The sequence below is a fragment of the Pelobates fuscus genome, chromosome 5, assembly GCF_036172605.1.
Source record: "Pelobates fuscus isolate aPelFus1 chromosome 5, aPelFus1.pri, whole genome shotgun sequence".
NCBI classification, from domain to species: Eukaryota; Metazoa; Chordata; class Amphibia; order Anura; family Pelobatidae; genus Pelobates; species Pelobates fuscus.
The window spans coordinates 45702368-45809908 of record NC_086321.1 but is presented as its reverse complement, the minus strand read 5'-3'; the positions used below and the strand labels follow the sequence as shown (position 1 = coordinate 45809908).

Sequence of the window (107541 nt, the reverse complement as noted above, 5' to 3'; positions counted from 1 at the left end):
ACACCAAGCCGGGTGGCTACAGCCAACAAACCAACGTGACACCATTGATCCGAACCTACGGGACTCTGCGCCAACCCTGGCAGCAACGGTGAGAAACCACTATGCCCGTACCTGGACTATCAAGGGCATTGGGTGAGGTGATCGCCAGACACCTAGAGAGGTTCCGAGATAAGCTCTTAACCTCAGTATTTGGAAAAGAGTCCCACTGGTTTACCCTATGCTTTTCCTTGTGTCCCCATGATGCTTCTTTATGCTCCCCTCTCTTGGCAGCAATGACACTAGCAACTGTTCCGAAGCAGTGTTTTACTATATGATGCCTTAAGGCAGCACAACGTTGGAGGTGCAGAACAGAGACATAAGGCTTTTACTGTTAATCTTAAAATGTTATAATTTGTCTGAAACACTCATGCACATGTCTCAAACCTTTACACACGTTAAAGCTATTATACAAGTTACTACTAGGACACTACAGATAGACTCCACGTGTTACAAGCCTGTTCCACTTAACTTGCATTACTTAAAATATTGCACTAGTACACCATGTCTCACTAATCTTCCTACCAGAACTACTCAAATATCGGACATAGCAGACAAGTTACATATGTGCTTATACAACTAAAATGTGCAATTTTCCTGTGCCACTGTTTACTCTACCTACGTTTATATATACCTGTACGCTGTTGTGGCGTTTGTATTGACCTGTACCCACCTGCACAACAAAAATAAAAAATGTAAAAAAAAAAAAAAAATTATAGAGGAATTACCTCAAAACAAAAGTGCTAAAAATGTCCCTGGTCACTAGTGCGCCACCATGTATGTAACTAAGTGCAAGGCACATGTATCCTTCATATTGTTGCCAATCTTAATATATATGTGAGCACAACACTGAGCCTTCTTAAAGGGGCTTTGTCATCTGTGTGTCATCTTGCATATTTTGCAAGAACCCCAGAAAGTGACATCCATGTTAAGTATTTGGCAACCCTGCAATGCGGCTGACAGTAGATATACTCACCCGAAGCTCTCTCACAGGTGCTGCCATCTTTATTTCAGTTCCCGGACCTTCATCCACCAGCAGATGCAATACTGTACTTTCACCCATGCAAGCCCTCCACATCCTATATAAGACCATCAATATCTATCCACCTGTCTGTCTTATTCCATAGCTGTCGTAGCAACGACTGTTGGAAATAACAAAACCAGAACATCATCTTGTGTCAAACCTGGACAATGCCATGGGACAAAGTTATTTCAAATTTGTCATATTTTGATTGCAATGGGATCAGAGTATTTCCTTCCTGGATATTCTATCTATCGGTGCTGTACTGGAATAGTCATCCAGTTGATGTAACTTCCTAGATAATGAAAGTGCCCATATGTTCTGCAACACTACCCAGTGATCAATTGTATTAAAAATAAAAATACACCACCTCAACAATAACCCCTACATGCTTGAAGAACCCTGACTGGTTGGAAGATATACTACATAGCAATCAATGAGCAGAATTTGCTGAGGTTATGCCACAAACTTAAGGAGTTAGGCTGAATGTGTCCATACATTTCCAGGATGTTCCTTCTTTGTGATTGCAACGAACAACAAGCATTGGACCAGGGTTACTACCCCAAGAGATATTGAGTCTAAAGACCAGAATATGGAAAACAGTGTGTGTTGGGTGTTTCGATCTACTTAAATGAAAATACACATTTGTAATGCATTCCATTAATTAATGCATTACCTCAATTTATAACCAAAAAGTAAAAACTCGTTTTCCTGGCACTTTAATGTTAATGGGTCTCCTCCACCCTCATAGCCCCCCTTCCGCGGGGCTCTAGGGGGAGGAAGGGGTTATAATCTTACCTTTCTCCAGCGCCGGGTTCCCTCGGGGCTGGGGACTCTCCTCCTTCCGACGTCATCGGCTGAATGCGCATGCGCGGCCAGAGCCGCGTGCGCAGTCAGTCAATAGGAAAGCATTCTCAATGCTTTCCTATGGACGCTGGCTTCTTCTCACTGTGAAAATCACAGTCGGAAGCGCCTCTAGCAACTGTCAATGAGACAGCCACTAGAGGCTGGATTAACCCATATGAAACTGCTATGTTTACAGCAGACAGGGTTAACCCTAGATGGACCTGGCACCCAGACCACTTCATTAAGCTGAAGTGGTCTGGGTGCCTATAGTGGTTCTTTAAATATTCTTATGATGTAACCAAATCCACAGTGATGATTTGAAATTACCATTACCTGCATTTCCTGTGTGCGCTGAACTCTACACGTGTATTTTGCACTGCTTGGTGCTGGCATTACATGTGGAGAGTTACCAATAGGCTACTTTAAGACACTATAGGCACTAAAACAACTTTCTCTTCAATGTAATATTTATGGTGTATAGATCATGCCCATGGAGTCTAACTACTTAATTCTCTGCCATTTAGAAGTGACATTCTCTTTAATGTAGAATTTCTTATCTCTTGCTCTGTTAATAGCCTGCTAGATCCTATATGAGCCTCCTGTGTGTGCTTAAAGTTTAATTAACAGTGCAGGAGATAAAAACTGCTATAGTAAACACACTGTGCTGTCACATCTAATTCTAAATGAAACAACATTTTCAGGTTTGCTGTGTGAGTCACCGCCATGGGAGGTATTGCTATGGCTGCATAAACAGAACCACGAGTGATTTAAAAGCAGATAATTGAGCTGTGAGACTGCAGGGGCAAGATCTGTAGACCAAAACTGCATCATTAAGCTGAAGTTGTTTTGGTATTTAGAGTGTGCCTTTCATGTTCCATCACAAGTCCTCCTGCTAGGTGGGGGTTGCTCACAGTTGTTCATGAAACCAATTTAAAATGAATGACTAAACTTGACATCCCACATGATCCACCATGTAATGGGAATAAAAAAAAAGTTATTTACTATCAAGATACAATATATTAACTAAATGTGTGTTTGTTATTCCATCTATCATTATAGAACACACTATCTGTGATCTTATTAAGAACGGATCCACTTATAGAATTATGAAAACATGTATTATATTATTTATTGGTTGTAATTGGGGATTACGCTGATGTTTTTCAACCACATAAAAAACCGTATACAAAATACAGAAACCATACAAAAATGTCTTAACGCTTCAAGTAAATTTCTGGGAGTGAGCAAACTGGGTTCCAGTGAATTACAAAGTAGGATACAGACTATCTGCAGGTTAGCAAGTCTCACACCATGTAGCACAGGTTTAAAAATGACACATAGGGGTTTAGTGTTGATCAAAAATCGAACTCCACGATTTAGGTGGCCAAAGGATTTTTTAAAAACTTTTTTGCCTAAATTCTTCCGTTCGGATTTAAGTTGGCTACTTTTTGCTGTTTCATTAAGAAATACAAAGCATATCACCCAATTAAACCTGGCACTGCTGAAGGTAAGTCACGGAAAAGTGTACAGATCTGCCGAGACATTTGACACTTTCATCATCTCACACATTCCGCAACACATCTACTGCAAAATTATGAAAAACACAAACATTTTAAAAGCAAATCTAAAAACATTTGTTTAATTAAACTGTAGATTTAAAATAACACTATTAACATCATACCTCTATAACATAGCTTATAGAAATATGGAAAAATTGAACCATAATATTCATGTACTTTTCTAAGCCAAACAAAATGATTTTTTTTCATGTAATGAGCAATATCACCCATAATAAACGGTTCTGTCAAAGTTGAAGTGGCTCTCTTAATATAAATGTTATTTGCACTGTAATATAGAATGTTAAATACTGTCCAAAACTTTGTTGTTTATTTAAAGATCTTTGCTATTGTTTTAATAACACTGAATAAAATAATTATAGCAATATGGACTTCCATATGGCACTCAAAAGTATTAGGTAATTGAACCAATATTATATCTTCCCGTTTCAAGTATAATGCTATGTGCTAAGCAGATAATCTGTCAAAACCTCGGGCCCTTATTGACTGTCTTAGCACATACTTTTCGTAACAGCAGCGGTCACAAAGATTTTGGAAAATATTTTGCAACTCCAAGATACCTCCTTGATGAGATAAAACTTCCAGATCTTCATACAGTTATTACAGATATACGTAGTATTCTAAAATTTTGGGAAACGTTATTTGAACTGAGTTATGCAAAGAACATTTCAAACGACAATCCCTCAATGGAACAGATAACTGTAAATATATCCCTCTTCAATACAGAAACAAAATTTCTCTACAAAGTGGAGCATTATGACTTTTCATTTTCAAAACCTGCCCAAAATAGTTTTTGACATATAAATTGAAATATGTCTAATTTGTGGCAACGTCAAGCCCTGATTTCCACCGATATTTATGGCTGACTCATTTTCTGAAGAATGCAATATCAGCAATATTACTGCTTACACATGATTGTGAAGGTCAGTAGGTAAAATGTTTGTATTCTGCTCGTAAATTACCAGAAAAGTAGCTTTCTTAAAAACAAATAGCGCATATTTTAGCGTGCGTACTTATACAGTGTGCCCACCTACTGACAAACTTTGTAGTCACAAAAACCTTTCAAAATGTTTGCAGAAAGTAACAGGAGATGAGATGACTTTCAAATAATTTTCTCTGAGAATGTAGGCTAAATCCACAGGGTTCCGATAGATAGCGTTACAGCAGTGGAATGATAACTGTCAAACTCTGCTGAGCAACCTGATGGCTACCCCTGCTTCAAGTCTTGTACTTAGAACAGACCACTCACATTATCAGTTTGATCGGTAGTTGTGCTATAGGCTTGTTTAGTCTATATAACGGGTACATTGGGAATATGGGTAAACTCACAGAAAAAGAAACACATAAATCAAAGAACCACAAAAAGAGCATTTAACATCAACCAGAAAACTTTAAAATTGTACAATTACAAATGCCTGTGACCTATACCGAATAACTTCTTAGAACTTTTTAAAAAATTCTAGATTATTCTGTTTTACAAATATTGTGTGAATAACAATCTATCAATGGTTCTAAACTGATAATTTGGTTCTTCTCTTTGCGGGTCCTTTGATCCCCCTTGCCTTTCTGCGCAAACCCCTTCTCTCTATTACTGGGGTCTCTGTTTCTGCTTCCTCAGAGCTACTTTCTCCACCAATCTCCACCGATTTTTGTGCTGAAACATCTGACTGATCCGTCTCCACAGTGGATTCTCCAGAATGGCTCTTTTGTACATCTGATTGTTGGAAAGCTACATCTTCAAGTTCCACCACAAGTAAAGGGCCTTGCCGAAGAACTGGCAGTGCTTCCTCTGTGACGTTAATGACTGGCTCTCCTTGGGGGCCTGTATACAAGGCTGACATATCATCAGGTGTGGTGTCTGCAGTTTGAGTTGGCTCAAAAGTGGTAAGACAGTTGTCAGAGAAGTCTCCACTTTGCACTGGGACAGTCTCTTCTGTGCCTTTGACCTCTAAACTCTCTCTAAAGTCATCTTCTCTCACGTCTGTGTTCACCATTCCAGCTGTCATGGTTCCATGTTCTGAAGTTTCCATCTCTTCTGTATTTAGAACCTGTGATAAAAAAAATTAAAGAAATTCCAGTTACCACTCTGTGCAGCACAAATGTCTCATTACGCAACTAATCGTACATTGAAGAACCAACCAGCGGCCAAGAAACTGCCACAATCCTGCTGTGAAATATGCTTACATTAAAGAGATACTATAGGCATCAAAGCACCCTTAACTTAATGAAGCAGTTTGGGTGTATAGATCATTCCCCTGCAATTTCACTGCTCAATTCACTGTCATTTAGGAGTTCAATCACTTTGTTCCTGTTTATGTAGCCCTAGCCACACCTCCCTAGCTGTGACTCACACAACCTGCATGAAAAAAAAATAGTTTGAGTTTCAATCAGATGTTAACTTACTTTAGACATTTTATCTCCAGTTCGGTAAATTTTATTTTATTCACACACATGAAGCTCCTGCGTGGTCTAGCAAGCTTTTATCAGAGCAGGAGATTATACGTTCTAAATTAAAAAGTATGTGCAAGAAAGGAGATTTAGACATTAGATCTCTTTTTATGAGAACTGTTTAGGATGTCACATGCAGGGCGGTGTGACTTAGGCTTAAATGGCAGAGAATTGAACACTGAGCCTGCAAGGATATGATCTATACACCAAAACTTCTTCTTTTAAACTAAAGTTGTTTTGGTGCCTATGTCTCTTTAACATACAGTTGTAAATAAATATTATTCAACCCTTATTGAAAATCAGGTTTAGTGAAAACATTTACAGACTTTAAGCTATTTACAGTAGACAAATCAAACAAAAGCAATTTAAATAGCTCAACACAACGAATGCGCCAACTGGTTTCCCCACAGTCAAGTAAAAATGCAACTTATAATGACTTCTCTAGTCTCAGAATTATTCAACCCCCTGAAAAAATTCCTTTACAACAGCACAAATATGCAAACCAGGTGTCTCAAGCACGCCTGATGCAACTAAGCAAGGGCATCATTACTTGCACCAGGTGTGCTTAAGCTGGAACACGTGAAATACCTGAACTGGCTAGGGGTTTGTTGAATGTCACATTTGACTTTATGTTAGAAATATGGTCAAAAGTCAAAAGAATGGTCCATAAAGTTAAGAGAAGAGATCATAACCCTTCACAAATAATGAACAGGATACAAAAAGATAGCGAAGGCACTGAATGTTCCTAGAGATACTGTTTGAGGCATAGTTCGCAAGTTCAAAGTTAAAGGAACAGTGGTTACACTACCTGGAAGTGGCAAAAAACGGAAGCTATCAATGGCTGAAACCAGATTTCTGATAAGGCAGATTGTGAAAAACTCTCAAATGACTTCAAATGATCTGCAGCAAGACCTCATGGCAACAGGCACTTAGGTTTCAGTGCGCACAGTAAGGCGCTTACTAAACGCAAAAGGTTTCCATGCCAGAACTCCAAGACGTACATCACTATTGACCCAAAAGCACAATAAATCATATAAACAAGCCACAGAAGTTTTAGGATTCTGTTCTGTGGAGCGATGAAACAAAACTGGAACTTTTCCGTCCAATGAATCAACAGTATGTTTGGAGGAAAAGTTAAGCATACGCTGAAAAGACTAATCTGCCTACAGTTAAGCATTGTGGTGGCTCGGTGATGCTAATTTTGCATCCTCTGGCACTGGAAACCTGCAGCGAGTAGGAGGCAAAATGAATTCATTGAGATATCAGGAAATTCTAGGAGAAAACTCCATGCCGTATGTGAGGAAGCTGAAGCTTGGGCATCATTAGTCCTTCCACCAAGACAATGATCCCAAGCATACCTCAAATTACACCAAGGTTTGGTTGCAGAAGAAGTCCTGGAAAATTCTACTGTGGCCATCACAGTCACCTGCCTTGAACCTAATAGAAAATCTCTGGTGGGATTTGAAGAAGGCGGCTGCAGCACACAAACCCAAGAACATTACTGAACTGGAGGCCATTGCTCATAAGCAATGGGCTAAGATTCCTCAGGAACACTGTCAGAAGTTGGTTTCTGGTAATGCATCTCATTTGCTTCATATGTACATGTATACACACATAACAACAAAAGGGTGCTCTACTACAGTACTAAAGATGCTTGCCATAAAGGGGTTGAGTAATTTTGAATCTGGAGAAGTTATAAATGGCATATTCAGTTGAATTTGGGGAGACCACTTGAAGCATTCGCCTGTTTGATTTGTTCATTACAAACAGCTAAAAGTCTGTTAATGTTGTCAATAAACCTAATTTTCCGTGGGGGTTGAATCATTTTGATTACAATTGCATATAATATCAGTAAACAACTGTATACCTGTATATTAAAAGAAAACAAGAGAGGACACATTTATTTTCTGGTATGTATGTGTTAATTATTCTATAATTATTCTATACGGTTAATTATTCTATACGGTGTTTCTGAATTGTGTAGTCACTCACTTATCTCTTGTTCATGCAAGTCCTTGTTTACAATATTAACAAATGAAAATGATAAAAGCAATCCCAGGTAGCTCTTAGTAACTGCAAGTAAAGGCTTTTCACTAGTTAGTTATTAGATGTTAGTTATTAGATCAGACACTGTGGAACTCTGACGAGGGATATGCAATCATGTGGACAATATACTCTAACTGGAAAACTGCCAACTCAACTATATTTGCATCTCGGCTCTTTTGTCCATTTAGTAAATAAACCCTATTTGTGTATGTGACTAAGGATGAAAAATAATTGTGCTGGTATCTATTATAAAATGTTCAACCATCCCATAAGCATGGCTTACAGGGCTTCATACGTTGCTGCTTATATTTACATTGCATTGTACAAGTTCAATGCAGTTATGCCTGTAATTCATTCATTATAAAAAAACAGCTTTTTTATGTCCAATATATTCTCCAGTCTGACTTAATTTTGTGTGTGCTACCTACACAGGCTATTAAATGCCAGTCAATATGTGTGTTTACATGTACATATTCATTAAAGGGACACTATAGTCACCAGAACAACTACAGCTTATTGCATTTGTTCTGGTGAGTAGAATCATTACCTTCAGGCTTTTTGCTGTAAACAATGTCTTTTCAGAGAACCTGCAGTGTTTACATTACAGCATAGTGATAACTTGACTGGCCACTCCTCAGATAGCTGTTAGAGATCCTCCCTGGGTCATGGCTGCCTAAAATGCATCCAAACATTCAGTGTCTCCTCCCTCTGCATGCAGACACTGAGCTTTCCTCATAGAGATTCATTGATTCAATTCATCTCTATGAGGAGATGCTGATTGGCCAGGGCTGTGTTTGAATTGTGCTGGCTCTGCCCCTGATCTGCCTCCTTATCAGTCTCAGGGAATCCTATAGGGAAGCATTGTGATTGGTTTAGGCCATCACTTCTGATGATGTCAGCAGACAGCTTGTTTTTCTGAGGCAAACAGCATGCAGATCTACAGCTTTAGGATTGAATACAGTAAGATTTTGCTATATTTATGGAGGCATGAGGGGCCAAGGGGGGCTAGATTGTGGTTTTAACACTATAGGGTCAGGAATACATGTTTGCGTTCCTGACCCTATAGTAATCCTTTAAGTAAATCTGCTGCATTTTCGTTTAATTTACCAAAAATAGTAAAAAAAAAAAAAAAAAAAAAAAAATTGGGTTTTGATTGTACTAGAAATGTTCTTGACTCTATGGGAATAGAAATGACCAATTAGCCAATTAGAATGATGGAGCTAAATTTACTAACTTTGCTGAAATATATGAGTAAAACACTTAATAAATGGAAGAATGTGGAGGTATCATGGTGAGGAAGAATTCCTAGAATAAAAGCATAAATTTATCCAAAATGGGTTTATCCCTTCCGCATGGTACCTGTACATTGCCCAGATAGCTGGTTGACCCTGGTCCAATCAATTTTTAACAATTTTATTTGGGCAGGGAAACACCCACGTGTTAGTTCTAATAGATTGGCCCTAAAGTTCAGCCAAGGAGGCCTGAGTATTCCACAGTTACAACAAACTTGGAAAGCATGTAATATTGCACAAGCAATTATCACTCAATCTGAAAATGCAAAGAACCAAATATGCTATAACATGGAAGAATTATTATATAGTAAAGGAAATAAGAAAGGGGAAATAAGTACTTTATTCTGGACAAATAGGGGTAAAAATAAATCTAGGTATAGTTTCAATTCCAATAGCTTAATTTTAAACAATATATTAACCATATGGAACAAGCTTAGAAAGGATTTAGAAATACAAGATAAAATAACCTCTAGTCTCCCCTCACGTCAACTAAATAGTGACATGACGGACCTAAACATACAGAAATTGATTATTCTTGGTATTAATGAAATTGATGATATAGTAAAAAATGATAAAATCAAAGCCTTTGACTATTTAAAGATGGAATACAAAATGGATAGCAAAGACATTTTTGCATTTATAAGGGTAAAAGGATATCTTAATGATCATGTACTTAAAGATAAAACAAACAATCAAAACTAGAAAATAAAATAAAAAATAGAAATGTTATAAAGAAATTGGTGTCAAGCTGTCTAGACCTATATGAAAGAGATTCTGAAAGTCTTATCCGTTTCACAATTAACAAAATGGGAGAAAGACAAATACTAATATAAGTTATGAAGAATGGAAAAGATCCTTAGCTATTGTTTCTAAGAATATACATTGTCTTAATTTATCCGAGGTACAGTATAAGGTACAGGTGGTACCTAACACCAAGCAAATTAGCAAAAATACATTTAAATATTTCTGACAGATGCTGGAGATGTGATATCCACAAAGGAGGGTTGATACATATCTGGTCGGAATGTGGGTCAATATTTCTTTTTTGGAGTATGTTGGCCATAAAAATAAAAAAGCTGACCGATATTGAGATTGAGTATTTTTGTATTACATCTAAATATACATCAACTCTTTGGTCAATTTTCTGCACTAGTTATACACATATTTTTGGCTGCAAAATTAATGGTGGCAGGGAATTGTAAATATTTTAAGGTTCCATGCTAGGACCTAGTTAAAGAACAACTGATATATCAGTAAAAAAATGGAAATGGGAATTATACCAGCAAATAGGAAAAGGGTGAAGGAATGGTTGATTAAAATACAACAGATCTAATCTTTTTAATTTATTTCCCTGCATAGAATAAACTAGTATAATGCACTTTAAGTCAAAAGGTAATAAGATATATTGAATCCCTAGACACTCTAGTGCCATTCGCAGGGAAACGTTAAGACAAGTTATATAGAATGCCAAATGATGTTTTGTGATGTTATGTGTCCGTTATGTGAGGTAATACTTGAAGTTAGAATATAAGCAATGGGTTAAAGCAATGGTTATACAAGAAGTCATAATATTATTGTTTTTTTTTTTTATTATAAACACATAACTATGTCTTTGTTGTATTGTATTGTATTGTGATTGTATATTTATAAAAAAATAAATTCATAAAGAATAAATATGTAATAAAAAAAAAAAGAAAGACATCTTGCTTATTGATAGGGGATCAAATACTTATTTCACCCATTGACATGAAAATCAATTTATAACTTTTTTGACACACGTTTTTCTGGATTTTTTTTTTTTTTTTTGTTATTCTGTCTCTCACTGTTAAAATACACCTACCATAAAAATTATAGACTGATCTTTTCTTTGTCAGTGGGCAAACGTTCAAAATCAGCAGGGGATCGAATACTTTTTCCCCTCACTGTGGCAAATACTGGTATTTGTTCACACACATGCACGTGCACACTTATATGTATATGTTTCTATCCATTTGTAGTTATCAGACCTTTTAACAATCACAGCTTCAGTAGGACAGTCCCAAAATTGCTTGTTCCATAGGGCACCAAAGCTGTGTGGCAGCTATGATCTAGAACTGGATTAGCCATCAACCAGCTTTCTAAGTGTTGATAAATTATACTTGTGCTCAGTCAGTATTCAGCTGACCTTTGCTGTCGCAGAAGAAACTAGACAACAAAATACTGCCTGCTTCACACATTTTTTTTTTTTATATTACATTCTTGTTTTTTTGATCACCTGATCAGTAAATGAATCTTCAAAAGATTTTTCTAGGTCCATGCTGACCGAAACAAGGGTAGTCAGGGATTTCTCATCTGTATCTGCAGGCTCCAAATTAGACTCGGTATCCTGTGTCTCGCTGGCTAATTCCTGCGCTTCCACAATATCAGACGCAGACGGAAACAATTCTTTTGTTATATCACCGTTTACTGGCTCTATCTCTGTGTCCTGAAATAAAGAAAAACAGACAGAGTATGAACAATAAAAATAATTGTCTTACGTGATTATTGGAATTTGAGTTTCTTGGTATAGATTTTCATGTGTATAGTCAATATAAAGCGTCAATATAAATATATGTCAAGAAAAGAAACAAAATAGAGTGAAGTCCTGTATTTTACAAAGAATACAAATAAATAGGTATGTGTTCAACTGAATGTAGGGTTCTTAATACTTATAATACTTTATCAAATATATTGCTTTTCACTGAAATGGATTACATTTGATAAAAAATAACAGAATAGAACACACAGTATGCATGTACATTAGTGGCTAATGATTAGTTGTAATAAATTCACACTCTCGATGACCGGAGTCTTACGGTTCTAAATGTAAGGGACATTTTTATCTTTCTCAGAACCAAGTATAAAGGTATGCAGTGCAATATCTGCATAATTAATGATGTAACTGAACTAAAATGTCCTGTTAACTATGTTAACTATGAAAACCACTTTTTGATGTCTGCCTAGGAACAACACGTATGCACTGGAGAATTCTTTATTGTAGTAAACATTATTTTTTGCAATGCCTTATTATTGTCCATAACCCAATGCACGGAATTGGTTACATGTAGCTTGGTTTGATAATCATCAAAGAATGGGAGAAAGTAGAAGCTGTACGTTCTAAAGCAAGTGTGGGTGGTCACTTACAAAGATCTACCATAGAATTCTAGCATTGGAACTACAGCTGTTTGTAAACAAATCGTATTTGCCATGTTGGCCCGCAAACCGTTACACTAAATGCTCACTGGACATCATGCATCATGGGAAACGTATTTCACAAATATTACAGACTTACAAGCCATAGCTTTTAAACCATATTCAAACGTGACTATTCGGACTACATTACTTAAGTTCTGCTACCTGTTTATTCTCCAAGCTGTCTTGTATTTTTTGGATGTCCTGAGTTTCTTCAAATATCTGTTCCACTGGTTTAGCAGATATTTCTTCTTGAAGCTTAGCCATTTCATTATCGTCTTTATCTTCTGCTAGTTGCTGTATGAGTTCCTTAAAGTTTTCCACTATTTGTTCTTTTGATTCCAGCCTGCAGACAAAGAACGCATGGCATGAAAAGTGTCATTACCATTATACAGGCCGTCTGCATGCCCAGATACGGCTTAGAATTTGAGATACAACTAAGATTTATTTTTAAAGTTTTAAAGGGATGCTCAGTCACTCCAAAGTGAAGATACTAACCCTTTCTTATTGCACTAGCAGATTGCAGTATGCAGTATTTTTCCAATTAATTTACCTGTCTCTGCCATCTTCTACATCAACATAGGTTGTGTCTGAGATTTCTCAGTCAATCCTGGGTCATTTATTCATTTATATAAGCATGTGCACGTCATTCAAGATACAGTAACTGTAAAATGAATGAAATCTGTTTGCACAAATGAAAGACGCCATAAGTATACATTAATTTAAGCACACATGAATGCATAGCATTTTTTTCATTGATTTGCATTTGGAAAACCCTGTCAATAATTTTAAAGGTACACTATAGTCACCAAAACAACTTTAGCCTAATGAAGCCGTTTTGGTGTATATATCATACCCCTGCAATCTCATTGCTCAATTCTCTGCCATTTAGGAGTTAAATCATTTTGTTTATACAGCCTTAGTCACACCTCCCTGCATGTGAATTGCAAAGTCTTTCTAAACACTTCCTGTAAAGAGTCATCTAATGTGTACACTTAATTTATTTAAAATTCTGTTTAATTTAGATTTTCTTATCTCCTGCTCTGTTAATAGCTTGCTAGACCGTACAGGAGCCTCCAGTATGCAATAAAAGTTAAATGTACAGAGCAGGAGATAAAAACTTTTCAAGCAAGTTACATCTGATTGAAAATCAAACCATTTTTTTTAATGCAGGCTGTGTGTCAGTCACAACCAGGGGAGATGTGGCTAAGGCTGCATAAACAGAAACAAAGGTGATTTAACTTCTAAATGGCAGTGAATGGAGCAGTGAAAGTTCAGAGGCATGATCTATACTCTAAAACTGATTTATTAAGCTAAAGTTGTTTTGTTAACTATATTGTTCCTTTAAAGAAATGTACGGTGGTGGATAGTGGCGTGGAGTTTTGAGGCAAAATATCAAAATATCTTGCATTTTATTTGAAAAATTATATATTTAACAGATGCGTTTAGATCATCCCTTGTGCCCATAAGTTTTCAAAGTAGAGCTGAAATTAAAAATGTAGCAATACTTTATAGGTGAAATTACTTAGTTACTTCTTCCATGTTTAGGCTAATTACTGAATAGCCATCTATTTACTCACACACCAAGTCCAATGTCTGACCAGCCCAACATTAAGCAGCTACATGCTTTGCATTCTGGGATTGAATTGTATTAATTATAACTGTATACGTAGCTAGGTTGGAGTTAACCCATACTTTATGCTGCCCTGTTTAGCCAAGAAGTTTTTCTTTAACAGATTGGAATGAGAAAGATATTGACTCCATGTTTTTCTTTCAGGGCCAAGTTGAGAACAATCAATGGCAACCAAATGAATAACATAATTACTTTTTAGATGTGTCCCGAGTATCATTTTTGACCTCTATGTCCTCATTTTCTGGTTCAGACTCAACAACTCTCTTTCCAATTTTGGGGCGTTTCAGTTGGCTGCTTCTTGTACGAGTGGAAACAGGCGTCAATTCATGTTCTGGGGAAAAAAAGCAAATTATTATACACAATCCCTTGCACTATTTGATGCATTTCTCTATTAAACAAGACCCTTTTAGGTTTTGTTAAAGATCTTTACATAAAGGGCAAACATCAGTCATATGACAGAGCATATGGCAAAAAAATAAAATACATTTATTTTAAAAAGTTACTTTCCCTTTTTCTCAATTCTGTTTCTTAAAAAAAACAAACAAAAAAACATTTCTGGGGGCAGGGCCTGACCTGCACAGCAGTCGGACACATTCTGAAAGAGCTCCCAACGTAACTACTGATTTACCTGTGTTTACTGCCCCTTGGAACTCTACTTTTGCAGCTACAAGAGACTCATCGCTATCCCGCTATACTGGGGCTCTCCTAGAGCAAGTGATCTCTGGATTGCTCCTACACTCAATGGAGGACGCGTTGAGGCCTAGTGTGGATGCTGGGCGGGAGAGGCGGTCGCTCTCCTGGCTTGCCGGATACTGGACTACCGCTGAATCCTACTACAGCCCCGTCTCCCCCCCCCCTCTAGACCGGTGGGGGTGATCCCGCTCCACTACTACGCTTGCCCCATGCTCGCCTACCCATGCAGTGGGAGATGGAATGTAGAAAGCAGACTGACAGAGCTATTCAACGTCTTCTAAGCGAAGCTGACCGCTCACATGTGGACCTCGACTCCTGATCTCAAGCCAGACCTCGTGTCTAATAGCCCTGCACAGACTGAAGAAGAATAAGAATTTAAAGAAAAATGGCGAAAATAGAGTGAGGGAAACAATGAAGGGTAGATGGCAAAAATAGAAAACCAGGAAAAAATGGAGCGAGAGCTATGACAATGGAGAAAAGTGTAAAGCAGAGAGCAGGAAGAAAGAAAGGAACCTAGCTGTTATTGGGGCAAGCTTTTACTACCGAAGTGTCCTGCTACAGTCTAGGTGTTACTGAGAAGTGCCATAGAGGTGTGATAGGTTTAGCAGAACCAATGATGAATTATCAGTAAGGTGGAGTAGTTTGTAGCGATAATGGGGGCAGCAAGTTCGGAGGAACCTCTCAGGTTGTGAAATGTATTGCAGCACTCTGCACAATGCAGTGTCATAGCATCCAGTCTAATTCTTGCACACCCACTTTGGTGGTGTATATATATATAATGTATTATATGTGGAAGGAAGACAACGAGACACAAAACAGAAAGGGCAGAGTGTCTCCGCACTCTGAATGTCCAGAAAATACCATCACCTAGTGACCAATTTAACATCACTGACGTTGTAAAGACTGACTTTGTGTTTGCGAAGCAAGAAGAATAAATCAGTTTTTATACGAAATGCCAGGAAAGTGTGATTACATTATATTTTTATGTGAGACACAAGAACATATGTATGGATATGATACCAGGCGAGCCTGTTTTACCAGAAGAAAATAGAATATACATACCGTACTTGCAAATTATTAAGTATCAAGTAGAATTATTATTTTAAGATATAATTTTTCAACAGAGCCAAATTAAAAACGCTGCCAGCTAAAATGGCGGCAGAACCGGAAGCCATTTTGCTTTGTTTTAAATTAATGAGGCAGCAGAGGGAGGTATTTGGGACATGCCTAAGGGGGAAGAAAAAAACACCTGACAAAGTTGCTTTAAGTCATTTTATAATATCTCTGCTGTTTCTTCAATGTTGAATTTACATACAACTAAAATTGAAATTCTTGTTCCCGTTCCTTTCCAACTTCATTTTGGTTGAGGTATTCCCCGGGTCAGCAGGCAGACTTCTGGGCTCTCCATCATTACGCAGTTTGGTGACTTAGCTCTTTTATTGATATTTTGCCTATAGAGCTCATATTTCCTAATGTCCCTTTTCAGATGTCCTGCCATGTCTTTTGTACTTATTGTACAGTGCAGCAAAATATATTGGTACATAATTGTAAATGTTGATTTGTAGCTATTTTTAGTCTATTTTTTCCCTTCGAAAGAACTTTTTTTCTTTTGGCTTAGTGGTTCCCAACCCAGTCATCAAGCTATACCAACTTTCCAGGTTTTGGTCAGTATCTACACTGGAACAGAATGGGGAAATACCCCAAATCCTGGAAATACCCAAATCCTGTTCCAGTTTTATCAAAGCACTTATGGGGGAAATACAGGACTACGGAATGCCACAGAGCAATAATGCCACTATTTGATCATCCTTGAAATCTTTCTCAATAGCATGTAGCTTTTCTACAGTTTCTAGTTTAATTCATTGTATTTGTTGTATGTGTGTTCATGCATTGCTTGGCCTTTTCTCAGTCTTGTATCATACAGCTTCCTTGGGATATACAGTTTACTGTTTAAAGTTGAAGTTTCTCGAATGACTCACACATATCTTTTGCTTCTAACAATCTTACAATTGTTTGTTCTTTTTTCCCAGTTATACTGGGTCTTCACAAAACAAGAAAAAAACTGTACACCTCTACCAGAGCACAAATACTCTAAAAGATCCAGCAAACTCAAAAAGAGGTCCGGAGGTCCACACAGGTGCTGTCTTCAAGCAGACTTTAATAGAATCAAAGTAAAAACTATTTTGTTTTTAAATTGCTATATAGATGTGCACTGTTTTATAGAGTGTTAGACTTGATAAGAGGTCTATAGCAGAGTTGAAACATTGTCTTTAGTTTGATTCAATAACTGTGTGCCCAACTTTTGAGGTTTATTGGATTTTCATTAGGCCAGTCTGTTTGGATTTCTGCATTTCATCTTTAAACTTCCACAGCTGATAATTACATTTTTGTCACCGTAAATTTCCTTCCTAACCTGCTTACGATTTTCTTCTATGCTTCCAAGAGAATGAATGGAGTTCAAAACTATTTTGTTTTGCAAGTTTGCTTTTGACTTATACATCACTTCTTGTTTTGTTCTGTAAACATGCTTATTTCAGTGTTTTATTGCCTAAAGGCTGATAGTTATGCTTACATTTTAGAGTTAGAAAACAGAGGCTAAACAAGTTATTTACCTTTAGAATCACCAGTATCATTAACAGTGTGACCAGCTTCAAGCTCTACCTAAAATGAAAGGAAAAAAGTTAAGTTGTTATGTCTTGCACCAGTATCTCAACAATAAAAGTTCACTTCTTACAGTAGCTCTGTCACCTCCCAGTCCCACCCTTCCAAAATGAGTATTTACATAAACATAAAATCTTTATGAAAAACTCACATGTCACGGAAGTTCCACTCCAGTCAAAACATATACTAAGACAAGGTAGATTAACAAGAAGGCAGAGAGTCAAGCCTTGTCAAACTAGTGACACCTGAAGGGAAAAGGCCGAGTACGGTGCTGAGATTGCATCAAGCTGCAGGAGCTAAAGTAAACCAGAAGAAAAAGCATGGCACACCCGCGTGGGACAGATTCAGGTAAGTATCAATCACCTTCCCCTGCACTCCCGGGCTACTTGACAATCAGTAGCAATGTAATTTTCTCCTGAATGGGAGCATTTGCAAATTATGCAAAAAACCCAGACGGTGACAGAGCCCCCTTAAGTAACAAACCAAAAAGCCTTATGGAACCGCATACAATGTAAATAGTAATGGCTATCTATCTGTGAATAAAAAACAAATAAATAAATAAACAAAAAAACAAACAGTGACTTAGCTGCAGAATGTAACAACATCTGAGTCAAATAATTTCTATCCATTTTTTATTTTAATTTTTTTTATTCTTTATTTTTGATGTGCTTGAAGGTTACATGCATTCTCACTTTGCCACAACAGCAAAAGCAAGACACATTTTAACATGAAGCTGAACATTGATGGCATATAGTCAATACGGGTGCACATTTTTGTTAGGAATCAAGATTGGTACACATTTGAACTTAGATGCAGTATGATTATAGAAAACAACAAATCAATTAGCTAACAGGCTTAATCGTGTATGTGATTAGGTTAGCAGGGTATGCTGCATCTATAGATACATGTACATATGAGAACTTTGCTTGTATGTCGTGGATTTTTCTCTCATGGATGCTTAGTATAGGAGAACATAGTGATATATATATAGCATTATGTTAGATACTTTAAGACACGATAAAGGAGCATATAGCAAGTAGGCTAGATTTAGTTAACGAGGCATGCGTTTAGTGTTATGGCTGGCATCCCTAGCTGGCATGGATATGTCTATGACAATGTAGAGATTTAACAAACCTAAATAAGCTTAAGTAGAACATGTGGTAATTACTGCAGCCATGGTGCAAGTGGGGTTGGTTTGGAGTATGTGTCTCCTGCCCCAATGTCCCATGAATTAAGTACTATAAACGTGTAAAGCCAGAATGCAAAATCAACAGTGATAGAATTTAACTGACCACCTGGAAAGGATTGCATTTAGGATCTTATAAACAGTCACAACTGCTCCCGTGTTTATCCATGGAAGAAATTCTAACTTGTTTTTGTAGAATGTCTAGAAGCAATACTCCGGTGTTAGTTTTACTTCCTGAGCAGGAAGCTGCTGGGAGGTATAGGGGAGAGAGTGATACAAATGGTCATTGCTCCCTGTACGTACCTCTCTACAGAAAGTGGGACAACCAGAAATAATTTGTGCAGATAAGAAATAAATATTAGCTTTTTACACTAAATTGCATGAATTGCTAGAGATTAAAAGTGAATTTCAAATTTGAGGCCAAATTACTAAAAACACAGCTGTCTTGGATAATTCTATCAATTTGTCTTAAATTTGAAATTTATTTCGAATTCCCAACAACCTCACTCAATTGAGCTAATAACCCTGTTGGTATCAAATGCAGAACTAGCATATTTATTACCTGTATATCCCCCGTTAAGCCAGTCTCACTATCATGGCTGTGAGACTCTATGCTCTGTGCATTATGCTCTGCATTTCCACCAGGAGGCGCCGATGTAACAACTACAGAGCGTTCCTCATTTTTGTTTGTTTCGGTAACTGGGGAAAAGGACAAATACATGGCTCATACACCACACAACACAATTCAGTTGTTCTTCTACAGAATATGGTTAAAAATAAAAACACAATCAATTGATAATGATAGATAAAATGACAAATTCACTAACCATAAAAAAATAAAGTCACATAAAAGCAGACAAGTACCCTGCCTGCTTCGTTCTGTTAGCACAATTACCAAATGTTGATTTTGACATGTTTAAGGATCTACATTCATCTTAAACCAGTTATTGTCAACCAAGCAAGCTAGAAGCCAAACACACAGAGCATGCATCCAATGGGCACGGATGGCTGATATCGCTTCATGTGTGCTTTTAGAAAATAGGCAGCAAATATATATTCAATAACCTGGCAGGCTTTACCGATATCTCTGGTGAATGTTGTTTGAGGAGAATACTGTAGTGGTTATAGTGCTTAGAGTGTCCCTTTAATAACTATTGTATCTGTTAAATCTATATAAAACGTATGATTGTTTAACCAATGATCTATTTTATCACAGAAATTCGTATTTGCGCTTCTACACTTATGCTTCAGGCACTGCTTAAAATATTGAAAGATAAACTATCATTTTAGCAAACTATCACTATCATATAATCTATAAAATGTTCTAAAATATGAATTAATAAATGCAAATAGAATTTGCATACATTTACATAAATTGCCATTTTCATTTATAGAGCGATCAATGAGTTGCAGTATACAAAGGATTGTTAAAACTACTAGTGAAGGGGTTAAACACCACTTCCACGCTCCTTTAATCCTCTTATCCATGCAATTTATATAGGTCATAGAAGGACAAAACTAGGAGAAAGAAAACATATAAATACATAAATAAATAAATGGCATGCAGGAACACTGTGGAACAACATGTTACAACTGTAATTGGAAAACAGAATCTTCTATTTTACTGTCAGTCTGTCTTGCAAAGCCTGTCCTTTTTATATAGGTCTCAGAGTTCCGCCAGAGAACACAGCGTCAATATACAATGCTATTTGTTCAACTTAGACTTTGTGCCATCTGTCCTTTCACCTGGCGCATTAAGAGATTAAAGGCACAGTTTGGACCTGGAGTTTTGTGATCATTTTAGATTATTTCAAAACTTTAATAAAATGTTTGTAAAGGGTGAAAACTGGATTTCAAATGAATATGCTATTTTGACCTGTCCTGATAATTACATCAACACAAACATACACATTTATTATTACTTTCAATTAAAGTGAGCCTGTTATGACAGGTTGGCCTTAACAGTTACAAAAGCAATGAATATATATTATAATAATATAATTGTCATAAAGTAATAAAGTTCAACTTTAAATGTAGCATCTCCTAGAGCAGTAAATATATATTGTATTAGAAAGATAAATGATACATTAAAGGGACACTATAGTCATTAAAAATCAGATGTTAACTTGCTTTAGAGGTCTTTATCTCCTGCTATGTAAAAATCACATATAGGAGGCCCCTGTAAGGTCTAGCAAGCTATTAAGAGTGTAGGAAACAGTAAATTAAAAAGACTTTGCAATAAAGGAAGTTTAAATATTAAGTCTCTCTTTACAGGAAGTGTTAAGAAAGGTTGTGCAAATAACATGCAGGGAAGTGTGACTAGGGCTTTATGTCTGTGTCTGCAGGGACATGCTCTATACACCAACACTGCTTCATTAAACTAAAGTTGTTTTGGTGACTATAGTGTCTTGTTAATTTGCTTTGGGAGCTGTTATAGCTTTACTTTCCTTATACCCCTCACTCCACCAATACCATTCCCAGAGGTTGCTCATCTCCATTTTGATGTCACATATTAATTGCATTTTTTCCCATTAACATATACTTTTTTTTTTTATGTACTATAAATGGCTACCTGATAATCTTCGCGTTTCCTTCTGAAGTATACTGGAGATAAGAGTTCTCTGAAACCAGTGGCCAGCTCCTTCCACCTCCCACAGCAGTTCCTGATCACCGGGGTATTTCTCTAAATACTGCTTGCAGGCTGCGGGACAATCCAAAAACAGTTACCCACAAGTTCACTGCTTTCACCATGACATTAGCCACAAACCCACAAACCCACCATCTTGCTGCACCAATATCTTTTGAGTATGACGTGGCAGGTACATCATCCCTTGTGAGGGGCTATTCCTTAGTGAAAAAATATTTATTAAGTCACAAAAGGAGATTTTAATTCATTCTTACCACCCTCTGTTAATGCCGATATTCCATTCCCATATTTAGAGACTGGTCCTACGGGGCAACACTATCCTCCCATTGATACCATCAAACTGGCTTCATAAGCAATGCATTTGTATCAAAAAAGAGTGAAGTGGGGGCGGAGCTAAGCGGAGCTCCGAGGCAGACGCATCTCCAAACAGCTCCGTGTTAAAACACGGCAAAACTAAACTTTATTACCGCAAAACCTGCTAAAATCGGTGTAGACTCACCACCGATGAGAGAGGGAAGTACCAGCGAGCAAACGGATGCCCTTCACTTTCCCCACGCACGCCAAAACCAGGCACCGAGGCTTTCGGGCCTACCACGTGGAAAGCCTGCGGCCGACCATCGACCCCTACTGGAGCGGAACGAGCCCAGAGGGAAACGCCCGCACAGAATACTGCAGACAAACCCCTCCAGACGGCGACATGGTACGCAAAACGCAGAAGCAGACCCAGTCTGCACCTAGGGAGGGCCAAGACATCGGCCAACTACTCACTCTGAAGCCCAGAGGGGCGCCACAGCCCGGCCCTGCAACAACCACAGACTCACCAGCAGGGACCCCCTCCACGCCGGAGACCGCGGCGATACCCGATGGGAATGCACCGTCCACCAAACAGGACATACACAACCTGCTGGTACACATACAGCAAATGTTTGCGGCAGAACTTAAAACTGTACGTGCAGAAGTACAGGCGGTTACTAACAGGGTCCAAACGACAGAAGAGGCCCTCACTGATCTGAAAAAGGATTTGGCCACCATCAATGATACCGTACAACACCTACAAACGGCTCAAGCTCACCAAGGTGTCAAATTGGCCTACCTGGAGGACAGAGAACGGAACAGGAACATCAAGATCCGCGGAGTGGCAGAGGCCCTTTCACCCGAGGAGCTTCCCCACTTCATCAGGCGCCTAGTCTCCACCGTTATGTCCACAAAACACGCTAAACAACTCAACTTTGACGGCATGTACCGCATTGCCAAATCATCGCAGGCACCGGCTACGGCCACCCGGGACATTATTTTACGCTGCCAAACTCAAGCCGACAAACAACAGCTCCTCAATGCAGTAAAGGGCAAGACCCCTCTACAATTCGAGTCACACACGCTCACGTTCTTCCAGGACCTGAGCAGGGCCACACTACTGTGGCGCAAATCGATGCAGCCGATTACAAAGACACTGCAAGATGCTGGCCTCCCCTACAGGTGGTCGTTCCCTAGAGCTCTGGTGGTCACCCGAGATGGAAAGACTTTCAGGGCCCAAGACCCCACAGAAGGAACTGCTTTCCTCCAGGCGCTCGGAATACAAGGCCAAAGTACAACGACGGACACAAGCCGAACCTGGGACGTATCCAGAGTCACCCCTTTTACACCCAGTGGTTCCAGTAACTCACTGACCTGACATAATAAGGGACACTAACCTATGATATGTTTCCTCCTGTTATGTTAATTTTTGCTTCTTTTAATGTTCTATTTTAATTTTCTTGTTATACGCCCACGACATTACTACACAATTTGCTCACCGCCACTACCCCACAGCGGTAAACTAAGATCTGCCTAAGAGAGCTATAGCCCAACACACACATTGCTCCCCGTGTCACGTTCTTGACTAGTCATACCAACCGAGCAACATGTAAACCTCCCTCTCCCCCCCCCCACAGCCCCACAGGTTAGGGGGCAAAAACACTAAGAACAGGAGCTATAAATCGCACATACAGTCGCACACAGGATAGACCGCAACATACACATAGCCTTACCTGGTGGTCGACACCTTTTATACCCTAATATCCCCCACTCCTGGGAACTACTAGCAAACTCCTAGATGTATATAATGTAAAAACGGGCCATTCACAAAAGGACGTAACCGCTCATATATATTTGCAATGTTTTTGTTAACACGAATGTCTTTTAACTCTGCTTAACTGCCTTGAAACACCCGAACAAAATAAAGAATTTAAAAAAAAAAAAAAAAGAGTGAAGTGTGTCACTCCGATCCTATATTTTCCCAGCAAGCATAAGATGTGCTTGCTAGAGGAATATCACGGCAAATAGAGTGCATGCGCTCTATTTTCTGAGATTTGGAGAGTTTCCTGTTGGAATCTATTCTGACATCATCCCGTAAACTTATATACAGTGGTGGACGGACCACATGTAAATATTGACTTATAAAATCTATACATTTGCTAGCAATTTTTCTGGCTCAAAATATAGGTGAATTATTACAAAAAAATCATTTTTTTTTTAAACTGCTGGCTGCTCAGGTGATTAGCAAAACTGTAATCAAGAAAAGAACACTTACCTGTGTACATACAGGATGATAATGGGTATCTCAAGCCTAGGGTGTCTTCTGTAAATGAGTCCACAAAATCCTCCAGCACCTGCAGCCCAAATTGTTTACCATGATACCTTTTCCTGACATACATGGTGTCCAAAACCGGGAGCAAATAACTTTGTGTGAGATATGCAGCACAGGAACTTCCTAGCAATACAATCACACGGCCATATTAATCATACGGTACATCTGTTACAAAGCTTATATAGAAAGCTCAGGTGCCTTATTCAAACTTAATAATATTATTACAATTAAGTAATATTTGCAGGAAGTGTGCCTCGATTGATGATAAAGGTGATATATATCATGTACAATAATTAACAAAAAAATATGTTTATTAATTATTGCTGAATTAGGCAGCTAGAGTAGGACCTACCAAGAATGGGGTACATGGACGATGTGGCCGGCTAATGCAATGTATTATACTGTAACTAAACCCCTATTATTTTTTTGTCAAGTGAGGTGTTTTTAAATAAAACTATTACAATCTGTGAGACCTGAAATCGTTGTTTAGTGAATAAGCGAGTGCACTGGATTGTGTATTTTGTATGTTGTATAAATTGGCCCCAGCAGCACCCTATAGTGTATGCATGAAAATTTCCCCAAACATAGACAAGCGCACCAGAGCAGGGAATCCCTCTAGTTCACACGACGGCTTGCACTTACCCTCACTCTAGAGAGCTGGTCGTAAATGGGAGCCGTTGTAAAATAGGTAGGTCGTAAAATGAGGACCATCTGTATATCATGTCATATATCATATCATGTGCAATATTAACAAAAAGCATGTTCATTACACAAGTAAGATATGCAGCACACGTTCCATAATGCAATATAATCACAATAAAATATTAAGATACATGCAAGATATACAGCAGGTGTGCTTTAATATAGTATAAACACACAGTATGGTTATTATAAAGACCTGGGTGTGATATTGATACCGGAGAAACTGACGGAAGCCAAGCACAGAGAGATGGACACAGGTTTCTTCAGGAAGGAAGAGATTCTTTATTGGATCACCGATCGGGACTCAGAGGGACTAGCGTCACCAAAATACAGCAAAGTCTGAGTACTGAATACATAGAGTACATTCCTTATATAGCACTGTAGCTCCTCCCACAATTAACTACACCCACACATACCCTTAACCTATTTAATGAATAGAGTCTAAACTCATCCATCCGGTCTAACCACGTGGCTCATCTGATACAAAGGAGAGGGACGCGTAATTCCAGTTCTTACATTCCTGCACCTGGTCAGTACAGTGATGACAGTATCTTAGCTACGTGTTATTAACTAACTGATACTACAAACACATATACATACATATGCCTTGTGGCAATCTTAGCCTGCTAAACTTGTATTTTACTGGAATTACATCACATTCCCCCCTTTGATGCCTCTGATATTTCACAATTACTTGAGGCATCACTTAACCTTGGTTTGCATATACCTCAGGTTACCATGAACCAGACCAGACTTATCTTATGATGTGAATCTTTTAACACTCATCTTCCTGCATTGATTCTCCTTGATCTAAAGCCTTATACTTATAAATCGCCATTATCTGTGCAGCAGCCTTCCTCTCTGCTATACTTCCTATCAGGCTTTGCACAGACCTAACTACTAAGGGTATAAGACACGGTAGGAGTAGACACAACAGTAAAATCAGTAGGACTCCACCTACCACTGCCTTAAGCCCTCCAAACCACTCATACCAGCTACCAAACCAACTACTTGGATTGTACCCTTTCCATACCTGAGTAGGCACATGCGCTAGTTTAACCATATGGCTAGTAAGCTCAGCTATTGCTTGCCCTTCGTCATCTATTTGAAGACAGCAATTACTTAGGTTAAACTTCCCACATACACCTCCCTCTACTGCCAAAAGGTAATCCAAGGCTAATCTATTTTGGTAGACTGCTGTCCTCATCCTGGTGTTATGCTTCGCTAGAAGATTGAGCGCTTGTGATGTCTCATTTGTGATAATCTCAACCACCGCCTGTAATCTTATAATACGGTTGAGCATATAAATAGGGGTTCTATAACCAAAGGTACCATCCTCAGCCCACGTGGCTGGCCCATAGTAATCTATAATACGCTGGGGAGGCCATTCATCATCTTCCCAGGCGCCTATCTCTATGGGTCCCCTTTTCTTCCTATGATTCACATCATACACTTTAACACCTAAAGTCTCACCTGTTTCAATCGGTAACAAGAAGAAGGATGGTTTGAGCATACCCAACACACATGCCCCTTCCCAGTCCTGTGGCAGCTCCGAATAGGCTTTCTTACCACAGATCCAGTACAAATTTGCTGGGGCTCTCCAGGTAGATGTGATGGATAGATCAAACCACACGTCCTTTAAATTGGCATATCTAGCAAACGGGTTTGATGGTTCTGAGACATTTGAAGCCGACCACCAAGTTGTATTCTTTGTATCATCATCATAAGCTTTTTGCCCTAGACAAGTTAATTCTCCTACAGAAGTATTATACATTATTCCTTTCCTTGCTATGCAAACATAACCTATGATGGAGGTCTTTAATCTCCACTCAGATTTACCTCTAACACTCATATGATAATCGGCTTGTGTAGATATTAATTGGTCAACTGCCTCAGAACCGGACATTACCTCCTTTGCTTCCCAAGGCCATTGGTCTCCCATGTTAGTACCTCCACACACATAGCAGTTGGTAACATTAAGACTACCGGCAATACTTTCAGCTAAATCGATGAACAGGTTTTTAGCATTATGGGGGATCTTATTATCTATACTCATCTCTTCGTAAAAGGAATGGTATACTTGATGAGTCTGGGAGGATACCGTATCAGTCTCTATTCCTATAAACAATAATGTCCCAGGATCTAAACCCGTCCCGTATATTTGAAACCCAAATAAATTTCCATACTTATCTAAGAACTTGTCGGGGTTATTAATGAGTATATGGACTGGGTTGCATTCCATAGACTTACAATAAGGGCTAGTCGGCAACTTAGTCACTATCATGTCTTTGTCTACTGTCTGTCCCCAAGTTGCCCACCCCACACAAGACCAATATGGGCAAAAGTTATAATCTCTATTTGGGCATCTAGGACTTACATATTTATTTTTGCTACTGGGACAAATGTATTTATCGTTAGACCCATACGTCCTCTCCCATCTAAGATCCCCACATACATTCCACGGCTTTCTACCACTCGATATCGCTTTACACGCATCAAATAGCAGAACACCCGAAGAATGTACGGATTCTAACACCGTTTTATTAATTAGGGTCCCCTGAGGATCTCCATTCCTGAGAGTCAACCAGATTGTACGAGGCTGATACTCCGGACTGAAGCACTTAGGTTCTCCTACTCCTAAATGGCACACACTATAGTCTATATTTAAGTATCTACATCTCGATACATCTCCTTTACATTCGTATTGTGAATGCCAAATTAGGGTTTGGGAAATATGGTTACCTGTTCTCGTAGTCTTAATGCATACCTCACAGCTAGGAGTGTCGGTACCTCTACCTTCCTGAATATAAAAACACATATAAATAAACACTATCAAAAGCACATCTTTCGCCGTCATCCTCAGTCTTCGTCCGTGCGATGGCGCCTCAGCTTCCAGGATGTGAGGGGCTGCAGGGAATGGAGTTCTGCTCATCTTCACAGGTGTCCCTTCGAGACTTTCCTGGCTTATACACTATGTGATGGTAAGCGGACAGGCTTTATTATGGCCTTCTCACTCACACCTGTAACAATAAAATTTGTAATCCACAATAATTCCTCGTTACTCCGACTGAGTAGTGCGTTTCAACCGGATCTTGCAGGGATTCTCTGGATCTGCTGTAACTTGCCAAGAATCGACTGCTGCTGGTTTAACCCTGGAGTGATGTATCCACGGAGTCACTTCTGCTACTTTTATCGCTGTAGGGGTAGACAAAAGAACAACATAAGGACCTCTCCACTTGGGCCCTAACGGTACATTATTCCACTCTTTAATCCACACTTGATCTCCTGGATGATAACTATGAACAGGGGGATAAATATTCACAGGTAATCTATCTTGTACCCATTTCTGTACCTCCTCCATAGTCTTACCCAACTCTACAACCTGCTGCCGAGTAATTCCTTCTCCCAACTGACTCAAGTCCCCCCTTAAGTTACCAAGTACGGGAGGTGGTCGCCCATACATGATTTCAAAAGGAGAGAGGCCCATCCTTCTGGTAGGGGTACTGCGGATTCGCAATAAGGCTATAGGTAAGAGAACGTTCCACTTAAGTTGGGTTTCCTGACACATTTTAGCCAACTGGTTCTTTATAGTTCTATTCATTCTCTCTACCTTACCAGAACTCTGGGGTCTATATGCAGTATGAAGCCTCCACTTTATACCAAGCATATGAGTCAGTTGTTGTAGGCACTGATGAACAAAAGCTGGACCATTGTCCGATCCTATAGAACAGGGTAGTCCATATCGGGGTATTATTTCTCGTAGCAGGAATCTCACAACTTCTCCTGCTTTCTCTGTACGAGTAGGACATGCTTCTACCCAGCCTGAATAGGTGCACACAATTACCAGCAGGTAACGATGTCCACCCGACTTAGGCATCACTGTAAAGTCTATTTGTAGATCGGACATGGGGAGTCCCCCCATAAACTGAACTCCTGGTGGCTTTACTGGTCCTTGTCTTGCATTATTCTTAGCACACGTTACACATCTGCGTACAATGGCCTGAGTCAAGTTGGACAATCTTGGTATGTAGAAATGTTTTCTAAGAGATTCTTCAGTACTGTCTCTCCCAGAATGTGTCCCGTTGTGATAATTTTGGACAATTTCTACCGCTAGCGATGCTGGTATAACTATTCTTCCATCTTCTAGCTGATACCACTTGTTCTCCAGATACTTTCCCGGTTCAGTCTTTAACCACTCCTCTTCTTGAGCTGTATAAACTGGAGTCCATTGGGACAGTGGAGTTGGTATAAGAGCAGCTATATGCCCTACATACTCCTGTCTTCCTGATTCAGCAGCACGCTTAGCTGCACTATCTGCCATCCGATTTCCTTTGGTTACATCACCATCTCCTCTCAGATGCGCTCGACAATGTATGATACCGACTTCTTTCGGCTCCCACACTGCTTCCAATAGTTGTAGGATTTCGGCTGCGTACTTGATTTCTTTGCCTTCTGAATTCAGTAGTCCTCTTTCTTTATACAAAGCTCCGTGGGCATGAGTGGTTAAAAACGCATACTTAGAGTCCGTATAGATATTTACTCTTAAACCTTCAGCCAATTGTAACGCTCGTGTTAGTGCTATTAATTCTGCCTTTTGTGCTGATGTTCCTTTCGCCAGTGGCCGAGCTTCTATCACCTTGTCTATTGTTGTCACTGCATATCCTGCATAGCGGATCCCTTCTTTCACATAACTACTGCCGTCGGTGTAATATTGAACATCGGGGTTCTGGATGGGAAAATCACGAAGATCTGGTCTACTTGAGAATACTTCATCCATTACTTCCAAACAATCATGTTGACTTTCAGTAGGTTGTGGCAAAAGGGTAGCTGGATTTAAGGTGTTTACAGTCTCTAAATGCACTCTTGGGTTTTCACACAACATTGCTTGATACTTGGTCATACGGCTGTTACTAAACCAATGATTTCCTTTGTAATCCAACAACGTCTGTACTGCATGTGGGACTCGTACATAAAGTTCTTGACCCAGAGTGAGTTTATCGGCTTCAGCTACTAGCAGGGCGGCTGCAGCTACGGCTCTTAGACAAGGTGGAAGTCCGCTGGCCACTGCATCCAGTTGCTTAGACATGTAGGCAACAGGTCTTTGCCATGATCCCAAGTACTGTGTCAATACTCCCACAGCCATTCTTCTTTGCTCGTGTACATACAGGTAGAATGGTCGTGTGTGATCAGGTAGACCTAATGCTGGGGCACTCATCAAAGCCTTCTTCACATCTTCAAATGCCGTTTGCTGTTCTTGGGTCCATAGGAAGGGGTCGTGCTCTGTACCTTTGATAGCTGCGTACAGAGGTTTTGCTAGTATCGCATAACTGGGAATCCATATCCTACAGAAGCCTGCTGCCCCCAAGAATTCTCGCACTTGTCTTCTATTCTTGGGTATTGGTATTTGGCAGACAGCTTCTTTTCTCTCTGGCCCCATAATTCTTTGACCTTCAGAGATATGGAATCCTAGATACTTGACAGTTGGCAAACACAACTGAGCCTTCTTTCTAGACACCTTGTATCCTGCCTTCCAGAGAATGTGTAGTAGATCGTGCGTTGCTTGCTGACAGATTTCTTTTGTAACTGCTGCTATCAACAAGTCATCTACATATTGTAACAATACACACTCTCCTGGGATGGACTCGAAATCCAATAGATCTTGACTTAGGGCTGAACCAAATAGGGTAGGTGAATTTTTAAACCCTTGGGGCAGTCTTGTCCAAGTCATTTGGCGTTTTGAGCCCGTTACAGCGTTCTCCCACTGGAAAGCGAAAATACATTGACTTTCTGCGGCAATTCGGAGGCAAAAGAAGGCATCTTTGAGATCTAAGACTGTGAAGTAAGTAGCCCCGCCCGGAATTAAAGCAAGCAGGTTATATGGATTGGGTACAACTGGATGTATACTAACAACCGCATCATTGACTGCTCTTAAGTCCTGCACAGGTCGATACTCATCTGTACCGGGCTTTTGAACAGGCAGCAATGGGGTGTTCCAGGGGGAAGTACAGAATTTTAGGATACCATACCGTATGAACTTATCCAGATAGGATTGGATGTTCTTCTTAGCCTTCTGCGGAATGTGATATTGTCTTAGGCTCACTGGATAAACCCCATGTTTCAGTTCAATTTTTATTGGTGGAATATTGCGGGCCAGTCCTGGTGGGTTGTTCTCTGCCCAAACTCCTGGTATGTTAAACAATGTCTCATCACTCCTAGGGTTTTGGCTAGTCAACACTGTATAAAGTCGCCACTCTTCTTCCTTTGGTACGGATAAAGTCATAATACCTGAAGGTCCATTAAACTTTAAAGATGTTGTTCCATCTGGTAGGAACGTAATCTGCGCTTGTAATTTGGATAGCATATCACGTCCCAGCAATTGGACTGGACATTCAGGCATATAAAGGAATTGGTGTTTTACTACGTGGCCTCCCAATGTACAGAGTCGACTTTTAAGAACCGGTCTTTCAGCACTTCTTCCAGTTGCTCCTATCACAGTAATAGTCCTTCCAGATGGAGGAGCAACTAGATTAGTCACCACTGAATGTTCAGCACCAGTGTCGATCATGAACGCACTCCTCTTTCCCCCTATTGATACATCGACCATAGGCTCCGCTCGACCAAGGGGGATGGAGCCCGGTCGGTATCAATAGTCCTCCATGACCGTGTCAGCCAATCCTACGAAGTCCCTACCTTCTCTATCGCGGGACCTTTGCGCTGCTGGAATATACCTATCTTCCCTAACACTTCCTCTGTTCCCATTACTCCCTCTATACCCATTACTCCCTCCGGGGCCTCCTCTACCTCTCGCTCTGCCTCTAAAGTTTCCGTAGCCTGCCCTGGGTTGGTCTCTCTCGTACTGCTCTCTTTGCGGACATTCGTTCCTCCAATGCCCTTCTTCCTTGCAATACGCACACTGATCCCTACTCAAAGGCTCCCTACTCCATCTACTATCACCTCTATCTGGGCCCCGTTTATCTACGCCTGCGATTGCTACCGCTAGCATATCAGCCTTTCTACGCATCTTGCGCTCCTCCTCTTTCTTGCTTTCTGTTTCCCTATTCATATAGACCTTATTAGCTACCTCCATTAGTTGGGAGATTGACATACCTGCAAACCCTTCTAACTTTTGTAGCTTGCGCTTAATATCTCCGTAAGCTTGGCTGACAAAGGCGGAGTTAACCATTCGGGAATTGTCTGCGTCTTCCGGATTAAAGGGGGTGTACAAGCGGTACGCCTCCAATAATCGGTCATAAAAGACACTGGGCGCTTCATCGCTTTTCTGGATCACCTCAACTGTCTTCGACATGTTAATGGCTTTCTTTCCTCCGGCTTTCATGCCAGCAATTATAGCGTCTCTATAGGCTCTGAGTTGAACCATATCAGCACCATTTACGTTCCAATCGGGATCAGTGTTGGGATAATGTGTTGCGGCCCATGCTGCTGGATTAGCTTGATTCAAAGCACGGGCTCTATCTTCTAATGCTTTAATGGCTGCTTGATTTATTCTTGTCCTTTCCTCATTGTTAAATAAAGTCATTAGTAACTGCTGGCAATCAGCCCATGTCGGATTATGCGTCTGTACTATTGAGGTGAACAGATCAGTCATGGCTTGTGGTTTCTCAGTATACGAGGAATTGTGGGTCTTCCAGTTTAAAAGATCGGTTGTAGTGAAGGGAACATATACGAAGACAGGGTCAGCTTGTGCCATTTGACCTGCGGCATTAATATAGGCTGACCCGGGATTCAGACGAAGAGGCATCTGATAGTGTCTCAATTGTTGGGCACCGGTCAACTGTCGGATTTGGATGGGGCTACGTAGAGAGGCATCAGTCATGGGTTCCGGTCGGGGAGAGATAGGGTATGGGGATGTGGGAGGTTGGTTTTGGGAAAAGGTGGTAAATAGAACACTTCGGGCCGAGCTAGATGAAGCTTGACCGGAAGTCTGAAGTGGCGCCAAATCAGGATATTCGTTTTTAATGGGGGTGGGTTCTGGTTCCGGAAGGGGGGATTTAGTACGAGGGGGGGTGGATCCTGCACTGGAGGAGGAAGCGGAAGTGGATGAGGGTAATGAGGGAAGGGTTACAGGACTTCCTGTATTTGCGTCACTTCCTCTTACCGGAAAGTAAGGGGGCGGCAAAGGGATCTCGGACTCAGGGGGCGTGTCCAAAATGGGCCTAACACCAGTCCTAGTGGACGAACAAGTCCTAGTTACCATGAGGCGACACTGCTCCTCGTGGCATGTCCGGAGCCATTTTGGCGAGTCATTTACGGCCTGTCTCCAACAATCAATATAAGGAAACTGGCCGTAAAGTTCAGGCCTACCTGATACAGCCACGTGTAAGCGCTGTACCAGAGTTGGATCCAAACTGCCACGTGGCGGCCATGCCGCAACCAAAGTAGGCCACTCCCTAGTGCACAAAGTGACCAAACGTACAGGGGACATCTTAACCCCAAAATCACAAACTTTGAATCCCTTTTTAAAATTCTTAACCATACATCCTAAGGGATCCGGAATCGTTGACTGCGACGCACCCATACTTAACAGTGGAACGTCGTCGACAACGATTACTATACACGCGTACTATTCAACAGTCACACCCGTTTCCTCTGGCAACAGCACCACGTGGTACGGTTACCAAGTGAAACGTACACAATAACAATAAACACTCAGGGAATTCCCGTACACACACAGCTGCTACACCAGTCACTATATAATCAATATTATGCCCTTTGGCGTAACTACACAGTCACCCACGCTATAATTCTCTATATACGAATTACCCGTCTATAACACACCCCAGTAACATCGTCTTTTACAAATAGCGGTTACAGTACGGTTAGCATAGGTCAAAGCACAAGTTAAGGTCACAATACAATTATTAGTGGTTATGGTGTTAAACATGCAATGGACGACAATGATTAGTACTTATTATATAATGTCAGTAAATATACAGGGTTATGGTACCGTGCACTATAATACAGCAACACACTATTAACACTCTCGCTAGACGGCTGAGCTCGCGCTATCTAACAAGATATACACTTTACTAAAACAATCGTTAACACATTTACAATTCCCAACTAAACTATTGGCCAGTACCTTGAATGGACTACCTAAAACTATATACACCCGTTTTGGTTAGCCACACTGCCCAATCACCACATATACATAGCGAGCTAGAGAACCGAATTTACACAGGCGCCTCTTAGTCGCACTATACAACGAGCTAGAGATCCGAATTTACACAGGCGCCTCTTAGTCGTACTATCAAAAGTCTAGTGGGTTCCAAATTTACACGCCTTCCCACTTAGCCCAGATAGGATGAGAACTAGCGAACCGAATTTACACAGGCGCCGCTTAGTCTCCCGGTCCCTCCGACCTAGCGAACGTAATATACACCCTAGAACGCTAGTCTAGACAAGACACCGGTGTCCGGCTAGGGCTATCTTACACCAGGACCCCGCCTGACTAACCAAATCAAACGGTCTGACTAAAGAGCGTTCGATCGAGCGGTGCGCCTTCGCTCCTTCCCTCCGACAGAGGGGGCAGATACAGATTCAAAAACCCCTTTGGGCCTACCGCACAATCGGTATACCCCTAGCGGGTCCTGCCGTCTAAAACAGCAGTTATCTTACCTCCTCGTTCCTGAACCTGAGTTCACACTCATCGACGGGGACACCCCAGCACTTCTCACGTAGAGGCCGATGATCTCCTGGACAACAGACCAGTGGCGCCGAGACGAAGGGAGGTCCACGCAGAAGTTCAGGGGTGCAGCCGTAGAGAACGTGGGCAAAGATAGACCGTCTCACGCCTCTGCCTCTCAGCTACCGTTGAACGATGAGCTTCCCGGCCAATGCACCAAATGATACCGGAGAAACTGACGGAAGCCAAGCACAGAGAGATGGACACAGGTTTCTTCAGGAAGGAAGAGATTCTTTATTGGATCACCGATCGGGACTCAGAGGGACTAGCGTCACCAAAATACAGCAAAGTCTGAGTACTGAATACATAGAGTACATTCCTTATATAGCACTGTAGCTCCTCCCACAATTAACTACACCCACACATACCCTTAACCTATTTAATGAATAGAGTCTAAACTCATCCATCCGGTCTAACCACGTGGCTCATCTGATACAAAGGAGAGGGACGCGTAATTCCAGTTCTTACATTCCTGCACCTGGTCAGTACAGTGATGACAGTATCTTAGCTACGTGTTATTAACTAACTGATACTACAAACACATATACATACATATGCCTTGTGGCAATCTTAGCCTGCTAAACTTGTATTTTACTGGAATTACATCACAATATAATCCTATATTATAATAATTATAAATTATTATTATGAAGATCGGATATGCAGTATAGCAATACCTAATAATCGTCGAATAATATGCTTATTTTATTATTATTATCATCAGCATTTATATAGCACCAACATATCCGGCAGGGCTTTACAAAGACCCTTTACTGGTCATGTATATAGACTCCAAGCACTATATTTGCATACTGCACAGTTTAGATACAGAGTACATGTATTTCTTAGCAACATAATCATGTGACCGAAAAACTCTGAATAATTTTGAGAATGGAGAAGTCATTATAAGTAGAATTTTTAGTTGAATTTTAAGTATTCGTTGTGTTGAGCTATTTCAATTGCTTGTTTGCTTTGTTCATTGCAAACAGCTATAAGTCTGTAAATTCTGACAATAAACCTGATTTTCAATGGGGGTTGAATAATTTTGATTACAACTGTATATCGGATGTGACGTCACAGCAGAAAGGTATTGATGTGATTTGCTGAAGTAATCTTGCATGTTGTATTTGGGGGAGGTCACTATTATGCTAAGGGATCGAGCCCTCAGGCTACTTCCTTGTTCATACTGAGTCCCATGAAAATATTTTAACCCCTTACCATCCACACATTTGGATAAGGGTAGTGAGAGGACCATTGACCATGTCCTGCGCTCAGGTATGTATTTACTATGTCCCAGTCCAGGATTGGGCTATTAAACCTCACTGTATTATTAACCCTTACATCATTGTATACGTAATGGAATAGCTGGGACTGTATTGCCGAGTCTCTATTATTTAAAGGGGGGGTTGACTCTTTTCTTATTTTAAATAATTTGTTTGTTGGCTACGCATATATTGCAGACAGTTTTCTGCTTCTTTGCATTCAAGCATAAATTATTTGAACTTGATGTACTGCCAGATGAGAGCAAATCCCTTAAATATTTCATATTAATAAATAATAAAAAAGTTAGCATTAGCGCAATTTCTGTGCTATTCATTTTTTAACAGACACAGCATGAGCACATTTGGTATAGTGAATACTCGGACTACAAGCTAAATAGAGAGATTTTCATCCGATTTTTGCTTCACTGGGATCAAACAGGAGCTTCGTCAAAAACCTTTTTGTATTCACTCTACAGAGGATAAACACTGTGCAAGTGAAATGACTAGCAAATGTATAGATTTAAAGTTATTTCACACATTCTGATGGTGACCTCCATAGACTTTAGCACTATGCAAACTACAAACATGGATACTGAGAGCAGCTACAATGCAGCACTGCCCTCATATACATCATTGATGAAGCAAAAAATAGAACGAGGTCCAGGCACTCCAAAATCCCAAAAAGGCAAATTTATTGAACCCTCCGCCACTCAAGCTTGACAAAGACCGTTCAGGTCGAAATGTTGTGAGTGGCAGTGAGTTCAATAAATTTGCCTTTTTTGGATTTTAGAGTGCCTGGACCTCTTTCTATTTTTTGCTCCATCAAGTATTTGATTCCTGGTACTGGAACCGGCCTGGTTGCACCCAGATTTATATTACCATGGGGATTGAGTGCAGTTCCACACTACTGTTTCTCATGTAAATCATTAGCATGCACATTCACCCTAGGAATTGTGGGATGCTGTGCACATCATTGTGGGGCTAGGAGGCTGCAGGAAGAAGCAATATGTGATCTTCAAGTTCAATATTTTCAGTCTATACATTTGCTGATAACTTTGCAAGCACAATTGATAGATTACTTCTATAAATACCCTGAAAGTGAACTGGTCGTCCACACATTTTTAGGAAGAAACGTTCACTTTAATTATAAAAAAACGTTTCCATCTGTACAAGTAAAGTATTTTTGCTTTGAAGCTAGTGTAATGCTACAAACAAAACTGCAATTTACCTGCAGGTTTCACAGAATAAAATCCAATGGCCTCTCCTTTTCTCCACAGAATCTTGGCGTACTCCATGCGGCTGTGACACAGGAATGGAACCTCGTGTCTCTCCATCTCTTGCTTCCGATATATAATTCGATTAAGGACATAGAGCACCACTCGTTCTCCAAGTGATCTGACCTGCACAAATAAAATAGGTCAAATAACCATTTTAAGGTTAATTACAACTTAATAAAATATTTTTTTTTCGTTTCAGGACTAGATGCTGTTATAATAAATAATGCTATCTCCAACTAAACATCAATTTTCTTTGGTTTTCTTTTAAATGAATACCAAATATTTAACAATTTACATCCCAACCCAGTTGAGTCCAGGTACAGTTAGGGGCCTATGGGCATGTGCAGCATTAGGTAGAGAACCAAGAACAATCAAAGATTGTGCAACCTTTGATTTCAATGGTGCCTATAAGTGACTGTACCCATATAATTTAGGGCTTTGCCACCCCCTGGAGAAGTTTTATTTTTTATTTTTTTTATTTTATATTCTTTATTACATTTTATCCTTATAATACAAAAATATAGTGTTTATATTTAATCACAAGACATAACAGTACAGTTTTATTTTACAATAATTTTTGCATTATTCCTTCTGTGTCAAGTGATTCAAAGAGAAAAAAGAGTAAGAAAAAATAAATTATATAAAAGAATAAGTGATAATTAAATAAAGAAAACCGTCATGGTGTCAGGAGAGAAGTATTAAGAGGGAGTTGTAAGTACCCTTGTGAGGTATTGGCATCTAGGTCTAGGGGGAATCATCTATATCTCAATTTTTGGCTGTAAATTAACTTTGATTTGTGCGCATCTTTTGGTCTCTTATTGACTTGGTTTGAATTTGGTTAGCCATTGGACTCAAATCTGGAATTTTTCTTTGAGAGTTTAGGCATCTACCACACGTGACTCTCTCCATCTGGATTTGGAAAATGAATTGATTTAATACGAGTTCCCAAACTAAAATTTTTTGGGATTTCCAGTTTCAAGCTATTATTAATTTAGTAGCTGTTAAACAATGAATTATTAAACGTTTAGCTGGTAGGTTGGAGGTGGCGAGTCCATATGAAGTAGAGCTACCTGTGGGTAGTTGAAACATTTCTACTAAGTCTGAGAATTTTTTGAATTACAAACTTTTTAACAATTGGTTTATAGATGTTATTCCGCTAGTTCTAAAATTATTTAGATCAATATCTTTTATAGTATATTATAAAAATTCTAAAGGGAGAAAAGATGGAATACATTCTTGCATATTCAGTATTTTCTTTATCTTAATCCAAGCTTGCAAGACCTGCCCTGTAATTTTCCTCTTACTCATTTACTGTACCCACACATATTATATACTGTTTTTCTAGCCATTAAATGGTCTTTCTAAAGTTACCATTATTTTCATATTATATAACTTTCCTATAAAAAAATAAAATAAAATATGATGAAAAAAATGCAAAAAACAACCCACTTTTTCTAACTTTGACCCCCAAAATCTGGTACGCCAAAAAATACTTGTGTTAAATAGTTTCTAAATATTGTCCTGAGTTTCTAAATACACAATGTTAACATGTTCTTAGCTTTTTTGGAAAGTTGTAGGGCTATAAGTTCAAGTATGATATTATCCGTGAAAGTGCCGTTTGTGTGTGAAAAATGCAAAAAACTTCACTGTCACTGACAATATCATCACTGTGATTTGTTTTACTGTTTTGAAACACTAATATTTGTGTTCATCGAAGTCTACCAAGTAAAATAGTACCCCCCATGTACAGGTTTTAGGGTTTCTTGGAAAAGTTACAGGGTTAAATATAGTGCTAGCAAATTAAAATCTCTAGACTTTCGGCATGGGTGTCAGGATCGGGACAGGGATCCAACACGCAGAGTACGAACAGGAGAGGAGTACGTATACCGGACCTTAGAATGGCCGGACTAACGTAAGGAGAAAGCAAAGAATGGTCAGAGACAAGCCGAGGTCGAGGGACCGAGAGAACAGGTAAGCGAGAGACAAGCCGAGGTCAAAGGACACGAGAGGTAAACAGGAACGATAGTACAAGCCGAGTCAAAACCAAATAGAACAATAGACATAAGAGCACTGAGGAACCAGACAAGCTAGAACCACGACATTGCAATGAACCATTACACACATCCCTCTTTTATACCCTGGTTCTCTAATTGATGACTCCGCCCTTGCCGAGCCCTGATTCGTTGTTCCGAACTAGATTGACAGGTCGGGATGTGATTGCCGTCATGACGTCGGCTCCTGAGCGTCGTGTCATAAAAGGAAGCGGGGCTATCGCGGCCGGCGTGGGAATGACTAAGAGAGCTGTGAGGATTGGATGAATCAGCCCCCCCTGAGAGAACGGCCGTCGGGAAGTCTAACCTCCTCCGAGGTAGAGACTTCAGGTACCCTGACAGTACCCCCCCCCTCAGAAACGCCCACCGGGCGGAAGGAACCGGGGCGAGACGGAAAGCGAGCATGAAAAGCCCTGAGAAGGCGAGGAGCATGCAAATCCTCCTGGACCACCCAAGATCTTTCCTCAGGACCATATCCTTTCCAGTCAACAAGATATTGCACCTTCCCCCGAGAAATCCGAGAATCGAGGATGGAATTGATCTCATACTCCTCCTGACCCTCAACCTGGACAGAACGAGGGGAAGGCACAGTGGAGGAAAATCTGTTACACACCAAAGGCTTCAATAAAGAAACATGAAAGGAGTTCGGGATGCGTAAAGCAGGCGGAAGAGCCAGACGATATGCAACAGGATTTATACAACACAGAACCCTGTAAGGACCTATGTAACGAGGAGCAAATTTCATGGAAGGAACTTTCAAGCGGATGTTCCTGGTACTCAACCATACCCTATCACCCGGAGAGAATACCGGAGCCAGCCTTCTGCGTTTGTCAGCGTGTCGTTTGGACACCATGGAATTCTGAATAAGAATTTGTCGAGTCTGATCCCACAACTTTCTCAGATTGGCAACATGAATATCAACCGACGGTATCCCCTGGGAGGGGGAGGCCGACGGAAGAACGGAAGGATGAAAGCCATAATTCATGAAAAAGGGGCTAGAACGAGTAGAATCGCAAACACTGTTGTTGTGTGCAAATTCCGCCCAAGGAATCAGACCGACCCAATCGTCCTGGTGTTCAGAAACAAAACAACGCAAGAACTGTTCAACCTTTTGGTTGGTGCGTTCGGCAGCCCCATTGGACTGGGGATGATAGGCAGAGGAAAAATTTACTTTGATACCAAGCTGAGAACAGAAGGATCTCCAAAACCGGGAAACAAATTGGGAACCTCTATCAGAAACGATTTCAGAAGGAATCCCATGTAAATGAAAAATCTCCCTCGCGAAAATTTCAGCCAATTCGGGAGAAGAGGGCAATTTGATCAGAGGTACAAAATGAGCCATTTTGGTAAACCTGTCAATTAGTGTGAGGATAACCGTATGTTTTTTAGAAACCGGTAAATCAACGATGAAGTCCATAGCCAGACAAGACCATGGTTTCACAGGAATTTCTAGGGGGTGCAAAAGCCCACATGGAAGCGTATGAGGTTGTTTAGTCCTCATACAGACATCACATGCCTGTCAGGATCGGGACAGGGATCCAACACGCAGAGTACAAAGAGTGGAAAGGTACGTATACCGGGCCTTAGAATGGCCGGACTAACGTACCGAGAGTAAAGAATAGTCAGAGGCAAGCCGAGGTCGAGGGAACGAGAAGACAGATAAGCGAGAGACAAGCCGGGTCAAGGGATAACAGAGAAACAGGGTAGTACAACGAGCCGAGTCAAAACCAATAGAGCAAACTAGAATACCAGAGCACTGAGTGACTAGACAAGCTAGAACCACGACAGGGCAATGAGCTGAAGTAAGGAGTAAGCTTAAATACCCTGGTTCTGGATGGAAATCACGCCTCTGACAAGTACCGATTGGATATCGGACACTTGAGTGACAGATTGCTCGTGCTAGCGTCATGACGTCACGTATTGAGCGTCCTGCTAGAAAAGGACGTGGATTCCTCGCGGCCGGTGTTTAAGTGACTGGATGAACCGCGAGGAACGGAGGAGACAGCTCGCCTGGACGGATACACCACCAAGTCTCTACCTCCCTTAGAGGTAGAGGCCTCAGGTACCCTGACAGTACCCCCCCTCTCAGATACGCCCACCGGGCGGAATGAACCGGGGCGAGATGGGAAGCGAAGGTGAAATGCTCTGCGAAGGCGAGAAGCATGGACGTCCTCCTGAGGTACCCAACTCCTCTCCTCAGGACCATATCCCCTCCAGTTGACCAGATATTGCAATTTACCCCTTGAAATTCTGGAGTCAATGATGGAGCTGACCTCGTACTCCTCCCGACCCTCCACCTGAACAGGACGAGGCGAGGAGACCTTAGAGGAGAATTTGTTGCAAATGAGGGGTTTCAACAAGGAGACATGAAAAGAGTTAGGAATGCGTAAGGCAGGTGGCAGAGCAAGGCGATACGCAACCGGATTGATACGAGTGAGAACCCTGTAAGGACCTATGTAACGAGGAGCAAATTTCATGGACGGAACTTTTAGGCGAATATTCTTGGTACTCAACCATACCCTATCCCCAGGAACAAAAACAGGAGCCGCTCTTCTATGTTTATCAGCGTGTTTCTTGAACAGCGAGGAACTATGTAATAGAATTTGTCGAGTCTGATCCCATAATCTCTTCAGGTTGGCGACATGATCATCAACCGACGGTATCCCCTGAGAAGAGGAAACCGAAGGAAAAATCGAAGGATGAAAGCCATAGTTCATGAAGAAAGGGCTAGAGCGAGTTGAATCGCAAACAAGGTTATTGTGTGCGAACTCCGCCCAAGGAATTAGACCGACCCAATCGTCCTGGTGTTCGGAAACAAAGCAACGCAGATACTGTTCGATCTTTTGATTAGTACGTTCAGCAGCTCCGTTAGACTGAGGGTGATAGGCAGAGGAAAAGTTCAATTTGATGCCCATTTGAGAACAAAAGGATCTCCAGAAACGTGAGACAAATTGAGAACCTCTATCAGAAACAATCTCTGAAGGGATCCCATGTAGGCGAAAAACTTCTCTCGCAAAAATCTCCGCCAATTCAGGGGAAGTCGGAAGTTTAGGTAATGGCACGAAATGGGCCATCTTGGTAAATCTATCCACCACCGTGAGAATAACAGTCTGTCTTTTGGAAGCAGGCAAATCAACGATAAAGTCAATGGACAAACAGGACCAAGGTTTCTCAGGAATGTCCAAGGGGTGTAACAGGCCACATGGGGATGCATGAGATAGTTTAGTCTTGGCACAAGTCTCACAAGCTGCGACGAACTCCTCAATATCCTTACGAAGTGAAGGCCACCAGAAATCCTTGGATATCAGAGAGTACGTCTTGCGAATACCAGGATGACCAGCTATTTTACTTTCATGAAAACATTGTAAGAGCTCCAGTTGAAGTTCAGGAGGAACAAAGTTTCTTCCCTCAGGAGTGTTTCCGGGAGCTAGATGTTGTGACTTCAAGATCTGGTCAAGTAGCGGGGAATGAATTTTGAGACTGGTATTAGCAATAATATTGCATTTGGGTACAATGGAAGACAAAAGTGGTTCAACTGAAGCAGAGGGTTCATATTGGCGAGATAGCGCATCGGCTTTAGAATTCTTTGACCCAGGTCTGTAAGTCAGAACGTAATTGAAATGGGTAAGAAACAACGACCAACGAGCCTGCCTGGAGGACAGACGCTTGGCCTCTCCGATATAAGACAAGTTTTTGTGGTCTGTCAGGATGGTAACAGGATGTAATGTACCTTCCAATAAATGTCTCCATTCTTTCAAAGCCTTGATAACCGCTAGTAATTCTCTGTCACCAATGTCATACCTGCTTTCAGTACCGGTCAATTTTTTAGAGAAAAATCCACATGGATGTAATGGTTTATCAACACCCAACCTTTGAGATAGAACAGCACCTAAACCAGTCTCTGATGCGTCTACCTCGAGCAAAAATGGCAGAGAAGTGTCAGGGTGAACTAAAATTGGAGCGGAAGCGAAAAGCTCCTTGAGAGTCTTGAACGCAAGGAGAGCTTCAGTAGTCCAATTCTTAGTGTCAGCCCCCTGTTTGGTCATGTTAGTGATAGGTGCAATAATGGAAGAATAGCCCTTAATAAAGCGCCTATAATAATTGGAAAAACCAATAAATCTCTGTATGGCTTTAAGACCTGTGGGTAAAGGCCACTCTAGAATGGATTGGAGCTTATCCGGATCCATCTTAAATCCCTCCCCAGAGATCACATAGCCGAGAAAGGTTACCTGGGTTTGATCAAAGCTACATTTCTCCAACTTGCAGTACAAGCCATGCTGGAGAAGCTTGTGCAAAACTCTCCTGACTTGTTTGTGATGAATCTCAATGTCACTAGAATGAATGAGTATATCATCTAGGTATACAATGACGCACTCTTGCTGAAATTCCCTAAGAACCTCATTAATCAGATCTTGGAATACTGCTGGTGCATTGCATAACCCAAAAGGCATGACAGTATATTCATAGTGGCCATATCGAGTATTGAATGCCGTCATCCACTCATGTCCCTGCTGGATTCTCACCAAGTTATATGCCCCTCTGAGGTCTAACTTGGTGAAAATTGTAGAGCCCTTCAAACGATCGAAGAGTTCGGTGATCAAGGGAATCGGGTAGGCATTTTTAATGGTTATCTTATTCAAGCCTCGATAATCAATACAAGGTCTCAAAGAACCATCTTTCTTTTTAACAAAAAAAAATCCAGCCCCGGCAGGGGAGGAGGACCTCCTGATGAATCCCTTGTCTAAATTCTCGTGAATATATTCCTCTAGGACTGAGTTCTCCTTTATAGATAATGGGTATACATGACCTCTGGGAGGCATGGTACCAGGGAGTAGGTTAATTTTGCAATCAAAGGACCTGTGTGGGGGTAAGGTATCGGCTTTCTTTTTGTCAAATACTGCCTTTAAATCTAGATACTGAGGCGGAATTTGTGTCTCTGTAGGATTGTCAGAGGTATTCGATGTATTAGTTAATCCAAGAGGTAAGACCTTCCGCAAGCATTTTTCTTGACAATTCTCTCCCCACGAAACTATCTCCCCTGATTCCCAATTAATAATAGGGTTGTGTCTCCTCAGCCAGGAGTACCCCAGAACTATGGGAATAGACGGAGAAGAAATGAGCATCAAGGATATATCCTCTTTATGCAGGATGCCAACAGTCAAGTTAATCGGTATGGTCTCATGAAAAATAACAGGCTCAAGTAACGGTCTACCATCGATGGCCTCAACAGCCAGAGGTGTCTCTTTTAACTGGGATGGAATAGCATGCTTGGCAGCAAAACCCTGATCTATAAAGCTCTCAGCAGCTCCAGAATCGATTAGTGCCATAGTCTTAACTACTCCCTTCTCCCACTTTAAAGAAACGGGTAACACAAGCCTGAGCTCCTTGTAGTTGTGAATAGAGGACAAAGTAGAAACACCCAAGGCCTGTCCTCTAGAGGAACTTAGGTGCGAGCGTTTCCCGAACGATTGGGACAATTTAGGCGTAAATGACCCCTGACTCCACAATACATACATAAACCCTCCCTTCTCCTGTACTGTCTCTCCCTTTCAGTGAGATGAGTACTGCCTATCTGCATAGGTTCAGGAATACGTAAGTCTTCGAACTCAGAGATTTGAAAGGTAGGCGCTAGTTTGAAGGAGGGTCTACGGGTCCTATCTCGAGTGTTCTGCCTCTCTCTTAAGCGTTCATCAATACGAGATATAAAAGAAATTAAATCCTCCAAATTTTCAGGGAGTTCTCTAGTAGCGACCTCGTCAAGAATTACATCTGATAACCCATTCAGAAACACATCTATATAAGCCTGTTCGTTCCACTTAACTTCTGCCGCCAAGGATCTGAACTCTAGTGCATAATCCACAAGTGTTCGATTGTCCTGTTTAAGGCGCAACATTAATCTAGCTGCATTGACCTTTCTGCCAGGAGGGTCAAAAGTTCTTCTAAACGCAGCTACAAAGGCATTATAATTATAGACGAGTGGATTATCATTCTCCCATAAAGGATTGGCCCATCTCAAAGCTTTTTCAATGAGCAGAGTAATAATAAATCCAACCTTTGCTCTATCTGTAGGATAAGAGCGGGGTTGTAGTTCGAAATGGATGCTAATCTGGTTTAGAAAGCCACGACACTTCTCCGGTGACCCGCCATAACGTACTGGTGGGGTAATACGGGAAGAAGCACCTACAGTGGCTACCTCTAGACCTGAGACTGCAGGAGAGATAGAAGGAGTACGTGTCTCCTCAGGTGGATTACTAGCACGAGACAAAAGTGCCTGTAGTGCCAAAGCCATCTGATCCATCCTATGTTCCATGGCGTCAAACCTGGGATCCGAAGAACCAAGCTGACTGTTTGTACCTGCAGGATCCATTGGCCCTGTCGTAATGTCAGGATCGGGACAGGGATCCAACACGCAGAGTACAAAGAGTGGAAAGGTACGTATACCGGGCCTTAGAATGGCCGGACTAACGTACCGAGAGTAAAGAATAGTCAGAGGCAAGCCGAGGTCGAGGGAACGAGAAGACAGATAAGCGAGAGACAAGCCGGGTCAAGGGATAACAGAGAAACAGGGTAGTACAACGAGCCGAGTCAAAACCAATAGAGCAAACTAGAATACCAGAGCACTGAGTGACTAGACAAGCTAGAACCACGACAGGGCAATGAGCTGAAGTAAGGAGTAAGCTTAAATACCCTGGTTCTGGATGGAAATCACGCCTCTGACAAGTACCGATTGGATATCGGACACTTGAGTGACAGATTGCTCGTGCTAGCGTCATGACGTCACGTATTGAGCGTCCTGCTAGAAAAGGACGTGGATTCCTCGCGGCCGGTGTTTAAGTGACTGGATGAACCGCGAGGAACGGAGGAGACAGCTCGCCTGGACGGATACACCACCAAGTCTCTACCTCCCTTAGAGGTAGAGGCCTCAGGTACCCTGACAATGCCCCGACGAATTCCTTAAGATCCTTACGTAATGAAGGCCACCAGAAATCTTTAGAAATCAGAGAACATGACTTGCGTATGCCAGGATGTCCGGCAAATTTACTGTTATGAAAACACTGCATAAGTTCCAGTTGGAGTTTAGGAGGACCGAAGTAACGGTCCCCCGGAATAGGTCCGGGTGCCAGATGTTGTAACTTCTTGATCTCATCCAGCAACGGAGAGTGAATCTTGATGCTAGTGCTGGCAATAATATTACGCTTGGGAACTATAGAAGAAAAAACCACATCAGGCATAGTAGAAGGTTCATGTTGGCGGGACAATGCATCGGCCTTAGAATTCTTAGAACCAGGTCTATAAGTGAGAACATAGTTGAAATGAGTAAGGAACAAAGACCAACGAGCCTGCCTGGCAGATAATCGCTTGGCTTCCCCTATATATGACAAATTCTTGTGATCCGTCAAAATAGTAACCGGGTGTAAAGTCCCTTCCAACAGATGTCTCCACTCCTTTAAAGCCAAAATTACCGCTAACAGTTCCCTGTCACCAATATCATACCTGCTCTCAGGCCCAGACAATTTCCTGGAAAAAAAACCACAAGGATGCAGTGGTCTATTCAAACTTAACCTTTGGGACAGAATAGCGCCTACACCTGTCTCTGAGGCGTCTACCTCGAGTAAGAAAGGCAAAGATGTGTCTGGATGAACTAATATCGGTGCTGAGGCAAACTGTTCCTTGAGAGTACTGAAAGCAACAAGCGCCTCCGGGGACCATGTCTTAGTATCAGCACCCTGTTTAGTCATGTTGGTAATAGGAGCAATAATAGACGAGTACCCCTTAATGAAGCGCCTGTAGTAATTCGAGAATCCGATAAACCTCTGAATGGCCTTGAGTCCCTTGGGCAATGGCCAATCCAAGATAGATTGGAGTTTAACAGGATCCATCTTAAACCCCTCACCAGAAATAACGTAACCAAGAAAGTTTACCTGAGATTGGTCGAAGCTACACTTCTCCAATTTGCAATACAACCCATGCTGTAGGAGTTTGTGCAATACCCTTCTGACTTGTTTGTGATGAACCTCAGGCTCTTTAGAGTGTATTAGTATATCATCCAAATAAACTATAACACATTCATGTTGAAATTCCCTAAGAACCTCATTAATCAAGTCCTGGAATACAGCAGGGGCATTGCAAGGCCCGAAGGGCATTACCGTGTACTCGTAGTGGCCATACCGGGTATTGAAAGCCGTTTTCCATTCATCGCCCTGCTGAATTCTCACCAAGTTATAAGCTCCCCTCAGATCTAACTTGGTAAAAATCTTAGAGCCTTTAAGGCGATCAAATAGCTCAGTAATTAGGGGAATCGGATAAGCATTTCTGATAGTTATCTTATTCAAGCCCCGATAATCAATGCAAGGCCGTAGTGTACTGTTTTTTTTATCTACAAAAAAGAAACCGGCTCCGGCTGGAGAAGAGGATCTTCTAATAAATCCTTTGTCTAGATTCTCCTGACTGTACTCTTCTAAGACTAAGTTCTCCTTAGTGGATAGAGGATATACATTGCCCCTCGGAGGCATAGTACCAGGTAGGAGATTAATCTTACAATCAAAGGACCTGTGTGGGGGTAAAGTATCAGCCTTCCTCTTATCAAAGACTGCCTTTAAATCCTGGTACTGGGAAGGTATCTGTAATTCTGTGGGCTTGTTAGAGTTACTAGGTGTGTCCACTACGCACAATGGTGAGACTTTCTGTACACAACCTTTCTGGCAACCCTGACCCCAAGAGACTATTTCACCTTGCTCCCAATCAATAGTAGGGTTATGCTTTTTAAGCCAGGGATACCCCAAAACTATAGGAACTGAAGGGGATGAGATAAGCATGAGAGAAATCTCCTCCTCGTGTAAAATACCAATGGTTAACTTAACTGGTATAGTTTCACGAGAAATCACAGGATCTGATAAAGGTCTACCATCTATGGCCTCAACGGCCAATGGAGTCTCCTTTAGCTGAGATGGGATAGAGTGGTTTTTGACAAAAGTTTGATCAATAAAGCTTTCAGCTGCTCCGAAATCTATTAATGCCATAGCTTTAAGTACTCCCTTTTCCCAAGTTAAAGAAACCTGTAGTAGTAACCTATGACCCCTGTAATCATATGTTGAGGACAAAATAGAAACACCCAAGGCCTGTCCTCTGGAGAAACTTAGGTGCGAGCGTTTCCAGGACGGTTAGGGCAATTTAGGCGTAAATGCCCGCCTACTCCACAATACATACACTGACCCTCCCTTCTCCTATATTGTCTTTCATTCTCTGAAAGGCGAGTGTTACCAATTTGCATAGGTTCTGGGAGAGCTAGTATAGTAGATTCAGAATTCTGAAATGCGGGAGTTAGTCTTAAGGAAGGTCTATAACCATTATCACGAGTGTTCTGCCTCTGTCTCATACGTTCATCTATACGAGAAATAAATGAAATTAATTCCTCTAAATTTTCAGGAAGATCCCTTGTGGCAACCTCGTCTAAGATCGCATCTGAAAATCCGTTCAGAAATACGTCCATATAGGCTTGTTCATTCCACTTGACCTCTGCCGCCAAGGATCTGAACTCTAGCGCATAATCCACAAGGGTTAGATTATGCTGTCTAAGACGTAATAGTAATCTAGCTGCACTGGCCTTTCTCCCTGGGGGATCAAAAGTCCTCCTAAAAGTAGTAATAAACGCATTATAGTTATAGACTACTGGATTATCATTTTCCCACAGAGGGTTAGCCCATCTAAGAGCTTTGTCAATGAGTAGCGAGATTATGAATCCAACCTTCGCCCTGTCAGTAGGGTAGGCGCGGGGTTGTAATTCAAATGGAATTCCTATCTGGTTTAGGAAACCTCGACAGGTATCCGTAGCACCGCCATACCGTAAAGGGGAAGTAACACGGGAAGAAGTTCCCACTGTGGCTACCTCTAGGCCTGAGTTAGCAAGAGAGATAGATGGAGTACGCATCTCCTCTGCTTGATTACTCGGATGGGATAGTAATGCTTGCAGCGCTAGGGCCATTTGGTCCATTCTATGGTCCATGGCTTCAAACCTTGAGTCAGGCGGACCAAGCTGAGCGTTTGTACCTGCAGGATCCATGGCCCTGTCGTAATGTCAGGATCGGTCGTAATGACAGGGATCCAACACGCAGAGTACGAACAGGAGAGGAGTACGTATACCGGACCTTAGAATGGCCGGACTAACGTAAGGAGAAAGCAAAGAATGGTCAGAGACAAGCCGAGGTCGAGGGACCGAGAGAACAGGTAAGCGAGAGACAAGCCGAGGTCAAAGGACACGAGAGGTAAACAGGAACGATAGTACAAGCCGAGTCAAAACCAAATAGAACAATAGACATAAGAGCACTGAGGAACCAGACAAGCTAGAACCACGACAGGGCAATGAACCATTACACACATCCCTCTTTTATACCCTGGTTCTCTAATTGATGACTCCGCCCTTGCCGAGCCCTGATTCGTTGTTCCGAACTAGATTGACAGGTCGGGATGTGATTGCCGTCATGACGTCGGCTCCTGAGCGTCGTGTCATAAAAGGAAGCGGGGCTATCGCGGCCGGCGTGGGAATGACTAAGAGAGCTGTGAGGATTGGATGAATCAGCCCCCCTGAGAGAACGGCCGTCGGGAAGTCTAACCTCCTCCGAGGTAGAGACTTCAGGTACCCTGACAATGGGTTGGCAGGCAGGTCCCTCAAATTGCAATCAGTAAAACATATTACTTAATTATGTAAAAATATTACATAAATATGCACATATAATTTAAATGTATATACATATTTATATATTTGAAGTCTACATGTATATTTATGAAATTATTTATGTAATTATGTATATGGACATATGTATATTTCATATTATTTTTATTTTTTTATATATACATAGGTATTTATATATATATATAATTTCATTCTAAGTGTATTTTGATATATATATATATATATATTAATATAAAAATAAAGTTAGAATAAAATTACATATATATATAAAAAAAATAAAAATGTATTTATTAGTTTACGTTTTTTAATTTATTTGTAATTGTTATTTATAATAATATATATATATATATACAATATATATAGTTATTATACATATTATATATATGCACGTGTGTAATTTTACTTTTATGTATATATTAATAGAAAAATACACTTAGTATGATAGTATGACGTTATACATATCTATCTATCTATATATATATATATATATATATATATATATATATATATATATATATATATATATATATATATATATATATTTTATTTAATAACTTTTTTTTTATTAAAAAAAAAATTTCAAACAGTTTTCACCAGCAGTCATGCGATCACATGGCCCTTGTGGTCCTATTTTATAGAAGGGGACTATCTGGGCTGTCAGACAGTCCCCCCCAGTGGATAAGAAGACCGATCACCAGCGGAGGAACAGCGGTGATCGGGTAAGTGAATGGGAATGGAGGGAGAGAGAGGGAGGGAGAGAGGGAAGGGGGGGATTAATATTTATTTATTTTTTTAATTCCTTAATTCTTCACTGAGTGAGAGAAAATAAGTCATGCACTCAAACTCTCACTACTCCAGGGTGGCAGTAATGACTATAGTACACATCAGCCCCTAAACAAACAATGAAAACTAAAGAAAAAAGGTTCCTTGCGCATTATCCCAAATCCAAATGCATGTTTAACCCCTTAAGGACCAAACTTCTGGAATAAAAGGGAATCATGACATGTCAGACATGTCATGTGTCCTTAAGAGGTTAAATAAATGGCAAGTGAGCTTACACGAAAATGGCCATTGGAGTGATACTAACAAACCTCCAATTGCGTTAACGATAGAGTGTTTTGTAATGACAGCAAAAGGCAGAGTTTATAACAATAATTGAAAGGAAGTCAAGAATAGAGAGGATTGGTTCCAGGATAGAGGTAAAAACAGCAGTGCAAATTCTATTTTCATTTGATTTTTTATTTCAGAATCTCACAAACACACATTTGCAAAATAATAGTGAATAAGTAGATTTTTTTTTTTTAAATGCTGTTAAATGTCAGTACCCTTTTAAAACCAATTTGAAGGGGAAAAAAAGACAATCAATGACAGGACTCTTGGTCTCTATATATAGATATGTATTTCAGAATTCTATGAAACCAATGTTTACCTGCTGAAGGCCTTCCCTTGACGGATTTGATGTTCTTACTATGTCATCGACTGCCCACCACTGGTCAGCGAGAAACAGAGCCACCGCTACAAAGATAAAACCATACAGAAATAGCTGTAACATAAGACTATGATAATGTGTCTACTAGGCAACATATATATTTTGTTTTCTAAAAGTTTAAGAAATTTCCATTGCTGCTAGTTTAATGTAAACTTTACAACCCATAAAAAAATCTCGAAATTCAATTAAGAGTTTAAATGAAGGCCACACAAACCTTCCTGTTTCGTACTGGCTTTTCAGTTAAATTTTCTCAAACAGTTTTGTCTTTTCAGTGTTGTTATCACTGATTCTGCATGCTATATTCTCCTTTTCGTTGCAGACTTGTACAGAAGGTATGCCTATTATTTTTGTTGTAACATCATTCAAGATAAAGAATTTCCAAAGTTTCAAAGCATTTATTTGTTTGAGAACTTCCAGAAAACCATACCATTGATATACAACTATTAAACTTCCAGTAAAAGATAAACAGAAACAGAAAGGTGCTATTAAGCATTAGCTATTGAGCAATGGTTAATAGCTATTTTTATTGTTATTTTTAACCACTTTTAATGGCTCCAATTTTATCGACATCATAATAACGAAAGACGGAGTTTGACCAGGGTTTGAACAGTAACTAGCAATGCAAGTGAATCATTTATTTGGAGCTCTCTGGAAAATACACCATGGAAATCAACTATAACTTGCATTACCCGTTTTGCATCTAATGCTATTTTTCTTTAAAATGTACATTAAAGATTTCACATATTCCATCACAATGCAGTCCAGACCACTAACAGTGTTTCGTTTTCTCCTCTACCACTATGTTCCGTGGTAGGAAATGACAACATTTCTAACAATGATACAAGGAGCTGAGATGGACACAGCCAGTTTCAGGTTAGATATTTGGATTTCTAAATTTTATTTTTCAAACCTCACAATAACATATTTGCTTAATGTAGGGAATAAGTAATCAGAATAAAAAAAATCTTGGGTGGTGACTGTTTCTCTGAGCTATTTCAGAAATGTATGGCTACATGTAACACACGCATGTCAATAAAAAGCATACACATTCTTGTTCGGTGAGAGTATGTAAACTGTTATAAGAAACCTAGATACAGCTGGTATTTATAGGGGTTTCACGTGGTTTCTTTCTAGGTGATTTATAAGATCAAGGTTAATTGTAAGCCCCAAAATCCAGGTCATTAACAAGACCCAACGCTTGATCCACAGCCTTTAGTGATCTCCAAGTCCAGATGTTTTGACATCATGCACATCTGCATGCAAGTTGTAGTTCTACAGCTAGAGATGGACCTTTTGACCACTCTTTTATCAGACAATATCTTCACTCTCTGAGAATCCAAAGATTTTGATGTCTAGTGGTTAAGAGGAAATGGTATTAATGCAACTCTATCACCTTCTGGTTTCTCTGCATATTTTCCGGACCCCCAGTGGTGACATCACCGCTTGGGGTGCAGTGGCCTGGAGGAGCATTTTCTTGGTGTATTATACTTTCCTGATGCTGTCCGCCACAAGCGCCGATATCTTCTTTCTTCAGTTCCTGGCACTTCAACACGTAGGAGCCCATGTCAGTGCTGTGCTCTTGCCCATGCTCGAGAGTACAATGCTCGAGACTATGGAGGATTCGCAAGGCCACAGTTGCCTCAATAGATATTATCTCGCAATGAGCTAGATAATGCCTTATTCCCACAGCGAGTGCTAGTGAAGGCTGTGGGAAGTGACAAAACTTGACAGAGGTAGCTGCGCCTTTTGTCAAGATAGGACTTTACCATAAAATGTCTTATGATGTTTTCTGACTGCGTTTCAACTTCAGTGAAATTCCAACGCAGACTTTAAGAGCATTTTACACAGTTTTTAGAGTTTTCGATCCAAGTAGACGGGTTCCACCGCAATGAAAATGTAGCTCTCCATTAGCCTGGTTGCTACCAGCTACTAAGCTGACGTATCCTGAGTCTTTATAAATGATTTAATTTGCGCACTAGGTCTCCACTCCTCCGTAATTTGTGCTAAAGCAAATCAATTCCCACGATAAACGTCCGACATCTGAAAGCAGCACACATTCTGTGTAATCCCCTTCTTTTACATCTTCTTCTCAGACCCAAAGGAGACACATGGATACAGAACACAAAATGAATTTCTGTTGAACAGATGTGGTGAGCTGAGTGCTCGGCTGGCGTTCCTGTTCCCATCCCATCTGCACAAATACACTGTGCACAAACAATACATTTACAGTCAGAAACAAGTAGCAGAGGCAGTTACATAGAAACATAGAATGTGACGGCAGATAAGAACCATTTGGCCCATCTAGTCTGATATTATTTTTAAACATTTTTAAACCTTTGTCCCTTAATTTATGTCCTCTTGTTGTGGTAGTTTTTCTTCTTTTAAATATAGTCTCCTCCTTTACTGTGTTGATTCCCTTTATGTATTTAAATGTTTCTATCATATCCCCCCTGTCTCGTCTTTCCTCCAAGCTATACATGTTAAGATCCTTTAACCTTTCCTGGTAAGTTTTATCCTGCAATCCATGAACCAGTTTAGTAGCCCTTCTCTGAACTCTCTCTAAGGTATCAATATCCTTCCGAAGATACGGTCTCCAGTACTGTGTACAGTACTCCAAGTGAGGTCTCACCAGTGTTCTGTACAATGGCATGAGCACTTCCCTCTTTCTACTGCTAATACCTCTCCCTATACAACCAAGCATTCTGCTAGCATTTCCTGCTGCTCTATTACATTGTCTGCCTACCTTTAAGTCATCAGAAATAATCACCCCTAAATCCCTTTCCTCAGATGTTGAGGTTAGGACTCTATCAAATATCCTATACTCTGCCCTTTTCTAAGCTGCTGTTTAACTACAACTCACATTATTCTCAACCAGGCATGAGAATCCTAACAGCCATACTGGGATGAGAAAGGTCTCCTGAATCCTGCTGTTTAAACATTTATCACACATTGCCAGATTGATATTATTCACATGGACTGGTACCTGTAAGAGTGTCTTCTGGTGCAAAAAGAGCAAGGATTTTGTGTATCTGATCTCCTCCATAGAGTGGTACAAAACCGACTGTGGAAAGACTAATAGGGATCTGCAAAAAATGGAGAAACGTTTAGTTATCAGTGGTCCAGTTAAAGAGAATAGTGGCCATTTACATTGAATACGTTTTACATTAGATCTTGGATCTAGACTGGTAAATATTCTGGAGTTTGCAGACAATATTGTGTCTACTGACAGTATTGGTAGTTTTGTTGCTGCATAGCAAGTGTAACGAATGCTGGTATTTCGTATACCCGTTAGTTTGCTTCCTCCCAAGCTGCTAGGGACTTAGTGATTATAGCTCGCAGTTCGGGTGCTGATTCGTACGTTTCCCAAGAATCAAAGTGCAGCCTACAAATAAATCCCGCTGTTTGACAGTCACATACCCAAACAGCAGCCTAGACTAGATGAAGGGTACAAGAAGAATGTTTTATTCAGGCCAGATGGCCGGCTTTTATGCGATTCCAGAGTACAGTAAACACATCCATAAAAACTCCCCCAACACGCCCACAAAAATCTGAGTCACCATGACTCTGCATAAAACACAAAATATAGAAAATACATAATAATACACATAAAACACATAGGAATCCCAATAAATGTCATATCCAAAGATAGCCCAGATCTGAGCGCCCAAGTTGTCCAAACAGCGTTCAAATCCTACGAACACAGCCGAATCGCCACCAGGGTAAAGTTTTGACCAGCCACTCACGAGGCTTCTGTCCAAAACAGTTCCATAGTTTCAGAGGTAGCGATAGGTCCATTTCGGGAGTTTCAAACCGAACAAAACCACGAACAGTTCCCCTAGCTCACGGGCAGCGTTTGTTCACCTGGTTTGTGTAAACAAACCCACTGAACAGCGCTCTCCTAGCTTGACTGGGAAAGGAAGCAGGCGTTCGCGAAGTTGAGCGGTGTTCGCAGGGTCGAGTGTCCGATTTAGAGTTCAGGACACTCGACCACCAAGTCACGTTGCCTCCTTTTGTGCGATGAGATGGGAGAGAGAGCATCTAATCCTGCAGTTTCTTTATAGTTAATGAGCCAGGGAGGTAGTCAGTATTCGGTAGAATTATTTTCCGAACAAAGAAAAAATAAAGTTTTGGTAACCAAAGGGTATAGTTTTGTCACAGCAAGGTATCACAGGACAAACCCCCTGCAGGGCGGGAAACTAGTGTGCATACTATGCACACATTAGAGCTTCCCCACGAGAAAGCATTGAATCAATGTGGATTTTGAAGACATTAGACATTCTCATGCAAAGCATGACAATACCCACAGAGTAAAACTCCAATAGAGTCTAGGAAGCGCCTCTAGTGGCTTTATGGAAGTGGCTCTCTTAACCCTGCAATGTAAACAATGTTACATTGCAGGGTTAATGGGACATGGGCACTTTAGCCAGATGACTTCAATGAGATGAAGTGCTCTGGGTGCCTATAGTGTCACTTTAAACTTAGTAAACAAACCAAATTCTAAAATCATTCTACACTGAAACTGTATTTTACTGCTTGTAGTTTTTGACTTGTAACCAGGGCCGGACTGGAGATACAAAGCAGCCCTGGGAAAAAAAATCTATGCCAGCCCCATAAGTCATTGCGCCATATATTGTCGCATGTAATATGTAAGGCTATGTCTTGCCACCCCAGATGATTGAGTAATTATATATATATATATATATATATATATATATATAGTATATATATAGCTTTTTCTAATATAATATATTGGTCCTTTCAGAGTAAAACATTTAATTATACAGTAAGCATACTCACATGCAGACACAGACAATCTCACTGACACACACAAGCTCATTGATACACAGCCTCATAGACAAACAATTTCACTAATATACATAAGCTCATTGACATAAAAATACAAGCTCACTCACTAGCAGACACACACACACATGCAAGCAAGCAAACTCACTAGCAGGCGCACACACACACACACAGCTTAATGTAGTGGTTCTGGTGTCTATAGCCTGTCCCTGCAGGCTTTTGAATGTAAACACTGACTTTTCAGAGAAAAGGCAGTGTTTACATTGCTTCCTAGTGACACCTCTAGTGACAGACACTCAGACGGTCACTAGAGGTGCTTCCTGTGTCAGTGCGGATTGGCTGAGATCATCAAGCTTGATGATCTCAGTCATAGAGGCAGAGACCAGCATGACGTTGGAAAAAAAAAAGTGAGTAAAACACTATTTTTACAAACACACACAGACACTACGACTGACACACACACACCATGACAGACATACACACACCATGACACAGACAGACACACACACACACCATGACACAGACACACAGTGACACAGAGACACACACACACACACACAGCATGACACACACAGCATGACACAGACACACACACAGCATGACACAGACACAGACACAGCATGACACACACACACACACAGCATGACACAGAAACACACACAGCGTGACACAGACAGACACACACACAGCATGACACAGACAGACACACTCCCACTGACATACATACTTGTTGCTACCTGTGTGGGTGGGTGGGCAGACTGATAGGTGCCCCTCCCCTTCTGTGCCCTCTTTTGCCCCCTGTGTGCTTTTTAGCCCCTTCCCCTCCTGTGCCCTTATGTAGCACCCTCCCTTCCTGTGCCCTCTTTAGCCCCCTCCCGTGCCCTCTTTAGCCACCTTCCTTCCTGTGCCCTCTTTAGCCCCCCTTCCGACTTGTACCCTCTTCAGCCCCTTTTGTGCTCATCTTTTGGCCCCTCTCCCCTTCCTGTGACCTCTTAGCCCCCTCCCCTCCTGTGCCCTTTGTTACCCCCCCTCCCCTCCTGTGCCCTTTGTTACCCCCCCCTCCCCTTCCTGTGACCTCTTAGCCCCCTCCCCTCCTGTGCCCTTTGTTACCCCCCCTCCCCTTCCTGTGACCTCTTAGCCCCCTCCCCTCCTGTGCCATTTGTTACCCCCCCCTCCCCTTCCTGTGACCTCTTAGCCCCCTCCCCTCCTGTGCCCTTTGTTACCCCCCCTCCCCTCATGTGCCCTTTGTTACCCCCCACCCTCCCCTTCCTGTGACCTCTTAGCCCCCTCCCGTGCCCTTTGTTACCCCCCCTCCCCTCCTGTGCCCTTTGTTACCCCCCCTCCCCTCCTGTGCCCTTTGTTACCCCCCACCCTCCCCTTCCTGTGACCTCTTAGCCCCCTCCCCTCCTGTGCCATTTGTTACCCCCCTCCCCTCCTGTGCCATTTGTTACCCCCCTCCCCTCCTGTGCCCTTTGTTACCCTCCCCCTCCCCTCCTGTGCCCTTTGTTACCCCCCTCCCCTCCTGTGCCCTTTGTTACCCCCCACCCCTCCTGTGCCCTTTGTTACCCCCCACCCTCCCCTTCCTGTGACCTCTTAGCCCCCTCCCCTCCTGTGCCATTTGTTACCCCCCCCTCCCCTCCTGTGCCATTTGTTACCCCCCCTCCCCTCCTGTGCCCTTTGTTACCCCCCACCCTCCCCTTCCTGTGACCTCTTAGCCCCCTCCCCTCCTGTGCCATTTGTTACCCCCCCTCCCCTCCTGTGCCATTTGTTACCCCCCCTCCCCTCCTGTGCCCTTTGTTACCCCCCCTCCCCTCCTGTGCCCTTTGTTACCCCCCCTCCCCTCCTGTGCTCTTTGTTACCCCCCCTCCCCTCCTGTGCTCTTTGTTACCCCCCACCCTCCCCTTCCTGTGCCCTTTGTTACCCCCCTCCCCTCCTGTGCTCTTTGTTACCCCCACCCTCCCCTTCCTGTGCCCTTTGTTACCCCCCCTCCCCTCCTGTGCTCTTTGTTACCCCCCCACCCTCCCCTTCCTGTGACCTTTGTTACTTCCCCCCCACCCCCTCCCCCTCCCCTCCCCTCCTCCTCCCCTCCCCTCCTCCTCCCCTCCCCTCCTGTGCTCACCTTCCAGCCCAGCCAGCCTTCCTGAAGCTCTTCTCGCGGCCGCAGGAGAAGCTCTTCTCGCGGCCGCTGGGGGAGCAGGCTGTTCTGTCTCTGCTCCCCCTCCCTCGCGCGCAGCTTAATGAGACCGGGGCCGGAATATGACGTCATATTCCGGCGCCGGTCTCTTTCTAGCGCGCGAGGGAGGGGGAGCAGAGACAGAACAGCCTGCTCCCCCAGCGGCCGCCAGAAGAGCTTCCCCTGCGGCCGCAAGGAGAGCTTCCCCTGCGGCCGCCATCCAAGCTCTCCATGCGGCCGCAGGACATCCACATGTCTCCCCGGCCCCAGGTGCCGACGGCCCACCGGGAAATTTCCCGGTATCCCGGTGGGCCAGTCCGGCCCTGCTTGTAACTACCAAAAATAAACTGTAAACCTAGACATATGATACATGCTGTAAATCAGGACAAATAAATTAATTTATTTTGAATGACTTTTCTTCAGCTGTTTTAATTATCGTTACATTAAAGGAACACTATAGTCACCTAAATTACTTTAGCTGAATGAAGCAGTTTTAGTGTATAGATCATTCCCCTGCAATTTCACTGCTCAATTCACTGTCATTTATTAGTTAAATCACTTTGTTTCTGTTTATGCAGCCCTAGCCACACCTTCCCTGGCTATGATTGACAGAGCCTGCATGAAAAAAGAAAAAAAACTGGTTTCACTTTCAAACAGATGTAATTTACCTTAAATAATTGTATCTCAATCTCTAAATTGAACTTTAATCACATACAGGAGGCTCTTGCAGGGTCTAGCAAGCTATTAACATAGCAGGGGATAAGAGAATCTTAATTAAACAGAACTTGCAATAAAGAAAGCCTAAATAGGGCTCTCTTTACAGGAAGTGTTTATGGAAGGCTGTGCAAGTCACATGCAGGGAGGTGTGACTAGGGTTCATAAACAAAGAGATTTAACGCCTAAATGGCAGAGGATTGAGCAGTGAGGCTGCAGGGGCATGTTCTATACACCAAAACTGCTTCATTAAGCTAAAGTTGTTCAGGTGACGATAGTGTCCCTTTAACCCCTTAAGGACCAAACTTCTGGAATAAAAGGGAATCATTACATGTCACACATGTCATGTGTCCTTAAGGGGTTAATATGGCAAAAACTGTGAAACACGTATTATTTTTAATAATAATTTTAAAAAATGATATATGTATATGTCATATCAAATTCAAGCCATTTTTGCCCTTTAAAAAAATATTATATAATGTGTTGGTGCAATAAATGAGAAAGATGGAAATTGCAGCAGAACACAGCCAAAATTGATTGCATCCTTACATACAAAACTATCAAATTGAAGCTGTGACATTAAAGGGTAAAAACATATAAAATCGTATGAAAAGCTTACCTAAATATATTTAATCGAGGCCAATATCACCAATTTTGTCTGCAGCTTTCAGTTGAATACAGCACAGTAAAAGTCTACAAACAGGCATCGTGAGAACGCACATAATATTGGCACAGATTAAACTGAAGTTATATGACAGCATTCTGTGCTGTTGCACCATTTACAATAAAACGCTGTACAGGGTGACCACATCATGATAGTTAGACTAGAGCGCAACCACGAAAATTGTATTTTCATATTATGTTGGTGAAAACAAGATTTGAGGGTTGTAAAAAATCCCCCCCCCCCTCCTCCAACGCTTCTGTGCCTTCTGGGAGAGGTAGGATTTACTCTGTGGCAGGAGTAGGTCACAGATCATCATATGATGAAGGTAGGTCTTCTATGATTGCAATTAACCAGACATTGAACAGCAAGAGAACAACTTAATACGGATTCTAATAAAATGCATTAATATTAATAGACCACAGAGCAAACATACACAATGAATGCGGGACTAATGATATAAGATGCTCGTTATATCCACTTTCTTATTATTTAAACTGGTGTCTAAGCAATATTCTTCCTTTTTTTCTAAATCAACACTATTCCCTGGGCTGTTCAGTCTTTGCTGCTGGAATATGAGTATTACCTCCGTATTGTCCCGAAAAGAAAAATACTCTGGATTGTCGGGATCAGAACATCGCAGATCGGAGAGGTATTCTTCTGACAAGCTTTCCAGTTCTTCATGACTGCAACTACCTAATATATCAACAGGGTACGCCATGCCTGAAACATGAACAAAAAAAAGAAAAAACACAATTATGATAAAATACGATTAAAATATATATATATTTTATTTTAAATTTCAGTCACTGAAATGATTTATATGTTCATTATAATGCCGTGGAGTTTAATCACAAGTGAGGAATTGTGCAGAATTGACATGAGAGTTGCAATATTTAGACAAAATAACTGAGTTGCATTGGATAATTCTTCAATTTCATGCAATTGTGTACTAAAACTTGCAATTAACTTGTCTATTCACGGTTTAGTGAATTAACCCCCCATTTGTCTATACCTGCAACTAGTCAAATGAATGCAATTTAAGTAATCATCTGGGATATCATTTCGTTTGATGAACATTCTAAGAAATACTACTCACAGGTTTATAAACTAAAGTGAGAACTTTTGGGAATTCAAAGTGAATAAATGTCAATTTCAAATTTAAGACCGAAATAGCCGAACTGGAAAAATTGTCCAAGTCAGCTGCTTTTCCCTCTCATGTACATGGGCCTTAAATGTAAAATTCACTTCAAATTCAATATAATTTCCTGATAATTCACACCTTCATGAATAACCCGGTCTTGTGGCCAGATTAAAATTCACAAAGTCCAGTTTTAATTCTACTAACATCTTTAAAATTATATCATTGCAATAATTTTGTAAAATAAGTATCTTTAGCTATCGAGGATTTATAGAGTCTAGTGGAAGTCTTGAACAAATCCCCAAGGATACATTTTCACATTTTGTAGAGTTACAACCAGGAATTAAAATAGATGTTAGTGTATTATTAACCCTCTGTTTTATAGCATACATAACAAAGTGGCGTGATAAATCTTGTCAATGATAAAAAAAACAATTAAGAAAAAAAAACAGACATTTGTTGGTTGCACAGTATTCCCCTCGCTGGGTTAAAGGGACACTGTAGGCACCCAGACCACTACAACTCATTGAAGTGGTCTGGGTTCAATGTCCCATGTCCCTTAACCTAACAGTGGTATTTATTGCAGTTCCGGAGAAACTGCAATAATTACCTGCTAGGGTTAACTCCTCCTCTAGTGGCAGTCTACCAGACAGCCACTAGAGGGACTTCCAGATGCTAAGACGACTTTTGGTCATCTAAATTACGCTGGATGTCCTCACGCTATGCATGATGACTTCCAGCATCACCGGTATCCCCATAGGAAAGCATTGATTTCGTCGGTGGGGAAGGAGCGTGGGTGGAACCTAACCAAGCGCCAAAGGAACATCAGCAATGGATTCAGGCAAGTGACAGAAGAGGTTTTAACCCATTCAGCGCTGTGGAAGGTGGGCACTGTAGGAACCTCTAGTGCCAGGAAAACGGCTTTGTTTTCCTGGCACTATAGAATCCTTTCAATTCATGGTAGTAATTATAGCTATATTTTCGGATAAATCTTTACGAGTTGTGACCATACTTTGCAAATAGGGACTATGTGGCTAGTTGGGGACTGCTGGTGAACAGTATTTAAAAAAAAAAAAAAACTACAGATTCTTAATCAGACTTAAATCTGGACTTCGACTGTGCCACTGCAAATATTGCAAGTGTTAATCACTTTGCTTTGTGCTAAGGGTGATTAGCCTGCTGGAAGATGAGCATCCTCTCTAATTGCCTTTTCTTTGACTGTCCATTTTACCCACAATCCAAACTAGTTTACCCAGTCCCTGACACTAAAAATCCTTCCGCCACCTTTTGTCACAGTGAGGAGGGTGTTCTGAGGGTGATGACTAGTTTACTACTGTTGGCTTTGCCCCACAAATAGAATTTTGAGCAAAGGCAAGAAAGTTCAGAGTAGAAAACCTGTTTACAATGTTTTGCCATGTTTTTACATGCCTTTTGGAAAACTCCAAATGTGATTTGATTTGACTTGTTTTACAAAGTGTTTCTTCTTGTTATAAGTTTATGAGGTCCAGCTTTGTGAACATCTGAGATTGTCAGGCTCCCACTGCATATATGGCACTCCCTCACCACGTCTCTCCCTCCACTGTTTGAGGCGTCATGCCTGTGCGTGCCTGAGTCCTTAACGGAGGTTGGATCAGTTGGGCCTCCTCTACAGCTCCCTGTATGACGCTCTTCTGAGCACCGGGAGCAAAGTGAACTGGCCCGAATGTGGCTCTCGTCGGACTGTGGGGGGCAACTGACGATCCTCCTCGCAGTCCAACACGCTGGGCGCGGACGCAGAATATCGGCATATCTAAAAGCATAGAGGGGTGTGATATGTAGAGGGTGTGTCAGTGATGCGGGGGGCATGCCTCTCCTTCTCCCTATGTATGTGGCAGTAGACCAGTCCTCCTTGCTCAGTTGCACTGTGCTTTCCTCAGTGCTACACCAGTAGCTTTGTTACCTGACCTTTCTGCTTGTATACCCATATATGAACCAGTTCTGCCTGGACTGGTCTTTGCCTTGCCCCTATTAGTACCTAATTTTTGTTGAACAAGCATTGCCTTTTTAACACACACTGAGCTCCTCAGTGTATAACCTGACAGAGATATAGCAGTCTAATTATTTCCATCTCATCGCTTGATCTCTCCAGTTCTATCAGAGTTAGAACTGGCCTCGTGGTTGCCTTTCTGGCAAATTCTGCTTTTAGCAAATCCCTGAGTTTTCGTGGATGATGTTCTTTAGGAAGTTCTTGTGCCATTTCCTTTATATTTTTAATTATGGCTTTAACAGTGCTTACGATGATGTTCAAAGTTCGGCATATTTTTTTATTAATCAAACCTGATTGGTGCTTCTCTAGCATTGAATCCAAATTTGTTTTTATAGCTCCTCAAATGCTGTTGGTTACTGTTGGATACTCTCTCTAACAAACTCTGTGGCCTTCCAGAAACAGATACTTTTATTTTGAGACGATCAGACACATTCAATTGCACTGAGTGACTTCCATTCCATTAATTATGAGGCTTTTGAATACATCTGGATGGACCATAGTTTATATAGAGCTGTCATAGGAGCAGAGGTAAATGCATATACAATGTATAGATGTAACCTTTCTTTTATCAACTTTGAGTTAAATCAACCTTCAAAGTACTGTATATCTTGTGTAAAATAAAAGGTATAAATTCTAATAAAATGCATTTTAATTCCACGTTATAATGCTACCAACTAAGATATAGCGAATGTGGTGAATGTCCATGCAAGACAACATGATGGTCCCTGAGAAATTCCCATTCTACCTTCAAAAAATTTTAGAAAGCCATGTGCTTATTAAAACATCTGTCTCTAGGTGTTCCCTCATAGTCTCACACTGACAGAACACCGTAACAGTACAAACATGCTCACATCCAGAGCGTGAGAAAGTAAGTATTGCTCCCAGCATAAAAAATATAAACAAAGGGATCCTGGTGATATAATCAGATAAAGAATTAAAGGACCACGATAGTGCCAGGAAAACATACTAGTTTTCCTGGCACTATAGTGCCCTGAGGGTGCCGGGCTGGATGGAGAGGAAGGGGTTAAACTTACCTCTTTTTCCAGCACCGGGCGGGGAACTCTCCTCCGACTCTCCTCCTCCTCGGCTGAATGTGCATGGGCGGCAGGAGCCGCGCGCGCATTCAGCCAGTCCATAGGAAAGCATTCTCAATGCTTTCCTATGGACACTGGCATTTTCTAACTGTGAAAATCACAGTGAGAAGCGCGGAAGCGCCTCTAGCGGCTGTCAATGAGACAGCCACTAGAGGCTGGATTAACCCATAGGTAAACATAGCAGTTTCTCTGAAACTGCTATGTTTATAGAAAAAAGGGTTAACCCTAGATGGACCTGGCACCCAGACCACTTCATTAAGCTGAAGTTGTCTGGGTGCCTATAGTGGTCCTTTTAACCCCTTAAGGACACATGACATGTGTGACATGTCATGATTCCCTTTTATTCCAGAAGTTTGGTCCTTAAGGGGTTAAGCACTCTCTAGGCTTTCATACTTTGAAGCTAGTTCACACATTGGGATAACAACAATATAAACATACAAACTTCTAAATTAGCATCTTTTTGAGTTAAACACCAACAAATGGCATGAAGGTACACCAAGGTGTTTTAAAGTGACCGTGTCAACTCAAACTTAGCTTTCTTTTATTATTTCCTCTACTCTTCCTCTTTTGGAATGTTAATAACTGATATTTCCCATCAATTTCTCTTTAAAACATAAGACATAGACCACCGTTTGTCAAGATTGCCAAGTGTAGGAAAAATACATCAGACAAAGTAGACCCTACTTTGTCTTATGTTCTTAAGAGAAATAGATCAGAAAAGTAGAACAGATTCTGAAACAGGAAGAGAATAAGAAAGCATATTTGAGGTGACAGAGCCACTTCTAGAGAGTCCTGCAGAATATATACAACAAGACTTCACATTTCTGAAGAAAAAATTGAAACGTGCATTTTGTATCAACTTTTAATTTGTCTTCACAACTGATCAAGTAAGTACTCCACACATTTTTCAGGAATTTAAGCCTTATTGCTGTATCTTCATTTTCAACTTCCATTAAAGGAACATTTTAGGGTCCGGAGCACACATGTATTTCTGAACCTATAATGTTAAAACCACCATCTAGCCCACCTGAGTCCTCCCCCCCTAAATATACTAAAATCTTACTTTTAGTCAAGTCTGCTGCTGCTAGCTCTGCCCCCGATCTGCCTGCTTGGCTGACATAATCAGAAGTGATTCTCTGAGCCAATCAGAATGCTTTCCCATAGGATTGACGGAGACTATCAAAGAGGCAGATCAGGGGCAGAGCCAGCACAAGTCAAACATAGCCCTGGCCAATCAACACCTCCTCATATAGATGCATTGAATCAATGCATCTCTATGAGGAAAGTTCAGTGTCTCCATGCAGAGGGTGGAGACACTAAATGGCAGTACTGCACAGTGTGCAGCACTGCACCAGGAAACACCTCTAGCTGCCTTCTGAGGAGTGGCCAGTGGAGGTATCCCTATGCTGTAATGTAAACACTGCTTTTTCTCTGAAAAAAACAAACAGTGTTTACTGCAAAAGGCCTGAAGGGAATGATTATACCCACCAGAAGAAATACAATAAGCTGTAGTTGTTCTTATGACTTTAGTGTCCCGTTAAAGTAGGAGTGCCGCCTGGCCAATATTTTACTTGCACGGATGGCGTTTCCAACTGTCTGGCTAGTGCCAATATTGCAAAAATAACAGCAATCAAGGAAGATAAAAGTAGAAATTTTAATAAATATCGGATAATTTTCTTTTTCGTTAAATCTGATTTTTTAAATTTAGATCACACTTTTTTTTTTTTACAATAAAATGCTTCTAGAGGAAAAATCTATCTAAATATACCTTTCTATTCAAGATACATTACAGTACAAATTGTTACTCAGCATCAGATATTGATCAGTTATATAGCATGAGGCTGTATGTTCATGCAACATTTAAATGTTTGGTAAATTAATTCCATTAATCCAAGTTAAATTAACTTAAATGTCATTTTATTCACAGCAAAAATCTTGTAAAATAAAAATGCAAGTTAGCAAAAAGGCCTTAAACACATTGTCATTCTGAAAATCTATGTACACAATGAATACCTTACCTTCAAGGGATGCTCCAAGCACCATGACAACTTCATAGGTCATAGTGTTGGCAGTCAGTATGAAACTTTGCGCATACTGAGATATTTTACATTGATTTCAAAGGTATAACTCCACTTTCTGCTGCGCCATTAGTATGTCATTAGCCAGAACACGTGTTCCAAGCTAGCTAATGTCAATTCTGTGCATATCCTTTGTGCCCCTCACAGCCAATGAGTGACCTGCAGAAACCGGATGTGCGTCACCCAGCAGCAGAGAAGACATAGAAACATAGAATGTGATGGCAGATAAGAACCATTCGGCCCATCTAGTCTGCCCAATTTTCTAAATACTTTAATTAGTCCCTGTCCTTATCTAGTTAGGATAGCCTTATGCCTATCCCACGCATGCTTAAACTCCTTCACTGTGTTAACCTCTACCACTTCAGCTAAGACTTTCTACACCCCCCAGCGGGGTCCCAGGTGAGAGTGTAAATCATTGCACTTTTAGTTTTTTAAAGATATTTTGTTTAATCTCTTCAGTTAACAAAAACTGATGTTTAAGCAAATACAAGAATATGTATGCGATATAATATTATTGTTTTAGTCAAATAAATATTATTGTTTTAGATAAAACTATTTTAGTTGGTCTCCAAATACGAGTGACCTTAACCCCTTAAGGACCAAACTTCTGGAATAAAAGGGAATAATGACATGTCACACATGTCATGTGTCCTTAAGGGGTTAATCTTTTGTGTCCCTATACCCCACTCCTTCTAGCATGTAAGCTCATTGAGCAGGTCCCTCAACCCCACTGTCAGTCCACCCATTGTACAGCGCTGCGGAATCTGTTGGCGCTTTATAAATAATAATACTAATAATAATTAGCCTAATAAACTGCAGACAGTTCACCTTGCAATGATTTCATTATTATCTATGTATTTCTAATGGTACGTACGTAACAAAATTGGTTCTGATATAATTTTTAAACTAATCTGAAAAGTTATTCTGAATATGAAATCTTCATCCGGTTGCAAATATTATAGATTTTAATAACAGTCAGCAAGAACGAGTCTTTACGGTTAAAATGCATGATTTACATCAAGTCTTACTGGCCAGTTCATTAATAAATTGTGATGTAAATAAAACCAACCGTGCTGGCAATGTTAATGACTGTATTTTTTCTCACTGTACTTATCTCTATATAGCCCGACCCCTTAGACTGAACACAGCAATCTAAGGCAGCTGCAGGCAAGAGTGGGTAGAGAAATGTGACCGGAATAGCAACATATTATCCATGGCAGGTACACCCAGCAGTTAAACTATCTATGAAAGGAAGACTAAAACATCAAGAACACATATGTGTATTCCTATCGCTTTACTGTCCCTATTGACAAGGTTCCCCCACCCCTTCCCCCAGTTCGGCCTAGAATATTTTTTTTTCCAGTATAGAGACTTCTCCAGAGTCGGTCCCTTTCATTGCTTCTCATCCAGTGAGTGCGACACGTGCATCAAATATCATATATTTATATATATATATATATTCAATCAATGCTTTCCTATGGAAGCTACAGTAACGTGACCGAGTTTTACTCCGTTACTGCAAAAGAAAGCAAGAGGATTTACCGTAACTCTGCAATGTTAACATTGCCGTTTCTAAAAAGCTGCAGTGTTTTTACACAGCAGGTTTAAACCTACAGGGCCACAGGGCAAGGGCCACTATTAGAATTATTCAGAATACCAAAATATACTGTACCTTCAACTAGCACCTCTCTTGGAACATTCTGTTATCTTAATATGTTAGAGCAGCAAGCACCAAGCTTGAAACCTTTCCATGCACACTCAACAGATTCACATCACAAACAGACTGGTTCTTTCAAGACACAACCATCTCACACACTGAACATGGCTTCATCAAGGTCATCTATACTCAACTAACAAACACAAACAAACCCCTTCTCTAGACAGCACCTTATCGTCACCGTAAAACAGGCAACACCTGTAGCAAATTCCTTCAAAATAAGACATTAGTGTCAAAACCAAGTAAGTGTGAAAACATGTCACAACAAGCTGTCCAACAAAGTCATAAAAAAAATATAAAAATAAAACGCTCCAGAAAAACCCCGGGGGACAAATAAGACAAACCACAAAAAATACATTACAAGTTAGGATTTTCTTACAAGGAGGAGGAAACACAAAACACATTTAAAATACTCTATCGTCCCTTACACACCCAAGGAGGTCAAATACAAATGTTTTTGAAAAATCATTACATTTTTACAGTGACATAAATCAGTCAGAACTATGCAAATTTCAAAGATGTCATGCAGAATATTAAGTGGATCTGTGCTTTCTGGGTTTCTGCATATTTTGCATAGACTCTCCAAAGGTGCTCGCTCAGTGTGCATTTCCTCCGGAGAAGTTTAAATGCGAGTATTTCTTAAAGGAACACTATACAAACGTATATACCTGACACTATTGGTCTAAATAGCTCTTTACCTCTGGTTAAAAAGGCGATTTACTCACAATTCTTCCAGGGCCTCATGGGTTCCAATCATGACTGGCCCCACCCCTTGGCTGAGAATCATCAAACTTGATTATCTCAGCCAATCCAATGCTTTCCCAGAGGAGGCTATCGTGCATGCTCGGCAAAACACCGCTGTGCGTCAATCAGCACCTCCTCACAGACATGCATTGAATCAATGCATCTCTAGGCGAAAAGTTCAGCACCTCCAAGCAGAATGTGGAGGCGCTCAACATCAGTGCTGGACACACAGGAAGCCCCTCTAGTGGCCGTCTGAGTGACTGCCAGTAGAGGTGTTACTAGGCAGTAATGTACACACTGCTTTCTCTCTGAAAAGGCAGTATTTACATTAAACTACTCAAATTCAGGTATCCCCTTCAGGGAACGCTACCCGCCACAACACGCACATAGTACAAGACACGGAAATACCCCGTCTTACACCAGGACTAAAATGTGGAATGTGGTAAATGTGGCAAGTCTCTATCGGGGATTTCTTATTGTAAATTGTCAATATATAATGTTAAACTGCTGAAGGATGCATACTTCGCCTGTGTACGGAAGAATTGTTTAATCCTTCCCCTTCTTTTTTCTGTATCCCCCATATTACTGTTCTGACAAAATAAAAATTGTCAAATTGAAAGTATTTACATTAAACAAAATATATACAAAACTCAAAAGTGAGAGAGACAATTTAAAGGTGCACTTTAAAAAAATATAATAATATATATATTTTTAATTGGAGTGTTCCTTAAAGTTTCTAGATATACCTTCCGTAATGTCATCAATACTGTTGCAATCAGATGCTTCTCATAGAGATGCATTGGAAAATTGCGCATGCACATAAAACTCTGTGAGAGGCACGCCACTATGAACGACATTTTAAAGTGAGTGAGACAGAAGACCATCCCAGCAGTCTGCTTGGGTATTACTTGAAATTTCCTATTTATAAAATAAGCCAGAGGGGCATGCAATTAAAACAACACTTGAACATTAGGAATATAAACATGTATTCCGAATGCCAGAGTGTTTTCCTCTATACTTAGATTTGTGGGTACCCCTTAACAAGATAAATCGTTTAGCTCACATGAAGTCCCACAGGGTGCCAGTCCAGCTGTTGCTTCTGCTCCCCCTGATTAAGAAAATCATTGCAGACGATCTCAGTCCTTCCGATGCTTCCCCATAGCGGGGTGGAGGGCAGTGTGCAATCGCAGCAATCGCCACCCTGCACCAATCAGCAGAGCGTGTAGACAGACCAGTAATGGCTAACCTTGACATCATAAATTGTTTCTGTACTACATATTTCCCATGATGCTCAGTTAGCTTTTATGTAGTCCAGAAATAATTTATGGTGTTACGGTTAGCCATCACTGGTGTAGGCGCAGGGTGTTAGTCCTGCAAAGATTCACTCAGACAGTGACTAGAGGTGAAGGGTTAAGGTTAATATTGGGATAGGTCTATGGTTAGACTTAGTGTAAACATTGGGTAAGTGGCATGGCTGCTATAGCATTAGTGTAAGCGTTGATATAGGCTTAGCGTTATCTACCAAAAATGTATTTAGATCCTAGACATATTAGACATTACACAATCAGGAATGACACATGGATCTATTCTTTTTAGTTATTTTTATTTAGTTGCACTGAATGTGTAAAAAATATTATAGGTAAAAATGTGAAATAATAAAAAAAAATTGCCACAATTGTAACATTTTAGTCACGTGTAGGGTTGAATAAGGTATACATATGGGATATTAAATGAAAGCCCTTCATTTTCTTAAAAAATAAATAAATATATATATATATATATATATATATATCAGCACTTAAAGAAAAACCCTTAAATTACTGGAAAACAAACACAAAGCGCAAGTTCTAGGTTTTGTTTGGTTCAGAATTTGGACAATTACCCCAATCCTTAAGAGATTAAAGGAGCACTATAGGATCAGGAACACCAACATGTATTCCTGACCCTTTAGTGTTAAAACCACTATCTAGACCCATTTGCCTTCCTAAAGATAGTAAAATCTTACTACTATTCAAGTCTAAAGTTGCTGCCTCTGCCTGTGAACTTCCTCTGACATCATTAGAAGTGCTGGCCTTATCCAATCACAATGCTTCCCCATAGGATTGGCTGAGACTGACAAGGAGGCAGATCAGGGGCAGAGCCAGCACAATTCAAACACAGCACTGGCCAATCAGCACGGGCTCCACCCACTCCCTACCGCCATTGCTGAGAACATCGAAATTGACTATCTCAGCCAATCCAATGCTTTCCCATATGAAAGCATTGGGAGGCAACTGCGAATGCATGGCAAAACTGAAAAGGCAGTGTTTAAATGACAATGCCTACAGGGACATACTATACACACCAGAACAACTACATTAAGCTGTAATTGTTCTGGTGACTATAGTGTCCCTTTGATTGTCTCTGCTCCATGTGAGTATGTCATATATATCCCTAAACCATTCCTATGCCTATAACCAACTAAAATACTACACTATATTATTTTTTCCTTTATCTAGTTTTGCTGCCATATATATCCCTTATTATATATAGTAAGTGTTTCTATAGTGCTCCACTATATATACCGGTGATAGTTCTAGCCTCTCAGTTTGTTTTATATTGAGCATGTTTGTGTATGGAGTCAGAGAGTGACTGTAGCTGCTTACATAATTACATATTATTCTATATATATAAGTGCCTCGTACTGCACAGAGCACTTTGGTTTTCCGACTGCACATTTAATACAGACAGGCTGACAGACCATCTAAATTTTAGATTCTAAAATAACGTAGACGTAAAAGCTCTTGTTATCCTCACCTGAAAAAAAGAAGAGATGTCTGCTTCCTCGGTGGCCACCTCGTACATCAAACAACCACTGCTGCAAAAGAGATTAGTTGAATTTTTACAAGATGCTCTATAAAATGCATCCTAGCACCTTAGGTGGCTAGCCTATCTCTTTAATCGGCAACGACTGCTAGACGAGAACGTCATCGGAATATAAACCCAGCAAAATGGGTGGGAAAAAGAGGGTGATATTTTCTCTGAGCTGTTCATGAAGCTCTATGTGTGTTTATTTGTCTGTGTAGACATCTAGGAGGAATGCTACCTATTCCAGCGCAATACGGGCTAATGTATTCTCGGTCTACTCGACTGTCAGGTCAAATGCATGTCAAATTATCTGTACTTCCCACGAGGCTTCCCTCCGATTGGCCAGGGAAGATTATGCATGAATGAGCAAACTCCATGCAGCCTTAGGCAAACAGACTCATTACAAAACACTCATGCAGAACGGATATTGAAGTGGAAAAGAATGTCCAAATAAAACACAGAATGCCTTGATTGTTTTCCAGAAAACAGCCGAAATTTCAGAGTATTGGATTTAATGAGATAGAATGAACTTTACTGAGCAAAACTGTAATGGTTTCCATTTTAACTCATAAAAACCTTGTGTGTTACAGGTGTAAAATAGCAAAACAGGCACTCTATGGAACCTAGCCAGCACAGATCATATCACGTCATTTTGGCACAGTTTGATATAAAAGATGAGTTTTCCCCACCTCCATCTCAGCTACATCGATAATGAGGAAATGACACTTGCAGTATCAATGTCAATTTTATCCAACGTGGATGGAGCTGAGCGGCTGATCATACTAGGGGTGGGTTAACTGGCACTCCTACCCAATCACCACCATTCAGATGAAATTAAGACTGAAAATGTTTATAATTCCGTATTATCAATGCAGCTGAGATTGGAGCTGTCCTTTGGTGCCGTTAAGATGCTCAGATAATCCCAAACAGCTCTTAAACATTTTGATTTTCAGAGCACCAAAACAACTTCCGCTGATTTAAGTGTATAGATCATGCACCTGCATCTTACTTCTCAATACACTGCCCTTTAGAGTTAAACCACATGTTTATGGATCCCGAGCCACACCTCTCCTGACTGTGACTTACACAGCCTCCCAAGTTTCTTAGCTTCCCTAATTGCAGAATGTGTTTAAAATGTATTATCTGCAGTTTTGTTAATAGCCTCTTGGTGCCTGCAACATTTTCTATTGCTTAAACAGCCTCATGTATGATTAACGTTCGATTAACAGAGCAGGAGATAAGAACTTCTAAAGTAAACACAATGTGCTGTAATATCTGATTGAAAATGAAACCATTTTTCATGCAAGCTGTGTGAGTCACAGCCAGGGGAGGTGTGGCTAGAGCTGCATAAACCGAAACAATAGTGATTGTCCCCATCCGGGAGTTTGTGGAAGGCTATACTGTGCTTGTGTAGGAGTCAGCGCTTCGTTCTCCTCCGCATGTGTGGCCGGTGCACTGGGGGTGTTCCCCTGGTGGCCGTAAGCCCAGGAAGGCATAGAATAGAAAGGTCTGCTGCCCTTGAGGTCGGTTTGCCTTTGGGGGGTCTCGTTGGCTTTGTGCTGCCATGCATCTGTGATTGCTATCGCAACTCCCTATGGAGACTCCGCCATGCTGACAGCATGCTGTCCGCATCCTCAAGCAGAGCATATCAAAGAAGACTGTAAGAGATGCCAAGGACAGACAGACGGTGGGTGTTATACGAAGAGTAACACACAATGCTCTGAAGCTGGTAGGTGAGGTGAGCATATTTCAATATTTTACATATTTTTTTGTTTAAGGCACATTGATTGTTACATTACAGGCTCACGTTAAAGAGTCCTTACCCTTTGATTTGAGAAATTCTAAACTGAAAGAATACGACTCTTGAGGAATAAGTTGATTCATAACAATTTCAGGTATCCCTGTGTTTATTTACATCCACAAGTGATTTCATTTCTGTGTGTAATCTCTTTTATCCTAGCTTGTCAAAGGCTATCAACTGACCTACATTGCAGCCATAGTCCAGGCTTAAAGCAATTATCTAGCCCTGTTCCGAAATTGGATTACAATCCAGTTCTCCAGGACGATGTTATCTATGTATATTTGTGTTACATTTATTGTCACTGATCTTCTGGTATACAAAGCTCATGTCAGTAACTTCTTTCTGATTTGGTCAGATAATATTATCTATTATTGCCTATTCCCTATTTCTACAGTAAAGGCTCATTTAATTTAACCCCTTAAGGACCGGACTGTTTTTGCGATGTTGTACGTTAAGGACCAGAGCGGTTTTAACACTTTTGTGGTGTTTGTGTTTAGCTGTAATTTTTCTCTCTCTCATTTACTGTTCCCATACAAGTTATATATATTGTTTTTTTCAGGACAAGAAGGGCTTTCTTTACATACCATTATTTGTATCATGTCACATATTTTACTTTAAAAATAATAATAAAATCTGGTGAAAAAAAAAAAGTTTTTGGACTTTTACTTGAAAAATCTTTTACTTATCTACAAAAGCTATGCAAACAATTACTAAATAGATAAAAAATGTTGTCTAGAGTTTAAAAACACCCAGTGTTTACGTGCTTTTTTTTGCAAGTTATATGGCTATAAGTACAAGTAGGAAATTGCTGTTTCAATATACCATATATACTTGAGTATAAGCCGACCCGAATATAAGCCGAGGCCCCTAATTTTACCCCAAAAAACTGGGAAAACTTATTGACTCGAGTATAAGACTAGGGTGAGAAATGCAGCAGCTACTGGTAAATTTCTAAATAAAATTAGATCTTAACAAAATTATAATAATTGAATATTTATTTACAGTGTGTGTATATAATGAATGCAGTGTGTGTGTATGAGTGCAGTGTGTGTATGAATGCAGTGTGTGTGTATGAATGCAGTGTGTGTGTATGAGTGCAGTGTGTGTATGAATGCAGTGTGTGTATGAGTGCAGTGTGTGTATGAGTGCAGTGTGTGTATGAGTGCAGTGTGTGTATGAATGCAGTGTGTGTGTGTATATGAGTGCAGTGTGTGTATGAGTGCAGTGTGTGTGTGTATGAGTGCAGTGTGTATGAGTGCAGTGTGTATGAGTGCAGTGTGTGTGTATGAATGCAGTGTGTGTGTATGAATGCAGTGTGTGTATGAGTGCAGTGTGTGTGTATGAATGCAGTGTGTGTATGAATGCAATGTGTGTATGAATGCAATGTGTATGAGTGCAGTGTGTGTGTGTGAGTGCAGTGTGTGTGTGTATGAATGCAGTGTGTGTACGAGTGCAGCGTGTGTGTACGAGTGCAGCGTGTGTGTATGAATGCAGTGTGTGTTTATGAATGCAGTGTGTGTATGAGTGCAGTGTGTGTATGAGTGCAGTGTGTGTGTGTGTGATGCAGAGTGTGATGCAGAGCCTTGGTGGGGGGTGGGCATTTTTATTATTTTTTTTAAATTATTATTATTTTAATATTCATTTTGTTTGTTTTATTAGTAATATTTTTTTTTATTATTATTATTTTTATTATTAATATTTTATTTTATTATTTAAATTGTTATGTTATTTATTTTCGTCCCCCCTCCCTGCTTGATACATGGCAGGGAGAGGGGCTCTCACTCCCTGGTGGTCCAGTGGATGGGCTGTGTAGGAAGGGGCTGGCAGCGAGCTGTTACTTACCTTTCCTGCAGCTCCTCTCAGCTCCCTCCTCATCCGCGCCGGTCCGGTCAGCTCCCTCTGCAAGTCCCAGTTTAAGTCTTGCGGCCGCAAGTTTAAGACCCGTGGCAACGCTATGACCCCGCGGCTCTCGCGAGACTTACACTGGGACTTGCAGAGGGAGCTGACCGGACCGGCGCAGAGGAGGAGGGAGCTGACACGAGCTGCAGGAGAGGTATGTAAACGCTCTCTGCCAGCCCCCAACAGCCCCTTGTCTGTAATATGGCAATGTAAGTTGCCATAATACAGACATTGACTCGAGTATAAGTCGAGTTGGGGTTTTTCAGCACAAAAAATGTGCCGAAAAACTCGACTTATACTCGAGTATATACGGTATATATTTTTAAATGTATCAATAGTGACATTGTAACACTATTATCTGTCATAAATCTCTGAACCACACGCCACATGTTAATATTTTTTTTAAAGTAGACAACCCAGGGTATTCAATATGGGGTATGTCCAGTCTTTTTAGTAGCCACTTTGTCACAAACCCTGGCCAAAGTTAGCATTTATATTTGTTTGCGTGTTAAAAATGCAAGAAACGCTAACTTTGGCCAGTGTTTGTTACTAAGTGGCTACTAAAAAAGGCTGAACATACCCCATTTGCAATACCTTGGGTTGTCTTCTTTTGCAAATGGTATGCCATCATGGGGGTAATTCTCACTCCTGGGCTACCATACGCTCTCAAAGGCAACATAACCAATCTGACAAATTTCAATGAAAAAAGAAAAAGTAAAATCAAGCTTTATATTTGACCCTGTAACTTTCAAAAACACTATAAAACCTCTACATGTGGGGTACTCTTATACTTGGGAGAATTCGCTGAACACAAATATTAGTGTTTCAGAACAGTAGAACGTATCACAGCAATAATATCATCAGTGAAAGTGCCGTTTGTATGTGAAAAATGCAAAAAACTTCACTTTCACTGACAATATCATCGCTGTTATATGTTTTACTGTTTTGAAAGACTAATATTTGTGTTCAGCGAAGTCTCCTGAGTAAAACAGTACCCCCCATGTACAGGTTTTAGGGTGTCATAGAAAATTACAGGGTTAAACACAGTGCTAGCAAATTAAATTATCTGGACTTTCGGCCTGTGTTCTCAGGCATGTCCCTCAAATTGCAATCAATAGAATTACTTAATTATGTAAAAATATTACATAAATATGCCCGTAGAATTTAAATATATATACATATTTATATATTTGAAGTCTACATGTATATTTATGAAATTATTTATGTAATTATGTACATGGACATATGTATATTTCATATTATTTTTATCTATTTATTTATTCATATATATATATATATCAACCCCAGTCAAATAGGTGGAGCGCTCAAAGTGAGGTAACTCAACCCCCTCATTTAGGCCGTGTAAATAACCTAGAGTTGTCGATGAGAGAAAGTAATATTGTGTGATATGTTTCAATTTATAATAGAGTGGTAAAAAGAGATATGGACCCACTCACATGGTTCTGAGCCTTATCTGGATAGGCTCAGATCACTTTTGCAGGCGTGTTTGGGATAACACAAAACCTTACACTGGAGGAATGGTCACGCTGTTCCTTTAAGAGATAAAAAACCCAAATTTGGTGCAGCATGTAAAAATAATGCAGTGTAGGTGACAGGGTACAGTGAACTGCTCACCTGATTCAGAGCCTGGACTCTGGCTCTGAGTATATAAGTATATGTGTCTATGAGGGGACACAAAACCCTATAGGTGGATGGAGGAATGGTCACGCTGTTCCTTTAAGAGATAAAAAAAACCAAATTTGGTGCAGCATGTAAAGATAATGCAGTGTAGGTAACAGGGTACAGTGAACTGCTCACCTGATTCAGAGCCTGGACCCTGGCTCTGAGTATATAAGCATATGTGTCTATAAGGGGACACAAAACCCTATAGATGGATGGCTGGAGCACAAGCAATTTCTTCACCAGGAGGAGGTTAGTAGAAAAAGTAATTTATTAAATAAAAAACTAGTATGAATAAAATTGTAAAAAACAATGAATATAATAAGTCCTCAATCCTGTGAGTTGTCCGAGAGGCGTTTCGCCGGTCAGCTTTTTCAATCGGTATAATTCTATGTGCTCCTGTTCTTCTTTTATATCTCCACTAAAGATCTCTTTCCAGGTGTCCTCAATTTCGAAATCGGCCGCGGCTCTGTTCCGCCTATGTCACTTCCGCTTACGTCATCACCTGTTGCGGTCGCATTTCGTCCGCCCATATATGGGTGAATCTGCGGCCGCCATATTGTTTATGGGCAAAAACGTCTCTTTGTATATATAGAGAGTCCCTCATACAGTATAACAATGGGAAAGTAAAAACGGATAATGAAGAAGGGTATAGTTAGTGTTTCAATCAAATTGTATTATAAAAGAGGTTAAATAAATGTAACACTTATATTCATACCATAACCTTCACCCAGAAATCAATGTGTATACAAACATGTATTTAAATGAATAAATGTTTATATTAAGCATGACAGATAGCAATCCATTAAGTGATAAATATATGTTTTCTTAATGGTATTTGGCATCAAAAGTAAACTCCAATATTTATTTAGTAAGTTAAGGGTAAATTATTTAAAGAGGTATCTAAGGTATTTAAATACATGTTTGTATACACATTGATTTCTGGGTGAAGGTTATGGTATGAATATAAGTGTTACATTTATTTAACCTCTTTTATAATACAATTTGATTGAAACACTAACTATACCCTTCTTCATTATCCGTTTTTACTTTCCCATTGTTATACTGTATGAGGGACTCTCTATATATACAAAGAGACGTTTTTGCCCATAAACAATATGGCGGCCGCAGATTCACCCATATATGGGCGGACGAAATGCGACCGCAACAGGTGATGACGTAAGCGGAAGTGACATAGGCGGAACAGAGCCGCGGCCGATTTCGAAATTGAGGACACCTGGAAAGAGATCTTTAGTGGAGATATAAAAGAAGAACAGGAGCACATAGAATTATACCGATTGAAAAAGCCGACCGGCGAAACGCCTCTCGGACAACTCACAGGATTGAGGACTTATTATATTCATTGTTTTTTACAATTTTATTCATACTAGTTTTTTATTTAATAAATTACTTTTTCTACTAACCTCCTCCTGGTGAAGAAATTGCTTGTGCTCCAGCCATCCATCTATAGGGTTTTGTGTCCCCTTATAGACACATATGCTTATATACTCAGAGCCAGGGTCCAGGCTCTGAATCAGGTGAGCAGTTCACTGTACCCTGTTACCTACACTGCATTATCTTTACATGCTGCACCAAATTTGGGTTTTTTTATCTCTTAAAGGAACAGCGTGACCATTCCTCCATCCACCTATAGGGTTTTGTGTCCCCTCATAGACACATATACTTATATACTCAGAGCCAGAGTCCAGGCTCTGAATCAGGTGAGCAGTTCACTGTACCCTGTCACCTACACTGCATTATTTTTACATGCTGCACCAAATTTGTTTTTTTTTATCTCTTAAAGGAACAGCGTGACCATTCCTCCAGTGTAAGGTTTCGTGTTATCCCAAACACGCCTGCAAAAGTGATCTGAGCCTATCCAGATAAGGCTCAGAACCATGTGAGTGGGTCCATATCTCTTTTTACCACTCTATTATAAATTTAAACATATCACACGATATTACTTTCTCTCATCGACAACTCTAGGTTATTTACACGGCCTAAAAGAGGGGGGTGAGTTACCTCACTTTGAGCGCTCCACCTATTTGACTGGGGTTGATTTATTAACCACACAGTCTAACACCATATACGTTATACTCGTGCTAAGTAGTGAGAGGATTGCACATTGGTGGTAGCAGCACTATCTTTTCCACTTAAATTCGATTTAAGCGCCTGAACACACAATATCTTTGTTTTTCTAAAATATATATATATCATTTCATTCTAAGTGGATTTTGATATAAATATATATATACTAATATCAAAATAACGTTAGAATAAAATTACATATTTTACATATATATATATATATATATTTTTTTTATATATATACACACACACATATATATATATATATATTTTTTACATTGATTTTATTAAAAAAAATGTATTTTACAGATGCAGGGAGACTGCCTGTCAGCACAGACAGTCCCCCTGGAAGGCAGATACACAGGCACCTAGTGCGGTCACGTGATCGAGCGATCACGTGGCCGCGGGGTCCTGATCTGCCGCGGGGAGACTGCCTGGGCACACAGGCAGTCCCCCTGGACTGGGAGGAACGCTGATCGCCGCCGGGGGAACGACGGCGATCAGGTAAGTAGCCCCAGACCGTTATGACGGTTTAGACAGTCATCGGTCCTCAAGGGGATGTTTCCGATGACGGTCCTGAACCGTCATCGGTCGTCAAGGGGTTAAATATTGTTGAATTAACAATGAACACATAAGCAAGTGACTTCCACTAATGACAACAGATTTCATTACCTAGCGAGAATAAATAAGTACATAAGTGCTCTCGCTCAAGGAAAGACCTCAATTTTTATTCATCAACTAAAACAAGGCAAACTATCAGGTTATATATTATTTTATGATACTGTTACTACAGGGCTCGACAAATCCCAGGCGCCAGGTCTCTATGGCGACCAGGAAATTTGTCCTGGCGCTTGGGATTTGTGAGCCTGGGTAGCTAATGGACAGCTGTGGGAGGCGGGCAGCTGACTTATTGCGGCGGCGAGGGAGCTGTAATTTTCCTGCTCTGCTCCCTTTCATGATGCCGGAAGTCTGGTTGTGACATCACTCTGGCCCCGGGCTCACTAAACAGTGTGCGAGAGGGAGCAGAACATTGAGATGACAGCAGTCCCACTGGACCCCAGGGGGTGCCTATGCAATCCAGCTCCACAATGGTAGGGAGACTGGGTGGATTTACATAAAATAAAAATAAAAAATTATTTGTGAGTGAGTGTGTCTATGTGTCTGTGAGTGTTTGTGTGTGTGTGTTTGTCTGTCTGTGTGTGTGTTGTCTGTGAGTATGTGTTTGTCTGTGAGTGTGTGTGTGTTTGTCTGTGAATGTCGGTCAGTGAGTGTGTGTTCCCTCCAATCACGTGGGAAAGGTGTATTTACTTGCCATTTTTCCCACGCCGTGCTGGTGACACTGTGGCTGATCCCACCTCCATGGCTGAGATCATTAATCTTGACGATATCAGCCAGTCCAATGCTTCCCCGTAGAAAAACATTGGGAAACTATTGCGCATTCACGGTAAAATGCCACTGCACCAATTTAACTTCTCATAGAGATGCATTAAACCAATGCATCCCTATAGGGAACATTAACGTAGATACTGCACAGTGTGATGCACTGACCCAGGAAGCACCTCTAGAGGCCGTCTCAATGACTGTCGCTAGAGGTGTCACCAGGCAGCAATGTAAACACTGTCTTTTGTCAGTGTTTACATTGAAATGCATTCAGGGACAGGATATAGACTTCAGAACAACTACATTAAGCTGTAGTGGCTCTGGTGATTATAGTGTCCCTTTAAGAATTGTATTTGTGGCGTTGATTTCTCTGGCTCATAACTTTTCTAGCTGGCTCCTAGATTTTCCGAAAATTTGTCAAGCCCTGTCTTACTATATTTCCACTTATCATATGGGAGTCGGTTTAAAAAAAGTTGTTTTATGGACGGGTGATATGAAGGCTGCCCCAAATCATGATATTCCCTTACAATAAACTGAGGGAATAAAATTAAACATTTTAAGGATCACTGTGGCAGTGCTTACATTTTAAATTCATTATTAAATCTGATCAGCGGAACTGCTCAATACATTGGCAGCCACCACCATTCGATGCCTGCTACCAGCCTATTTAAAGCCCCATTAGCAGTTTTGAGAATTAAGACTGTGTGCACACATTTCCTAAGCTGACAAACACAAATGCGCAGAATTTTGGCTCAAGGGGGGTTTGGAACTGAGCAGTGTACACTCCCCTCATCTTGTACATGCTTTTCACACAGCTGTCACAGCTGCAGATATAAACTATTCCAAGCAGGGATACAGTGACAAGGCAACCTTACACAGCATAGGTTGTTATGGTGTTTGGAGTGTCCCTTTAATAGGCCAACAATCTGCGTTTCTCATTTTCTATTACCCAAGTTGAGCTGCTTTTTAATTATTTTTCAAAAAAGCAAAGATAGCTTTGAGCAAGCATGTTATGACAGATATGTTTTATAAGTAGGAGAAATAACATATATTAAACGGGATATGCTAAGCACCGAAAACAACTTAGCTTAAAGGATTACTATATCACTTAGATCACGTCATCTATCTAACTATATCACTCAGACCACTTCATCTCACTGCAGGTCTGAGCTCACTGAGTAATTTTCATATGGGGACTATAAAGTGATCAGCCACAACATTAATACCACCTGCCTAATATCATGTAGGTCCCCCTCATCCTGACAAAATATGTCATACGTCGAGGCATGGACTCCACAAGACCTCTGAACGTGTCCTGTGGTAATTGGCACCAAGACAACAGACCCTTCAAGTCCTGCTAGTTGCGAGTTGGAGCCTCCATGGCTTAGATTTGTTGATCCAGCACACCCTACTGATGCTCAATCGAATTTGGCAACACCTTAAAGGACCACTATAGGTACCCAGACCACTTCAGCTTAATTAAGTGGTCTGGGTGCAAGGTCCAGCTAGGGTTAACCCTTTTTTCTATAAACATAGCAGTTTCAGAGAAACTACTATGTTTATATTAGGGTTAATCCAGCCTCTAGTGGCTGTCTCATTGACAGCCGCTAGAGGTGCTTGCGTGCTTCTCACTGTGAAAATCACAGTGAGAAGACGCGGGCGTCCATAGGAAAGCATTGTAAATGCTTTCCTATGAGACTGGCTGAATGCGCGTGCGGCTCTTGCCGCGCATGCGCATTCAGCCGAGGAGGAGGAGAAGAAGCGGAGAGCTCCCCGCCCGGTGCTGGAGAAAGAGGTTTAACCCCTTCCTCTCCATCCAGCCCGGCGGGAGGGGGACCCTGACCACTAAAGTGCCAGGAAAATGAGTATGTTTTCCTGGCACTATAGTAGTCCTTTAAACTCTTCATCATGTTCCTCAAAACATTCCTGAACTATTTTTGCGGTGTGAAAGACGCCACCGCCATCAAGGAACAATGTTGCCATGAAGGAATTATGTGGTCTGTAACAATCTCTAGGTAAGTAGTATGTGTCAAAGTTACATCCACATGAATGGTTTCCAAGCAGAATAATGTCAAAAGCATAACACTGCATCAGTCGGCTTGCATTTTGTTCGCATTGTGCATCCTGCTGCCATCTCTTTCCAGGTAAACGATGCACATGCGCCCGGCCATCCACCTGATCTAAAAGAAAACATGATCAGACCAGGCAAGCTTCTTTCATTGCTCCATGGTCCATTTCCGATGCTCACGTTCTCATTATAGGCGCATTAATCGGTGGACAGGGGTCATTGTGGATTATTATTATTATTATTATATTTATATAGCGTCAATAAATTCCGTAGCGCTTTACAATGGGTGGACTAACAAACATGTAATTATAACCAGACAAGTTTAACGCACAGAAACAGAGGGGTTGAGGGCCCTGCTCAATGAGCTTACATGCTAGAGGGAGTGGGGTAAAGTGGCAAAAAGGTAAGGAAAGTATTGGGTAGAATAGTATTTAATGAAGACTTAGTGTGGGGTTTTTTGGAGCCTTTAACAGTTTCATCGATATGCTTTTGTGAAACAGTGAATTTTTAATGATTTTTCGAAGGAGTGGAGACTGGGTGAGCATCTAACGGAAAAGGGAATGGAATTCCATAGGAATTGTGCAACCTAGTGAAGTCTTAACTCCGAGCATCAGAGGTTGGAGTACGAACAGAAGCTAAGGGCCTAGACGGGACATACTTGTGTATTAGGGAGGATAGATAGGTGGGAGTAGCATTATGTAGAGATTTGATAGCAAGAACCAGAATTTTAAATTAAGCCCTATATCTTACGGGAAGCCAGTGCAGGGACTGACAGAGGAGTGAGGCGTGGGAAGTGCAGGCGGACAGGAAGATGTGCCTCGCCGCCGCATTCATTATAGACTGCAATTGGGCAAGTTGGAAACAGGTAAGGCCACTGAGAAGTGGATTGCAGTTGTCAAGGCGAGAGAGAACAGTGGCATGGACCAGCACCATAGCCGCATTTGGCGTTAAGTAGGGGTGGATGCGCGCAATGTTTTTGAGATGGAAGCGGCAGGATTTGGCGATTGACTGGACATGAGGGGTGAAGGAGAGGTCGGCGTCAAAGAGAACACCTAGGCAGCAAGCCTGCGTGGTAGAGCTGATGGTAGCACCATTAACGTGGAGGGAGACAGAAACGGCAGTAGCAATACTTGAGGGAGGAAATACCAGAAGTTCTGTTTTGGACAAGTTGAGCTTAAGGAAGTGGGCAGTTATCCAGTTAGAAATAGCAGAGAGGCAGTCAGAGACACTAGTCAAGAGTGGGGGGAGAGATCAGGGGAGGAGAGATAAATTTGCATATCATCCGCATAGAAGTGATATTGGAAACCAAAAGAGCTGATGAGTTTACCAAGGGAGGCAGTTTAGATTGAGAACAGTAGGGGACCAAGGACTGGGCCTTGGGGGACACCAACAGAGAGAGGTTGTGAGGAAGAGGCAGAGCCAAAGAAAAAGACACTAAAAGAGCGCTGGGTGAGGTAGGTGGAGCACCAGGAGAGAGCAATATCTCGCAGACCGAGATTACGGAGAATGAGATGAAGCTGTTGATGATCAACAATATCAAAAGCAGCGTAAAGGAGGGCGTGGCTGACTGAGCAGCAAGCAAGACGTGCTTAGACGGAGCTCCGCCGAAGAAATTAATTAGTAGTGGAAAAAACCCTTTAAAAAGCTCCAAAAGCAGCAAGCAACGACCCCCCACCCAGCCGACATGATGGGGCGCAAAAACAAGAAAACGTACACGCAAACATCCCGCAATATGCCCAAGATCAGGCTCTCCTTCGAAAGACCTACTCCACGAGTCGCTCCCAAGATGGCGCCTGCGGAGCTGAGTGACAGCGAGGCCTCTGAGGCATCACAAGAGACGGAACAACCCACCGGTACTAACCCTGCAAGCCGCACTAACTGTGAGTCGAGCTCCGACGATGACTCCTCACCGGTGACCAAGAGGGACATAAGGGACCTCCTCTTGGAAATGAGGCAGGTCTGGAAGGCTGACTTACGAGCAACACAGGCTGAACTAGGGACCCTGCGCACACGGGTTGCGGACGGGGAAGCTAGAGAGAGAGCCAGAGAACAAGAGTTGCAGACCGCACAGAAGGAGATCCAAGCGCTCACCCACCAAGTCCAGATACTCACCAGAAGTGTGACAGTGCTAGAAACAAGGCACAGACGGAGGAACATCCGACTTCGAGGAGTGCCAGAACAGATCTCAGGCGAGGAACTCCTGCCCTTCCTACACCGCCTGCTGCACCACATGGAAGCCAAAAGAGACACTAACCCGGAGCTGGTGACTGCAGCGTTCCGGATCAGAAAAGCCGCAACCGCCCCAGAGGAAGCCCCTAGAGACATTATAGCTGTCACTAAGGACACTACAGCTGGGTCCATTATAATGTCACGCTCTAGAGAGCTCAAAAGTGTCAGATTTCAGGGATCGACTGTAGCTATATATGGGGATCTCCCGTTCGCGGTGCTGGCAGCCAAAAGGCAACTAGCACCTGTGGCAAAACAACTGAGAGAGGCAGGCATTAAATATAGGTGGGGAGCGAAGGGTTACTTAGTTACTCAAAAGGAAGGAGAAACAATTACATTAACCCCCCACGGAGACCAAGCGGCATTCCTTCACAGCCTGCAAAGGTCCAGTACTGACCCAGTGCCGGCCCAAAAGGCCAAGATCAGCACAAAATGCTAACACTCTACACCCGAGGAGCAGGGAACACCACACGACCGGTACACGACCCACCCGGTATCCACACAGGTTCCGGGGAGACTTTTCAAGAGATACCTGATACAAATCTTGCTTGACGGGGGAGGGTAAGACCGTAAAGGGCCAATAGACACATGATTGACATACGTCGCCTTAGCTTAAGAGCAACGCAGACAAGATATCATGTATATAGTTGATGTTTAAACCCTACTTCCACCATAAAACAGACCCTGTTAGGAGGGGAGACCCCAAGCCGACAGCGACTTACACATTTACCAATCTTTGACGCAGGTCCCCACAAGAACCCTTATTGACACAACCCCAAAAGATGTACTACATAGATGTAATACTATATGAATAGACTGAATTAAGCAGTGGTTAAATCGTTGTCTTTGTCACTATATTTCTCTCATAATGTGATTCAAGTGTGTTTTGTGTGAGAAAACTCAATAAAATACAAATAAAAAAAAAACCAAAAGAAAAAACAGCGTAAAGGTCAAGGAGAATTAGGATAAAATCAGGGTAACAGTTGCATGTTTGAAGGGTAAGGGCAATATGCCAGAGGAGAGGGAGAGATTGAGAATTTTAGTAAGAGGCAAATCAAGAGAAGGAGACAGAGTACGGATGAGATGTGAGGGAATAGGATCTAGGGAGCAGGTGGTGGGGCGGGAGGACCGGAGCAGATCAGAAACCTTTTCCGCTGTAGTGGATGCGAATAGAACAGCAGAGGGAGTGGGGTTAAGGGAGGTTTTGTGAGGGGAAGGAGAGATATCTCTTCCCTGATTGTAGAAATCTTGGCAGTGAAGTGAGTTGCAAAGTTTGTGGCAGTTAAGTTGGTAGGAGGAGGAGGAGCAACAGGGCAAAGAAGAGAGTTAAAAGTGTGAAATAGTGGTTTGGGTTGGCGGGAGAGTGTGGTAATGAAGATATTGAAGTAATTTACTTTTGCAGAGGAAAGAGCCAAGCTCTAAGAGCACAGCATAAATTTATAGTGGAGGAAGTCAGATGCGGAGTGAGACTTTCTCCAGCAGCGTTCAGCAGTTCAGCAGCGTGGGTTGTCAGCACCCGGGGCAAGGCAAGTAATTTGCGCCCCCTAACACGTGGATTTTTAGACACACACACACTAACAGACACACACACACACTAACAGACACACACACACACACTAACAGACACACACACACACACACACACACACTAACAGACACACACACACACACACACTAACAGACACACACACACACACACACTAACAGACACACACACACACACACACTAACAGACACACACACACATACACTAACAGACACACACACACACACACACTAACAGACACACACACACACTAACAGACACACACACACTAACAGACACACACACACTAACAGACACACACACACTAGCAGACACATACACACACTAACAGACACCCACACACACACTAACAGACACACACACACTAACAGACACACACACACACTAACAGACACATACACACACTAACAGACACACACACACTAACAGACACACACACACACACACACTAACAGACACACACACACTAACAGACACATACACACACTAACAGACACATACACACACTAACAGACACACACACACTAACATACATTAACACACACACTAACAGACATACACACACACTCACATTTTTAACACATATTTTTTTTTAAATGTAACCCCACCAGCATCCTTACCTTTGGAAATGCTGGGGGGGGAGGGGGTTCTCTTCCTCCCTGGTGGTCCAGTGGCTGCTGAGCGGGCGGCAATGGCGGGCGGCAGGCTGGCGAGGGAGCACTTCCCCTGAGCTGTCTGCTCAGCTCCCTCGCGCGTCGCAGAGTGAGGCTGGGAGCCGGAATATGACGTCATATTCCCTCGCCGGCTGCCCACCAATGCCGCCCGCCAGCCTAGCAGCCCGCCGGCATGTCTGTTAGCCGCAAGGCTAACAAGACATTTGCCTTGGGCATTTGGGGGCGGCTTTTTTTTCCGCCCCATGGAAAATGCCGCCCAAAGCAAATGCCTTGTTTGCCTCGCGGCTAATACGCCCCTGGCGCCCCCCCCCCTGCACCCACCACGCTACGCCTCTGTACCGAGGACTTTTATGCGGGTTCATCCGTGGGATTGGTGAGAGGGAAAGTCTTCAGACTTGGCTATGTGATTTTGATGAAGTTGTCAAGTTGGAACTCGGCTGTCCAGCATATGTTTGCAGATATAGCCGGATATATACTCAAAGCGAATATAGCCTGAGCAGTTTCTTACTTGCTCTGTTTGTGAGTGCTACATACATATCTGGTTCTTCTTATATCTGGTGTCCATGCAATATTACACTATATGTTTTTTTATGTTTGTCTTTTTCATGTTGATCTTCATATGTTGCAAGTATAATGTTTTTTATAGTGTATTGACACAATAAGCACTTTAAATATTTTTGCACATATATGTGAATGGAAATTGCACTTTAAGAATATTGTACTAGTTGATGTGCTATTTGCACAGTACTGAATAAGCACTTTGCTGCTAAATTTTTAAGAATACTGCACTAGTTGATGTGTTACTTGCACAATATTGAATAAGCACTTTTATTTGCTGCGAAACACAATTCTGTACACAAATTTGATAGGATGATTTTAGAGGCACAGCACACTTTATTTTTTGTTCGATATTTTCTGTTTAGTGTAACAAGAGGAGTGTACACTGATAAGGTGCTGCTATTTATTTTAAAGGGGATATTTTAGAGTTAGCGCCATATATACTTGTAATTTTTGTTTGGTTTTAATGTTGTGACTGATCAGTGAAGTGTTCCTTTAACCCCTTCAGGACCGGCCTGTTTTTGCGATGTTTGTACGTTAAGGCCCAGAGCAGTTTCAACAATTTTGTGGTGTTTGTGTTTAGCTGTAATTTTCCGCTCTCTCATTTACGGTTCCCATACAAGTTATATATTGTTTTTTTCACGACAAGAAGGGCTTTCTTTACATACCAGTATTTATATTATGTCATATATTGTATTTAAAAAAAATAATAAAATATGGTGAAAAATAAAAAAAAAACATGTTTTTGGACTTTTACTTGAAAAATCTTTTACTTATCTACAAAAGCTAATGAAAAAAACTGCTAAATAGATTCAAAATTTTGTCCCGAGTTTAAAATCACCCAGTGTTTACATGCTTTATTGCTTTTTTTTGCAAGTTATAGGCCTATAAATACAAGTAGGAAATTGCTGTTTCAATATATATATATTTTAAATGTATCAATAGTGACATTGTTACACCGTTATCTGTCATAAATCCCCGAAACACACCTAACATGTACATATTTTTTAAAGTAGACAACCCAGGGTATTTAAAATGGGGTATGTCCAGTCTTTTTTAGTAGCCACCTAGTCACAAACACTGGCCAAAGTTAGCATTTATATTTGTTTGTGTGTTAAAAATGCAAAAAACGCTAACTTTGGCCGGTGTTTGTGACTAAGTGGCTACTAAAAAAGGCTGAACATACCCCATTTGCAATACCTTGGGTTGTCTTCTTTTGCAAATGGTATGCCATCATGGGGCTAATTCTCATTCCTTGGCTACCATACGCTCTCAAAGGCAACCTAACCAATCTGACAAATTTCAATAAAAAAAAAAAAAAAGTAAAATCAAGCCTTATATTTGACCCTGTAACTTTCACAAACACTATAAAACCTCTACATGTGGGGTACTCTTATACTCAGGAGACTTCGCTGAACACAAATATTAGTGTATCAGAACAGTAAAATATATCACAGCAATAATATCCTCAGTGAAAGAGCTGTTTGTGTGTGAAAAATGCAAAAAACTTCACTTTCACTGACAATATCATCGCTGTGATATGTTTTACTGTTTTGAAACACTAATATTTGTGTTCAGCGAAGTCTCCCGAGTAAAACAGTACCCCCATGTACAGGATTTAGGGTGTCATAGAAAGTTACAGGGTTAAGCACAGTGCTAGCAAATTAAATTATCTGGACTTTTGGCCTGGGTTGGCAGGCAGGTCCCTCAAATTGCAATCATTAAAATTACTTAATTAGGTAAAAATATTACATAAATATGCACGTAGAATTTTAATATATATACATATTTATATATTTGACGTCTACGTGTATATTTATGAAATTATTAATGTAATTTTGTATGTGGACATATGTATATTTCGTATTATTTTTATTTATTTATTTATACATAGATATATATATCATTACAATCTACATTCATTACATTCTAAGTGTATTTTGATATAAATATATATATATATCAATATCAAAATACTGTTAGAATAAAATTGAATATATATATATAATTTTTTTTTAATTATTAAAAATTATTTTTATTTTTTGTTATTTATTTTTATTAACATATTATTTGTATTTTATAATAATATATATATACCATATATATAGTTATTATATATATTGTATATATTCGTGTGTAATTTAAATATAAGTGTATTTTTATATTAATATACGTATATATAAATATAAAAATACACTTAGTGTGACATTATATATATGATATATATACATATATTATATATAGGTGTATATATAGATATAATACATGTATATATATCATATATATATACACATATTATAATTTTTTTTACACTGATTTTTTTGTTTTACACTTTATTTTATGATTTTTCACTTGCAGGGAGACTGCCTGTCAGCACAGACAGTCCCCCTGCAGGCAGATACAAAGACCCCTATTGCGGTCATGTGATCGAGTGATCACATGGCCGTGGGGTCCTGATCTGCCGAGGGGGGACTGCCCGGGCAGACAGGCAGTCCCCCTGGACCGGGAGGAGAGCTGATCGCCGTCGTGTGACCGACGGCGATCAGGTAAGTTGCCCAAAACCGTTATGACGGTTCAGGACCGTCAGCGGTCCAAACGCACGTTTTACCGCTGACGGTCCTGAACCGTCAGCGGTCCTTAAGGGGTTAATAAAGCAGTATATAGGTCATGCTGCTGGAGTTTAACAGCTTAATCCTCTGCCATTTACAAGTTAAATCACTTTGCTTATGTAGCCCTAGCCAGACCTCCCCTGGCTGCAACTCACACAGCCCATGAAAAAAAATTACAGCACAGTGTGTTTACTTTAGAATTTACTCCAAGCTAATGTTTACTTCTGTGCACATTGAAAGTCTGTCATCAGGATGCATAACATACTGGCAACAAACAACCAATGCCAGCATGGCCCCCCCTCTCCATGTCACCCAGTCAATTCATCAGCCCATCTTCCATGACATCACTCTAGAGAGGAAGTGACGTCACTGGAGCAGTATACGGCTGAAGGGAGAAATTGACCTAGGCATGAAATCGCAGGTATGTTTTTGCTTTACTTCTTTCTTTGTTTTTCAGATGGGACCATTCTAGGATGGATTACTGCAACCAAAAACAGGATTTATTTAAAAAACTTTTTTTGACTGGAGTAACCATTTAACTGGATTTTAAGCACATGCAGGAGGCTGCAGTATGCTCTAATTGGACATTAACAGAGTAGGAGATACATACTTCCAAATTAAACACAAGGTGCAATAACGGAAGGCAAAAAAATGTGAGCTCTTTCTCAGGAAGTATGTAGAGAGGCTGTGTGAGTCACATGCAGGCAGGTGTGGTTAGGGCTGCATAAACTCCTCAATGGAAAATAATCGAGCAATGAGACTGCAAGGGCATGATCTATACACCAACACCACTTCATTAATGTAAATTTGTATTGATGCTTAGCGTGCCCATTTAAAGTAACACTCCAAGAACCATAATGACTACAGCCATTATCATTTTATATTAACCACTCATTTGACACATTTTGTGTAAGAGGAGATTAGGGAGCTTTGGCTCCATTATGATTACTATTAGGACCTGGGGACCCTTGCTACTCAGCATTAAGTCCAAACCTTCTGCTCACTGGATAAGTATATAGTAGGGTACCCAGGGCTCCGTCCTAGCTATTAATGAGTACAGGAGACCTCCACTGTTTTATAAAAAAAATCGTAATTATCATGTATTGAGAGAGCGTATAGGTGGGAGCATACTAATCATCAAACCTTCCTGGGGAACACCTACTATTTAAAATGAATGCAACCCCCCATCATCTATGTGTTATGAGAACTATAGCATAAAAGAAGAGAGATGGACATCCAGCAGGTTGTGGAGAATAATTTAAAGGAACACTATAGTCACATAAGCAACTTTAGCTTAATGAAGCAGTTTTAGTGTATAGATCATGCCTCTCAGGTTTCACTGCTCATTTCTCTGCCATTTAGGAGTTAAATCACTTTGTTTCTGTTTAAGCAGCCCTTGCCACACCTCCCCTGGCTCTGATTGATCCAGCCTGCACACAAAAAAACTGGTTTCACTTTCAATCAGATGTAATTTACCTTAAACAATGTTATCTCTTGCTCTGTAAATTGAACTTTAATCACATAAAGGAGGCTCTTGTAGGGTCTAGCAAGCTATTAACATAGCAGGGGATAAGAAAATCTAAATTAAACAGAACTTGCAATAAAGGAAGGATAAACATTAGATGACTCTTTACAGGAAGTGTTTATGAAGGCTGTGCAAGTAACATGCAGGGAGGTGTGACTAGGGTTCATAAACAAAGTGATTTAACTCCTAAATGGCAGAGAATTGAGCAGTGAGACTGCAGGGGCATGTTCTATACACCAAAACTGATTAATTAAGCTAAAGTTGTTTTGGTGACTATAGTGTTCCTGTAACATAGAAGCTAATCTAAAGCATGTTGCTATAAATTAAGCAAAGATACTTAAAGGTAACTTAAAGGGAAACTCCAGTGATAGGAAAACAATCTGTTTTCCTGGCACTGCAGGTCCCCTCTCCCTCCCACACCCCCAATCCCCGGTTGCTGAAGGGGTGAAAACCCCTTCAGTAACTTACCAGAGGCAGCGACGATGTCCCACGTCGCTGCTTCTTCCTCCGCCGCCGCTCCTCCTAGTGATTGCGTCGGCCGGTGGGCGAGACAGATCCCGCCCACCGGCCGGGGAGACCTAATGCGCATGCGCATTAGAGCTCCCCATAGGAAAGCATTGAACATGCTTTTTAACCCCTTAAGGACACATGACGTGTGAGACACGTCATGATTCCCTTTTATTCCAGAAGTTTGGTCCTTAAGGGGTTAAAGGACCACTCTAGGCACCCAGACCACTTCAGCTTAATGAAGTGGTCTGGGTGCCAGGTCCAGCTAGGGTTAACTAATTTTTTTATAAACATAGCAGTTTCAGAGAAACTGCTATGTTTATCAATTAGTTAAGCCTTCCCCTTTTTCCTCTAGTGGCTGTCTCACTGACAGCCGCTAGAGGCGCTTGCGTGATTCTCACTGTGAAAATCACAGTGAGAGCACGCAAGCGTCCATAGGAAAGCATTATGAATGCTTTCCTATGTGACCGGCTGAATGCGCGCGCAGCTCGCATTCAGCCGACGGGGAGGAACGGAGGCGGAGAGGAGGAGGAGAGCTCCCCGCCCAGCGCTGGAAAAAGGTAAGTTTTAACCCTTTTCCCCTTTCCAGAGCCGGGCGGGAGGGGGACCCTGAGGGTGGGGGCACCCTCAGGGCACTCTAGTGCCAGGAAAACGAGTATGCTTTCCTGGCACTAGAGTGGTCCTTTAATGCTTTCCTATGGGGAAATGAGCGACGCTAGAGGTCCTCACACAGCGTTTTCTGTGCTATGAAGGAGGAAGTGCCCTCTAGTGGCTGTCTAGTAGACAGCCACTAGAGGTGGAGTTAACCCTGCAAAGTAATTATTGCAGTTTATAAAAACTGCAATAATTACAGTTGCAGGGTTAAGAGTAGTGGGAGTTGGCACCCAGACCACTCCAATGGGCAGAAGTGGTCTGGGTGCCTGGAGTGTCCCTTTAAAGGTCCCAAAATTAATTGACATCTCACAGACCTTCACCAGGTCCCCAAAATTCAAAATTATGCAAAATGCAGTTTGCTCTGTTATAAAAAAGTATTTATTCTTTTGTAATAATTATTAACTTTTTTACAACTACCCGAAAAATACATATGACTGGTGTCTTGCCGAGAAAAAACAAGAAAAAAAAAAAAAAGTAAGAAAACTAAAATAGCACCTACTTTAATACAGTCTTACTAAAAAAAATTCATAGAGGGGGCGGAGCCAGCGCCCAAGCGAGACGGTCGCACTTACTGTGAGCTCCGAGCAGCCGCCTGAATCACCGGTTAATACACTGACTCACAGGACGCAGACGAAGCCCGAGACAGGCTCCACAGAGTCCACAGAACATGAGACGCCGCTCCGAAAAGCAGCGAGCAGATCCCGACCCCGGCTGCCGAGATATAGGGAGTTTGTTCCGACAGCTGCAACCTCTGGTGCAATTAGATGGCAGCCTACTCCACAGCTTCGTCGGAAGCCGAGAGCATAACAGAGGAAGATTTCCATGCCACACTGCCAATGGTAATGCCAACACACTCACAGAATGGTAGGGCTTGGATGCAGGCTCCTCGACTAGGGCTGATATTAAAGCCTTACTTCAAGACCTCAAAGCTATGTTCCAAGCTGACATAGCAGTGGTGAGGGAGGACGTCACCACACTGACAGGCCGGGTCCAGGCAGTGGAGGGAGAACTAGGGGGTACACACTTGGCACAATCAGCCACAGATGCTGCGCTCTGCAAAAGAAGTGCAGTGAAATGAGCACGCGACTGGCAAGTCTGGAGGACAGAGCCAAAGCTCGCAACGTCAGGATCCGAGGCATACCGGAATCTGTCTCACCAGACGAACTACTGGCTGTAGTCATATGTATGTCGACTGCTGGCCACATTGCTAACACCCAAGCAAGCCAAGCAAGCTGCCACCGACCGTGCTACCGACTGTCCAAGGCAACTAAAGCACCCCCAGAGGCACCTAGGGACGTGCTCCTGCAATTTCAAAGAGACTCTGATAAATCCGCAGTCCTCAGTGCCACAAGAGTATCTCCCTCGCTATCTTTTAAGGGTTTACAGCTGTCCTTTTATAAGGATCTTTCAAGAGAAACCATGTACTGGAGGCAATCACTCCGCTCCACCACAAAGCTACTGAGAGAGGCTGAGATCCCGTACAGATGGGGCCCACACCACCTAGTGGCAGAAAAGAGCGGCAAGAAGTTCCCTCTCACGACTCTTCAAGACGCACCTGCCTTCCTCCAAGCTTTAGGAATCTCGGCAGCAGCTCCTCCACCACATGAGAGAAGAACACGGGCGGTAGAAGAGATCCCCCCATTTGTCCCGAGGAGAGGCATGGCGGGGTCGGCGGACCCTCCAGCTTGACACCATCTGAACTAACTGTTGATTTTCCTCGTGTTATAATTGACAGACATCGTTAATTTTTTCAGTTTCAACTTTTTAAGTTAAGAAGTCTTGTTATGGGGGCGGAGCCTGACCTCGGAGCTGCACAGACGTGCATGCCGCGAGCTCCTGCCGAGCGGGCGGAATTCGAGGCAAAATCGACAGCTACTGACCTCACAGCACAACCAGGGTGCTCTACCCACACTGGGGGAGCACCGCGGAACAAGATGATGCCTCACAGAAGCCCGTCGGAAGCGGGTAGCCGGCACGCCGCGTGCGGCCTAATGGCGATGGAGCTGGGGGGAGGCGGCCGCTCTCCCCAGGGCCAGACCCAACAATCGACGCTGAGGGTCTCCTATCCCCCCCCCTTTGGACCGGTGGGGGTTATCCCGGTCCGCCCTGGAAGCCCAGCTCCCTCCCGACCGCCACTGCATACCACGCAAAGCAGACACGTGGCGGAGCCCAGACCACACAAGATGGCGGAGGCCCCTATACAGACATCTCACAACCCCAGCCAAATGCATGGAACAAATCTCGACTACTTTGACTCCAGGCTGGAGGCAATCTTTCAAACCTTCTGGGACAAGCTGCAGGCAAGAAACACAATCACCCACCAAACAGGAGGTATGCAGAGAGGCCCACTGGGGTTGGCGGGAAAACTTCCCACGGGCGGGACACTCACCCTGGCAACGCAATCTGCCATCCACCATACCCCCAGGCAGGGAACTCACCCGCCGCATAGACCGCAAAAGCAGAAGATTACTCACCAAAAGCAGCGCCAAACACCCAGGAGACCTGTTCACACCACCTCTGGAAAGGATCCTGTAATCCCACACCTGAGGAAGACCTGCAAGGCCAGTCGAAAAACGACACAGCTTCATACCAGCAAGCCTGCCAGGTTCCGCTGCCTTCCACGACACCCCATCGATCCGATGACAACAGGTGCAAGGCGGATCAGAGCCCTACCCACGGCTGGCATCGGGTGAACTAGGACACAACCGCACCGCACCGCACCCATGCTCCCCTAATTTACCACTCCGAGCTACAACACGTGAGGGGACAAGGATACCACATGGTACATGGGGCTATCGCCCATAAAGGTGCAACGCTACGAACTAAGACTACCCGGTATTTGCTTTCCACGACTTGTTCCTCTTGAACTCTGGCCTGCCCTGCCTGGACTTATAGCTTTATTACTGCTTTTTGTTTTTTCCTTTTAATTCTGTTTCCCTCTCTTTTAGTATCCTAATAAGGTCTCCTGAATCCCTCCTGCATAGATGCAAATGTATGCCACTCATAACTCTTACCTCACATGTTGCGGTTACTTTTGTTTCTTCCCAGGGAGTAATGTTAAACCTGCACCACGTTAGAACTAGGCAGTATAATTGTAAGCTAGAGAGCCCAGGAGACGTAGTCACACGCTTTAGCAAATGCGCCCTAATATGCAATGTCACTGTTTAGAGTCGGTTACCACGTTCTGCCATTCTGACGCCTGAAGTTATTTTTGCATACCCTACAAACTGAGCATGTATGTGTATACTATAGTTTCAAAATACTTACCCTTGATGTCAGTGTATATGCCAGTTATCTAATTTATGTTGCCAGCTTACTGACATAATCGACATTTCACTATCAACGTTTAACTATGAGCCAAGCATGACTAATATATATAAAAATTGTGCAGTCTAAATCTATGTCTATTAACCTAGAATCGCAGGTATCTGCTGTTGTGGCAATGCCTGTGTGTATGTACTCTCTATGCACACCAAAATAAAGAATTTAAAAAAAAAAAAAAAAAAAAAACATTCCAGTAAAAATGTACAAAGTGTTAATTTTTTTCTTTTTTAAATAAAAATAATTAAAAAAAGAAGTCTTGTTATAATTTCTCTGGCTCCGTAGGCACACTTACAATGCCGTAACATCGTCAAGATTCACCCCCCCCCCCTCCATATCTTTGTACACATCACTCCCTACAGGGACAGGTATCGCTTGAACTAGCCTTGTCTAAGTTCCTGACACACACACACAGCGTAACATACATCCTCCTAACGATGCTTGACAACACGTAACACTGTAAATGTAGAGGATGTAAAGATTATTTGTGCACTGATATCCATTACCTCTAATTTTACTTAAGCCCACACTTTTCCTATCAAAAACCTCATGTTGCATACACAAACCTGATGCTAGGCGGTTACGCTTCTATGGCTAATGTGATTTACCGGTATAATGTTTTTATGCCATGTTTCCTACATATGGCCATATAATGCCATTATAAAGTTGTATACATGCGATATGAACAAAAATTTAAATAAAGAATTAAAAAAAAAAAAAAGATTCATAGAGCCTCCGAGCTCTTCCAAAACCAGCATAAAATCCCGCAGCCAATGAAGGTCCAGCAATCGTTATTTCAGTGAAAGCGCAATCTCTTTACTTGTCCTCATAAAACGCAACTTTCAACCTTTATACGTGGACCGTTATCAAACTGTATTAAACCATATTTCAATAAGGACTGATTAAAAAGGTTCAGCTTCTTTGCTAGAAGTTGAAGAGTTATTTGATTTTACTAAATCATCAGAGTTCCATGATAAACTGCAAAGCCCTAACGATAAATATATTGATGATCCTGCTGACATGGAACAGTTATATAACAATGGACTGATATGACCTAACAGGAGGGATTAGCAAAGCAGGCATCTAAAACCTATGCAACAACAGAAACAAAAGTCATCTAAATTAAACAAAATCTAAAAACTGCATATTCTAATGGCAGGCAGAATATATATATATATACACTCCAATTACAACAAAAGGAAAATCATACTAATGGCATAAAATGCAAACAATACAATGTAACACACAATGAACAATGCAAAGTGTTCTAACAATAAACAAAGGGACATTAGGGACCCATAAACTATTAAGAGCAGACAAAAAAAGCAAACCAGGAACAAGGGACCACCATGCTCCATAATATATGCAAGTATTGGTTAGTTTGATGGTTGGAGAGCCCTTAAAATGGTGAAATAGAATAGCCAGTTACGTATTTAGTGAATTTCAATGACAAGACTGTTACATGGTCAATACTTCGTACATTTTTCGTACACTTTGCTTCTCCTTGACAGAAAATCTTTTTAAGACTACTGCCAGAGTGCAAAATCAGTATCAAGAGATCTCACAGAGGTCAGTAGGTTTTTATTCTTCCAAGTTGACTTAAATCAGTATATTTCTTCCCACTTTCATCTTTAGGGAATAATAATGAGTGGGCCAGCTTGATGCACTAATCTCTGACTTCATATAATTTTCCTCGTTGAATTTTTCATTTTCTTTGAATGCGTTACATTTTGAAGTCATAAGACCAGAAAGGCAGAACTGGAACACCAATTGTCTGTCACCATTAACTTGTTCTCTGCATGTTTATAATAATCTATCTCCAATTACCTTCCAAAGTGAAATCATTCTATAATCGGTCCACCCTTCTCACCTCTCAGCATCCATTCCCACCACACCTTTATCTATCTGTCCTCTCTACTCCTATTGCTCCAAAGTCTTTACCTCACTCTCCCCCCTCCCATCCCCCATGCGATCATTCTCTGATTCTATTAATTCTAGGGATAAAAGAATGAAAAGATCGGGGGCGGAGCCTGGCAACCAGACTGAGCGGTGGTGCTGAACCTCAGCTCCCGCTCTATTACACATTTTTCGGGGGTAATTCCCCTTAACACCGGCACAATCACGCACAGGAGGGAAGCCAGCATGACGGGGTTACCCGGGGGAATCGCCCGATTCCAAACTCAAGCCTGTAACCCCTCGGGAACCCAGCATGACACTCTGAGGCCTGCCGGAGATCGAGCTGCGGGGAGACGGCCGCTCCCCGCACTGAGTGACCTGGACACAGATCCCTCGGGGCTACCGTCTCCCACACCCCCCCCCCTTTGGACCGTTGGGGGTTATCACGGTCCATACCTAGCGACAGGAGGGGCATACGCGAGAAGAATCCACAATCTGAATCCCCGCAGCACGAGGGCAGCCGAGCACATGGCGCCCCCACAATGGCGGCGGCAAACACATCAGGCAAGCCAAACCACGCGCCTGAAGCGGAGGAACATGGCGATGTTCTGCAGCGCATTGAAGCTTCTTTTGCCCGATTTTGGCACAACTTAAACAAACGGCTGCAGACACCTCAGGTGACCCTACTCTCACTACCAAGAGCGAGTAAGCAGCACCACCCCAACGGGAGAAAGGAGAAGGCACCCCCGAGCAAACAGACTGAGCGCAAAGCAGGAGCTGGGAGCACGGGGAAGAGATGCACCACGCCCAAGCTGCTGCACAGACACCCGCTGCGGAGGCTGGGGATCCACCGCCGCAGGCGGCGACATCGCAGCAAGAATACCAGTCATGCCTTAACTCAGAGAGACCAAGCCTCAAGACAGAGGACCCGAGTTTGTAGCCTCTCCTTCCAGGTCTTCACTCCGACCAAGGGCCGAAGGGCCTACGCACCCTGCCGCCACATGATACGATCCATGAGCCTGCATGCACACCCAAGTCTGGGTATAGGTTGACGCTGGACTCTCTGACCATGCCACCCTTATTCGGACTCCAACATGCCTGAGAATAAGGCGCAAGTATTGATTGTTCCCTTCCTGGTGTTTGATTTTCCTTTTTCTAAGACCCTTCATATTGCTTCTCAATCCCAATGATGCTGCAGCTAGGAACCCTGACCTGCATGATTGAACTGCCTAATTGTTATCGTTATTATTTGACTGCCTATGCTTCATCTGAAAGCCCACTGATATTATACCATATACACCTAAGCAAATGTCACACACAGCATACTGACTAGCAGTCACATTCACACTTATAATGCTCGCAACCAACATTCACCATGCTTCATGCTCATTGTCCTCTCCACTCCCTGGATAATTCCACACGCTACACATTTGGCCTAAGGCAACTGACACTTATCTAAAATGCTCACACACCTACATAGCCTTAGAGTCCTCACTACTCACGTATGTCTTAACTACGTTTAATCTCTAAAAGCATATAAGTTTACTCAAACTGTCTAATTTTACCTCATGTAGTCTCTAAAAAATTGTGCTGTTAATGCTTGCCATGATACCGATTATCTTGTGTTACTCTATTGACTTATATCTGCTTTCGTGGCGCAATAAACGCGTCTGTACTTCTAAGCACTACAAAAATAAAGAATTATAAAAAATAAAAAAAAGAATGAAAAGATCAGAGTGAGAAGCACATAAAACGTACATTCATGAGGTTACAGAGTTTCAGCCTACAGGAAGCAAACTGTCCTCATACATATATGAGGTGGTAGGGTTTTTTGAGATGGGGTAAAACTCCTGGACTGTTGGGTGATATTTTTTCATGATACATATATTTGATTCTTTGTGTTTGACATTGAATTTTCATTCTTCTGCACGAAGGTTGCGCATGGGAAGCTCTTGGACTTTTCAGCATGACAATGACCACAAGCACAAGGCCAAGTTGAACCTCCAGTGGTTACAGCAGAAAAAAGTGAAGGTTTTGGAATGCCCATCACAGTCTCCTGACCTTAATATCATCGAGCCAGTCTGGGGAGATCTCAAACGTGCGGTTCATGCTAGACAACCAAAGACTTTGCATGACCTGGAGGCATTTTGCCAAGACGAATGGGCAACTATACCACCTGCAAGAATTAGGTCACATCATTGAAGTGGTCTGGGTGCAGTGTCCCTATTACACTTAGTGCCGCAATGTAAAACATTGCAGTTCCAGAGAAACTGCAAAGTTTACATTGTGGCACTAAGTCTGCCTCCAGTGGCTGTCTCGGCTGCCAAGGGAGGCGCTTCCTGCATCCAAACGGACCTTTGGTCCAGTATCTGATGCCGGACGTCCTCACGCTCTGGAAGTCCTCACGCTCTGCATGAGGACATCCAACGTCAGATTTTTACCCATTGTAAAGCATTGATACAGCTTTGCAATTCTGGCACTTATAGTACTTATAGTATCCCTTTAAACAAAAAACTGCAAAATGGTTGTTGCTTTACATGTCAATGAATATCAAACAACAGATACTCTGGTGAATTATATATTATACATATATATATATATATATTATAAGGAAATATATATACAGAGAGAGAGAGATAGATAGATTTTCGTTTATCAGCTATTTAGGGCAAAAAATTTTACGTTTTGCTAATTTTGTCATCGCACCATAACACTGTTTGGTGAATAGATCCAGTAGTGCAATTTTTTTTAGAAAGCCTTGTGTTAATAGATGACAATAAAGGAAATATGCTGTGTTGGTTTATGAAGAAATGTCAATGACAGAAAACAGAAAGAAACCATTGTTTAAAAGCACTGTATTCTCAGAAAAACAAAGTCTAAAAATGATCTAAGATTGATCAAAGTGTTACTATATTTAACTTAAAATCAGTTCATTTGGCACCAAAAAAAAATATTGTACGGGAAGATTTCGAGAAAAAAAAATATTTTTTTTTTTATTTTTTTCAACTTTAAACTAATAAACCACCTGTACAGTTCATGCTGGGAAAGTTAAATAGCAGCCATTGTTTTTTCTTCACAACATGCTTTTATATGCAGCCAAAAATGACCCGGGCAAATAAATATTATAACATGACAGTTCTGACACAATAATTACATCTGTCATGAAGGGGTTCAAATACAGAAAGCACTGTCTTTGATGTTTTTTTTAAATAAAATTGTGAGATTTTTTTTTTTTTTAACTATATTTACACGGCGGTGATAATGTTTTAACAGGGCCCTCAACACCCCCTGTTCCTGTGTGTCCAACTCGTCTTGTTGCAAATACTTTCCTTTTGTACAGCGCTATGGAATTTGTTGACGCTTTATAAATCATATTAAAAATAATTATAATTATATCAATACAGATCTTTTTTTTTGTTTTTTTATACGCCTGAACTTGGTCTTTATAGAATGCTGATTCCTGACCTGTGACCTAACTTCCCTACAATACAAGCAGTCACTTCGTGTCCCCCTAAATAACATATATGCTTTGATAAGAAAAAAACTATGGCACAGAACTATCACAATAAGGGTTAGTTTTCCTTTCATTTTCAATAACCAGTTTTTAAATGAAAGTAATGACTTTTTCCTGAATAAACTAAAACATTATCTATGTAGTAAAATAGTAATACATGTTTATTTTTAATATCTGCTTCATGTACTTTATAAGACAGGCCTAGCAAACTACTACCACTGCCTAACACATACACAAAAATTAAACACTGAGGATGTGATACTGTAGAACCCAAAACCAACATAGGATAGTAAAATGGAGGATCCTCCTTGATTGGATTTAATCCTACAAATGCAGCCTAATTCTAACAGTTTTCAGTAGTAAACTGGCATCCAGGGGGGTGGAATCTCAGTGAGATATGTTACCATAGGCTGTGCAAACAAAAGCCTGTCTAGAAATTACATTGGCAGGGCTTACTGAAGCATTCTGATTTTGATAGTAACGTGTATACAACTCAATCAAATAAATACATCAACCAGCAGTTTATGGATCATCATACATCTGCACACAACAGCCTGCCAGCAGGGCACAATGCTCATTAATGCCAAGATTAACAGAACCAGGAGCCCAGATAATAGCAGAGCATTACTACCATGCACAATGAGTCAGAGTTACAAAATAAAAAAAAATAAAAAACGTTTATGCAAAAATAGCAAAATGATTCCAAGCAGGTAGGTCCAGCAGAAAATGCATGGGAGCAATTAACCATCTCACTTACCTGCAGGGTACACCTTATTGCAAGTAATGATAATAATAATAATAATAAAAAATAATAATAAATTCCAGTATTGCAATGCTTGCTGTTACCCCAGTGACAGGGTGAAGGTAGGGGCAGTATGGAGGATGAGGAGGAGGGAGGGGAATGATGATGATGATGATGAGGATGCACATAAGGCCAGTGGGCCAGCCTCCTCCCCTCTGTATTACTCACCTCGGTGGGTGCTGGGTGCTCCTGATCTCGCTGCCAGGCTGATCCTGCTTTCCCAAGCTCTGCTGATGCCCCTACCGCTATGACGTCACGATCCCCCCTACCCCTCCACCACCTTAAAGCTGCACACGCACCTTGTCCAGTCACAGCAGACCCCCTCCTCTCCCATCATTCCCATTCATTCTCTGCCACAGGATACAGTCTGATACTGTATTTTTTTATTTTATTTGGAACGTTCTATCCCTCCCTCTCCAAAATTCCAATTGTGTTAAAGGGCACATTCCCACTGAACTCGCTGTCAGTTATCTATGCTACTGACTGGGAGTGGCATGCTCCTAAAAAAAAAAAAGCAGGGATTGGGTTACATTGGCCTTCCAGTTCTCGTTGCTCTACGGCTCCCTCTGCTTGGCTGAGGGTGATAGGTATTGTGGAGAAGTCATATGTCAAATCTTATTTCTTTCTTGTTTCTCTTTTTCATTTTTAATTGGGGTATAAATGTATGAAATAATGAATGGTTGTTGGGAACAGTGTACAAAGACTAACATAAGTAATGGCTTTATATAAAACAGTGTCCCTCTTTATGTGCTTGGGTTATATATAAACCATAAAGCGGTATTTTTCTTTGAAGAAAAATACAGTGTTTTTTTCTTTGGAAGTTTAGTAACACGGTAATTAAAAAAATTAAAATTTAACCCTTAATAAACTAAAATTAAATAAAAAAACTTTCGGATCTCTTAAATCAAAATTCGAGGAAGGTTAGTCAGTTAACTAGGAGTTGTGAAGCAGCTGGCAATTCAGAACAAAATACGCTATATGGACAAAAGTATTGGGACACACCTCTCAATTTTTAAATCCAGGTGTTTCAGTCAGGCCCATTGCCACAGGTGTATAAAATCAAGCACCTAGCTGCGGTCTGCATTTACAAACGTTTGTGAAAAAAATGGGTCGTTCTGAAGAGTTCAGTGAATTCAAGCATAGTACTGTGATAGCATGCCACCTTTGTAATAAGTCAGTTTGTGAAATTTCATCCCTGCTAGATATTCCACGGTCAACTGTAAGTGGTATTATGGGAAAGTAGATGCGTTTAGGAACAGCAGCAACTCAGCCACGAAGCGGAAGACCGTGTAAAGTCACAGAGCAGGGTCACCGAGTGCTGAGGCGCATGGTGTGTAAAATCACAGAGTTTTGCTGATTCCATAGCTAAAGAGTTCCAAACTTCCACTGGCATTAATATTCGCACAAAAACCGTGTGGAGCTGGCCTTATGGAATGGGATTCCATGGCCGGGCAGCTGCATGCAAGCCTCACTTTACCAAGCTTGGATTGAGTAGCGTCAAGCACGCCGTCACTAGACTCTGAAGCAGTGGAAACATGTTCTGTGTAGACTGCATTGTGTTATTTTTCAGGGGTTGGGAGAGGCCTCTTATTTCCATTGAAGGGACATCTTAAAGGGACACTATAGTCACCCAGACCACTTCAGCTCAATGAAGTGGTCTGGGTGCCAGGTCCCCCAGGTTTTAACCCTTCAGATGTAAACATAGCAGTTACAGAGAAACTGCTATGTTTACATTGCAGGGTTAATCCAGCCTCTAGTGGCTGTCTTCCTGACAGCTGCAAGAAGCGCTTCTGCAACGCTGGATGCAAAAATCGAATCCAGCGTGCAGAACGTCCATAGGAAAGCATTGAGAAATGCTTGCCTATGAACTGTTTGAATGCGCGTGCGGCTCTTGCCGCGCATGTGCATTCTGCTCCACTCGGGAGCTGACATCGGAGGGGGAGGATAGGTCACCAGCGCGTAGGGAGCCCGGCGCTTCATAAAGGTAAGTAACTGGAGGGGGACCCTCAGGGTGGGGGGGACCTAAGGGTTATGTAGTGTCAGGAAAACGAGTTTGTTTTCCTGACACTATAGTGATCCTTTAATGCTTCAGCATACCAAGACATCCAAGTATCCTAACTGAAAAGCTTTGCTGTCTTTTACAATTACCGTAGATTTTTTTTATAATTTGGTTAATTCACCTCGACCTGTCACTTCGGTGAATAAACCTTTTTTTTTTCATAGGATTCTTCAATACTTGGGATCGTCTCTCCGTTGCAGAAAATTCCCCAAAACTGTTGTTTTTTTCTGCAGTGACATCTTCAGAACTTTGGGACTGCTTGTGATCCATATGTAGCAGAGTTTTGTAGGATGTGTATAGAAAACTGCACATTGACCTTGCTTCATCTCAACCCAAATACTTTCCGGTTTCTCTTGAAAGTAGGAGATGCAATTTTTGTGGAGATAATCCGCAAGCGGTTTTTGCATGGTGCTGTATTCATGCACCAGATGCCTGGAGTTTAACTATAAACGGGATATTTCATCTACTTCGCTTTCAATAAGTGTGTGAGATTATTTAAAAGCACCGAGGATTATCCAATCCTACTCATATGGGTTATATTTGCGTATTACAAATGTGATATGTATTCTTAAGGCATGTACTTTTATGATATTATGTATTATGCCTTTTTTATGTCTTTCATTATTATTTCTCCCTTAGCAGGAGATCCACAGAGAAGATACATGTATGTTTATTGTTATTTGTATACATGATTATGTTATTGTATATTACAAGTTATTGCCCATATATATGCATTTTATAAGTTAATACAGGTGCCCTTTTACAATATGGAGCCTTTGGCTTCAACTGGGCAAACGAACTGAAGTGAATCTAATTGATGAAATCCGCGCCGAAAATACCGGCAAGTGACATCAGACGCCGGTCAGCCGAACTTCCGCTCACGTGACCGGCAATCATAGAAGCGGCAAATTTAAAAAGAACAGCAACTGGATGATCCTCATGCACTGATGAAAACTCGGACTGAGTTGAAACGCGTCTGCATAACTGTGAATTTGTGTGTCACCATATGGGACCTGCACAGCTATTTTTTAACCCCTTAACACCGCAGCCAAATGTACAAGTTGTGAACGAAACAAAATGTAAACAAAACCTGGCATTTGCGCTATATGTCTGTCCAACCGTAATTCACCTCTTTCATATTAAATGCACCCCCCCTTGTTATATATCATTTTATTCAGGGGAAACAGGGCTTTCATTTAATATCAAATATTTAGCTATGAAACCTAATTTAATATGAAAAAAATGGGAGAAAATAAGATTTTTTTTATTTTTTTAGTTCTACATGACATTTTAACTGTCAATGTCATAATACTGTTTGCTTTTACTGCAATAAAATACACATATTTGTATTCAGCAAAGTCTCACGTGTAAAACAGTACCCCCTATGTACAGGTTTTATGGTGTTTTGGGAAGTTACAGGGTCAAATATAGCGCGTTACATTTGAAATTAAAATTCGCCAGATTGGTTACGTTGCCTTTGAGACTGTATAGTAGCCCAGGAAATAAATGTACACCCATAATGGCATACCATTTGCAATAGTAGACGACCCAAGGTATTGCAAATGGGGTATGTCCAGTCTTTTTTAGTAGCCATTTGGTCACAAACACTGGCCAAAGTTAGCGTTAGTATTTGTTTGTGTGTGAAAAATGCAAAAAACGCCAATTTTGGCCAGTGTTTGTGACTAAGTGGCTACTAAAAAAGACTGGACATACCCCATTTGCAATACCTTGGGTTGTCTACTATTGCAAATAGTATGCCATCATAGGGGTAATTTTCATTCTTGGGCTACCATAGGGTCATAAAGGCAACGTAAGCAATCTGGCGAATTTTAAAGTGAAAAAAATGAAACACAAGCCTTATATTTGACGCTGTAATTTTTGAAAACACCATAAAACCTGTACATGAGGGGTACTGTTGTACTCGGGAGACTTCGCTGAACACAAATATTTGTGTTTCAAAAGAGTAAAAAGTATTGCAGCAATAATATCGTCCGTGTAAGTGCTGTTTGTGCGTGAAAAATGCAAAAAACGTCACTTTTACTGGCGATATCATCATTGTAATACATTTTACTGTTTTTAAACACTAATATTTGTGTTCAGCGAAGTCTCCCGAGTAAAACAGTACCCCCCATTTACAGGTTTAATGGTGTCTGGGAAAGTTATAGGGTTAAATATAGTGCTAGCGGAACGGCCGCACGAGCGCCGAGCTCCGGGGCAAAACACCCGACACCCGGCGATAATCGGCCACTACAGCCGCAAAACGGCAACCACAACACCCCTAAAGAATATGGGCAGGAAGTCCAAGAAACTGAAGCCCGAAAAGCCCAAACCGGGCGCCAGCATAGGCGATTTGTTCCGCCAAGCTTATAGCACGCATGGTCCCAAGATGGCCGCCGCCATGGGGGACTTCTACGACTCCGAGGAGCTATCCCCAGATGAAGAGGGAGAGGGGCTAATTCAGCCAAGACAAATCCCACAGAGGTCAACAACTAATGACCCGGTGACAGCATCTATGCTGGAGAACATGTTGGGGGCCTTGCAGAAAACTATACAGGCGGATGTGGCTTTACTCCGCGCGGACATCACAGGCCTGGTAGGCCGCATAGGTGCGGTGGAATCCACCACGGAACAACTGAACCAAATGGTGGCCCGACTTCAATTAGAAGTGCAGGCACTTACCAAGCGTCAGACGGCAACCGATCTCCGATTTGCCGCATTAGAGGATTCAAGGCGCCGCAACCATCTGAAAATCCGGGGTATCCCAGAGAATGTGCCCACATCTGAGCTCCCTCACCTCCTCCGGAGGCTCATGGCCCATCTCCTGGAGCCCAAACAGGCGAGAAACATCACCCTTGATGGGTGCTTCAGAATCCCGAAACCCAACCGAGCACCAGAAAAGGCCTCTAGAGATCTGATTGTCCGATTCCGCTCTGGGACCGACAAGGCGCTGGTACATGCTGCACTAAAGGGGGCTACACCACTTACCTTCGAAAGTATGACCCTCTCGTTCTTCGCAGACCTCACCGGGGAGACACTTCACTGGCGCAAAACGCTGCAACCCCTCACGGCACTGCTACGTAGCCACAATGTGGAATATAACTGGAGATCCCCGCGAACGCTGCGAGTCAAGCACGGAGAAGCACTATTCTTCATCTCAGACATCAATGAGGCACCTGCGCTCCTCACCAAGCTCTCCATACCTGAGGATTTGCTGCAATTACCTGGCACCCAAACCACCTCGCCGCCAACCCAACGCTGGAATCCGAAGACCATAGCGCCATTCTACCCAAAAGGGAAAGAACCCACAACATCTGCCGCAGTGAAGACCTGAGGACTGTCCATGCTGTAGTGGATCCACTACGCCACGTGTTTATGGACTGTCAGTTAACTTGATGTGACATATTTACCACCCTACCCCCCCCCCCCCCCACTAGAGCAATGTAATCCTTTACTAATCTCCATACCACGACCCATACAGGGGCGCTTACCCCCCTCCCCCCCCACCTCCCCTGCCACCGGCAAACAAGCTTAGCAAATCTGGAAGACTGGAGGTGTAACTTTAGCCCCAAGGTATACCTGCTATTAGGACCACAATCTTGTGGCCATCTTATGGTACAACCCCATCTAACAAGCAGGATAA

General features: G+C 41.5%; 1 protein-coding gene across 3 annotated transcripts; it reads right to left on the bottom strand.

Moving 5' to 3' along the window:
• Window positions 1-3415: 3415 nt before the first annotated feature.
• FAM169A (family with sequence similarity 169 member A) lies at window positions 3416-102057 on the bottom strand. 3 transcript variants are annotated; one of them, XM_063453796.1, is made up of 13 exons: window positions 102011-102057; window positions 60034-60170; window positions 54080-54179; window positions 51037-51122; window positions 36818-36989; window positions 23866-24045; window positions 21222-21350; window positions 19212-19348; window positions 17415-17463; window positions 14302-14440; window positions 12642-12822; window positions 11521-11730; window positions 3416-5528 (listed from the first exon to the last, which is right to left on the bottom strand). In XM_063453796.1, exons 2-13 carry the CDS (start codon window positions 60166-60168, stop codon window positions 4992-4994), a joined length of 2055 nt encoding a protein of 684 aa, XP_063309866.1. In that variant the 5' UTR covers window positions 60169-60170; window positions 102011-102057; the 3' UTR covers window positions 3416-4991. The 3 variants fall into 3 exon arrangements, with proteins under 3 accessions (XP_063309866.1, XP_063309865.1, XP_063309868.1); XM_063453795.1 differs by lacking the exon at window positions 102011-102057 and adding an exon at window positions 101798-101893; XM_063453798.1 differs by lacking the exon at window positions 102011-102057 and adding an exon at window positions 67459-67480.
• Window positions 102058-107541: the final 5484 nt, after the last annotated feature.

What these genes read in the sequence shown, in the direction of transcription:
- FAM169A (XM_063453796.1), bottom strand. Translation starts at nt 60,168, where the DNA reads ATGGCGTACCCTGTTGATATATTAGGTAGTTGCAGTCATGAAGAACTG. An exon ending in CAAGGGAAGGCCTTCAGCAG is followed by an intron (nt 36,990 to 51,036) that starts GTAAACATTGGT and finishes TTATTTGTGCAG; the next exon opens with GTCAGATCACTTGGAGAACG. An exon ending in ACTCGGGACACATCTAAAAA is followed by an intron (nt 12,823 to 14,301) that starts GTAATTATGTTA and finishes CTTTGTCTGCAG; the next exon opens with GCTGGAATCAAAAGAACAAA.